A 144179-nucleotide genomic window follows, 5' to 3' on the forward strand; every position below is an offset into this window, starting at 1 on the left:
CTTGTCTGTAACAGGCCTCACCTCCTATGTGACTTGAGTGCACGCGTGCCAACATCTCAGGGCGCAGAGACCGGGGAATAACGACTCTCTGACTCTTGAATATCACTCCGTTTTGAACACTGAGCTCCTCTTTGATTGGCCAATATTCTCTGACGGCTAAAGCAGTTTCTTCCCTGCAGTCGGGCCAGCCCATCAGAATCACAGACCTCAATGCCTGGAGTTGCCCGTCCCTGTCTGTGTGCTGTCTGATTTGTATAAAGCGCTGGTCCGTAACATTAAGGTAGTCAGCCTGGTTGATGTGTTCAACATCCACTTGCTCTGTTTGCAAGCTGCACACTGCGTGTTGTTCATGCATGGAGCGTGTGTGAGTGCCTGATGCAGTAGCCCTGCTGAGCGTGTCACTCACATACATCTCTGGCCCTGGCTTATACACCACCTTGAGGTTGTAGTTTTGTAGGGCCAGTAGCATGCTCTGCAGTCGTTTTGGGGCATTCAGGAGAGGCTTGCTGAATATAGCAATAAGGGGCTTGTGATCGGTCTCTGCGGTAATATTGTCGCGCCCGTACAGGTAGTGGTGGAAGCGTTGGCATGCAAACACAATGCTGAGGCACTCCTTCTCTATCTGGGCATAGTTCTGCTCTGTTGGGGTGAGTGCCCTAGAGGCGAATGCCACAGGCTGGCCCTCCTGCATGAGGCAACAGCCAAGTCCATACTGGCTTGAGTCACTCTGAATCGTGACAGGTTTTGACACATTGTAGTATCGCAGTACAGGTGTCTGGGTGACCAGTTGTTTTATTTCCCTCACCGCTGCGTCATGTTTTGGGAGCCAATGCCAGATGGTGTCCTTGTCCATGAGCCTCCTCAGTGGCTCACACACTTCAGAGAGCCGCGGTAGGAATTTGGCCAGGTAGGTGACGAATCCGACGAAGCGCTGCACTCCCTTCACGTCAGATGGGTGGGGCATTTCCAAGACAGCCTTCACTTTTTCAGGATCCGCCTTCAATCCGGTGGAGGACAAGATGTGCCCATGAAAGCGGACCTCTGGCACTTTAAACTGAAGCTTTTTTATGCTTAGCCTTAGCTTGACCTGTCTGCATCTGACCATCAGGGCCAGCAGCTTGGCGTCATGGTCACATTCTGCCTCCTCATCACTGTCCCCACAGCCCACTACGAGAATGTCATCTGCTATGGGTTCCACGCCACTAAGTCCCATCAACAGCTCATGCTGTTTCCGCTGATACACCTCTGGAGCCACGGAGACACCAAACGGAAGCTTCAACCACCTCTTCCTGCCCCAGGGTGTCCAAAAGGTGGTCATGTAGCTGCTGGGCTCGTCGAGCTTGCACTGCAGAAAGGCATCTCTGGCATCCACGAGCGTGAAGACTCTGGCCTTTGGGAGCTTGTAAAGAACATCCTCCAACGTGGGCATAATGTAATGTGAACGTCGCAGAGCCCGGTTGAGGTGTTTAGGATCAATGCATATCCGTAGCTTGTCTGGTTTCTTGACGATAACCATATTACTTATCCAGTCCGTAGGCTCGGTGACGGATATGATGTGGCCATCTGCTTCGTATTTGTCAAGCTGAGCCTTCGTAGCTGCTTTCATGGCCACTGGTACATTGCGGGGTGCACACTGGACAGGCTGGATTTCTGCGTCCAACTCAAAGTGGACTTCCCCAGGAACTGACTCGACCGGTGCGTTGAAGACATCATGGTACTTGCTTAGGAGTGTCTCCTTGCTCAGGGGCCCAGCCTGGACTTTGTCAATAATGTTAAGATCAGCTGGGATGGTGAAGTTAATAAGTCCAAGGCGCTCGCATGTAGAACCTGACAGTAATGGCTGTTGACTAGCCTCAACTATTTCAAACTCAAGGGTGTATTTCTGGCCACGTAAAACACACTCTGTCACAAACAGGCCTAAAGAGGTCATGAACTGGCCTGAATACAGTTTCAGCTTGGTGCTACTCTGTGTGAGTTTGTCTCTGGGCGCAAGCCTCCTTTTGTCTTTAAGGCTCATAACGTTGCATGTGGCCCCTGAATCTAGCTGGCATTGCTGTGGTTTATTATTAAGTAGCAGAGTGACAAACCACTTTTGTCCTTTTGCCCTCACTGCCCCTATGCACTCGCTAGCATATACATCCTCTGTGCTGTCGTTCCCTTCATCTGTGTTTGTTTCCATGGAGTGCACTTTACCCTCCTTTCTCTTGCTTTTCATGCAGACCCTTGCGAAGTGATTAGCTGTACCACAGGATTTGCATATTTTTCCATAGGCTGGGCAGTGTTCTTTTCCTCGTCCATGAGAAATGCCACAATATCGGCATGTATTGGGGTTGTCTACTGCAGAGTTGGCTGTAGTATTAGCATTAGCTGTGGCAAAGGGGAATTTCTTTACTGGCTGCCTGAATGTAGCATTTACATTGTCCGTATGTTGCCTTTCTAGCTCCATGGACCTCATCCGTATATCAGTAAGCTCTGCTGCACGGCATGTCTCCACTGCCAAGGCCAGCGTCAGGTCACGTTCTCTCAGCAAACGTCTGCGGGTGCCCTCATCCGTTATGCCAAGCACAATCGTATCTCTGATCAGTTCATCTCTTAAAGCACCATAGTCACATGTAGCTGCCTTTTCCCTTAACCTAGTGACAAAGCTGTCAATGGACTCCCCGTCCTCCTGTTTGCAACGACCGAAAACATAACGCTCGTAGATGACGTTCTTTGCTGGCGTAAAGTAATGTTCAAGAGCATCAAGAATAGCTATAGCGTTACCTTGCTGTGCTGCTGTTAGGTTCAGGTTGTGTTTGTATACGTGTCGGCATTCAGTTCCCATTATAGTCCTCAAAGTGGCAGCCACTACCTCATCTTCCTTTTCCAGAAGTCCCGTTGCTAGCGCGTAGTCCTCCCATTCACCTCTAAACGTATCCCAGTTCGTGCTCCAATCCCCGCTGAGCTTCATAACGGCGGGAGGGGGAATGTTCGCTGCCATGTCTAACCGATGCTAACAACACTGAAGCTAACTAGCAAACTCACTCTAGCTTAAGGCCAATTCCGGGCGAAATTTTACACAAATAAGCATTTGTTTGTAAACCAGAGCAGGTGACTCTAATTTGCGGAAAGCATGGTTAGTTATCCGACTCTGACACCATGTTTGAATGCTAAATGACGAGACAGAGGCATTGATGCGAGTAACCAGTCTTGTTCAGTACATCACAACACATCCGGGTATCTGAAGCACCCCGGTAAAACACAAGAGTTGCAGTAATGAACATTTACCAACAGATGGCATCACTGTGCCATCTTACACCCATAACAGTAGCCTAGTGGTTAGAGCGTTGGACTAGTAACCGCCTAATCATAACCCCCCCCCCCAAATTCAAATCCCCCCAGCTGACAAGGTACAAATATCTCGGGCCATTCTTATTTTTGGTAATTTGTCTGGAATTAAAAAAAAAATATTCCGCTAATATGTAAAATTACGTAGAATTGCATGCCATTTTTATGAAATGCAATTTTTTTGGACCTGCAAATACGATTGTAGAGTCATATAATGTTTTTACTATAAAATAATGCGATATCTATGCGATATCAAAATTCCTGCTTTGCTATCTAATGCTTACTGGACGAAGAACAGTTTCTAAAACTGCATTTCTAAGGCTCTGGTCCGTCCAAGCAGTGAGGTTAAACGGTAGACATGTTCTCTGGTATCCATTTGGTTTTAATTCTAATTTTGGGTATAGGGGGGTCACTTGTTTTTTTTTTTCAGGCATTCAGGGAGTGTTTAGGTCAAATGTATTTTCACTTCAGAGTGGTCCGAATTTCTCCATATAACCTTTATTATAAATAACGTTGGAAGAGGAGAAGCGAGAGGCCCAACTCAACCAAAAATATGTCTTCTCCAGCAGGTGGGGTTGTTTCGTTTCTTTCGCTCACCTAACAATGAGTTTTTGTATGGAGGTCAATAAGAGAGTGTCGAAATGTGGTCAACAACAAAAAATGGAACGGCTTATATACTATTTGTTTATTTCGAATAGAAGTGGTGTAATGCTTAGGTTGCTACGAGTTTACTGATATAAGTAGGACACGCGACATCCCGGTAACTTTGTGAAACACATTTTCTATCGAAGTTGCCTCGAGATGGCTGCATATTTCATGACATGAAGCTAGTAACGTAACATCTCTCCATTGAATTCAGGCGGTTGATGTCAACAACTGTCATCGAATATTCCAAAATGTATTAAAATAATGAGATGTAACTTAACACCCAGCACCATCTTCAAACGGTAGGCCCAAAGTTATTTGACACCGCTTACCCTGATGAATTTTTCCACTATGTATCAGAAATTGGGAATATGGACAAAACGATTTTCAAGGGGTGGTATAAGATTTATTTTTGCTTTGATGTTTAGGACCTTCCGCCTGTGCTGATTCTCAAAGGAAAGAAGGATCTGCTTGACTCTGATATTATCAATGAAGCTTACAAAGAAAGTCATATTGTTCTGTATCTACCTGCCACCTGACTTTCCCCCTTTCCAGCAGCCACTAACCATGGAGTCCTTTAGGCCCTTCAAGGCAGTTTTCCAGTAATGCATTTGACATCCTCTCTCCTTATATGGTTTTTGTCCATATGCACATGGTTGCCACAGTATTGAAGCAGATGTATGACGCTTTTGAGACTGAGAGGACTGTAAAGGATGGGTTCAGGAGGACAGGTATCTTTCAATTTGACCCACATGTCATGGCTGGGTCAATGTGGTGTGGGAGGGAAGAGGTGAGGCCTGAGGTCAGTGCTGCTGGACCCTGTGATGATGGGCCAATGGAAGAACAACCCAAACGTGTGTGTCCAAGACCATGACAAGAAGGCAGTAAAGCAAGTTCTCTATCTTAAGTTCCCTAAAAACTGATGATTAATTTACGCCAAAACATAAATAATCAATTTAACATCATGGTTGTATCAGTACATGGTTTTGATCTATTGATTTACAGGAGGAATCTGATGTCAAACTGGTGCTGCCTGGGTCATCCCTGCCAGTTTCTATGCCATCGGAGTCTGTTGTGAAGCGAGAGGAGATATTTGAAGTAGTGCTTAAAAAACAAGAGGAAATTAAGGAGGAGGAGTTGAATGTTGTGTCAAAGATATCCTCAGTAGACCTTCATGTCACAGACTCCAGTGAGGTAAGGAGACAGAACTGCACAACATTTTTTAAATAATGCCAATAATCAATACTGGATGATCATTATCAAGTAAAGCCTATCGACTGGGAGGGCAAAGGGGCAGGTGCTCGGGCACAGGTAGATCCCTATCTGTGCACGTGCCTGGTTTACCATGTGGTCTAAATAAAGTCATGTTGGATCATTGATTGAAGTAGACCTATTCAATAAAATGACATTTTCTAAATCTCAATTCATTGGAAAATCTCTTTAGTGCCCTATAAAGTCTCCATAATAGTTTGGATGGGCCATCAATCTCATTGCAGAAAGAAATAACAAGTGTATCATTGATGGATGGGTGTAGACTCGCCTGTTCAAAGACAGGTCCAACTATGACGTCAGGCCAAACATGAAGGATTGTCCTCGAGGCTGAACGTGGAGGACTGTCCTCTCAAAAAAGGTGAAAGATTTATTGATAGGCCTTCACTGCACACCAGGACATAAAACGGCAACGTAGCCTATGACTCGTTTTGAGATCAGACCGTTTGTTCGCAAGTCGGGTCTAGATAGTGACATCAATTATTTAGAGGGATAAAACAATAGCCTTTTCAGGCCACAGAAAAAGAAGGCAAGGCAAGAAGACGACATAACTTCACAGTTTCCTTCCTTGATGTAGGCAGTCTAAGCTATTTTCCTTGGACATTTGCCCCTATGTTGCAGAGACCCAGATGTAAGCTATAATAGGGTAATTTTCAGGGGGACCGTTCTTAATAACAGGAGCTGTATCTGGACTATGTCATCCTTTAACCTCAAAGGAACTCGAAAAAACGAAAAACACTGAGGTCCCCCCGAGCACCTACTCCACGACGCCTCCCTCCCTATCCCTCAAAATGTCGCTGTTAGTCTGGATCAATATCAGCTCTTACGACCCTAGGGCAGCAGCGGTGACAGTGTCATAGTGTCTAGTCTCCATAAAAGTTTTTTTGTGTTGTGGAGCGCAGGGTGGACCTGACTCATAACTCAAACATATCAAGCACAGAGAAGCCCCGGGATACGGGTGACCGGGTCGCATCTGTCTGGGGTCTGCGTGGGATGCTCCCTTGGGTTGTAGACTCACTCAGTCGGCATCTTCATTGGCATTTTTTTCACTGTAGGCTAAAAATTAAAGTAGCCTATTAAAAGTTAGCCTAGTTCGTAAACTTGGTTGAGGCAAAACATAGACCCAGAGTACTTTTTCATAATGAATAGCAAGCCTGAAACTATCTGACTGTAGCCTATTTCATGATTAGGCGTTTTTCTTTATCAGTAAAAATGTGTACATTTTCATGACATTTATTATTTAGGCTAAACACCTGTCAAATTGTGAGACCTATGATGACTTTGTGTCAGTGTCTGTGTGTGTAGGCCAAAGGATGGTTGAAGCTATTTTGATTTGATTAGGATCCCCATTAGCCAAGAGAGTGACATGCATAGTATTGATATAACCACAAGAGGGCGGAATTGTGTCATTAGCAAGTCTGCTCTCAGACGTTTAGAACGTTATTTGTCGAACACTAGAGGTCAGTCTGTTGCTTTCAAAAATCAGTATATTGAAGTAGCTGTTGTTGGCGCTGAAATTGTCAACATTTCACATGAAGTCATGGATAAAAGGGATCCAGCTTTTGACAAATTAACATCAAACCTTAACCTAATTCTCCTAACCTGCTATGTTAATTCTTCTAACTTTCTGCATAAATTCTCCTAACCTGCTACTAAGAATCAAATCTGGCCATGAACAATTCATGATGCCTGAAACTAATTTGAATCTGTGGATAAGAGTAGGGTTTTTTGTGCCTTGACTTTTTCCACATTTTGTTGTGTTACAGCCTGAATTTAAAATGGATGAAATTGAGATTTGTTTGTCACTGGCCTACACACAATAGCCCATAATGTCAAAGTGGAATTATGTTTTTAGATTTTTTTTTACAAATTAATTTAAAATAAGAAGTGGAAATGTCTTGAGTCAATAAGTATTCAACCCCTTTGTTATGGCAAGCCTATATCAGTTCAGGAGTAAAAATGTGCTTAACGAGTCACATAATAAGTTGCATGGACTCACTCTGTGTGCAATAATAGTGCTTAACATGATTTTTGAATGACAACCTCATCTCTGTACCCTACACATACAAGTATATGTAAGGTCCCTCAGTCGAGCAGTGAATTTCAAACACAGATTCAACGAGAAAGACCAGGGAGGTTTTCCAATGCTTTGCAAAGAAGGGCACCTATTGGTAGATGGGTAAAAAAAAAAGGCAGATATTGAATATTCCTTTTGAGAATGATGAAGTTATTAATTACACTTTGGATGGTGTTTCAATAAACCCAGTCACTACAAAGATACAGGCATCCTTCTTAACTTTGTTGTCAGAGAGGAAGGAAACCGCTTGGGGATTTCAGTTGAATGGCTGTGATAGGAAAAAACTGAGGATGGATCAGCAACATTGTAGTTAATCCACAATACTAACCTAATTGACAGAATGAAAAGAAGGAAGAAGGTACATAATACAAATATTCCAAAACATGCATCCTGTTTGCAACACGGCACTAAAGTATAACAAAATAAAATGTAGCAAAGCAATTCACTTTTTGTCCTGTTTGGGGCAAATTAAATACAACACATTACTGAGTACCACTCTCCATATTTTCAAGCATAGTTGTGGCTGCATTATGTTATCGGTATGCTTGTAATCGGGGAGTTTTTCAGGATAAAAAATCAACAGAAACGGAGCTAAGCAGAGGCAAATTCCTAGAGGAAAATCTGGTTCAGTCTGCTTTCCACCAGACACTGGGAGATGAATTCACCTTTCAGCAGGACAATAACCTTAAACACAAGGCCAAATTTACACTGGAATTGTTTACCAAGAAGACAATTAATGTTCCAGAGTGGCCGAGTTACAGTTTTGATTTAAATCTGCTTGAAAATCTATTGCAAGACCTGAAAATGGTTGTCTAGCAATGATCAACAACCAACTTGACAGAGCTTGAATATTTTTTTTAAAGAATAATGGGAAAATATTGTACAATCCAGGTGTGCAAAGCTCTTAGAGACTTACCCAGATAGACTCACAGCTGTAATCGCTGCCAAAGGTGATTCTAACATGTATTGACCAAGGGGTGTGAATACACCTGCTCGTCGAGCATCTCATTCCAAAATCATGGGCATTAAAATGGAGTTGGTTCCCCCTTTGCTGCTATAACAGCCTCAACTCTTCTGGGAAGTCTTTCCACTACATGTTGGAACATTGCAGCAGGGAACTTGCTTCAGCCACAAGAGCATTAGTGATGTCAGGCACTGATGTTGGGTGATTAGGCCTGGCTTGTGGTCAGCGTTCCAATTAATCCCAAAGGTGAATGATGGGATTGTGGTCAGGGCTCTATGCAGGCCAGTCAAGTTCTTCCACACCGATTTAATCCATTTTGAATTCAGGCTGTAACACAAAAACATGTGGAATAGGTAAAGGGGCACTGTATTTTCCCATCAAACAAAATGTAAATTGATTTCTGATTGAGGGGTGTTGTGCTAGGCCCACATTGCTCTGTGGTTAATCTAAAGTGACTCATGCTGTCTTGACTGTTAGGCTAACGGGATATGGTTGAGGGGGACAGTCACTGTGTGCAGTGATGTAAAGTACTTACGAAAAATACTTTAAAGTACTACTGAAGTCGTTTTTTGGGGGTATCTGTACTTTACTTTACTATTTCTATTTTTGACTACTTTAACTTCGCTACATTCCTTAATAAAATCATGTACTTTTTACTCCATGCATTTTCCCTGACACCCAAAAGTACTCGTTACATTATGAATGCTTAGCAGGACAGAAAATGGTTCAATTCCCACACTTATCAAGAGAACATCCCACGTCATCCCTACTACCTGTCATCTGGCAGACTAACTAAACACAAATGTTTTGTTTTTAAATTACGTCTGAGTGCTGGAGCGTTACCCCGGCTATCCGTAAATGTAAAAAAATAAATACAAATAATTGTGCCGTCTGGTTTGCTTAATATAATGACTTTTAAATTATACATTTACTTTTACTTTTAATACTTAAATATATTTTAGCAACTACATTTACTTTTGATACTTCAGTATATTTAAAATCAAATACTTTTAGACTTTTACTCAAGTAGTATTTTACTGGGTGACTTTCACTTCTACCTGAGTCATTTTCTATTAAGGTAGCTTTACTTTTACTCAATTATGAGATATTGTGCACTTTTTCCACCACTGACTGCGTGACAGTGACTTATAACGTTATTTCTGTGCGTTTTCTGATGGATCTGTCTGGTCTATGGTCACGCTTCTCATAGCGCTCGGGTACCTTCTATAACCTCCAATCTCTTAAATCCCGTTGACTCTTCTCAGCAGCCTATCAAAGAGGTAGGCCACATATAGGATAACACCGCATGACATCCGTTTCTAATAAGTGACGGTGTGTGTGTGTAATGGTGTATGTGTGAGTGTGAGAGAGATTTGTTCATCTCGATTTTATCTATCTATCACTCTCTCAGACACACACATAATTACGCTTGCTCTCCATGTTCACACTCCACAGGGCGCGTGTCAGGAAGATATGTCCTAGTGCGCTCGCCGGTTGTTTACTTATTAAACGCCTGCTGCTGCTGGCTCCCGGCGTGCCCACGCAACGCAGCCCTCTCTAGCCTTGTGGACTCCTTTTCCGTTTTTCCTAACGCTGTTTGATATATGTCGCCCAAACCCATTTCTTGGTGGAGAGAATATGGCACAGAGAATATAGCACAGAAATGACCCAATTCTAAACAAAGCACCTCTCCACGATTTGGAAGACTAACACTGTTGACCTTCGGCAATTAACTCAATGTACATCTTCTACGTTAGGCTTACAAGTAAGGTCTTCAACTTCAACTATAGGTTTTTTCTACCATTGAGGTGCTTCGTTGAAATATCACTATTTGGATTTAAGTCAGACAGGTCAGTCGGTATATCTGGCACCCATACGAATTTAGAGGTCAGATATTGGATCAGAAGATATATAGCCTATAGACAGATTAGCTAGGGTAGACCAGGACTAGTACAATGTTGGACTCTCATTCCTTAATAAGAAAAGTACCATTTGATTGATGATTCCTCCATTATCTGGTCAACCATTGACAAAATAAATCAATGTATTCTCACACTGAGTGTTGTTGCTGTGAGACGGTCCAGTTGAGGCATGGGGTAATGGACCGGGTCACAATTCTGTAGACAAACACCATCTATATCAGCTGTCTAAGCGGCTTGCGCACTGCTTAACTCTCCAATGCGGCACCTCTCAGGTTCAGGCTGATTAACCCTGGCATGAATAATGACACGACTAACAATAAGTTACCTGTAGTGGGGTTTTAAACGCCTACAATGTTGCGCTATTAAGACTGCGGCTTTTATGACCCGGATTTTGAAATGTGGTAACAAACTGGCAGAGAGAGAAATGAGAAGAAGACGAGGAGGGGTGGGGGTTCTCGTGATCTCGCTGGAGGAGAGAAAAAAAACGTTCGCTCGAGCGATACAAACTCAACTATCACAGCCAAGGACCACGCGGCACAGAAGACGGAGCATGGCACGCGATATGTCTCGCAGATTCAGGTACGTCAGAAGTTCTTCCCCGAATTAATTTGAGAGAAGAGATGTGAACGCTAGAGCATGTGTCGGTTTTGATATGCTCGTGACACCGATTACCTTGTAATCATCCTTTTTCGATAATGGCATTTTATTGAATGTTTTTGATTCAGGCCACTGAGGGGTGTGGGCGATGAATTCGAATAGTTGAGGGTGGAAAATATTGCATGCTGCGCATTAGATCTTTACAGAGCATGACAAGATACAATGTCTTGGCAATTCGATTTATGCTCAATTATAATTCCACGAGACTCAGTGCAACGTTGTTCAAAGCTCCATGTCATCAGACTGGGTATCAAGGATTTGTTCAGTCGTCTCTAATGAAAGGAATATACTTTTGCCATTGATTGTTTAGGAACTCAATGAGATCCTTTCACGACCGTGGAAATATCTGCACATAGCTCCAGTACCCTACATAGTTTTATCAGTTGCACCTACCTGTACGAAGGCGTTTCCTCAGTAATCCGCTGAGTTAGTGAGCTCTCCAGGGTGCTGAAATGGGTTTCTCGGCAGCTCGGGTTTCTCAATGGACGGTGGGAGCGATAACATAATTGCCCCTTGTGGGATTAATGATAGTATATATAGTTTGCAAAGGGGTAAGCCTTATATTAATTATAGTATATATAGTTTGCAAAGGGGTAAGCCTTATTTCTAGAAGGAATGGTGTGTTGGCTAATAGGCTATGAACCTCATCAATCCAAGAATATCCTCCTGTTCATTGTGAGGGCCACCATTATTTTCAAACCCATGTAATGTAGAGACTATATGATAACTGCAACGTTGCATATCTGTTGCTGCCTTCACATTCTTGCTTGATATTTTATGACAGTGTGTTTTGATCTCTCTTCAGGTGTGTTTGGATATGCTCAGGACGCTGTGTTCCCAAATCATGGTCACTGGGTTAAACGTGGATATACTGAGAGACAGCCAACGTTCCTGCTCAACTGCCAGGAGCAGATAGTATGCCCGCGTAGCTGGCGCCGCTCACGTGATGCGGGATATGGCCAGCGTAAAGATGGCTTTCCTCATGCTCCTGTGTCTCCCGACACTATTCTTTGATGTACTCGTGCTGTCCCACAAAAGCAGCATCTTTGAGCGATCGGCGGTCCCGCGGGCCACTCCCCGCTCTGTGGCCCGGATGGATGGAGACGTGATAATCGGGGCCCTCTTCTCCGTCCACCACCAGCCGTCCGCCGAAAAAGTGGCCGACCGAAAGTGCGGGGATGTCCGTGAGCAGTATGGCATCCAGCGGGTGGAGGCCATGTTCCACACCCTGGACCGGATCAACGCCGACCCGTTCCTGCTCCCCAACATCAGCCTGGGCTGTGAGATCCGGGACTCCTGCTGGCACTCCTCTGTGGCCCTGGAGCAGAGCATCGAGTTCATCCGGGATTCCCTCATCTCCATCCGGGACGACAAGGACGGCTCCAAGTGGTGCATCGACGGGACGCCATCTAACCAACCCCCGCCCTCCAAGAAGCCCATTGCTGGGGTGATCGGGCCGGGCTCAAGCTCCGTGGCTATCCAGGTGCAGAACCTGCTGCAGCTCTTCAACATCCCCCAGATTGCTTATTCCGCAACCAGTATCGACCTGAGTGACAAGACGCTCTTTAAGTACTTCCTGCGGGTCGTGCCCTCTGACACGCTCCAGGCCAGGGCCATGCTGGACATAGTCAAGCGCTACAACTGGACCTATGTGTCTGCGGTGCACACAGAGGGTGAGTCGCTCAACTCACTCAAAACAGGGTTCAACTTCTAGGATATGATTAGACCAAGTAGGCATAGTTGGACTAGCACAGATTTGGAGAGGTTTTGCACATGCTGTCAAATAGATTTTGTCTTGTCTCTGTTTGGGTTTGAAAAATCTGGGATTATGACAAATAGGCCTAGCTATTTATATGGTGGTGGATTGTGAGCGTGGTTTGTAAACAGTTAAGCACTTGCTCCTAACGTTGTGTCCTCCCTGTATGTGCTTCTGTGTGCATTGCATTGAAGGGAAACTGTTAAACTGGAATTCCCTCTCTCCAGACAAACCTATACATCCTGTGCAATATAACTATCCATACACACACCCCAGGTAAAATATGGGGTTCTGACCTATATTGGATGTACGTCACAACAATCTGTTCTTCTGCCTTTTATCACATCCACAGTCCAGCAACACATCCAATCTCTCAAGCCACAATTCAGTCGTATTGTTGTCAATGTTCTCTGACTGAAAATGCATTTTGGTATTTATTTGGATCTTTTTATTTTAGAGACAATTAGATTGGACGCTAGGTAGAAAAGATAATCAGTCAGCACTGCTCTCTCTCTCTCCTCTCTCTTTCTCTCTGTCTCCCAGGATGTTTAATTTGATGCTAATTCTATTCCATTAGAAAATAACAGGCGGGCTCCATCATCTTCATTATTTGCATTTCTAAGCATGTCTTAATTCATCAACCAGCCTGTCCATATTTAACAGGGGCACTAATGGACTGTTTCCCCCCTGCATTTGCTGTTCTTGTGTTGTGTGGCGTACTATCAGGCTGGGGTTACAGGTAATGTATCTTTATGCGAGGAATCATATAAATAGAATCTGTCTGGTCCACCCATTTACATAACACTTGAAATAAATGTCTGCTCTAGTAATTCTAATTCTATGGGTGTAATCAATACCTCCAAACGTCTCCCCCTGTTATGGATATCGATAGAAATAAACTCCCAAGTGTGTTATTTCTGTTCAGATGTAGAGGAATTACTGTGTTGAGTGTGTTTCCATAATATTTAACCCATGGTTGTGAGGGATTTCTAAGCACCTTTGGCAATGCCGCTCAACACTGGAAATATCAGCACATCGCAATAGCAGCCCACATGAGCTTTTCAGCAGCACCTGTCTGAATGCGTTATCGGTGGAGTTTGTCAGTGCGCTGTCCATGGTGCTGAAATGGTTCATATACCAGTAGCACTCCACAACGCTTAAGCTTGAATCACATGAAACTCTTTCACCAGTTTTACCACAACTGTAATTGGGAGAAGATGAAATTAAATGTGAAGATGGCTAAATTGTGGTTACATGTAAATCTCTGCCATTAGCCATTAGCCGAGACTCCTCAGCCTAAACCTCAGTGAAATGTAACCAATGGAGTGATCAGGTAATGATTGAAAGGCAGAGTGCATCTCTGCTCTGTAGTGGCCACTGATGAATTATGGGAGTTGTTAGAGGGATATGTGATAGACAGGCCCTAAAGGGAGGGTTGAACTCTGGATCACCTTGTAACGGCAGACCCTAGAAACCAGTAGGGGAATCACAAAAATTCAGGGGTCACGGTCAGGTTGAAGGGCATGCAGGCAGAGCCAGGATAGAGGGGAGGTGAAGTGCCATGAGGTACAGCTAGGGGGTGCTAGGGATCTGACCTTCACCATGCCTGCTAGGTATAATATTGAGTGTATGGTAAGGTAAATCGTATTTTGTGCACTTTGTGGAATGGTTGTTGTTGTGAAAACTGTGGGGGCTGTGAGTTAAAAAAATGTAGTAAATGTGTTAATTGATATGAAAAATGTGACTAAAATGTCTCTTGCTAGACAGAAATCTTTAAATAGAAATCCTTTGAATTTAAGGGGTTTAGAATTGATCAACCATAAAATGAATTCACCTGTTCAGATAGCTTTAAACAGCAGTCACAACGACAGACAGCACCTCCCCATGCAGCCATCTCTCTCCACCACCTAAGACAAGTAAACATGCAGCATGTTGCCCATAGCAACAGCTAAGGATCTGCGATTGCATAAATTACCTGGCTAGATTAACATAAATCGTTTCAGTGAACGGGTGTCAATATACCTCCGCCTGCTTTCATCCATCCATCCCACCCTCCAACCTCAATCGAAAGAGAAAAATAATTGGATATCATGATTCCCATTTGCCATCAGGAAAATAAAACGAGGCCATTCAAAATATCATCAAAGGCTATGTTGGAAAACTAACAATTGTGGCCCAGTCTAATAGCATCCCTCAGGTAATGCATTAGTGTGTTGCCAATTCAGACCTCTTTTCCCTTTTCAAGCACAATCATACTGTCAAAAGAGCACAATGTGCTCAGGAAGATGCCTCAATTTTTCAGAATGAGACAGGTGTGTGTCAAGGTCATGAAAGCACTGCATTAACATTGCAGACAACATCTTTGATTGAAGCCAGCACTTTGAACATACACAATAAAACAGCCTCCTCGGTGCACAACTAGGGCTGTGTCCAAAGTGGCACCATATCCTCTATAGTGCAGTACTTTTGGCTCTGGTCAAAAGCAGTGCACTACATAGGGAATATGATGCAATTTCAGATGCAGCCTATGTATGTACGTCGGTGTAGGCCGTCATTGTCAATAAGAATTTGTTTTTAACTGACTTGCCTAGTTAAATAAAGGTTACACATGTCAAATAAGACAGCTTTGCAGAGCTTGATTGGGATGTCATCATAGGCAAACATAGCAGCCCTCTCTACCCCATTCAGCATCCCTGATTGCGATCAGTACCCACTTGACTCCCTTTTTATCTGGTTATATCAGAGGATGGATATGGACTGCAGCACAGTCACAGTCACTCACAGCCTGACGTGTCACAGTCATGAGACTACGACAGTAGTTTTAGCCTAAACTCCTGAACGGCGAGTGTGTGAGGCGTGTGTGTGTGTGATTTATTTTAGAATGCATTATTTTGAATTATAATGACCCAACCGAAGCCGGGCGGGCAGGTTGTCCTCATTGACGCCTTGCTCAATTAGAACTTGTCTCTCTATTTTGGCTTTCTATTGATGGTACTAGTCACACAAAATAAAAAATAAAATGTCATTAACTTTTTTTCAAGCTTATTTTAATTGGAAGAGCTAGCTAAGGGTTGAAGCATTACCATACATGCTAAATAAGACCAAATCATCCACTTATGGAAACACAACATCGCTATCAGCAAAGGTGATTGGAGATATGGACTATCCTGCTAACATACAGTCACTGCTCTCTCTGCCTGTCCCATCCTTTCCACCCACCTCGCTCCGCTTGCTCCGCCCGTCTGTTTCTGGTGAGTTTTCCGCTTTAGTGTGGCTGAATCCAGTCACTGTCAGCCTGCAGTGCCTTGATGAAATGTATAGAGAAAGACTGAAATCGGTGCACACTGAAATAGACAGTTAGCTACAACTCAGTGAAATAGATTGAGAGGCTTGGTTGAAATGAAAAGCATAGACAGTTAGCTACAACTCAGTGAAATAGATTGAGAGGCTTGGTTGACATGAAAAGGAATGCTCATAGACTATATACTTTCTCATGATGATTCTGTGCTACGATTGTTCCCCAGTCCTCGATGGTGACTTTTTATGTAGGTCTCGTTTTCTATAACGACAAAGCCTCCATTGTAGATCAATGATGAGGATGTTTTTCCTTTTCCTGCTCCAAAATGGTGACTCCTCGTCAGTCATTTTGTGTGTCAAGTGGTGATTAACCCATCTGTTCACCCCTCCACCCTAGGAAACTACGGGGAGAGCGGCATGGAGGCCTTCAAGGAGCTGGCCTCCCAGGAGGGTCTGTGCATCGCCCACTCTGACAAGATCTACAGCAACGCCGGGGAGAAACACTTTGACCGCCTGCTTAAGAAACTCCGTGAACGTCTGCCCAAGGCCCGCGTGGTGGTGTGTTTTTGCGAGGGCATGACCGTGCGCGGCCTCCTCATGGCCATGAGACGTCTGGGTGTGGCTGGAGGAGAGTTCCTCCTTATTGGCAGGTAAGGCACATGGCTGTAAGGTACTTATTTTTGGGTCATGTGGTTTTTGTATGGTATTCAACGCCGGGTGCAGGGTGGTTTTGTGCTGCCTGCTTCCCGACACACGTCACCAAGGCAACTAAGTGGAGTTGGAGTAGATACCACTATTTCCAGTGAGAAATGGTCACCGGTAATGAATAATTTGTATCTCTGTCACAGATATAAAACTGCTTATATGATGCTGTGTCAGGGTGTAGATTTTGTACACCTTGATTATGCCTGAGAAGCCGGTGTTTGGATGGTATTCAATACAACTTTATTGGCATGGGTAGTCGAGGGCCGGCAAACCGTGCCAATATATCCTCCAAACACCGGCTTCTAGGGCAATATCACTTTTGTAAGGGTTACCATCGTATTCAAATAATGATTGACATATTTTCATAAAAAAATGTATTTTGATTCATTTATTCATACTATTTCATCATTCCACGAGATACAGTCCAGACACAAATCTAGGGTTGCTACCCAAGCTGGCTGGTCGTTCGTTCTATCGGTTTCGGTTGCCAGAGACGCAACCCAGTCTTTTTGTTCTAAATCTATGGACTCGACCCAATCATGGCACATCTTTGGACTTTCCCACATTATGTTGTGTTACAGCCTGAATTTAAAATGGATTACATTTAGATGTTTTTTTGTCATTTGCATACACACATACCCCATAATGTCAAAGTGGAATTATGTTTTTCATTTTTTATTATTATTATTATTCATAAAAAATGTAAAGCTGAAATGTCTTGATTCAATAAGTATTCAAACCCTTTGTTATGGCAAGCCTAAATAAGTTCAGGAGTAAGAATGTGCTTAACGAGTCACATAATAAGTTGCAAGTGTTTTAACATTATTTTTGAATGACTACCTCATCTCTTTACCCCACATATACAATTATCTGTAAGGTCCCTCAGTTGAGCAGTGATTTTCAAACACAGATTCAATGACAAAGACCAGGGAGGATTTCAATGCATCGCAAAGAAGGGCACCTATTGGTAGATGGGTAAAAAAAAAAAAAAAAGCATGGTGAAGTTCTTCATTCCACTTTGGATGGTGTATCAATACACCCAGTCACTACAAAGATACAACGGTTCTTCCTAACTCAGTTGCCGGAGAGGAAGGACACCGTTCAGGGATTTCACCATGAGGCCAATTGTGACTTTAAAACAGTTGCAGAGTTTAATATGTGATATGAGAAAACTGAAGATGGATCAACAACATTGTAGTTACTCCACAATACTAATCTAATTGACAGAGGAAAAACTGGTTCAGTCTGCTTTCCACTGGGAGATGAATTCACCTTTCAGCAGGACACTAACCTAAAACACAAGGCCAAATATACACTGGAGTTGCTTACCAAATGAATTACCAAATGAATGTTCCTGAGTGGCCGAGTTACAGTTTTGACTTAAAATCTACCTGCAAATCTATAGCAAGACCTGAAAATGGTTGTCTAGCAATGATCCAATGTCGAGCAATGAACCAATTTGACGAATAATGGGAAAATGTTGCACAATCCACCTGCGGAAGGCTCTAAGAGACTTACCCAGAAAGACTCACAGCTGTGGCAAAGGTGCTTCTACAAAGTATCGACTCAGGGGTGTGAATAAATCAAATCAAATTCAATTTGTCACATGATCCGAATACAACCATACAGTGAAATGCTTACTTGCCCTTAACCAACAATGCAGTTTTAAAAATACCACAAAAAATAAATAAATGAAAGTAACAAATGATATAGCGATGCTATATACAGGGGGTACCGGTACAGAGTCTATGTGCGGAGGCACCGGTTAGTCGAGGTAATTGAGGTAATATGTACATGTAGGTAGAGTTATTAAAGTGATTATGCATCGATAATAACAGAGAGTAGCAGCAGCATAAAAGATGGGGGGAGGCAATGCAGATAGTCTGGGTAGCCATTTGATTAGATGTTCAGGGATCTTATGGCTTGCGGGGTAGAAGCTCTTTAGAAGCCTCTTGGACCTAGACTTGGCACTCCGGTACCACTTGTAGCAGAGAGAACAGTCTATGACTAGGGTGGCTGGAGTCTTTGACAATTTTTAGGGCCCTCCTCTTGCACCACCTGGTATAGAGGTCCTGGATGGCTAGAAGTTTGGCCCCAGTGATGTACTGGGCCGTAGTAGTGCCTTGCGGTTGGAGGCCGAGCAGTTGCCATACCAGGCAGTGATGCAACCCGTCAGGATGCTCTCGATGGTGCAGCTGTAGAACCTTTTGAGTATCTGAGGACCCATGCCAAATCTTTTCAGTCTCCTGAGGGGGAATAGGTTTTGTTGTTCCCTCTTCACGACTGTCTTGGTGTATTTGGACCATGTTAGTTTGTTGATGATGTGGATGCCAGGGACCTTGAAGCTCTCAACCTGCGCCACTACAGCCCTGTCGATGACAATGGGGGCATGCTCGGTCCTCCTTTTTCTGTAGTCCACAATCATCTCCTTTGTCTTGATCACGTTGAAGGAGAGGTTGTTGTCCCGGCACCACACGGTCAGGTCTCTGACCTCCTCCCTATATGCTGTCTCCTCGTTGTCGGTGATCAGACCTACCACTGTTGTGTAATCGGCAAACTTAATGATGGTGTTGGAGTCGTGCCTGGCCATGCAGTCATGAGTGAACAGGGAGTACAGGATGAGGATACTTATGTAAATTAGCCATTTCTGTATTTCATTTTCAATACATTTGAAAACATTGCTAAAAGCACGTTTTTACTTTCTCATTATGCGGTATTGTGTAGATATAAAAAAATTTGGGCTGTAACACAACAAATTGTGGAATTAGTCAAGGGGTATGAATACTTTCTGAAGACACTGTATCCCTTGCTTCCTAGCAAGACAACTTCAGCTAACACAGTCACGTCAAACAGTGCAGCCAGAATAATAGCAAAGAAGCTGCATTTTCGCTTGTTTAAACTGTTTTATGGTGAATTCTTTGGGGAGACATCCATAACAATGAGGTAATGATGCGCAATTTCACCTGGCATAGAACATTTGCTCTCTCACCAGGCCATTGCTCAGAAGAGATAGCCAACTACACATCTAACACAATCATTTCAAACATGTTTTTTATTGACATTTCTTTGTATGTATCGATTAAAATTATGCTTTTTTTACAGTGTAGATCTAGTATATACTGTAAATTGCCTAGCTGGGCTGATGAGACAGTGGATTGCGCAATCAGATGGACAAAGTAAATAGGCATTTCAACGTCATAGATTTAGATGGTGGTAACTGGTGGAATACCTGTTTTATAATTTAGGATAATCACCTATATCCACTACATAAAACAATCCATGGAATAAGGAACTATCCGTAACACATACTGTACTGTGTCAATATGCCAGTATGAAAAGAAAGACTTGTTTACCTTTACAAATACATCAACACAGCTTCCAGTTGCTCTTTGAAGTCGAGTCAGTCCCTCCCCCTCTCAATTCAATTAATTTCAATTCAAGGGGCTTCATTGGCATGGGAAACACATGTTTACATTGCCAAAGCAAGTGAAATAGATAATAAACCAAAGTGAAATAAACAATAAAAAATGTACAGTAAACATTACACTCACAAAAGTTCCAAAAGAATAAAGACATTTCAAATGATTTATTATGTCTATATGCAGTGTTGTAACGATGTGCAAATAGTAAAAAAAAGGTTCAAATAAATGCAAATAAATATGGGTTGTACTTACAATGGTGTTTGTTCATCACTGGTTTCCCTTTTCTTGTAGCAACAGGTCACAAATCTTGCTGCTGTGATTGCACACTGTGATATTTCACCCATTAGATATGCGAGTTGATGGTAAATTGGATGGAACATTTAGTTGATGGAGAATGTGGGTCTGTGTAATCTGAGGGAAATATGTGTCTCTAATATGGTCATACATTTGGCAGGAGGTTAGGAAGTGCAGCTCAGTTTCCACCTCATTTTGTGGGCAGTGTACATATAGCCTGTCTTCTCTTGAGAGCCAGGTCTGCCTATGGGGACCTTTTTCAATAGCAAGGCTATGCTCACTAAGTCTGTACATAGTCAAAGCCTCTCTCGCTTTCTTCCCCCACACCCTGTCTATCGTCTGATGGGCTCTTCCTTGTGGCAGAGGGCATTGATATTGGTGTCTGAGAGGCTCTCTAGTGTCAACACTGGGTGACTCTGAGTGACTCCAGCTGTAATCTCTTTCATTAGAAGAAGAATAGGGGAGAAGGGCAGAGCAGCATTCACAGTGTGACAACCACACATTACACCATCAAGACCTTCAACGACAAGGACACTCCTCTGTTGTCATCAAAAGATATGCCTAAAACTTAACCTCCACTTCCATCGCCACCATTTTTATTGCAAGATATTGTCTATTTCTTAAAGATGTTTGGGGACGGAGGTTGTTGTAGGGCATTGGTCCTTCTGACTGTCAGGCTTGTGTCTGAGGAGGAGGACATTGATGAGACAGAATGATAGGGAGGGAGTAGATTCAGAGCCAGTTTAAGCACTGTTCTCAGTGGATTTGCCAAACTCTTCTCAAATTATTCTCAAACACTGCTCCATCACCAGGTTTATCTTCTTGGAGAGCCCTTCTGTTCCTCCTCTTATCTAGACAAGCACACTCCTCTGGAGGCTGTTATGTCTAGGGAAGGAAATGGAGGGAAATCAGTTGCTGCTCCATGGTTGCCGTGGCGCCTAGTGGCAGCCTTGGTAGTTTACTCCTGCGAATTTCTTAGCTTCATTTGTTTTTATCTGCCCTCTTGGTTGCACATAAGAATGAGGAGACTGTTGAAAAGGCCTTAAGCAGCTAACTGACTAAAGGGTAGCCATGTTCATGGAGACAGAGACCATGAGGACCCTGGCAACATTTCTGATGCAATGCCACTATGACTATGATTGTATCTCATGGTTCAGTGGCATAACAAAAAAACTTCAAATGGCCCAAAACAAACTGCTGAGAATTATACTCAAGCTCAGCCCTAGGACGCACATTGGTCCTAATCATTTCAGGGAAATGAACTGTCTACCAGTAGATCTCCATGTGGTGCAGATTAAACTGTTCATGGATTTCAAAGGTCCTGAACAGTGAAAATAATGTTTTTCATCAAATTGGATGATATTAGGATGAAATCCGTTCAAAGTAGGGTGACCCAATTATGAAAAATGACTGTAGCTGGTACATTGATAAAGTTTGGTCAATTACGATCATGTCACGCATGTGCAGTACACATTTCGAGTGAAGTCACGATATCAATTGGGGAGAATTGATAGAGCGATGGTGGGTCTTGCCAGGAAGCTAATCCTGAAGACGGATGCTGTACCATCATTGACAGTGGATCTTGCAAGCGCTGACCATAATGTAAGTATTAGAGTTTGATGAGTCTGACATGGTAGCCAACATTTTGTGGGAGGGGGATCAGGGGACTAACGTAAGATACTGCAACTGGCTGTGGCTGCTTTGACTTGTGAATTGTATATTTTCTGTAACACACCTGATAGTCACTATATGCTTTTTGTTCCTCCATCCCTAAGCCCCCTACATTGACTCTTAGAAGTGCCAGCGCACGGCTGGCACAAAGGAATGTTGTCCAAAAGGTGTTGCAGTGTGTACAGTATTTGTAATTTACCCCTGAAAATCATATTTTGGCATTCCATTGTGTGGATTGTTGTCTTACAGTTGATGTAATTAATTCGGGCTAATCATGTCTTTCCACTATCATTAAGCTGTTATGGTAGACATTTTCGAAAATATTCAACCTACTCTGTAGGATTTCAGTGATACAAAAATCAGTTTTCCCAAGGCAAAGAAGGGGGGGACATGCTGTGAAGTCATAGTTATTCATTTAAAACCTGCATCAAATTGAGCATTTCAGGCACACAAAACACTGAAAAGTTCCACAAAAAAACTGTACGACCAAATATTGCATATTTCAATTTGAGTACTTAAAAAACACCAGAAAACACACTGTCGAATGAGTAGATCACTACATCAATGAATTGATAGCATCATAACTTAGGGAATTTAAGGAAATTATAATGTAAGGAAATTAAATTCACTACCATTTAAGGAATTTTAGGAAATTATAATTTAAGGAAATTCAATTCACTACCATTTAAGGAATTTAAGGAAATTATAATTTAAGGAAATTCAATTCACTACCATTTAACAAACATTTCCCTCTTCAAAAACATTACCAGCTATGTAGACGGCTTCTTGATTTTCTCTTCAACGAGGTCACTCTTGATCCAGTTACGTCCAGTTGAAGTCGGAAGTTTACATACACCTTAGCCAAATACATTTCAACTCAGGTTTTTCACAATTCCTGACATTTAATCCTAGTAAAAATTCCCTGTCTTAGGTCAGTTAGGATCACCACTTTATTTTAAGAATGTGAAATGTCAGAAAAATTGTAGAGAGTGATTTATTTCAGCTTTTATTTCTTTCGTCACATTCCCAGTGGTTCAGAAGTTTACATACACTCATTTACCATTTGGTAGCATTGCCTTTAAATTGATTAACTTGGATCAAACATTTCGGGTAGCCTTCCACAAGCTTCCCACAATGAGTTGGGTGAATTTTGTCCCATTCCTCCTGACAGAGCTGGTGTAACTGAGTCAGGTTTGTAGGCCTCCTTGCTCCGACATGCTTTTTTAGTTCTGCCCACACATTTTAGATAGGATTGAGGCCAGGGCTTTGTGATGCCCACTCCAATACCTTTACTTTGTTGTCCTTAAGCCATTTTGCCATAACTTTGAGAGTATGCTTGGGGTCATGGTCCGTTTGGATGACCCATTTGCGACCAAGCTTTAACTTCCTGAGTGATGACTTAGATGTAGCTTCAATATATCCACATCATTTTACTTCCTCATGATGCCATGTAGTTTGTGAAGTGCAACAGTCCATCCTGCCTGCAAAGCACCCCCACAACATGATGCTGCAACCCTGTGCTTCACGGTTGGGATGGTGTTCTTCGGCTTGCAAGCCTCCCTCTTTTTCCTCCAAACATAACGATGGTCATTATGGCCAAACAGTTCTATTTTTGTTTCATCAGACCAGAGGACATTTCTCCAAAAAGTACGATCTTTGTCCCATGTGCAGTTGCAAACCGTAGTCTGGCTTTTTTTATGGTTGTTTTGGAGCAGTGGCTTCTTCCTTGCTGAGCGGTCTTTCAGGTTATGTTGATATAGATATAGGACTTGTTTTACTGTGGATATAGATACTTTTGTAACCGTTTCCTCCAGCATCTTCACAAGGTCCTTTGCTGCTGTTCTGGAATTGATTTGCACTTTTCGCACCAAATAACATTCATCTCTACGAGACAGAACACGTCTCCTTCCTGTGCCGTATGACGGCTGCGTGGTCCCATTGTGTTTAAACTTGCATACTATTGTTTGTACAGATAAACATGGTACCGTTTGGAAATTGCTCACAAGGATGAACCAGACTTTTGGAGGTCTACATTTTTTTTTTTTGAGGTCTTGGCTGATTTCTTTTGATTTTCCCATTATGTCAAGCAAAGAGGTACTGAGTTTGAAGGTAGGCCTTGAAATAGATCCACGGGTACCCCTCTAATTTACTCAAATGATGTCAATTAGCCTATCAGAAGCTTCTAAAGCCATGACATCATTTTCTGGAATTTCACAATCTGTTTAAAGGCACAGTCAACTTAGTGTATGTAAACTTCTGACCCACTGGAATTGTGATACAGCGAATTATTCGTGAAATAATCTGTCTGTAAACAATTGTTGGAAAAATTACTTATGTCATGCACACAGCAGTCCTAACCAACTTGCCAATGCTATAGTTTGTTAAAAAGAAATTTGTGGAGTTGTTGATAACGAGTTTTAATGACTTCAACCTAAGTGAATGTAAACTTCCGACTTCAACTGTATGTGGGGAAGCTGTATGAGCTGTCCATGCCAGTACCCCTGTCTGCCCAGTGTGAGGCCTGACAAGGAGCAACCCTAGGCTGGATTTGTCTCTATTTTCATTCTTGGGGTTGACTGAAGCCAAGTGGGTGACTGCCTGCTTTATTGAAGCCAAGCATGCTTTATTGAATTGGTGTTCATGGGTCTCCCTCCTCTCCCGCTCTCCTCCCCATCAATCTCTGTAGTTGGTTGCATTAACTTTTACGTGATATCACATTTTGTTACTTTGTATAGTTTTTTTTTTCAAGCATTCGGACGGGAGATGAGTGTTACAAATTGTACGAATCAATAGGTCCTGCACACTGTAGGGCAGTGCCTTGCGAATATATTCACCCCCTTTGGCATTTGTATCATTTGATTTACACAACATGCCTCTCACTTTGAAGATGCAAAATATTTTTATTGTGAAACAAACAAGAAATAAGAAAAAAAACAGACAACTTGAGTGTGCATAACTATTCACCCCAAAGGCTTTGTAGAGCCACATTTTGCAACAATTACAGCTGCATGTCTCTTGGGGTATGTCTCTGTAAGCTTGGCACATCTAGTCACAGGGATTTTTGCCCATTCTTCAAGGCAAAACTGCTCCAGCTCCTTCAAGTTGAATGGGTACCGTTGGTGTACAGCAATCTGTAAGTCATACCACAGATTCTCAATTGGATTGAGGTCTGAGTTGACTAGGTCATTCAAAAGAAATGTAAATGTTTCCCCTTGAACCACTCAAATGTTGCTTTAGCAGTATGCTTAGGGTCATTGTCCTGCTGGAAAGTGAACCTCCGTCCGTCCCAGTGTCAAATCTCTGGAAGACTGAAACATGTTCCCCTCAAAAATGTCCCTGTATTTTGCGCCATCCATTATTGCTTCAATTTTGACCAGTTTCCCAGTCCCTGCCGGCTAAAAACATCCCCACAGCAAGTTGTGGCCACCACTATGCTTGGGGGTGGTATTCTCGGGGTTATGAGAGGTTTTGGGTTTGCGCCAAACATAGCGTTTTCCTTGATTGTCAAAAAGCTCAATTTTAGTCTCATCTGACATCATCTCTCTCATCTCATCAAAGTACCTTCTTCCATATGTTTGGGGAATCTCCCACATGCCTTTTGGCGAACACCAAACGTGTTTGCTTATTTTTTTTCAATGAGCAATGGCTTTTTTCTGGCCACTCTTCCGTAAAGCCCAGCTCTGTGGAATGTACGGCTTAAAGTGGTCCTATGGACAGATCTCCAATCTCCGCTGTGGAGCTTTGTAGCTCCTTCAGGGCTCTTTTTTGCCTCTCTGATTAATGTCCTCCCTGCCTGGTCCGTGAGTTTTGGTGGACTGCCCTCTCTTGGCAGGTTTGTTGTGGTGGCATATTCTTTCCATTTTTTAATAATGGATTTAATGGTGCTCCGTGGGATGTTCAAAGTTTCTGAGATTTTTTTATAACCCAACCCTGATCTGCACTTCTCCACAACTTTGTCCCTGACCAGTTTGGGGAGCTCCTTGTTCTTCATGGTGCCACTTGCTTTGTAGTGCCCCTTGCTTAGTGCTGTTGCAGACGCTGGGCCTTTCAGAACAGGTGTATGTATATACAGTATAATGCTATGCTAGGCTCTGCTGGCAGCAGGCAACATTTTCACGAAAATAAGAAAAGCAACCAAATTAAATAATTTACCTTTGAAGAACTTCAGATGCTTTCACTCAGGAGACTCCCAGTTAGATAGCAAATGTTCCTTTTTTCCAAAAATAATATTTTTGTAGGAGAAAAAGCTCCCGTTTCTTCATCATGCTTGGCTGAGAAATCAACCGAAAAATGCTTCAACTATAACGCCAAACTTTTTTCAAAATTTGCTCCATAATATCGACAGAAACGCGGCAAACGTTGTTTAGGATCCATCCTCAAGGTGTTTTTAACATATATATTCGATAATATATCCGTCGAGGCAATTGGTTTCTCATAAGAAGCGATTGGAAAAATGGCTACCTCAGTATTTTACACAAGATTTTCTTCGTTAGACACCATGTGACCACTCACTAAATATGGTCCCTTACAGCTATTCTCCAATGGAAATGCCTGAAAAGACGTCACAATGCTGTAGACACCTTGGAGAAAACGTGGAAAACGTAAGCTCATTCCTAGCTCATTCACAGCCATATAAGGAGTCATTGGCATGAGGCGGTTTCAAAAAATGCGTCACTTCCTGGTTGGATTTTTATCTGGGTTTCGCCTGTAACATCAGTTCTGTGGCACTCATAGACAATATATTTGCAGTTTTGGAAACGTCAGAGTGTCTTCTTTCCAAAGCTGTCAATTATATGCCTACTCGAGCATCTTTTCATGACAAAATATCTTGTTTAAAACGGGAACGTTTTTCATCCCAAAATTTTAATAGCGCCCCCTGATGCATAACTGGTTTTAACCTGTTGATAATACTTGAGACGCAGACGTCTCAAGTAGGCACCTGGAAATGCAAATGCAATACGCTAAATGCTAAATGTACTCGTTAAAACTCAAACGTTCATTAAAACACACATACAGGGTATTGAATTAAAGCTACACTCGTTGTGAATCTAGCCAACAAGTCAGATTTTTAAAATGCTTTTCGGCGAAAGCATGAGAAGCTATTATCTGATAGCATGCAACACCCCAATATACCTGAAGGGGACGTAAACAAAAGAATTAGCGTAGCCGGCGCTACACAAAAACGCAGAAATAAAATATAAAACATTCATTACCTTTGATGATATTCTTTGTTGGCACTCCTATATGTTCCATAAACATCACAATTGGGTCTTTTTCCCGATTAAATCCGTCCATGTATGCCCAAAATATCCATTTGTATAGCCTGTCTGGTTCAGGAACAAAGCTCTCTTCCAACACGCAACGTCATTTTTTTTAATTATATAAGTTGCCTATATTCTTTGACAAAACACTTCAACCTACTTTTGTAACCCAACTTTAGGTATTTGTAAACGTTAATAAGTGATCAAATTGATCACTGGGCGATCTGTATTCAATAGCAGCTACTCAAGAAAACAATGTCCATTTTTCTCTCTTCCAAAATCGATTGCTGTAGGCTGGATGGAATGAAGGCTCTATTTGTCATGACACAAAGGATTTTTGTCAATGAAAATGACGTTTTTGGCTACATCGTGTGGAAGCTGTAGGAATTGCATCCTTGGCCCTATTAATTTTGGTGCCCCATAAACAGTACATGCAAGTGGCGCATGGATATATTTTTCAGTGACCAGTTTTTCTTGCGCTTTTCGATGAAACACACACTCTGTTATAGTCACAGCCGTGATTTAACCAGTTTTAGAAACTTCAGAGTGTTTTCTATCCACACATACTAATCATATGCATATACTATATTCCTGGCATGAGTAGCAGGACGCTGAAATGTTGCGCGATTTTTAACAGAATGTTCGAAAAAGGAGAGGGTAGACTTAACAGGTTTTAAACAAGTAATTTTTTCATTTCACTTCAGCAATTTGGAATATTTTGTGTTTGTCCATTACATGAAATCCAAATAAAAAATCTATTTAAAGATTGTAATACAACAAAATAGGAAAAACGCAGAGGGGGATGAATAATTTTGCAAGGCACTGTATGTTAGGCTTATGGCTCTAATATTTGTTTTATGCCAAATTACCTTTATTTCTCACCTTTATTTCTCATGAGTGTTCATGTTGATCAATATTTTGTCTATGCTGGCCTATTGTAAAATATCAAATGCCCAGTGGAGGCTCCTCAGAGAAGAAAGGGGAGGACCATCCTCCTCAGTGAATTTCATATAAATAAAACATTTAAAAAGTTATCCTTTTTAGATAAAACTATACTAAATATAATCATCTCACGAAATAATTGATTAAAACACACTATTTTGCAAAGGTCTACAGTAGCCTCAACATCGCTCTGTAGAGTAGCACCATGGTCCACCAAAGGTTTTTGCGCCTGGTCACAGACCGCTGATGTGTTGTGCACTGAAGTCCACAAGCAAAGGGAAAAGGTGAGAGGAGGAGTGTGCATAGATACAAGATGTAATTATGCAAAATGATCATGCTGTTTGTATGTTTGTTTGTTTTTTTGAATATCCAAAACATAAAATATACTTGCAGTGAAACCGCTCAACAACTACATCATACCAGTCATCCAACAGACTCCAATTCAGAGCGACACACAGAAACATCCAGGGTCAATGACCTGCTCAAGGGCACGTTGACAGATCTCCCACCAGGTCAAAAAGCATGAACCTGAACCCTCCAAGATCCCCCCACAGTTCCCCAATAGCTGTCCCTCAACCATTCGAGACCCCCCCATAGCCCCCCCCCAAAAAAGAAAGAAAGAAAGAAAAAATACAATGAATTCCATTCTCCACCCCCAAGAACCCACCAATGCGCCAACAACTAAGAGAATGAACTAAAGAGAAAAAAGAAAAAGACAGAAGAAAACAGCAAATAATAATGCAAAAAAGAACATCAAGGACAACTAAAATTATAACAGCAATGCCAACTGTATATGTTTGTGTGCATGTCTGGCACTATTACATGTATGTGTGTGGTTTTGTATGCATTTATTTTAATGATAGTGTGTGTGTATGCATGTGTACAAACACCTGCACGGCATCAGCCTCAGGCAAAACGTCATTAGCTGTAAAAACACTGCCCCTCAGTGTCATTCAAACACACTTTTTTATTATGTTTTATTTTGACTTTATTTTTGACTTTTATCTTAATTTTATTTTATTTTTTATAATATGTTTATTATTTTACAATAAAAAATCAAATAAAAAAGACAGCAATACTAACAATGACATTCATTGTACTGTTGAATGGGATGGCCAATTTAGAGGACAAAACAAAACTTAACTCACACATACACAATTGTTAACATCCTGGTCCGCACAGCAACTCCACTCCCACTTGTCTCCAATTCCACATCCCAACCCTTAGCTTCCCTCAGCCCATCCTACCTGGCCCATGGCCACCCTCTTTGGATTTTTACACAACATATATCTTTCAACTATTCTGTGATGTTTAACGTACAATTTCAATCTATCTAATCGAATAGAATCTACAGACTGCGAGTTGAAGATAAATACTTTTACTAAGAGTATTAGTATATTAGTAATTGACTGACCCGGTCTCTCCACATCTCCAAACAGTACTATTTCTAGGTAACATTTTAGATCAATGCTATTTTCAGCCATTCCTGAACCTGAGACCAGAAACAGGCTACCTGAGGGCAATACCAAAATAAATGGTCTCATGATTCTGTATCCTTACAACAAAATCTGCAGAGCTTCGATGATTTTATACCCCAAATATTCAACATTTTGTTGTTGGCAAGAATTCTATATGATAATTTTCGCTGAAAAGCACGAAGTCTTGAATCTTGCATCTTTTTCTGTAACAACTCCTACACCGGGTACCATGGAATCCTCAAATTAAACTGGTATACTTTCCTATTTATGCTATTTTTATTCCTCCGCCAGTTTTGATCCTTTATATTGGGCAGACAGACCAGTTCCCTACCTCCTCCCGCTGCCACCTGCCCATTTTTTGGGATTATGCTGTAATCAATTGGTTGTACTCTTGGATTGAGCAGACCTTCCCGTAAAATTCTGATAACTCCATGAAGGACATGACTCTACCATTCCAATTTGCAATGCCATTTAAGAACAAAAAAACATTTTCAAACATATTTCCCATAAATACAGGTATTTTATCAACCAGCATATTTGAGTTCAGCCATAATATTTGTTGCAATATCTTTTCAGGGGGATGAAATTGAAATTGTAGCCAGCTCTGCAATGCTTGTTTGAAAAAGAGAGAGACTTTGAAAAACGTATCACTTTCAATTAATCGAAAATGAGACATGGCCTTCTGCACAAAGGCCGTTGGTGGAAGAAGGTGAGGACCAAAGCTCAGCGTGGTACATGTTCATCATTTATTAAATAGAACTGAACACAAAGTAACAAAAATAACAACGAACCCAGCTCCGTCAGGTACAAAACAGAAAACAACTACCCACAAAACCCATGTGGGCAAGAGCTACCTAAGTATGGTTCTCAATCAGAGACAACAATAGACAGCTGTCCCTGATTGAGAACCATACCCGGCCAAAAACAAAGAAATACAAAACCATTGAAAAATAAACATAGAATGCACACCCTAGTCACACCCTGGCCTAACCAAAATAGAGAATAAAAGCCTCTCTATGGCCAGGGCGTGACAGTATGATCTTTTCTTAGTAATCTACTTTAAAAACATTTAGGGTTCAAGTAAAACTTTTGAATAAGTGAAGCTTTTAGAGAGAGGTTTAGTGCTTTTATATTTAATCATCTCAACCCACCCAATTCATATTCATTATATAGATAGGTACGCTTTATTTTGTCTGGTTTAGTATCCCAGATAAAGCAAAATATGTTTTGCTCATATGATTTGAAAAACAGCACCATACGTTAGTGAGTAAACTGAGATATGACTAAGGAGTTAATCAGGGCAGTTTTTCCATAAATAGATACGTATTTACCTCTCCATGGTTGCAGGATCTTGTCTATTTTTACAAGTTTTCTATTGAAATTCATTGTGGAGAGCTTAGTTATATATTTTGTGATATGAATACCAAGTATGTCTACAGTACTTCCCCATCAGCCCATTTTATAGGTAAACTGCAGGGTAATGTAGCCTTGGAAGCCTTGGATTTCTAATCCTCTAATGTTGTTATTGGATCTGATTTTAGTAGCTAGCATTTCGATGGCCATAGATATGGTGACAGAGGACACCCTTGTTTAACTCCTCTTGACAATTCAAACCTCTCTGAGAAGTAGCCGTTATTTACTATTTTGCACCTGGGGTTGCTATACATTATTTTTACCCTTTTTATAAGAGAATCACCGAAATTGAAAAAAATCTAGGTAAATATAGATTTAAATCATCTTACTTTATCAAATGCCTTTTCAAAATCCAAGATAAATACCAGGCCTGGCTTCTTAAATGATTACACCCTATATCAGCTAGATGCAGGCAAGAGTGTGCAGGGCGGTATTGAATGTCACTATCTGTCACCTCAAATTTGTCTCGACCTTTGTGCACCTACGTTGTAAACTTTCATTCATAGGCTAGGTTGTAGCAACCTCATGATGGGTATAGGGGACATTTTTGTATCATGTATTAGCCTAAACCAATTGCTGTTACATTGAACTGGGTGAATGGAATATGAATGACAGTTATCCAATATGCTGTAATAGAAATCAGGCCATGCTCATGAAAAGAAAATTGTCCTCCCTCATCTTAAACGGCACTTAACGCCACTAGTGTTGCCAATATCAGACCGCTGCGCTATAGGAGCATCGCTGGAAAAAGCACTTTCCTTAACCCATAACAGTCTAAGCCCTGTCTAAGCTTGTGGAGGGGGCAATTCTACTAAGCTATATGGAATTGTTTTAAGAAGGTCATACCAAGGAAAGTTTTGCTATTTGATATGGAATTAGATTATTTATTTATTTGGCCTTACTGCTATTAGCCCATACAAACTCATTGAATAACAGATTCACTACATGGAACAACAGATCGTAATCCCCAAAAAATCTAAAGGAAGTTTGTTCTGAACTGTCTGTCCTATATCTGAGAGATAAAAGAAAGATCAGGAAACACTTGTTATTTGACATGTATTTAATCCCTTATTTTTGGCACTAAGCAGTCTCCATAAACTGTATACTGTGCTTTCATGCATTTTTTTCAACTGGTACCAGGGAACCTTCAGACAAGTATTGTGAGGCCTGTGGGCGTTCTAGAGTAACATGTATGTTTTCTAAGAGAGTCTCACCATTCCACATCGGGGTCATATTAGTGTGTAGGCCAAACTGTTTGGACGCTACAGGAAAAAGTTGGCAGATCAGCTGTACTGACTTCAGACGAGTTCGAAGACGCTTGAGAGGGTCGAAGAGTAAAATGGAGAACACCATTGTATTCATAAGAATCTCGTCTCTCCATGCAGATGATTTTGTGAGAAGACTGATTTTCGGGATGTCTCATGGTCTGACAAACACCACTCTAGCTCTGTCACCTTTCACCGGTTGTGGTGGATTGAGACGCACCCATTGCAGATATCTCTAGTTTAAACGGACAGATTTTTACAGGGATATTTCTTTTAATGCTAATTTGATTTCTTTAGATCATGTCAAATGAATTATCCATCGTATTGAAGCTCCAGTGTTTTCCCTGTCTCTCTTCTCTTACATTCCTTTTCCGATCTCGAATCCTTCCCTATCTCCCTCCATATCTTCTTCCATCCTTCCCGATTCCTTCCTCTCTCCACTCCACACGAGAGGATTTGTTTTTGTTGCTGGTGGGTAGGCCTCCATGGGCGAGAGAAAGAACTGGTGGCTTAGCTCTACATGCTTCTGGGTCAGAGAGAGAGAGAGAGAGAGAGGACAGTGAAAGAGGGAGATGAAGAAAGACTGACGGAGCAATGTTCTGGGCCAACACACATATGTGCGTGAGTGTGTGTGTGTCTAAAGCTTGGCTACAGTGTCATGGTTACACAGGCTTGGAGGTTGGCTGACAGATATTAGCTGATCAAAACACAGCCTGCTATTCCATGCTAATTTGTGTCGTTGCTTGCCAGTCGAGTGAGACGCTGTTGATGTGTATGTGAGAAAGAAAGACAGAGAGAGAGAGGAAGAGAGATGGCTAGAAATGGTATTAGACCTTAGGGTTGAGGGAGTGTGAAAGACGGGCAAAGACACAGAGAGAGAAAGAGAGGGAACAAGGTTAGGCTCCTAGTTGACATAGGGAGCAAGATAGAGGTAGAGTAACTTGACTGAGATGTAGAGAGAAGGAGACGTGAAGAGAGGGATTATGAGGAATGGAGAGAGAGGATTTCTTCCTATGACAGACAAAAATGCATAAAATCCAAGAGTGAGAGAGAGTGAGAGAGAAACGGACTGAAAGAAAGAAAGAGAATCAGACACACAGATACAGACAGACAGACGGGCAGGTTTAGAGTCTGAGAGCTCTTGTTTTAGAGCTCTGCTGTTGAACACTTGCCTGCTCTTCAGAGGAGGGCCAGGTGCACTCTCATATGGGAATACTTTATTCCTGCAGCCCCAGGCCTGCTTTAACACCCTACAGTACTTACACCACTCACTCTCCTCTTGTGTTATATTCTATTCTCGGTCAGATGGCTTGTCTTTTGTCTCCATCTCCCAGTGAAGTTGCTGAGAGTAACTAGTGGGGGAAGGAATCAGACAGTTGCAGATTGATCATCTCCATGGTTTCGCTACATCTGTTGCTCTTACCATTGTGTCAATCTTTGGGTCCTGTCACAATCTGTGAATGACAATCAGGTCCATTTGTAGAGATCTTCAGGGACTCTAGTGCCTTGGTCTGTAGTTTGAATCAAGATATTTTTCATGACTTCAGTCATTGTTTTATATCAGCATACAATAGATAGATGTGTTCAGAAAGAGAATGTAATTCATAAGGAATTTCATCATGCATCAAGGCACAGCTAAGCAACAGTGGAATGTACTGTAGTTAGTTGAATGTGGTTAGGTTGCATCATTGTGTCTGAGAGCATTTTGCTATATGTTTAATATCTCTGACTCTCTCTCGTTTGACTATGATAAAACGATGCAGCACTAGATCATAATGAAACAGACATTTTTCATTGATGATATCCAACAGCCCAGAAAAGTATTCTTTCCCTATTTATTTTTGAATTAACATTAAAACATTACTCAGGATCATTTTAGGTAACTCAAATTTTTCCTTTCTTTAAGCAAAGTTTAATGGACCTTCGTTCACATGGAGCACTTTTTATAAAAATGTTTCACCCATGGATTTGCCTTTCAAAGTGAATCATCCAAGCAGGTATTTGAATGTCTGGTTCCCTACCTTAGATTGTCTGGGTTGGCATGTGCCTAGCAATGGAATGAAAAGTAGGTTCCTTCAAATGAAAGACACCAAAACAACTCTCCATCTCTAGCTTGCAAAACACAAACCTCAAAAACAATGTTTAAGGTTAAATGTAAGCATTAACTCTGAATTCTTAAGGTTAGGGTTAAGTTTAGGCATTAACTGTAATGGGCGCGTGTTGGTGGCAGGGAAGTCGGGCGCAGGGGAACGAACTTGATCTAATTGGAGTCGTTTAATAAGTGCTCACAAAAACCAAAATATACAAAATAATCAAAGTGGGTACAAAACCCGTCGCACACCAACACACAACTTGCACATAACATACAATCAAACAATCTCCGACAAGGACATGAAGGGAAACAGAGGGTTAAATACACAACATGTAATTGATGGGATTGGAACCAGGTGTGAAGGAAGACAAGACAAAACCAATGGAAAATGAAAAATGGATCAGCGATGGCTAGAAGGTCGGAGACGTCGACCACCGAACACCGCCCGAACAAGGAGAGGGACCGGCTTCGGCGGAAGTCGTGACATTAACTCAGAAATCTTAATGTTAGGCATTAACCCAGAATGGTTAAGGTCAAATCAAATCACATTTTATTTGTCACATACACATGGTTAGCAGATGTTAATGCGAGTGTAGCGAAATGCTTGTGCTTCTAGTTCCGACAATGCAGTAATAACCAACAAGTAATCTAACTAACAATTCCAAAACTACTGTCTTATACACACAAGTGTAGGGGGATAAAGAATATGTACATAAAGATATATGAATAAGTGGTGGTACAGAGCGGCATAGGCAAGATACAGTAGATGGTATCGAGTACAGTATATACGTATGAGATGAGTATGTAAACAAAGTGGCATAGTTAAAGTGGCTAGTGATACATGTATTACATAAGGATGCAGTAGATGATATAGAGTACAGTATATACGTATACATATGAGATTAATAATGTAGGGTATGTAAACATTATATTAGGTAGCATTGTTTAAAGTGGCTAGTGATATATTTTACATCATTTCCCATCAATTCCCATTATTAAAGTGGCTGGAGTTGAGTCAGTGTGTTGGCAGCAGCCACTCAATGTTAGTGGTGGCTGTTTAACAGTCTGATGGCCTTGAGATAGAAGCTGTTTTTCAGTCTCGGTCCCAGCTTTGATGCACCTGTACTGACCTCGCCTTCTGGATGATAGCGGGGTGAACAGGCAGTGGCTCGGGTGGTTGTTGTCCTTGATGATCTTTATGGCCTTCCTCTAACATTGGGTGGTGTAGGTGTCCTGGAGGGCAGGTAGTTGTGCAGACCTCACTACCCTCTGGAGAGCCTTACGGTTGTGGGCGGAGCAGTTGCCGTACCAGGCGGTGATACAGCCCAACAGGATGCTCTCGATTGTGCATCTGTAGAAGTTTGTGAGTGCTTTTGGTGACAAGCTGAATTTCTTCAGCCTCCTGAGGTTGAAGAGGCGCTGCTGCGCCTTCTTCACGATGCTGTCTGTGTGGGTGGACCAATTCAGTTTGTCTGTGATGTGTATGCCGAGGAACTTAAAACTTGCTACCCTCTACACTACTGTTCCATCGATGTGGATAGGGGGGTGTTCCCTCTGCTGTTTCCTGAAGTCCACAATCATCTCCTTAGTTTTGTTGACGTTGAGTGTGAGGTTATTTTCCTGACACCACACTCCGAGGGCCCTCACCTCCTCCCTGTAGGCCGTCTCGTCGTTGTTGGTAATCAAGCCTACCACTGTTGTGTCGTCCGCAAACTTGATGATTGAGTTGGAGGTGTGCGTGGCCACGCAGTCGTGGGTGAACAGGGAGTACAGGAGAGGGCTCAGAACGCACCCTTGTGGGGCCCCAGTGTTGAGGATCAGCGGGGTGGAGATGTTGTTGCCTACCCTCACCACCTGGGGGCGGCCCGTCAGGAAGTCCAGTACCCAGTTGCACAGGGCGGGGTCGAGACCCAGGGTCTCGAGCTTGATGACGAGCTTGGAGGGTACTATGGTGTTAAATGCCGAGCTGTAGTCGATGAACCGCATTCTCACATAGGTATTCCTCTTGTCCAGATGGGTTAGGGCAGTGTGCAGTGTGGTTGAGATTGCATCGTCTGTGGACCTATTTGGGCGGTAAGCAAATTGGAGTGGGTCTAGGGTGTCAGGTAGGGTGGAGGTGATATGGTCCTTGACTAGTCTCTCAAAGAACTCCATGATGACGGAAGTGAGTGCTACGGGGCGGTAGTCGTTTAGCTCAGTTACCTTAGCTTTCTTGGGAACAGGAACAATGGTGGCCCTCTTGAAGCATGTGGGAACAGCAGACTGGGATAGGGATTGATTGAATATGTCCGTAAACACACCAGCCAGCTGGTCTGCGCATGCGCTGAGGGCGCGGCTGGGGATGCCGTCTGGGCCTGCAGCCTTGCGAGGGTTAACACGTTTAAATGTTTTACTCACCTCGGCTGCAGTGAAGGAGGGGCCACATGTTTTGGTTGCAGGCCGTGTCAGTGGCACTGTATTGTCCTCAAAGCGGGCAAAAAAGTTATTTAGTCTGTCTGGTAGCAAGACATCCTGGTCCGTGACGGGGCTGGTTTTCTTTTTGTAATCCGTGATTGACTGTAGACCCTGCCACATACCTCTTGTGTCTGAGCCGTTGAATTGAGATTCTACTTTGTCTCTATACTGAAGCTTAGCTTGTTTGATTGCCTTGCGGAGGGAATAGCTACACTGTTTGTATTCGGTCATGTTTCCGGTCAGGCTTACGATTTGGGATAGGCTTAAAACAAAAATCTAAAAAATAACTTTCTATCGCTGGATTAGAATTTTCAACCTTTGGAATCCTGTTGGCCCTAGTGGCCAGTTGCCACATCATCTCCCGATGTCCTCAAACACTTGATTGATGTGAAATACTGACTTGTATCACGAGTGGCCTGGCTGGATTTGGCATTAGATTTAATTTTTATTTCACCTTTATTTAACCAGGTAGGCAAGTTGAGAACAAGTTCTCATTTACAATTGCGACCTGGCCAAGATAAAGCAAAGCAGTTCGACAGATACAACGACACAGAGTTACACAGAGTAAAACAAACATACAGTCAATAATACAGTATAAACAAGTCTATATACGATGTGAGCAAATGAGGTGAGAAGGGAGGTAAAGGCAAAAAAAGGCCATGGTGGCAAAGTAAATACAATATAGCAAATAAAACACTGGAATGGTAGATTTGCAATGGAAGAATGTGCAAAGTAGAAATACAAATAATGGGGTGCAAAGGAGCAAAATAAATAAATAAATTAAATACAGTAGGGAAAGAGGTAGTTGTTTGGGCTAAATTATAGGTGGGCTATGTACAGGTGCAGTAATCTGTGAGCTGCTCTGACAGTTGGTGCTTAAAGCTAGTGAGGGAGATAAGTGTTTCCAGTTTCAGAGATTTTTGTAGTTCGTTCCAGTCATTGGCAGCAGAGAACTGGAAGGAGAGGCGGCCAAAGAAAGAATTGGTTTTGGGGGTGACTAGAGAGATATACCTGCTGAAGCGTGTGCTACAGGTGGGTGATGCTATGGTGACCTGAGATAAGGGGGGACTTTACCTAATGTATGTGATGTCTTGGTGATGTGAATCCACTTCAATCAGTATAGATGAAGGGAAGGAGACAGGTTAAAGAATGATTTTTAAGCCATGAGAAAATTGAGACATTGATTGTGTATGTATGCCATTTAGAGAGTGAATGGGCAAGACAAAATATTTAAGTGCTGTTGAACGGGGTATGGTAGGAAGTAGGTGCCAGGCGCACCGGTTTGAGTGTTTCAAGAACTGCAACACTGCTGGGTTTTTCACTCTCAACAGTTTCCCGTGTGTATCAAAAAGAACGGAGGACCAAGGCACTCTTCATATAATTAATTAAAATGCCTTTATTTGTATGGCATGTTCAATGGACAACTCCAATGCATTTCGGCTGCATGGCCTTCATTAGGGAGTACAAAGATGCGCTAATACAATGTTCTCTTTTGAACAGCGTTTTCCAATCAACCCTGATTTGAAGTGGTTACATAATTCATTGGAGAACACCAAGTAAGCAATACTATATATTAGATATGTAATCAAAATGCAAATCAAGGCTAGAAGCATTAGAACCATTAGAAAAGACAAAGTAGTTCTAGCCTTGAATAGGACTGGGCAAAGTGGTGAGAGTAGTGGAGCCATACATTTTATAGTACACTAAATCACAGCAAACAACTGTGTACATCAAGAATGGTCCACCATCCAAAAGACATCCAGCCTACTCGACACAACTGGACACAATTCAAGTCAACATTGGCCAGCATCCGTGTGGAATGCTTTCGACACCCTGTAGAGTCCATGCCCCGACAAATTGAGGCTGTTCTGAGGGCAAAAGGGAGTGTGTTTTGTACACTCAATGTATATTCTCCCTCAGGATGTGGTTGGAGGTAACACTGAACAGATGTCCCATCACAAGGGGGCACTAACACCTCATGTCAGGACGGGACGTCCCGTAGAGGGAACCATAGATTTAGGGAGAAGGTTTGAAGGGAGCAGTATCACACCGTGTGATGAGCTCTGAGCCCCAGCGTGAGCTACACACACTAGTCTACTCTACAAAGCTTCCCAGCATAGTGGACTGAGCTGTGTAGAGAAGCACATCTGTGGCTCTAGAACCCTTGACAGCTGTCTCCTCTCACTCAAGTATAACTACCTTGTATGGAATTATGTGCCTGACCTGCTTACTGATTTTACTTTATTACCCAGGGGAAATTGCATTTGATGCATTAAAAGCAACAGGCACAGAATGTGTCATCAACATGTTGTTACAGCAATCACTGAAATGCAATAGGCTACAGTTCTGTTAACTCAACGGTGAATCACTCTTTTGATCAGGATTGACACAAAAAACTGCTAACAGATTACTTTCCCCAACCGCGTTGGCTGTTAGTTGCAACAACTGTTATCTACCTTTAGTCACCACCACCAGTGCCTTTTCCATCCAATACCCAACCTCCCCCATTAGAAAGACTGTGTGTGGGGAGCATAGTCAGTCACATACACGCAATTAGCACCCTTCCTTTAGCTCCCCATCTAATGCTGCCTGCCTCAATGCTGTTATTACTACTGCATTTGAATAAGCTGCTTTTCCATTCATATTCTCTCGGAAGACATGAGAATACTGTATAGTACAGTATTTACACTGTAATTTGCCTCGCCTCTGTAATCACTGATAATAGTTAGGATTGAAAAAGGACCAAGATTGTTATACGGCTACATAAGGAATATGTGATCGGGAGACTGATTTTCTTCTGTTATTTTTACTCCTGTCCTTGCATCTATTTTCACCAGTGTTGCTTAGGTAGGCCTGGGACAGACGAGGACAGCCTTGGCTACCAGCATGGGGTGCATTATAGTGAAGTAGGTCAGTATAGTGGGACAGAGGGAGCCTGCCGGCCAGTGATTCCTGCCTTACAAATTATATTTCAACCATTTCCTCAGAAAAGGCTGTGAAGTGAAGGGTGCTGTTCTTTATAGGCGGCCCCCGTTTCAGCATTACAGAGATGATCTCTAAGTCTCTATTTCCCCACTTAGGATTATCCCCCGGTGTGTGTGGCATGATCTCTGCGCCTGACAGGACACACACCAGTGTGTGCCTGTGTATGATTCGAGAGGCCCAGCTCTACTCCTCTCCTCCCTCTGCCATGTTGCTACCCTTTTAACCCATTATACAAATCTAGGTTTAGATTACGTTTATTGGGGCATGTTGTGGGGGGTGTTGGCTAGTCAAGGGATGTCCCTTTCAGGTTATAGCTGTGATTTGTGTTTTGATGGAGAAAGTACATTTTGCTCCCTGAGGTTAGCGTGTTGCTAACGTTACAATCCCCATGGAGATTTGGTTTTGTTTGATGAGAGGCTAGGAGACTTAGGTGAATGGCTCTGAGTCTTGTCCGTCAAACAATAGCCTCTCAGGAACATATCTCAACACAGAAAGTCCACAGTTTTAAGATAACAGCACAATTCTAGCACATATCGCATACTGTAGAATGCCACAGAGGAGGCAACGATATGTCTACAGCTTTGTGTGTGATTACACACAATAGTAGTTCCACAAAGTCTTTCACAGTTGACTTATGAGTCTAAATTGCATCTCTTTTTGTTTCACTGAACAGTAGGCTTTACACACAGAATTTGAATATTCATAATATGCCACAGACTTGAATTGATAAACAGAAAACATTGTCAAGGACATCTCTCTCCAGTTGATGCATTTGTTTTCTTTCTAGTATGAAGGACTAGTGAATGACATTGAAATGATCAGAAAGGGCATGCTGGGTTGGCATCTGGATGTCATTGTGAGATCAGAACACGCTGAGGCTGAAACAATTTCCTTGATGGCCCCCTAGCTCACTTTTCCCTTGTTATAGTTCGCACACATGCAGTACGCATGAAAATGCATGCATACATGTGCATGCACACATACACAATTGAACAATTGCATGCACACACACACACACACACACACACACACACACACACACACACACACACACACACACACACACACACACCTCAAGAAAAACATGAAAACAGTCACTATGGTTCGGGAAAACACATTTCCTATGTAATACTTAAATATGGAGAATTGCCGGCTGGTAGCCAGCTAGCAGTAAATCTGTCTCTCCAAACACTGTACGCCATCGGTCCAAGGCAAACGGATCTGGGAGATGAATCTCTAAACTGGGGCGTGATGAATAAGTAAAGGCTGCTTGATCTGGATAGTGTTTTAATGGATCCCAGCTCGGCCAGGGTCGTTGAGCTGCCTCGGGAGAGGCCTGGCCTGCCTACCGTCATCTAGCTAACAAACTGCCACTTCTCTCATGCAAAATGAACTGGATCAGGAAGGAAGAGAAAGGGAAGAGAGAATGAAGAAGAAGGGAAGATAGGGGAGATTGGGTAAAATAGAAAAACAGGGGAAAAGAAGACGAGGAGAAAGAGAGAAGAGGGAGCGAAGGAAAGAGGGGGTGGGTTAAGATTGAGAGAAAGAAAGGAGAGAGTGGGAACTGCGGGGTGAGAGAGGGATAGGGTAGAGGTAGGGCTTGGCTCTATACATTTCAAACGATATGGTGGTTTGAATATAATCGGGTCAGTGGGCATTCTACTGGTCTTTAGACACTTACATTTGTTTGGGTATTCTTATTAAGTGTCTGCTTGTGTCAAATGAGCCAGAACAAGGGAACGCATAATGAATCTCTTTCTCTTCTACTTTTTAAGAAACAATTTTACAATCCATTCTCTCTCAGGAGAGAGTGCATGTGATTAAGGCTCTTCCCCGCCAATTAATTCATGGCTTCATTAATATACAAATGCGTTAGCTATCAAACTGGAACTAGATCATCTGAAATAGTCTGGGGGATTTGTTTGTTTGTTCTCTATCCTGGCACTCAGACCACTCAACTGAAAGATCTGCTGTGTTTTAGCTATTAATTATCTAACTGTTGGCTCGGAAGCTCTTCCACAACGCTGTCTCACAACACTAAGCATCCGTCAATCATCTGGCCAATGTTCTCTCACACACACACACAGCGATATCTCTAATTGACCACTTGATGCATGTGGTAATTTGGCCTTAAGTATATTTCTCTAGGAAAACAGTTGAATTTGATAGCAATTTACTGGAATAACAGGGAAGGAATATGCTAGAAATGATGCTGCCTCCAGTAATTAAACTAGCTGTTTTTCTGTATGTTAGTGGTATGTTAGTGGTGTATTTGTGTGTGTTTTTACAACGACCTTTACAGAGAACATACACTTTTATTATAATTTTAATTGATGACTCATATAAGTAATATATGTTGTCTCAAATATGTCACACCATATCTGAACTCAGCAAAAGAATAAACGTCCCTTTTTCAGGACCCTGTCTTTCAAAGATAATTCGTAAAAATCCAAATAACTTCACATATCTTCATTGTAAAGGATTTAAGCACTGTTTCCCATGCTTTTTCAATGACCCATAAACAATTCATGAACATACACCTGTGGAATGGTTGTTAAGACACTAACAGCTTACAGACGGTAGGCAATTAAGGTCACAGTTATGAAAACTTAGGACACTAAAGAGGCTTTTCTACTGCCTCTGAAAAACACCAAAAGGAAGATGCCCAGGGTCCCTGCTCATCTGCGTGAATGTCCCTTAGGCACGCTGCAAGGAGGCATGAGGACTGTAGATGTGGCCATGGCAATAAATTGCAACGTCCGTACTGTGAGACGCCTAAGACAGCGCTTCAGGGAGACAAGATGGACAGCTGATCATCCTCGCAGTGACAGACCACGTGTAACAACACCTGCACAGGATCAGTACATCCGAACATCACCCCTGCGGGACAGGTACAGGATGGCAACAACAACTGCCCGAGTTACACCAGGAACGCACAATCCCTCCATCAGTGCTGGACCAGACAGGACTGGAAAAAAGTGGAGGGTCCGTCATGGTCTGGGGCGGTGTGTCACAGCATCATCGAACTGAGCTTGTTGTCATTGCAGGCAATCTCAGCGCTGTGCGTTACAGGGACAACATCCTCCTCCCTCAAGTGGTACCCTTCCTGCAGGCTCATCCTGACATGACCCTCCAGCATGATAATGCCACCAGCTATACTGCTCGTTCTGTGCGGGATTTCCTGTCAGTGTTCTGCCATGGCCAGCAAAGAGAAATGTCCGGGAACTTGCAGGTGCCTTGGTGGAAGAATGGGGTAACATGTGGGGCGGCAGGTAGCCTAGTGGTTAGAGCGTTGGACTAGTTACCGAAAGGTTGCAAGATCGAATCCCCGAGCTGACAAGGTAAAAATCTGTCATTCTGCCCATGAACAAGGCCACTGTTTCTTGGCTGTTATTGAAAATAATAATTTGTTCTCAACTGACTTGCCTAGTTAAATAAAGGTTAAAAAAAACATCTCACAGTGAGAACTGCCAAATCTGGTGCAGTCCATGAGGAGGAGATATAATGCAGCTGGTGGCCACACCAGATATTGACTTTTACTTTTGACCCCCCATTATTCCATTTCTGTTAGTCACATGTCTGTGGAACTTGTTCAGTTTCTGTCTCAGTTGTTGAATCTTGTTTTGTTCATACAAATATTTACACGTTAAGTTTGCTGAAAATAAACGCAGTTGACAGTGAGAGGAAGTTTACTTTTTTGCTGAGTTATGTAGGAAAATGACAACAAACATGTATTCGATTGTGTTTGTCACATAAGTCATATAAGTTACCTCACTAACATATAAAGCAAAACACACAAAATCTTACCAGATACTTATTAGATTTTTGTACAAATCATCTTCTCCTGCCATACAAGATTCTTATGAAATGTTCATCATTATTTTCCATATAAGATAGCAGTGGTATGTGTTTGATAGTATTAGTATAGCTGTGGAGGGTCTGTGTTTTCATGAATATTGGATAAAAATACCATTAACAGTATTCATGATACATGAACTCATGAAACTTAGCTAGGTATGAATTCAATCAAATTTGGCCTCCATTGGTTTGACTGTTTTGATGAGATATTTAAACTAAGTAGATATAGCACAGCAGGATCCAGCGACGGCATGAAGAGAGAGGGAGAGAGTGTCATTTTTTCTTTATCGCAAACTCCGATGTGAAAACAGCGATGCATGTCTACCTTGGCAACAACTCATGAATTATTCATTGAGATGTTAAATAAATGCTCCACACACACACACACACCAAACCCAATCTCTCTCTCTCTCTCTCTGCCATAGCCTGCTGTTGCAGTTCTCCACGTCTGTGGGGACAAATATTGGAGGTCCGTATATAACACTGTATCAAATTTAGAACATCAAATGCAGTCAGCTACCTTGGGTCAGGGAATGGACTTGACTAGTGATAGGGAGGGAGGGGGAGGGCGGGCACAGGGAACAATAATTATGTTGTTGTGATTGTGAATATTTGATGGGTGGAAGAGTGACAGTGGTTTGGGATTTGAGCATAAATGCACATAGAGTGCACACACCCACACAGCCTCAGAGGCAAATGTGACTGTGACAAATCAGATGCATGTCTGTGGCCTAAACTCAATTAAGACAGAGGAAGTTATGATTCTGTTTGGCTAACCTTTCTAAAAATAAAAAAAAACGTTTAAAAAAAAAACAGAATTCAGAGGTTTGTCAGTGGAGGATTATTTAGTGGCATCACCTTAACTGAGCTCGAGAAAGCAGGAAACATTTTCCCGTGTCTTTGATAAGTGCTAAAAAAAACACTTAAAAATGTTCAAGCAGTCCACTACATCACTCTTTATATGCTTCATATCCCTTGGATTTCACAGTTTCTCTCAGACCTCTTTTAAAATGGCAGAACATAACACACACCAACCTGGTCTCAGAGCATTTCGTATTATTCTGTACGTATTCCCGAAGGCTCCATTTAGTATGATACGTTTCGTTTGGTATGGGTACATAAGAGAGATTGTTACTTCAGGCAAACGTCTACACTCTAAAAATTAGGAGTTCAACAACGGTTTTTCCAAGATCCTCAAAATTCTTTGAAGAACGAACCTTAAGGTTCTTGGCACTGAAAATTGCCCCCTAAAGGTACTTCCAAGAACCCCGTAGGAGGTGGGGTTAATCGAGGATCCTCCTTAGTTGGTGGGGGTTCTTGCAGGAACCTAACTGCCCAACTAAAACATTTGAAGGTAGCAGGTGCAGGAACTTAACTGAAAAATGTAAAGATCTCCTGAATTTAAAATAAGGTTTGTCCCTTGCATGATCTAAATTGATATTGTTTTATGATGATACCATCTATATTTTCATATTTGTGCAGAAAATGGACACAGTTCAAAGGATATCAATCAACAAATAGGTAAGAATATGGAGGCTATCAGAATATGTTGAAGGCTAGATGTATTGGGTGCAGATGACTGATCTGGTCACTTTTGTGTCTGGGTCTGCAGGTTTACACACAAGGAGGCATATGAAGGTATGTCAATTGGTATTGGTATGTTATGCTGACCAGATTTACCATCCTTACCTCTTCAATGAATATCCCATAGGCCGTCATTGAAAAATAAAAAAATAAAAAAAAATAATTAATTTTACCTTTTATTTAACTAGGCAAGTCAGTTAAGAACAAATTCTTATTTTCAATGACGGCCTAGGAACAGTGGGTTAACTGCCTGTTCAGGGGCAGAACGACAGATTTGTACCTTGTCAGCTGGGGATTTGAACTTGCAACCTTCCGGTTACTAGTCCAACGCTCTAACCACTGACTTGCCTAGTTAAATAAAGGTTAAAAAAATATATATAAAAAAATATTATTAATAATAAGTGGGGGTAGTTAAAAAATGAACCCCAAAATAACTTAATGTGAAGTTTCAATGTGAAGGACCACTAAAGGATACTCCAGGAACCTTTTCTTTTTAGAGTGTAGCAACCCAAAGTTTGCAAGTTTGAATCTCATCATGGACAACTTTAGAATTTAAACAACTTACTACTTTTTTTGCTACTTTGCAACTACTTTGCATGTTAACTAACCCTTCCCCTAACCCTTTAACCTAACTCCTAAACTTAACACTAACCTTAACCCTAACCTGGCTAACGTTAGCCAGTTAGCTAACTTTAGCCACCTAGCTAGAATTTGTATCATATCATACGTTTTGCAAGTTCGTAACATATTGTACGTTTTACAAAATCATAACATATTGTACGTTTTACAATTTTCGAACATATTTTACATTTGCTAATTCCTAACATATAATACGATTTGGAATTTATAGCATATTATACGAATTATAATTTGTAACATATCATACGAATTGTCATTTGTAACATGTCATACAAATTGTAATTTGTAAAATATCATATGAAACGGGTGATGGAAATCCACAACTTAATACATATCATACGAAATGTAATTGATACTAAATGGAGTGTCTCAGATTTACTTAAAAATAATATGAATATAATATGAAATGCTCTGAGACCAGGTTGCACACACACACACACACACACACACACACACACACTCACACATGCTCTTGCCCATCAGAATATCCCTTCTGCATGTGGTAATTGGCTACTGGCTCACTTACTCTCTAATTGGAGGGTAGCTGTCAACTGTACAGATATTCTAGGCTGCTGCATCCAGAGAAGCACAGCTTAGAAGCTCTGTATATCAACTCGTTTATTTTCTTTGTCTCTGTCTCTAGTCTTTCTTGTTCATCACTCTAAGGGTCTCCAGGCTTCAAATGCATGTCTAAATGAGCTTAGTTTAATGGGGATTCTGACACAGAGGGGAAGGAAAACCAACAAGGCGATTGGTGGACTGTAAGTAGAGTTGAAAATGAAGACGGAAGCCATGGGAAGAGGTATAGGAGGACGGGCTCATTGTAGTGGATGGAATGGAATAAACGAGACCTTCCTCCTATAGCTCCTCCCACTAGCATCCACGGATCCACATAGAGATGGAGATAGTAGTGGAGAGAGACCTTGGGAACATTCAGTGGTCACAGAGCTCACGCTAAGGGGCTAAAGATCCCTATAGATACCATAGAAACTATGGTAGACTTAAAGGCCACTGCCTATTACCTTGAAGAGCAAAGGAGCAGACCTTTGCAGTGGGATTTGATTGTTGGGAAGGATATGACATAGGACCACAATGGAAATAAGTCATACACATGTTTGTGTTTACCATAGACGTTCTTAATAAAGTGCATCATTTTGTATGTGTACCTTGTTTTAAATGATCAAATAAACTAAAAAAAAAAAAAAAAAAAGAACTATGTTCTGCTACTCTTTTGTCCACTCCTCTCTTCGTGTGGCCTGGTCTGAAAGAACGCTGTCAATGAGGGTAACAAGAAAGTGAGACTATTCTAACTGGCTGACATCCTTGTTGGTTGGATACAGGTTACCTCCCATCTTCCAATAGTTCTATCAGATCAGTGTGCAGCTAGAATGCACTAACACTATTGCCACGGCTAGCAGAAAGCCCAAGTGTCACTGGATGAATGTCTGAACTCCTGCTCATGATTTAATGGGGAAATGTAACACAGACAATTATTTAGTCAATCATTTTGTTTTTCCATTGTAATGAACGTTTTGTTTTCTTGAGAATGAACTTGCTCTTGTTTTGATCAACCTCCCAATACAAATATAGTTCATTATCTGTGTGCTCAGTATTTTCTCTCTCTCTCTCTCTAGTGATGGATGGGCAGATCGAGATGAGGTGGTGGAGGGGTACGAACAGGAAGCAGAAGGTGGGATCACCATGAAGCTGCAGTCAGAGGAAGTAAAGTCATTTGATGACTACTTCCTGAAGCTGCGTTTGGACACCAACACACGGAACCCGTGGTTCCCAGAGTTCTGGCAGTACCGCTTCCAGTGCCGGCTGGCCGGACATCAACAGGAGATTAAGAAATACAAGAAAGTCTGCTCCGGTGAGAACGACTAATAAACTACACTAGGCTACCCAGAGCCATGAGGACTGAGCAGGGGTTAGGTTGGGAATCAACAAAAGCAATGGGAAGAAATCATCAGATAAAGATCATACAGTATTTTCTATTGTAATAATACATGATAAGATAGGCTGAGGACAAATGAATGATGTTAATGTTTTGAACATAGGCTAGCAATTGTATGATAATGTATTGTCTCCCTTTTTTCCTTTCCAAATACTCTCTCTGCTTACGAACAAAAGGTGATCTAGGTAAATTGAGTTGTTGCCCCGCCAATGATTAGCATAGTGATTTACATTTAACACCTGAAATGATGCTTGATAGGCATGCGATCAAACATTTTGTAAGAAAAAACTATTTTAAGTACTGATGTTATTGTGAGTGTATTCACCTCAACATGAAGGTATTACACGTGTACTACTGTGTAATACCTCATTATCTTAAGACTTGAGTAAACCAAAATAGCTTGATCCAAGCATTCAAAACGTGACAAAATTGCAGAGCAGTGTAATGTAGCTATAATTTATGTTATTATGTTATTTTCTCTTCTTAAAGATCTCCAAGGTGGTAAGTGTATATTTCGAGATTAAAGAGATGCTGACTTTACCTGCACCTGCACTGTACTGTATAAGCACTTCACTTTGGCAAGACTTGTAGAGTTTGACTGGTGCTAGCTCTGAGGATTATGTTGGCATGTTGTACTACCACTAGACCAGTGAAATAAATAGAATGATCCAAATTGGCTGCTGTGCTCAGAGAAAGCCTGGGGTAGGGTCAAATCAGTCAAACTCTAATGCATAAACTCTTGGGTTGTTTTAAAAAAAAAGTACTGCAATGTGAAGAGAGAACAAGGAAGAATGAGTCACTGAAACACCCTGTTCAGTAGAACACCACTGTATGAGAGAGATGTGTTCTACATACGGTGCCTTGCAAAAGTATTCATCCCACATGGCGTTTTTCCTATTTTGTTCCATTACAACCTGTATTTTACATTGATTTTTATTTGGATTTCATGTAATGGACACACAATAGTCCAAATTGATGAAGTGAAAGGAGAAAAATAACTTGTTTAAAAAAATTCTAAAAAATAAAAAACATAGAAGTGGTGCGTATTCACCCCCTTTGCTATGAAGCCTCTAAATAAGATATGGTGCAACCAATTACCTTCAGAAGTCACATAATTAGTTAAAGAAAGTCCACCTGTGTGCAATCTAAGTGTCACATGAACTGTCACATGATCTCAGTATATATACACCTGTTCTGAAAGGCCCCAGAGTCTGCAACACCACTAAGCAAGGGATACCACCAAGCAAGCGGCACCATGAAGACCAAGGAGCTCGCCAAACAGGTCAGGGGAAAAGTTGTGGAGAAGTACAGATCAGGGTTGGGTTATAAAAAAATATCAGAAACTTTGAACATCCCACGGAGCACCATTAAATCCCTTATTAAAAAATTGAAAGAATATGGCACCATAAAAAACCTGCCAAGAGAGGGCCGCCCACCAAAACTCACGGACCAGGCAATGAGGGCATTAATCAGAGAGGCAACAAAGAGACCAAAGATAACCCTGAATGTATATGGGAGACTCCCCAAACATATGGAAGAAGGTACTCTGGTCAGATGAGAAAAAAAAATAGTTTTTTGGCCATCAAGGAAAACCTTATGTCTGGCGCAAACCCAACACCTCTCATCACCCCGAGAACGCTGTCGTGACGTTGTATTAGTTAATGTGACGACTGTTGTTCATCGAATGATTAAAGTTTCTAATTGTGTGATTAACTGAATCAAGCAATTATTAACTCATTAACCTGGGGCACCATGGGAAAACTAGTTTCTATTGAGTTTCTATTTCCCAAATTAACTCAAAGAATATCGATTTTACAACAGCCGCTAATTAACCAGTTGCCTCTACCAATCTCGTTCTGAACGTCGTATAGCCCGTGAATCTGCACGGACCCGGGTCTCACCATTGAATTCGTACCACACCAATCTTAGTTGAATATTTATTTACTAAATAGCTAAAATGATGATTAAAGATACACATAGACAAAACACATTATAGGCTATTGATCAGAACTTAGTATAACGGGCCAACACACTATGGCGCGTGTTACCCACGATGGGGATTTCAATAGAGAGAGAAAAAAGAAAGTACACGAGAAATATACATTTGGGTGAATTTGTCAGCTATGCTATTCTAACCCTAGCCTTGCCCCAAACTGCCGCTCTTATGGGTCAGAATATAATGATGTAATTACGTGGGGATGATCTCCGAGAATTCTCTGCATAGGCCTTTAGCTGTTCGATGACGCACTACTCCGGCGCACCTTTCTGAGAGTCCTCCCGATGTCAGTGTCCTTTTTGGCTTAGGAGTCTGTTCCCTCACCCTTTGCTCTAGAAGGGGTCTTCTGAGGACAGACAGCTCTGTAGCTCAGAGCTCACAGCATAGGAATGAAACCCTTTAGATACCACGATTCGATGGGAGATGGAGGCTAGGTGGTTCGACTTGAATTCACATGCTTAGACATAGCTACTCATCCATAGCTTGGGTAGAAAAGGATGACTTTGTCCTCAAATTTGCGTTGCGTTCTGGGTTTGTTGACTTTTTAGACCTTGCTGCAGCAGGGGTCACGTAGTCCTGTTGTAAATTCTATACTCACAAGTTGTATACCCTTGGGTCAGAAGTGGGCGTAACCGCCTTTAGGGCAATTCTCTGGGCGTACCAAGTTAATGAGGCAAGGTCTAGATTTTATTCGAATCCAATTTATACAACTAACTTAACATTTCATCTTCCCCAAAACATTCTCTTTGATTTGGATATTTTCCATACAACGTACAATGTATAAAAGTCAAACATATACTAGGAAAACTCTTCACATTACAATGTTTTCGTAATACCGTCATCTATTAACCTTTAATAACAAAACCAAAATTACATACATTTTCATATTCCATCTATCGTCATGACCACCATTGTGGCTGACGGAAACCATTGTTTCAAAGTCCCTTTATTTCATGTTTAATGTTCTGAGGCTGGTTCTCCATAGTAACAGGACAAAGGAATTTACCAGGTGCGTGAGGGGTCATAACCCCCCCATCTTCAGACCCCTAGATCTCTCCTCCTCTGTTAGGGTTGAGAGATAATCTGTAGGGTTGTGGTCTCCTGTAACCTGACCTGGTCAGGACAGTCATGACAACACCATCCCCACAGTGAAGCATGGTGGTGGCAGCATGGGGATGTTTTTCATCAGCAGGGACTGGGAAATTGGTCAGAATTGAAGGAATAATGGATTGCACTAAATACAGGGAAATTCTTGAGGGAAACTTGTTTCAGTCTTCTAGAGATTTGACACTGGGACAGAGGTTCACCTTCCAGCAGGACAATGACCCTAAGCATACTGCTAAAGCAACACTCAAGTGGTTTAAGGGGAAACATTTATAATGTCTTGGAATGGCCTAGTCAAAGCCCAGACCTCAATCCAATTGGGAATCTGTTGTATGACTTAAAGGTCGCTGTACACCAGCAGAACCAAGCGAACTTGAAGGAGCTGGAGCAGTTTTGCCTTGAAGAATGGGCTAGATGTGCCAAGTTTATAGAGACATAACCCAAGAGATTTGCAGCTGTAATTTGCAACTGCAAAAGGTGGCTCTACCTTTTAGGGCGGTGAATAGTTATGCACGCTCAAGTTCTGTTTTTTTGTCGTATTTCTTGTTTGTTTCACCCAAAAAAATATTTTGCATCATCAAAGTGGTAGGCATGTTGTCTAAATCAAATCATACAAACCCCCCAAAAGTCCATTTTAATTTCATGTTGTAATGCAACAAAATAGGAAAAATGCCAAGGGGGGTGAATGCTTTCACAAACTACTGTAGATTATCCCCTCTGCTGACTATCTGCATGATCACCACAGACAAAAGACAGCCTTTTTCTGAATGTATTGAGAAACAATGGGAAAAGAAGGAGAGAAAATGTATGAGATTTAAGCCGTTATAAGAAGAAAACAAATATGGAGTGGCACCTCAGGTACGGTATGATAGAAGGGGGAATGAATATCTATTTTTTTAAATGTCCCTATCAGTGCTATGGTTGCCTTATTCCCTGTGCTTGACAATGCTTTCAGCTGGCAAACCAAAAATGCGTGTTACACAATATGGTGTCCACAGACTTTACTGTTGCTTCCTCAAGATTCCTCCATCTTCTGTATCTTTTTGGGGAAAAATTAATAAGCTTCTGGACACCTTATTGTGATCTACTGTATAGTGTGAGCCAGTTATTTTGTGCTGCAGAAGAGAGATGTTTTGTTGTATTTTTTTAATCAAATTATAGTTCCAAACTCAGTTGTTTATCGGTTGAGTGAGAAGGAAGTTGTACAATTCTCTTGCCGTACAATATTATGTGTGCCTACATTTACACATTGATATGGCACTGTAAATCCAGCACAAACAAACAAAACGGCCACAGTCCTTAGAAAAACAACATCAACCAATTCCAAACCACCATTTTGACATTCTGGTAATTTCCCACTAATCCCCAGGCAATGAGAGTCTTCATGAGAACTACGTCCAGGACAGTAAGATGGGCTTCGTCATCAATGCTATCTATGCCATGGCCCACGGCCTCCATGACATGCACAGTGAGCTGTGCCCTGGCCAGCCAGGCCTGTGTGAGGCCATGGACCCCATTGACGGCAGCAAGCTGCTGGAGTACCTGCTCAAGACCACCTTCAGAGGGGTGTCAGGGGAGGATGTGTACTTCGACGAGAACGGGGACACTCCTGGCAGGTGAGGAGCGAGATGGGGAGGGGAGGGGGAGGGGGCAGAATGTTGAGATGGAGAATTGTTGGTGAGCAGATTTTGTGTAAGAAAAACCATGAGCTGGCACACACCCAGAGAAAATTATTTAGTGAAGAGGTGCTGACTAACAGAGAATAAACTGGAAGCTATAAAAACAAATGTTTTTTTTTACCCCAAAATTACTGGGAGGTTATACAGTGGCTTACGAAAGTATTCACCCCCCTTGGCATTTTTCCTATTTTGTTGCCTTAGAACCTGGAATTAAAATTGATTTTTGGGTGGTTTGTATCATTTAATGCAAAATATTGTTTATTGTGACACAAACAAGAAATAAGACAAAATAACTGAAAACTTGAGTGTGCATCACAATTCAACCCCCCAAAGTCAATACTTTGTAGAGCCACCTTTTGCAGCAATTACAGCTGCAAGTCTCTTGGTATGTCTCTATAAGCTTGGTACATCTAGCCACTGAGATTTTTGCCCATTCTTCAAGGCAAAACTGCTCCAGCTCCTTCATTCTGTGTGGGTTTTGCTGGTGTACAGCAATCTTTAAGTCATACCACAGATTCTCAATTGGATTGAGGTCTGGGCTTTGACTAGACAATTCCAAGACATTAAAATGTTTCCCCTTAAACCACTCAAGTGTTGCTTTAGCAGTATGCTTTAGGGTCATTGTCCTGCTGGAAGGTGAACCTCCATCCCAGTCTCAAATCTCTGGAAGACTGAAACAAGTTTCCCTCAAGAATTTCCCTGTATTTAGCGGCATCCATTATTCCTTTAATTCTGACCAGGTTTCCAGTCCCTGCCGATGAAAACTTCCCCACAGCATGATGCTGTGGGGATGGTGTTCTCGGGTGATGAGGTGTTGGGTTTGCGCCAGACATAGGGTTTTCCTTGATGGCCTAAAAACAACATTTTAGTCTCATCTGACCAGAGTACCTCTTCCCCGTGTTTGGGAGAGTCTCCCACATGCCTTTTGGCGAACACCAAACATGTTTACTTATTTTTTTCTTTAGGAAATTGATTTTTTCTGGTCACTCTTCCGTAAAGCCCAGCTCTGTGGAGTGTGCGGCTTAAAATGGTCCTCTGGACAGATACTCCAATCTCTGCTGTGGAGCTTTGCAGCTCCTTCAGGGTTATCTTTGGTCTCTTTGTTGCCTCTCTGGTTAATGCCCTCCTTGCCTGGTCCACAAGTTCTGGTGGGCAGCCCTCTCTTGGCAGGTTTGTTGTGGTGCCAAATTCTTTAAATGTTTTTAAAATAATGAATTTAATGGTGCTCTGTGGGATGTTGAAAGTTTCTGATATTTTTTTATAACCCAACCCTGATCTGTACTTCTCCACAACTTTGTCCCTGACCTGTTTGGAGAGCTCCTTGGTCTTCATGGTGCCGCTTGCTTGGTGTAGTCACTTGCTTGGTGGTGCCCCTTGCTTAGTGGTGTTGCAGACTTTGGGGCCTTTCAGAAAAGGTGTATATACAGTGCCTTGCGAAAGTATTCGGTCCCCTTGAACTTTGCGACCTTTTGCCACATTTCAGGCTTCAAACATAAAGATATAAATCTCTATTTTTTTGTGAAGAATCAACAACAAGTGGGACACAATCATGAAGTGGAACGACATTTATTGGATATTTCAAACTTTTTTAACAAATCAAAAACTGAAAAATTGGGCGTGCAAAATTATTCAGCCCCTTTACTTTCAGTGCAGCAAACTCTCTCCAGAAGTTCAGTGAGGATCTCTGAATGATCCAATGTTGACCTAAATGACTAATGATGATAAATCCAATCCACCTGTGTGTAATCAAGTCTCCGTATAAATGCACCTGCACTGTGATAGTCTCAGAGGTCCGTTAAAAGCGCAGAGAGCATCATGAAGAACAGGGAACACTCCAGGCAGGTCCGAGATACTGTTGTGAAGAAGTTTAAAGCCGGATTTGGATACAAAAAGATTTCCCAAGCTTTAAACATCCCAAGGAGCACTGTGCAAGCGATAATATTGAAATGGAAGGAGTATCAGACCACTGCAAATCTACCAAGACCTGGCCGTCCCTCTAAACTTTCAGCTCATACAAGGAGAAGACTGATCAGAGATGCAGCCAAGAGGCCCATGATCACTCTGGATGAACTGCAGAGATCTACAGCTGAGGTGGGAGACTCTGTCCATAGGACAACAATCAGTCGTATATTGCACAAATCTGGCCTTTATGGAAGAGTGGCAAGAAGAAAGCCATTTCTTAAAGATATCCATAAAAACTGTCGTTTAAAGTTTGCCACAAGCCACCTGGGAGACACACCAAACATGTGGAAGAAGGTGCTCTGGTCAGATGAAACCAAAATTGAACTTTTTGGCAACAATGCACAACGTTATGTTTGGCGTAAAAGCAACACAGCTGAACACACCATCCCCACTGTCAAACATGGTGGTGGCAGCATCATGGTTTGGGCCTGCTTTTCTTCAGCAGGGACAGGGAAGATGGTTACAATTTATGGGAAGATGGATGGAGCCAAATACAGGACCATTCTGGAAGAAAACCTGATGGAGTCTGCAAAAGACCTGAGACTGGGACGGAGATTTGTCTTCCAACAAGACAATGATCCAAAACATAAAGCAAAATCTACAATGGAATGGTTCAAAAATAAACATATCCAGGTGTTAGAATGGCCAAGTCAAAGTCCAGACCTGAATCCAATCGAGAATCTGTGGAAAGAACTGAAAACTGCTGTTCACAAATGCTCTCCATCCAACCTCACTGAGCTCAAGCTGTTTTGCAAGGAGGAATGGGGAAAAAATTCAGTCTCTCGATGTGCAAAACTGATAGAGACATACCCCAAGCGACTTACAGCTGTAATCACAGCAAAAGGTGGCGCTACAAAGTATTAACTTAAGGGGGCTGAATAATTTTGCACGCCCAATTTTTCCGTTTTTGATTTGTTAAAAAAGTTTGAAATATCCAATAAATGTCGTTCAACTTCATGATTGTGTCCCACTTGTTGTTGATTCTTCACAAAAAAATACAGTTTTATATCTTTATGTTTGAAGCCTGAAATGTGGCAAAAGGTCGCAAAGTTCAAGGGGGCCGAATACTTTCGCAAGGCACTGTATACTGAGATCATGTGACAGATCATGTGACATTTAGATTGCACACAGGTTGACTTTATTTAACTAATTATTTGACTACTGAAGGTAATTGGTTGCACCATATCTTATTTAGAGGCTTCATTGCAAAGGGGGTGAATACATATTTACTCACTTTTTACTTTTTTTAATGAACATTTTTAAGTAATTTTTTTCAAATTCACTTCACCAATTTGGAGTATTTTATGTATGTCCATTACATTAAATTCAAATAAAAATACATTTCAATTACAGGTTGTAATGCAACAAAATAGGAAAAATGCCAAGTTGGATGAATACTTTCACAAGGCACTGTAGATATGAAGTGTGCGACTTATAGAGCAGATTTTGTGTGAAATGACTATGAACACACATGCATGGGCATACATACACATACTGTACATGGACACACACAAACACACACACACACACACACACACACACACACACACACACACACACACATACACAGAGCATGTGGAATCATAATCATAATGGGCTGCAACTGGAACAGATTAAATGCATCCGTGTGCTGCAGCAGTCATTTCTACTTACAGCGTGTGTAGTCAGTCCTCTCAGTGTCACAAATCAAATCTATCCCTGACAGACAGGTGAAAAATAGCCCCAGTCACCTGTTATTCAGCCAGAGGTCACGGCTAGTACTCAGACATGCTACCACAATCACAATAGATCTAGATTCTGTGCCCTGGTAAGTGTCTTTACATGAAAAACGTCTAACTATATTGAATGTAAGATGTTCAAGTAATTTTGGATAAAGGGGTCTGCTCTAAGCAAGGGACTTGTTATCATTAAGATAACTGCTTCTTATTTACTTTTACTTTCTCCCTTTATCTCCATTTCTTGACCTTGCTCTGTTTTTCTCTCGCTCTCCCATAATCTCTCTCTGTGCCTCTCCCCCTCTTTCACCCCCTCCATCCATCTCCCACCTATCTCCTCTCCCCCTATTTTACCCCCTCCACCCATCTCCCACCTATCTCCACTCCCCCTTTCACCCCCTCCACCCATCTCCCACCTATCTCCTCTCCCCCTTTTACCCCCTCCATCCATCTCCCACCTATCTCCTCTCCCCTCTTGTACCCCCTCCATCCATCTCCCACCTATCTCTTTAACTGTCTCGCACCCCTTCACCCTATCTCCTCTCCCCCTCTCAGGTATGACATCATGAACCTGCAGAGTGTGGGTGACGGTAGCTATGACTACCAGCAGGTGGGCTCGTGGCACGAGGGCATCCTGAACATCGATGACTGGAAGCTGTGGATGAACAACAGCGACATGGTCCGTTCCGTCTGCAGTGAGCCCTGCTCCAGGGGACAGATCAAGGTACAGACACAACTGGGCCAAACCAGTCTAAACCAGGCTGGACCAGGCTGGATTAGGAAAGGTCCTGAACCAGTCCATCAGGAATTCCCAGGACCCAGTTTCATAGAGAACTGCTCTGTCTGTGTTTCCGCTCTGATGCTTTTGTTTAATTTGAACTAAGTTATCTCTGTAAATTGATCCCTAGTCCAGGAATGTATGTGCAGATATCATCCCTGGTTGAAAAGGGTTGATTTTTATTGTGTTTTAACATAATGTTGTGGAGCCTTCAGTATCTTGAAGAAACACCTTGAGTCTCTCCAACCAGGGCCAGTATTAATTCAGCCTGGCCAATAGCCCCCATAGGGTGCATGTAGACTCTCCTGTCTGCTTTAGCGGGGCCTTCTAACACGTTGTTTACTGCCCTGTGCTGTGCATCACCCTGTTTTGCATATCACAACGCTGAGAACATCCACTTTAGGAACAGGATAATGTAAATGCAACGGAGCTTGTCTTTTGGAATATAATTTGTGCGCGACTAAGGGAAAACTTTTACACCATAGGTTCTTATAATATGCACCAGAATGGACTAATTTGTTTTAGCGAAGGGTGGAGCGAAGGGCCTAAAAATGCCCCATCAAAGCCATATTAGATGCTAATTACCCGTCTTTATATCTGATTGGGGTTGGTACTGTGTGGGTGTGGGTGTGGGGTTGTGGTTTGTTATTGTTTTGACTGTAAGCTTGTGACTTCTGGTGTTGACCCCTGACCTCTGTGTGATCAGGTGATCAGGAAGGGTGAGGTGAGCTGCTGCTGGATCTGCACCACCTGTAAGGACAATGAGATCCTCCGGGATGAGTTCACCTGTCAGGCCTGTGACCTGGGCTGGTGGCCCGATGATGATCTGGAAGGTAACTTACGAACAGGACACGATCTATCTATGTGCCATGATGACTGACTACTGCCTCTACCTGGCTGTAGCTCCCCCAGCTCGTACTCCCTCTAATCCTACCATATCTAACCTGCATGTCTGCCCCCCTGCCCTCATCTCCTCCAACACCCACCTCACTAGTCTCCCAATCCACCATCACACACTGACAGTTTTCGGCCAAGTTTTTTTGTAAACTCAGTCCCCAACACTCTGCAACCTGCTCCCTGCTTTGTTCTCCCTGTGAAGGGACTGCAAATATCTGTCTATTCTTCCCCATTCCTTGCTAATGTTCTGATTTCCATTGCCCTTTATTCTCTTTGTGCCACCGAAAGACAAGACTCTCTGCGCCATATACTATGTTATTCCTCTATATTAATTTAGGAGCGGCCTAAATCGTTACCGCCACTCCAAAAAGTATGATACATTTAAAGGGATAGTGCCAGATTTGAGAAATGAAGCCCTTTTTCTACTTAGCCAGAGTCAAATGAACTCATGGATGCAGTTTGAATTAAGTTGCTAACTAGCATTAGCGCAATGACTGAAAGTCTATGGGACAGCTAGCATGGTACCATAGACTTCCAGGCATTGTGCTAATGCTAGTTTGCAATGGCTCACAAAACTAGCTTCAACTTCATTCAAACTGTTCATTTGACTCTGGGTAAGTAGAAAAAAAGGCTTGATTGACAAAATCTCACCCTAACCCAGTGACATTTCTCCTAAACATATATTTGTAGCAAAACAGTGAGCAGTGGTGCAAATGATAGCCACAAGCACACAACCAACACTCCCTACAGTGCAGTTCAGTTATATTTCAGATGGTGTCAACATAACATTTTCATGCATCTGAGAATAATTTTATTTTTAAAAGTCACTAGAACTGACCTTTTTATTGTTGTTCTATAAAAAAAAATCCCCCTCTCCACTACTACCTTTGCCACCTCTGCTGAAAAAAATCCTAGAGAAAACACTGACTCTGCCTTCCCCAACTCTCCTTTCATCTCACTTCCCGCTCTCTCATCTGCTTTCAGTCTCTCTGTCTTACCTTCCCCCTCTCGGGTGCCTCCCCTTCTCTTCTCATCTCTCTCTCTCGCTCCACTGTCATCCTGTTTTCTCATTGTTGCCATGACCAAGGTTCCCTCAAATTCTTTGGGGCACTGAGCAAATTGTAGGTCTTGTGAGAAGAAACTTTGAATGTTGTGAGAGATTTGTGCAACTTCCCACGTGGGTTTATAGTGAACACTGAGGCTGTACCCTTACAGTTTTAGACAGTAGCCAATAGGCTATCTGATCATAATGTAGGCCTACCAACAGAACCAATGGAGCAAATCCCATAACATGCACATGGAAATAACTTTTGATTTATATGATAAAGCCTACAGTAGCCTATACGTTCTTGTTCAAGAAACCACTTTACAAAATGAAATTAATTATTATTACCCCCTCTGCCTATTGACTTATTTGCATAATCAAGCCTTTCTCAAAATGCAACACTGCCCATTTAATTAAAACAAGCTTTTCAAAGACCGCTTGAAATGGAGCCTACACGTTTTGTGCTCTTGTTGGAAGCAGTAACTCCACATTGCTGACCTATACTGATCTATAATTAGACTAATAACTCGCTAACTAGCAAATAATATCAACAAACATTAACATGCGCCGATCTGATCTGAAAAGCACATTCACTCGTGGGTGATTGAAAGACCGCTCATGGGCTACCCCAGCCAATATAATTCTACTCTGTTTTGCTCTGGCTCTGCCTTCAACACAATCACAGTCAATCTTGCAAAGTTAGATTTTCTTTGGTTTGATGCAATGAAAAGGGGCTGGTATAATGTTGATTCGATAACAGAAAAAAACGTTGATCCATATAGTGCAAACTAATGGGGCGAACTCAATGGATTTCAGTCTCTTGCGTCTCTGCGCAGTATAGAGGACAGCAGTTCGAGCAGAGTTGAGCTCTCCTTCCTTCTCCCTGTCAGGTGAAAAATCACATTAGCTCATTGAGAGCCCGTTGATAGATTTCCAACAGTTTGTTGTCAGTGATTCAATTCCACTCTTTCCTATGATTCCCTATGCATGTCTGGGAATATCAATACCGCTGTCATTCCAGGTTACTGGGGAAAACAGTTTTACACCAGTGTTCAGAGAAGGGAAGGTGTTGTGCACTTGAGGAGCGAGAAGAGAGTGAGTCTATTCAAAATATTCACAAAAAACGTAAGTTTAATTGAAGTAAAATTATTATTATTTTAAGTGAAAAGAAATAAATAAATATTTTTCTCCAAAACATATGTGCCACAATTATTGGCACCCCTAGAAATTCTTATGAGTAAAATCTAGTTTAAGTATATTGCCATTCATATTTTATGTTTTCAAGTTCACCTGAGTGATTAGGAACACTTAAGTGGTGAGCCATGACTTCCTGTTTCACTGGGGTATAAATATGAGGTGACACGAGAATACAGTAGTGATGTGAGGCAAAAGGTTATTGAGCTGCACAAATCAGGAAATGGCTATAAGAAAATAGCTCAATGGTTGAAAATGCCCATTTCCATTATCAGGGCAATAATTAAGAAGCTTAAAGCAACTGAAGAGGTTAACAATCTACCTGGAAGAGGACGTGTGTCTATATTGACCCCACGCAAAATCTACAAGGATCACAGCTGGAGAATTGCAGACGTTAGTTGGGTCTTGGGGTCAGAAAGTCTACAAAACTACGATCAGACGCCACCTACATAACCACACGTTGTTTGGGAGGGTTGCCATAAAAACACATTTGCTGTGATCAAACAATAAACTCAAGTGCCTACAGTTTGCCAAATATTACTGGAACTTTCAATGGGACTGGATTCTATGGTCAGGTGAGACCAAAATAGAGATTTTTGGAAACAAACACCAGAGGTGGGTTTGGTGTAGGCAGAAAGATAGTCATGCAGAAAAGTACCTCATCCCCACTGTGAAGTCTGGTGGTGGATCTTTGATGTTGTGGGGCTGTTTTTCTTCCAAAGGCCCTGGGCAACTTGTTAGGATACATGGTATCATGGACTCCATCAAGTACCAGCAGATATTAAATCAAAACCTGACTGCCTGTGCTAGGAAGCTTAAACTGGGCTGTGGTTGGATCTTCCAGCAGCACAATGATCCAAAGCACACCTCAAAATCAACACAAAAATGGTTCCCTGATCACAGAATCAAGATTATGCCATGGCCATCCCAGTCCCCTGGCCTAAACCCCATAGAAAACATGTGGGTGAGCTGAAGAGGAGAGTCCACAAGCGTGGACCTGGGAATCTGAAGGATCTGGAGAGATTCTGTATGGAGGAATGGTCTCAGATCCCTTGCCATGTGTTCTCCAACCTCATTACGCATTATAGGAGAAGGCTGTTATCTTGGCCAAAGGAAGTTGCACAAAGTATTGAGTGAAGGGGTGCCAATAATTGTGGCACACATATAGTTGAGAAAAATATTTGTTTTATGATAACCATGTATTTTTTCTTTAAATTATTTTACTTCAAGGAAAGGTTAAATTTTTGTGAATATTTTGTTTGAAAGACCAAGAGGATGAGCAATAAATATTTTTTTCACAGCCTGTTTTGCTCATATTTACCAATGGTGCCAGTATTAGTGGAGGGCACTGTATATCCAGATGAGATTTTGCATTAAGTTAGCTAACTAGTAAATCTATACATGTGATTTGGTTTATAAGGGCTAAGTGATGCTGGTTGCGATGGCATAGACGTAGGCAGGCATTGCCTGTGGTGGCGCTGACAGTAATGCTATTAGCTAGGAGCGCTGTGTAATTCAGGGGTTTTAAGATGAGTCTGGGGATGTCACTTTTCTCTCATTAAGCCCTTGCGAGTCTAAGTGTGTGTCGGATGACAAATCACCACCAATGCGACATGATGGACAGCCACACACACACAGAAACAGACACACACAGAGACACTTTACACTGCAGCATAAGCATGCTGACAGATTTGGAGCATGTGTATGTGTGTGTTCCTGAGTAATTTTAGGCCATCTTTGAAGGGCTATGATCTTCCCTATGTACCTCTTGACTTCCCACATTTCTAAATCTGTTCACTAGTCCTCTGCCTTCATCTACTTTCCCTCTCTTCAGTACACCCATGTTCCCCTCTTCTCCATTTATAGTCCTTCCTACCTTTCCACAATTGACATGCTTCAATGATTATATAGGCAACAATAGCATCTCTCCTTTCCTCTGTCCTCTGCAGGTTGTGTGCCCCTGCCGCTGAAGTACCTGGACTGGTCAGATGTGGAGTCCATTGTGGCGGTGTGTTTGTCCTGCGTGGGCATCCTGGTCACCCTCTGGGTAACCTTAATCTTCATGTTGTACCGCGACACGCCCGTGGTCAAGTCATCCAGCCGCGAGCTGTGTTACATCATCCTGGTGGGCGTCTTACTGGGATACATCTGCCCCTTCACCTTGATCGCCCATCCCACCGTGACCTCCTGCTACCTGCAGCGCCTCCTAGTGGGCCTCTCGGCTGCCATGTGCTACTCCGCTCTGGTCACCAAAACCAACCGCATCGCGCGCATCCTGGCCGGCAGCAAGAAGAAGATTTGCACCAAGAAGCCCCGCTTCATGTCGGCCTGGGCCCAAGTAGTCATCTCCTTCTTCCTCATCAGCCTGCAGCTCATCTTGGAGATAACCCTGATCATCCTGGAGCCGCCCATGCCCATCAAGTACTACCCCAGCATCCGTGAGGTCTACCTCATCTGCAACACCAGCACGGTGGGAATGGTGGCGCCGCTGGGTTACAACGGCCTGCTTATCATGAGCTGCACCTACTACGCCTTCAAGACGCGCAACGTCCCGGCCAACTTCAACGAGGCCAAGTACATCGCCTTCACCATGTACACCACCTGTATCATCTGGTTGGCCTTCGTGCCCATCTACTTCGGCTCCAACTACAAGATCATCACCACGTCCTTCTCCGTGAGCCTGAGCGTCACCGTGGCGCTGGGGTGCATGTTCTCACCCAAGATGTACATCATCATCGCCAAGCCGGAGAGGAACGTGAGGAGTGCCTTCACCACGTCCGATGTAGTCAGGATGCATGTGGGAGACGGCAAGGCGGCTCAGCAGAGCAAGAGCATTCTCAACATGTTCCGTAGGAAGAAGAACGAAAACGGAAGCACCAAGTGAGTAACCTTCAGTGATGTTCAGAACTCAGGGTCTAGAGATGAGGGCATATAGAAGGATAGAATAGGGCCTGCACACTCGTTTGGATCTAAAAGTAGTCTTGTGACTACAATAAACGTATGTTTCAGAGAATTAGAGTTTGTATGCCCTATTCTGTCATTCTACTGTTTTTTTTCTGTCCAAATATGATGAATTATGAGTTGTGCTTGACTACACACTTCCTTGGTAGATAAGCCAATCAAAAACAAAATATGATAGATAATCAGATTCACAGATTTAATCCTGAGATAGTACATATTGATTTACCTCAGAACTCGTCATATCTTCAAAGCTAGTCAGATTGCAAGATTATAATGGGAGCGTATATTTCATGTATGATGGTTAAAGTGTAGATTTAAACAGTATTCCTAATAGGTGTTCCACAGCAAAAAACACTGACAGTGTCTAAAGTAAGGATTGAGATGGGGGATGAGAGAATGTTGTCTTTGAGTGTTGTCTCTCACCCTTGCTCCAATATGTCCCACTTAACCTCTTCCATTGGACAGAGGTTGACTGACAGGCTCATGTTTAGACACGGGCTTGGCAAACTCCTGTCCTTGAGGTCTGCAGTGTCTTTGGAAAATAGTGTCTCAGTAGTTAGTAGGAGGAGGGTCGACTAATCTTTCTTCATAGCTCCAGACTGGTTGGCGATTACAAGGTATGCATGACTGCCAGTAGACACTGCAGCCTTCAAGGGAAGAAGATGTGCACACCCCTGGTTTAGGTGATTTAGGTTTATCCTGAATTGTCTTCACATTTATCCCAGTTCGAAGCATGAAACCCTCTTTGTCTCCCTCACTAATCACATAAGAAAGACAAACCTAACTTGTCCTGCTATGCACAGCGCTAAAGCCTTGTGTTATTTCCTTGTGTCAGACAGTACAGGCACCAGAAACATTTTACAAGTGCATGTTGCCCATCTCAGCTTGATAAACACTTACTTTAGATAAACAGGTCTACATTTGGTGGATGGCTCAAAGTACTTTGAATTAAGCCATCTATGGTTCATAATGCTGTTCAAACAGCACATTATGAAATTATGAATCACAAAGTATTTCGTTCCTGTAAATTCCCAGATTAGTCAATGCAATCCCACTTGGAGCTCAGACATGAACCACATCACTGCTGCCTGTTAATAATGTTGTTAAAATGTCTTGAGCGTATTTTAACATGCGTAGAGAAATGTTGAAATGCGGCTGTTCTGTCCTATTGTGCTCTGTGTGTTGTTGACTAACCCTTCCCCCGGGTTGTCTCTGTTAGTAACGGCAGTCTTTATCTCATTCATAGTTCTAATGGCAAGTCTGTGTCATGGTCTGAACCAGGTGCAAGACACCCTCAGAGGGGGGGGAATGTGTGGCACAGACTGTCTGTGCATGTGAGGAAACAGGAAGCCGGCTCGAATCAGACGGCGGTCATCAGGCCCCTAACTAATGCCCCCGTCGACCCCCACAGCTGCGACCCACACCACAAACAACACAGCCCTGGCACAGACCCCCACCTCCCCCACCCCGGCACCACGGCTCTGTACAACCTGGCGGAGGAGGAGGACGAGGAAGCACGCCCTCTTTGGATTGCACCCCACTCCCACTCTGGAACACTCCACGGGAAGGATTTGGAGGAGCCACCCTCTTATTCTCACTTAACCACCAAGCCCTTGCAGGGGGTGATGGTGGACACGCACAGCTCCAATATCCCTGGATTTAACGACACAATGGGTGCCTCCGGCACCCAGGCCAGCTCCACCAACCAACCCCTAGGTTTCACCTTCTCTCAGCTTTCCTGCCCCCTGCAAGGTGGGGCTTCTTTTGGAGGGGAAGACCTCATCTCACCCCTGGAGGGGGCTGAGGGTGAGGCACTGGACCTCCTACACAGCTACACAGAGGAGGATGACGAGGAGGAGGGAGAAGAGGAGCTGGCTCAGAGTAAGCTGACCCTGGAGGACTCCTTGGCTCTGTCTCCCCCCTCCCCCTTTCGGGACTCAGTGCATTCTGCCGGGTCGGTTCCCGGCTCCCCCATCTCTGAGTCGGCCCTCTGCAGCCCCCCGAGCTCTGCCTACTCCTCCATCATCCTCCAGGACTTCAGACGGAGCTCCTCCACACTGTGAGAGCCACCAGGCACTGGCACACACGCACACACACAAACACACCATGTTACTAAGATGTAACATCAACGATTTGATCATTGATTTGCTTGTTTATTTATACATTGCTCCATTTGCTCTGTCATTTGCTTCTTGGATTATATTACAAGACATTTTATGTCATGGGGGAGTTGAAGTGAGAGAAAATGAAAATAAATGGAATAGTCCAGTAGCAATCATGTTTCTCAAGGGCTGTGAGTCCCCACCAACCTTTCTGCAAACTTTGAGACTGGGATCAGTGCCAAAACTACCCGGCTCTTGTGCCAAATGGATTAAGCAAAGCTGGCAATCACAATGAAGGCTTTAGCTATATAATTTTGTTTTGCTATTGTTGTGCATTTAAATAGCCTATGAGACAAATGGAGGGAATGCTGTGTATAAGGTGCTTGGATCTTATCCTATGATTTCGGTGAGATACAGGGACCAAGATCCCACAATGCACTTCCTGTTTGGTCCAACACTGTGCCTGTGCAGTTGAGCTCATATTATTATGTGTAGCAGACACAGCTGGATCAAAAGACTCTCTTTGCCTTTTTTCATAAAGACTTAGTCCTCAATAAGAAGTACTCTTCTCAGCTTACCAGTACTTTTACTACTAACCTCATTGCAGTTCAAACAGTTACTCTCTGATAAGAAACAAACTCTGTCTATGAACCGCAGGGTGGGCTACAGTATCTTATATAACCAGTATTATGTGTCTCAGACATTGCATACAGGGCCCCAAGGTACTGTAACATAATATGATGGAGATTGAAGATTGGGTATTTGCGCTGTATGCAATACTTTGCAACATGGTTGTTATTGTGCCAATCAAATGAGTTTTCCAGTTCTCTGCATTCATGTTTACTGATAAGGCATCTTCAGGAGATTCTGATATTGTGTACAGTATTTTACATTACGAGTTGGGCTTGATTGTAGGCGACTGTGATGTGATGACATTATAAGTTTGAACACATTCTATGAAATCCTGAGACATGTTTGGTTCACACAGGATGCTATGAAGATCAGATTCTGTTTTCCATACTGTGTGTGTGATGCTATTTAAAAAAAATGTTTTCTGAGGTCGCCGTGTCATTGTAATGGAAATATACTTGTGTATGTTTTCAAAGTTTGTAATATTGTTAAGCCATCTCCCATTTTTTTCCACACGGATGGTATGTTTGTAATATCAGTAAATGTTTATATATTTAGAGTGTGAAACTATTTATACGTTTTAAAACTCGTCTTACAGATGCTTGTGGAAGAGCTGTGTTGGCATTGATTTAGGGCAACTTTTCAAGTCAGCCGTATCCTCTTGAAAATATTCAGTTGTAAAGCATACCAATGGATAGTTGCTTCTTGTGGTAAGATTATATGCGCTTCAATCTAGTTTAGATTTTGTATTATAAAATTGCAGTTGCATTGGTTTACTTGATCATACGCTTCTTAGTACTTTATAAGAATGCAACTCCAAAGTATAAAAACACATATACAGTATGTATAGTTCTATAGTATTGTAATTGTTATTACAAAATGTTCTATTTAGTCTATTAGTGTAAGTTGTTTGAAGATTTAACATTTCTTAAATGTAAAGTAACATTAGGATCACGTTTTACAAGGTCACAGATAGAATGAGATAGGCCTACATGTTTTTGGCAAGGCGAAAAAATGCTGTAAAATAAAAAACCTTTTATAGTAAGATGACTAATTGATTGAATGATTTCATAATGCTTTAATTCATAGGAGTTAAGGGGTATATTGAATTGACAGCCCTGCTTAATTTTGGAATTAATTTGGTTAAAATAGTCCCTACAATTTGTTTTAAAGTTTGGATTACTTATCAAATGTGCATTATTGGCAGATTTGTTGTGTAGCCGTCATACACACAAAGCACACATGGTTACCATGTAAACGCAGGAGGAGGGAAAACGTTTTAATAAACAAAATTTTAAAACTTGGACACCAGACATTTCCGGGTCCTATGACTCCGTGTCATATGATGTGTTTTTGAACAAGGGGGGGAGGGAAGTAGAACACTTTCTATTGTAGTTAGTTACCATATTTCCAAACAGCACAGAAACAGTTTCCCATTGCCTCATCGTGTGAGAGAAAAACAAGGTGTTGAATTTGAGAAAGTCACTGTCATTCGGACTTTCACACTATGGCGGGCGGATCGGTATCGGAGTGCAAGGAATACTTGTTCAAAGTCCTTGTCATCGGGGAGTTAGGTGTGGGGAAAACCAGCATCATCAAAAGATACGTCCATCAGTTATTTTCCCAACACTACAGAGCGACTATTGGGGTCGATTTTGCGCTCAAAGTTATCAACTGGGACAGCAACACGCTGGTGAGGTTACAACTATGGGATATCGCAGGTAAGATCGATGGATGCACATTTTCTACATTTCAAGACTACTGAGATGCTACAAATGGGCTTACCCTATGCTATGCATTGTTTGGTGAAAGTAGCCTGTCCACTTTCTGAAAAGTGCTCGATTGTGGTGACTGCGCAATTCTAGAGGGGAAGCTTTGAATTGCACTCGTGTTTACACGACTGCACAGCACATAATGTTGTTAGCACATTAGTAATTATGTGTATATATATTATTTATTTTTACATACGTGGGCTTCATACTATGTACACAGGGGCACGTACATATTTATGTGAAAATACCTGTTTGGTCTGTTTCCCCCGGTGTTATGATCAGGGTAACCAACATAAAACAATGTAGGTAATGGGCGGGTCGCTCGATCACCCGGTCTGTGGGGAGTGAATCTGTCGATAATCGAAAGTCAGTCCATTGTCATCTCATTCCTACATCTTGAGTTACAGTTGGTTATGCCAGACCAGAAAGTCTGCCCTACTGTCTCTCAATAATAGCCTACAATCTAGTTTGTGGAATGTTTTCCAAACTAAGTCATGCTTGCCAGCACGTGGCTGGTCGGTGATGCTATTTTTTTTATGAGCATTGTCTTTCTACTACAGCATATTGGATGACTCATTCATATTCCATTAACATCGAAAGGTTTAGGCTACTACATCAATACTCTAATTTTCCATATACCCATCATGAGGTTGCTACAACCTAGCCTATGAATGAAAGTTTACAAAGTAGGTGCAAATTTGAAGAGAAATTTGAGCAATCAAGGTGACAGACCGTGACACATTCAATACAGTCTTGCACTCTCTTTTCTGCATCTAGCTGATCTAGGGTGTAATCATTAGTCCAACAGTTGCAAATGAGAGTTCCTACTGGACAAATTCAGGTATGTTTATCCCGTTCAGTTTGCTTCAGTTTTAAAAAACATTTATCAACAGAATCGGTGGAATGAATAGCCTACAGTACACCCTTGATTACACTCAAACACAGTTCACTTTCATAGCAGCCACATACAAACAGCATGATCATTTTGCTCCTTGCATAATTATATCTTGCATCTGCGCGCTCTCTTCCTCTCACCTCTTCCCTTCGCTTGAAGACTGCAGGGCACAACATGTCAGCTGTCTGTGACCAGGCACAAAAACCTTTCCAAGCCAAACCTTCATATCATAACCGCTAACCACTACACACAGTCTACACTGTTGTCACCATATTAGCTAACGTCATAGTCAACATAGCTAATAGAACGAACGCGTTAGTAAACCCACTACAATGTTGCAGTACAGTCAGCAAGCAGTTTAGCTGTTACACCGGCTGGCCCCGGTGACAATATATTAACAAAACCAAACGCTTACCTTGACTTGGAAGTGTTCCAGTGTTCGATAGCCATAGCCAGCTAGCTAACATAGCATCCCTCTCTGAGCCAAAATTTGATTGGTTTGTGTTTGCGTAGGCTAAACTAGCTAGCTGCATTCACTAGCTAGTTGAAATCGGAAGTTTACATACACCTTAGCCAAATGCATTTAGACTTAGTTTTTCACAATTGCTGACATTTAATCCTAGTAAAAATTCCCGGTCTTAGGTCAGTTAGGATCTCCACTTTATTTTAAGGATGTGAAATGTCAGAATAATAATAAGAGTGATTTATTTCAGTTTTTCTTTCTTACATCACATTCCCAGTGGGTCAGAAGTTTACATTCCTCCTGACAGCTGGTGTAACTGAGTCAGATTTGTAGGCCTCCTTGCTCGCACATGCTTTTCCAGTTCTGCCCACAAATTTTCTATAGGATTGATGTCCGGGCTTTATGATGGCCACTCCAATACCTTGACTTTATTGTCCTTAAGCAATTTTGCCACATTTTTGGAGGTATGCTTGGGGTCATTGTCCATTTGGAAGATCCATTTGCGACCTAGCTTTAATTTCCTGACTGATGTTTTGAAATGTTGCTTCAATATATCCACATCATTTTACTTCCTCATAATGCCATCTATTTTGTGAAGTGCACCAGTCCCTCCTGCCTGCAAAGCACCCCCACAACATGATTCTGCCACCCCCGTGCTTCAGGGTTGGGATGGTGTTCTTCGGCTTGCAAGCCTCCCCCTTTTTCCTCCAAACATAACAATGGTCATTATGGCCAAACAGTTCTGTTTTTGTTTCATCAGACCAGAGGACATTTCTCCAAAAAGTACGCAGTCTGGCTTTTTTATGTTGGTTTTGGAGCAGTGGCTCTTCTTCCTTGCTGAGCGGCCTGTCTGGTGATGTCGATATAGGACTTGTTTTACTGTGGATATAGATACTCTTGTACCTGTTTCCTCCAGCATCTTCACAAGGTCTTTTGCTGCTGTTCTGGGATTGATTTTCACACCAAAGTACGTTCATCTCCAGGAGACAGAACACGTCTCCTTCTTGAGCGGTATGACGGCTGCGTGGTCCCATGGTGTTTATACTTGCGTACTATTGTTTGTACAGATCAGCGTGGTACCTTTAGGTGTTTGGAAATTGCTCCCAAGGATGAGCCAGACTTGTGGAGGTCTCCAATTTTCTTCTGAGGTCTTGGCTGATTTCTTTTGATTTTCCCATGATGTCAAGCAAAGAGGCACTGAGTTTGAAGGTAGGCCTTGAAATACAGCCACAGGTACACCTCCAATTGACAACAATTATGTCAATTAGCCTATCAGAAGCTTCTAAAGCTCACTAACGATCATCTGTGTTGCCAAGGGCTAAAATAGAAGTCAGTTCTATTTGTGACGCAGATCGCGCTGCAAGTCCACCCATCTCCTCATTGGTTTATAGAAGCAGGTACCCACGTGCCATCTCATTGGTTATACCCACGTGGGTGACGAACGAGGTCAGTGGCCGTAATGCTCCTAATTTGCGAAAGTTGCCATTCGCAATATAAAGTCAAGAGAAGAAAAGCCTAGAAGGAGGAGAGATGACTAGAAATTATTTGGTTGAACGTTTTATGTGTGGATTAATTGTCGGAGTAGAGGACCTTGTGCATTTCAGGTAAAATAACAACTCAATGTTTATATCCCAGGACAAATTAGCTAGCTAAATAGGATGAATTACCTAGCAAGTGCAAGCTAACTAGCTAAATTGCCATAAATGTTTAATGCTTTTCGACCTGTCCCCAAATTAATGTAATTTGTTCAGAGTTTGTTTTGATATTTTAACCCGCGTGTCGTGATCGCGTTTGGTGTGGGAGGACAAAATACATTTATGCATGATGGTTTGGTTTGGTTTCTGTGTTAGGGTATGTAAACTTCTGACCCACTGGAATTGTGATACAGCGAAATAATCTGTCTGTAAACAATTTTTGGAAAAATTACTTGTCATGCACACAGTAGATGTCCCAATCGACTTGCCAAAACTATAGTTTGTTAACAAGAAATTTGTGGAGTGGTTGGAAAAACAAGTTTTAATGACTCCAACCTAAGTGTATGTAAACTTCTGACTTCAACTGAGTGAAAGTGAAAATAATAAAAATACTATGAAACAAAGCTGGCTATCTCTCTGTTGCTTCTCCTTCATTTTTTAAGACATTAACTTGTATTTCTCTCTCTTTGAGTCAATTATTTAGTGCTAGCTAGCTTTAGCTTATGCTGGTCCCTTGATTGGGTGGACAATGTGTCAGTTCATTCTACAAGAGCTCTGATGGATAGTTTGGAGGATGTCCTCTGGAAGTTGTCATCATTACTTTGTTAGTCTATGGAAGGGGGTGAGAACCATGAGACTCCTAGGTTTTGTATTCAAGGCAATGTACCCAGAGGAGGATGAAAACTAGCTTTCCACTATGGTTTTACCCTATAGAGTGCTGTTTAGAGTGCTGTTGAGGCTACTGTAAGAAAATTATTTGAGGCTAATCAGTTATTTAACCTCATTAGGGAGTGTGGGATGGTAGCGTCCCACCTGGCCAACATCCAGTGAAATTGCAGAGCGCCAAATTCAAAAACAGAAATACTCATTATAAAAATGTATGAAGCATACAAGTGTTATACATCGGTTTAAAGATTAACTTCTTGTTAATCCAACCATGGTGTCAGATTTCAAAAAGGCTTTATGGCGAAAGCATACCAGCGATTATCTGAGAACAGCGCCCAGCAGACAAATCATTACAAACAGTAACCAGCCAAGTAGAGGAGTTACACAAGTCAGAAATAGTGATACAATTGATCACTTACCTTTTATCTTCATATGGTGGCACTCACAAGACTCCCATTTACTCAATAAATGTTTGTTTTGGTCGATAAAGTCCATGTTTAAATCCAAAAACCTCAGTTTTGTTTGCGCGTTATGTTCAAGAATCCACAGGCTCAAACGCCGTCACAACCGGCAGACGAAAAATCCAAATAGTATCCATAAAGTTCGTAGAAATATGTCAAACAATGTTTATAATCATTCCTCCGGTTGTTTTTAGCCTAAATAATCAATATTATTTCAACCGGACAGTAACGTTGTCAATATAAAAGGTAAACAAGAAAGGCGCGCTCTCGGTCTTGCGAATGAAAAAGCTTTGGGCCACTGCAGTGTCCACTCATTCAGAGTACTCTTACTCCCTCATTTTTCAGAATACAAGCCTGAATCAATTTCAAAAGACTGTTGACATCTAGTGAAAGGCATAGGGAGTGCAATGCTTCACGGGAAGCATTCCTTATCATTCATCACCAATATCAAAGTTTGATTTAACCTCAGCCTCCTATCAGGACCACTACACAGCTCATATCACATTGTGATCAGATTTATTTTCTCATTCAAAAAATCCTGCTTCTCCCTGTCCCTGACAAAAATACTGTAATGATTTCTGCCAACAGGACTCTCAATGAATGGATACATTTAGTATTGGCTTCCACTATGCACACGTGAGTCTTTTTATTAGGCCAAGCAGGAGTACAGGCAGTTGTATGGACACAGTTGACTCCTTATCATACCAGCTGAGAAAGAGACTACAAGTTAGTCATTAGCCAGCAGTTACAGTCAGGGCCTGAGCAAGGGCTCTGTGATTTGAGTCTTAAGAGATTAAAAGGGTTGTGTTTATGTGTGTCTGTGAGGCTTCATATCCCATCATGAGGTTGTGAGATTGGGGTCAGGACATGCACGGTATAACTGTCGTGATTTGAATTTTGTGAAGTATGTTGTGACATATGTTGAATCCACTATGAATGAGGTTGAATTTGAAGCCAGATATAGGACTAGAGAACTGCAAAACCATTCTGAAAAGCCAAGTCTGACACATTTGGGTGGCAGACAGGCAGAGACCGACAGGACACACCCTTTTCACCAAGACTGTTGAAAGATGACTGCTGATTGATGGTGTTCTCATCACACACTGGTAGTGCTGTGACAGGCCATCGCAACAACCTGCATGTCTGTCACTAGCTCTGATCGGTAACCCAGAGAGGGAGAGAGAGAGATTGGGACAGTGTTGAGATACACACCGACGTGGGTATGGTACAGTGCAGGGGAGTGGGGAGCTATAGGAGGACTTGCTCATTGTAATGGATGGAATGGAATACATGGAACGGAGGGAAACGTGGCTTTCATATGTTGAATGTGTTTGATACCATTCATTCTATTCCAGCCATTACAATGAGCCCATCCTCCTATAACTCATCCCACCAGCCTCCTCTGGTACAGTGTCTCACAGCTGGATTGCACTCTACCAGAGGAGCTGTGAAGGCAAAACACACAGTTCCTCATTCACATTTACTGATGTCATTGCTAGAGACGCTGTGAGAGAAAACACACACTCTCACCCCCACAGGGGGATGACACACAATATACACACACCCTCCCACACACACATACACTCATCATTCACACCTGTACACCAAGTCTGGAGACGGTGAGGATGACAAGGAGTCAGAGAAGAGAAGGAATAATGGAGTGAAACAGACAAAGTGAGAGGTGTATTGCCAAGTCAGTAAGGCCAGTCTTTAAAGAGCGATTGAATGCGCCGATTTCGCATGTGTTTTTCTGTTATGTGGTTCGATTTGTCACCCATGAGACACAATTAGAACAAAGCCAATTTCACTTCCTGAAAATAATCAGAATGAATCAAAGATAAGAAATCTTAAATTAAAATGCGTTTTTGCAGGAGAGGTTTTAGTCACGCCATTTTACATCTAGCTATAATGTTTTTGGTGCAGTATTTCTCAAAGTAAAACAATGTGTAACGTGTTGTCTTATGCAGTGCTTGATCTGTTAGGAGGTGCCGGAACAAAAAGGGAGCGTGAGAGGGGGGTTACCTTGGGGGGCTGTTAGGTACCGGAAAATCTGTATAATAAAGAATTGCATGCATATCATCTCATTTCCGTAGTGGCATAGCGCAATAGAGTAGAGGTCTTACAAAAGTTGCACACATGGAGAAATTTTTTTGAAGCCTAGGGTCCGGGAAAAATTTGGCCTTTTTTATAACACATTTCATGCAATCCTGTGTCATTTTACACGACTGGAGACTTTAGCTGAATCTTTTTTAGTAACGCACAAAGTGATCAAAATGACAGGCTACTTTGACACTGACAAACAGATTCTGAGATCAATAAAAAACGACCATGTCTTGAATCCATCAACAGCCTAGGCCTAGGTGTGTGGAAGCACATATTGTAGGCTACAATATGAGGAGGAAATTATAGTCCTAAAAATGCTTTCCAGTTACATTGACTCAACCAATGATTTGAAACTCACTTACCGGCGATGCTGTTCGACTATTTGGAAGTTGATAACATATGTTGGTATTCTACAGACTGATAAGATAATTATCTTTTTAGCAGGAGCCATTTGCTTTCCAACCTGTGTTTTCCCATGATTGTATTTGAAATCTTGCAAAAGGCCTGTTTAGGCTGAATGCTGTTCACCGCACGTTCCCGACTGCTGGCTACGCCTTGTGATCGGGCTTAACAATCCACAGCTAGGCATTAAAAAATAAAAGCTATTGATCCTCTGTGGCTAAAATATAGGCCTACTCGTATTGTGAATTATTTCTGAACAGACGGCAGAAATTGTATAACTTTGGCACATTTTATTTCAATTCATTAGGGATGCTGCAGCACCTCCAGCACCCGTCCCGCGGCTATGATTCTACGTCAACACATGAAGTGTAACGCTGAGTTGGAGGCTCATGTCTATCAGAGCACAGAGTGGAAGAGAAATCCCAGAAAGTGAATCTCATTCTAGTTCTGTGAGAGACACAGGCACACGTTGGTCCCGAGGCTACAATGTTGCGCAAACCGTCAACTTGGGCCAGCCCAACATGAATCAATTCAAAGAGTGTCCAGCAGGTTTTCACATTACGTTTTTTGAGGGGGCAGGAGAATTACAGAGGAGGCAACTCGAGTTAAGACGCTTTTATTCAAATTTTTACAAACGGTGAAGATATTTCTTTAAATTACATGATTAGGTACCAGATTGTGGCAAAAAGGTTCCGGAAGGAAACAGTCCAAAACTAAAAGGTGCAGGATCTGGCTCAGATTAAGCACTGGTTTTATGAAATCTGATCTGCTGGGCAGGTTGTTCTCACTGTCAGTGTGTCCTGTGGTATGATTGGAGTGCAATCACCGCAGATGTTTATCCTGTATTAGTGGGCATTGTCGAAATCAAAATCCAGCCCTCAAGTCCTGACAAACTCTTGTATTTAAATCTCACAAAACTAAGTTTTGGAAGATACTGACTTTATGACCAAAATGTACCTACTTGCACATTTAGTCAATTTTGCACTGGAATAATTGTTTCTGACTAATATCGATGTCACATATGCCGTTTTCAGCTAAAAGTTGGTTCTCGAGTTCAGTTCTTCTTTAAGCCTTTTTAATCATGCAGAATAAGTAGGTTGGCCTGTCCTCATGGCAACGATAAGGACCAACCAACATTGAGGCAATGTCGTCCTTACTCTCCCATAATGATTACCATCTCGGATGGAATGATAGTAATCAGGGCCTTGTGGAAAAATGGATGTATGTTGGAAGTCAGCGTGAGGCCTGGGCCTCGCCCGCCCCCTCTGGCCCAGAATAGCTGCGCTCATCTGGGCTTGTCTGAGCCAGGGACAGGATGATTACAACCATGGGGTGGTAGTGGAGTAAGTAAGCCAGCACCTTTTGCCAAGGATTTAGACATCCTGAGAGAAGGGCCACCTACCTCACTGTTTCTCTAGAGGGGAAGGTAAGAAAGGAAATCAATAATGGGTGATGGGGTGAAACAGAGGAAGAGGGGGGATAGTCCCTTTTAGAGTATTTGATTATGTGGCAATGTTCATAGTCTTTGTTTTCCAGCTCGTCCTTTGCCACTCACTCTGCATGATGCAAACTTCTATTGGCCCTAGCTGTCTCGTAATGACCACCATATTTACTGTATCTCCGCCACAGAACCGGTTAGGCCAGCATTTGAATGGACTTCTGTTGAGGTTGGTTCACAGCCCCAAGCCTCTTAACAACTGACTGGTGAGACTGCCAGTGCCTCCTTTGCCGCTGCCACGGCTAGCTTGGACAGTTTCCATGGTAACCCACCCACAGCTAGCATCTCGACAGAGACTGTAGAGGAAACTCGGGTTGCTAGGGCACAGGATGATGAAGAGTTTCTCTCTTTCCATCTGTTCTTCCCACTTTCATAGACAACTCCCACAAGGACCATGGGGAAGAGAGATGGACACCCTAACCATTATGTATCTGTAGAAAAGATTACTTTCCCTCTCGGAATAGCAAAAGGCATTTAAAATATATTCAATGAAAGTCATTGGTACTTGGAGTAACATTGCGTAAGTTTTTTGATAGTGGTCTCACAGGGTCTTAAGCAATACTTCCTATTTTATTTTGCTTGGGGTTTTATATTAATAAGGTGGACAGCCAAATTGTAAATGTACTGGAATTCCCTAATGATCGTCTCACCCCCCTGTTTGTTTTTGTAAATATTCTAGTTTTACACACACTTGCATTCCACTTCAGGCAGTGATTAGAAAACGATATGAGAATCTCACACACAAAAACGAACCATGTCTTGACTCCTTATTGTCATTACAGTCTCCGGCTCATCATTGTAGCCTGCACCGTGAGACACTCATACCCTTCGTCGGAATGCTAATTAGGTTACAGAATTTCTCAACTACAGCACATGACTCGTATTTCTTCCCATAAGCTCACTGTGTTATCCTGTTCTCCCTTAACAATGTTGAATCGCTGCCTATATCGAGGTTGTGCCATTGGGGGTTAGACCTTTTTTCAAGACTGCCTTGGAGGTTACAGTAGAATAGATAACAATCCGTCTGTTGTCTAACCATTGAACCTTATCATGGCTCTAATGGCCGAACATCTCAGCACAAACCACAATCATCACGATTGTGTGTGTGTGTGCGCGTGCGTACTGGGCTAATTGATCCATTTAATCAATCTCTATGGCTATGTATACACGTCTTTTTTTCACTAATTGGTATTTTGACCATTCAAATCAGCTCTGAAAAATATCTGAAATTGAGCTGCCTGTGTTAAACGCAGCCTAAGAAGCGTTTCGACTCATTCTGTTTCCCCTCTGGAAGGTGAGGGCTACTCCTACAGCATAGCTTACTTATCAATCACACACCATCTGAGTGGCACTGAATATTCAGCCCTAAGCTCACAATCTTGTAGGCCTACTCCTAGTGTGGTATTGTGGATCATCCTAAAATGGATGTCAGTGAAGAGATCAATTTCCAATGGCTTCCAATACAGTGGAGCTTATTATGTCTACAGGTGAAATCATTGGCTAATAGCCTAGCTACTTAGTGCCTTGCGAAAGTATTCGCCCCCCTTGAACTTTGCAACCTTTTGCCACATTTCAGGCTTCAAACATAAAGATATAAAACTGTATTTTTTTGTGAAGAATCAACTACAAGTGGGACACAATCATGAAGTGGAACGACATTTATTGGATATTTCAAACTTTTTTAACAAATCAACAACTGAAAAATTGGGCGTGCAAAATTATTCAGCCCCCTTAAGTTAATACTTTGTAGCGCCACCTTTTGCTGTGATTACAGCTGTAAGTCGCTTGGGGTATGTCTCTATCAGTTTTGCACATCGAGAGACTGACATTTTTTCCCATTCCTCCTTGCAAAACAGCTCGAGCTCAGTGAGGTTGGATGGAGAGCATTTGTGAACAGCAGTTTTCAGTTCTTTCCACAGATTCTCGATTGGATTCAGGTCTGGACTTTGACTTGGCCATTCTAACACCTGGATATGTTTATTTTTGAACCATTCCATTGTAGATTTTGCTTTATGTTTTGGATCATTGTCTTGTTGGAAGACAAATCTCCGTCCCAGTCTCAGGTCTTTTGCAGACTCCATCAGGTTTTCTTCCAGAATGGTCCTGTATTTGGCTCCATCCATCTAACCATCGTTAACCATCTTCCCTGTCCCTGCTGAAGAAAAGCAGGCCCAAACCATGATGCTGCCACCACCATGTTTGACAGTGGGGATGGTGTGTTCAGCTGTGTTGCTTTTACGCCAAACATAACGTTTTGCATTTTGCCAAAAAGTTCAATTTTGGTTTCATCTGACCAGAGCACCTTCTTCCACATGTTTGGTGTGTCTTCCAGGTGGCTTTTTATGGATATCTTTAAGAAATGGCTTTCTTCTTGCCACTCTTCCATAAAGGCCAGATTTGTGCAATATACGACTGATTGTTGTCCTATGGACAGAGTCTCCCACCTCAGCTGTAGATCTCTGCAGTTCATCCAGAGTGATCATGGGCCTCTTGGCTGCATCTCTGATCAGTCTTCTCCTTGTATGAGCTGAAAGTTTAGAGGGACGGCCAGGTCTTGGTAGATTTGCAGTGGTCTGATACTCCTTCCGTTTCAATATTATCGCTTGCACAGTGCTCCTTGGGATGTTTAAAGCTTGGGAAATCTTTTTGTATCCAAATCCGGCTTTAAACTTCTTCACAACAGTATCTCGGACCTGCCTGGTGTGTTCCTTGTTCTTCATGATGCTCTCTGCGCTTTTAACGGACCTCTGAGACTATCACAGTGCAGGTGCATTTATACGGAGACTTGATTACACACAGGTGGATTGTATTTATCATCATTAGTCATTTAGGTCAACATTGGATCATTCAGAGATCCTCAATGAACTTCTGGAGAGAGTTTGCTGCACTGAAAGTAAAGGGGCTGAATAATTTTGCACGCCCAATTTTTCCGTTTTTGATTTGTTAAAAAAGTTTGAAATATCCAATAAATGTCGTTCCACTTGATGATTGTGTTCCACTTGTTGTTGATTCTTCACAAAAAAGTACAGTTTTATATCTTTATGTTTGAAGCCTGAAATGTGGCAAAAGGTTGCAAAGTTCAAGGGGGCTGAATACTTTCGCAAGGCACTGTATTAGTTTCATTACCACAAGGATGCTCCTATCCAGAGTAACTCCAGAATTCATGTCATTGTCAACATAACAGGTACGTGTGGCCCATGCGGGAAATGTACCAACAACAGCCTTAGTTTTGCTAGCATTGTGTTGATTATAGTGAAAACAGACTTTTTAAAGTTCGGTATGTACAATATGTGAACCTGTTTCCAGGTTGGGAGTGAGGACCAAGGAGTGAAACTCTCGAAGCTCACTTCATTTTTCTTCCTCTTCTCACCACTGTGCAGAAGTCAATTACGATGTTATGAAACTCATAACTGAAAAATTTTCCCTGCGACTGGCCTTGTCTCTCTCTTTATTCACTGTATTCAGACTGTGGTTTTCAGCTTTGTGAACGCCACTCAATTTATTGTCTTCAGAAGATTTTCAGAAAATCTTAATTTACCATTCCTCGTTCGTCTCTCATCAACAAATAGCTGATGTTTTGAAAATATCAGAGCACTTGTTCTGTCAATATTTGACTACCCAGTTCATTCAATTCTTACTGGAAACCATTTTCCCGAAAATGTCAGCCTGAGCCTTAAGTGTTTCTGTGTGGAGCCTGTTTATTGAAATCCAAGAAATATGCCTGGAGAACATTTTTAAAGTGAGGTTCTTTTTTCTGGGTTTTTATTTCTTTTACTTCTTCTAATGAATCTCTGGGCACCAAAAGGCCTGGAAATGAAAGCCTTATTTCAACCGATCGTCTCTCCTTCCTACTGTGCCGTGTCCCCAGTGAGTTCACCTGGGGTTAAACAGACTAAATTTAGACCCTCAATTATGAGCAATTACTGAGCAGGTCTGTAGGCTCCTCAGTGTATTCACTCCCTCGCTGACACCCGCACTTTCAACGCGCTGCTCAGTTTCCATACATGGCTGGGTGAAGTACCTATAATGAAGTAAAACTTCAGGGGGGAAAACTGCCATCACAGTTCCTGAAACTGCTCTCTGTATTCCGTGTTCAACTTGGCTGCAGTGTATACTGGGTGCTGTAATGTGAGGTGAGCTACTCCTAATTAGTTATCTTTAATTGGATGAAGTGTGCTGTAACAACATCCATTTCTGTTGTGAGGAACTGAAACCCTTTCAGTGGAAAACTGAAGTGATGGTCTAGAAGCCTGGCTGGCTGGGTGTGATCCCAGCCAGGGGTCTTCCCATTGAACCCCCGACCTAAAGATTCACCTTAGCGCCTCAGCGAACAATCACTCACTGGTTGATTGATCTCAGCAGTCTTGAAGGTTCAATAAACTCTTGTCCTGGGAATTATTTTTGGAAGATGGGGCTCCACCAGAATCTGGTTCCTTTCAAGGTTTTGTCCAGTGCTCATTACTGTAATTCAATGGACCTTTCAGGGAAATGTAAAATTGTTAGGGTCAATTGTGTTGGAATTTTCCCACCAGATTGCAAGACAAAACAGATGAAATGCTTTAAAGCATGATATCCATTCTATTTAACTTGTCAAATAGAATTTGCAGTTTTAGTTGTATTTGAGGTAGAGTTCGACCGATTAATCGTAATGGCCGATTAATTAGGGCCGATTTCAAGTTTTCATAACAATCGGAAATCAGTATTTTTGGATGCCGATTTTGCCTTTTTATTTCAAATTATTTATTTTTTTACACCTTTATTTAACTAGGCAAGTCAGTTAAGAACACATTCTTACTTTCAATGACTGCCTAGGAACGGTGGTTTAACTGCCTTGTTCAGGGGCAGAACAAAATGTTTTCCTTGTCAGCTCGGGGATTCAATCTTGCATCCTTACAGTTAACTAGTCCAACGCTCTAACCACCTGCCTCACGAGGAGCCTGCCTGTTACGCGAATGCTGTAAGAAGCCAAGGTAAGTTGCTAGCTAGCATTAAACGTATCTTCTAAAAAAACAATCAATCATAATCACTAGTTATAACTACACATGGTTGATGATATTACTAGTTTATCTAGCGTGTCCTGCGTTGCATATAATCGATGCGGTGCGCATTCGCGAAAAAGGACTGTCATTGCTCCAACGTGTACCTAACCATAAACATCAATGCCTTTCTTAAAATCAATACACAGAAGTATATATTTTGAAACCTGCATATTTAGCTAAAAGAAATCCAGGTTAGCCGGAAATATTAACCAGGTGAAATTGTGTCACTTCTCTTACGTTCATTGCACGCAGAGTCAGTGTATATGCAACAGTTTGGGCCACCTGGCTCATTGCGAACTAATTTGCCAGAATTTTACGTAATTATGACCTAACATTGAAGGTTGTGCAATGTAACAGGAATATTTAGACTTATGGATGCCACCCGTTAGATAATATATGGAACGGTTCCGTATTTCACTGAAAGAATAAACGTTTTGTTTTCGAGATTATAGTTTCCGGATGCGACCATATTAATGGCCTAAGGCTCGTATTTCTGTGTGTTATTATTAATAATATTAATAATAAGTCTGTTATTTGATAGAGCAGTCTGAGCGGTGGTAGGCAGCAACAGGCTCGTAAGCATTCATTCAAACAGCTCTTTCATGCATTTTGCCAGCAGCTCTTCGCAATGCTTCAAGCATTGCGCTGTTTATGACTTCAAGCCTATCAACTCCTGAGATTAGGCTGGTGTAACTGATGTGAAATGGCTAGCTAGTTAGCGGGGTGTGTGCTAATAGCGTTTCAAACGTCACTCGCTCTGAGACTTGGAGTAGTTGTTCCCCTTGCTCTGCATGGGTAACGCTGTTTCGAGGGTGGCTGTTGTCGATGTGTTCCTGGTTCGAGCCCAGGTAGCGGCGAGGAGAGGGATGGAAGCTATACTGTTACACTGGCAATACTAAAGTGCCTATAAGAACATCCAATAGTCAAAGGTATATATGTATTTCTACAAATCATATAGAGAGAAAAAGTCCCTTAATTCCTATAATAACTACAACCTAAAACTTCTTACCTGGGAATATTGAAGACTCATGTTAAAAGGAACCACCAGCTTTCATATGTTCTCATGTTCTGAGCAAGGAACTTAAACGTTAAGCTTTCTACGTTAAGCTTTCTTACATGGCACATATTGCACTTTTACTTTCTTCTCCAACACTTTGTTTTTGCATTATTTAAACCAACTTGAACATGTTTCATTATTTATTTGAGGCTAAATTGATTTTATTGATGTATTATATTAAGTTAAAATAAGTGTTCATTCAGTATTGTTGTAATTGTCATTATTGCAAATACATGTTAAAAATCATCCGATTTAATCGGTATCAGCATTTTTTGGGTCCTCCAATAATCGGTGTCGGTATCGGCGTTGAAAAATCATAATCGGCCGACCTCTAATTTGAGGTACACGTTGAAAGGAACAGAACGGGAGATTTTAGATAGGATTTTGATCTGCAGGCTTCAGTTGACATTGAACATGGGTTATATGTAGTCAATAATATGAGGATGAGTGTCCTATCTGTGCAAATTCTTAATCAATGCAGCAGGCACTTGTTTGGTGGTTCAATTTCAGTAACCAGGTTTCCACCCAACCTTTTTTTTTTTAGGCGAGTAAAGTACATGTTTGCTAAAAAAATGTCATACCTGATGGAAACAAGCAAATTTCTCGGTAAACATTCCAGATGTGGACCAATCAAAATACATTAGACGGTGGGATGTTTAGTTGTCGGTAAAATGAATTATGCAATAAATTAATTTTACGCAAATATTGATATAATAACCATCATATCGATATGTTCTGTAGTCTCCCACTATGACTCGGGGAAGCATGACGTTTTTATTAGGCTACAGATGAAATGAGTTACGATGAATTTCACCGGGGGGCAAAAGTGCACAGTGATGAGCTTGATGCTCCTTTTCATTTTATATCGAGGATCTTATTCAGGTGACATGATAATTGATGCTTGGCTGCCGTTTGACATCATGTATAGATGATAGATTTTTCTATTGTGTTATCAACTGTACGTTTATTTTACGTGTAACTCTGTGTTGTTTTTGTCGCACTGCTTTGCTTCATCTTGGCCAGTTCGCAGTTGTAAATGAAAACCGTTGATTTCAATGTTTAACAAACCGTACAACTCTATGCACAAGGACTTAACAACAATTTACACAGAACATTTTACAAAAACACATCTATTAGAATGCTGAGTTTGGTAATAGAGTTTTGGTAACATCTCCCTCATTTTGTCTCGTTTTCCAAAAACTCCCACGATGTATGCAGAAAGAATGAGGGCTCAGCTATGACACATCGACTTTGAAATCATCTCTTTTGGTTATTGAACTACAGTAAGTGAGTGGATTTACACCCGGTAACGGAATCGCGGTAACGGAATTTCATCATGGTCCCTGATCTGTCCTACACAGAAAATAATATGAATGTCATTCTCTTCATGGTGATGTAACCTAAATAGGTACACAAAGGTATAAATGTACAATATCCTCCTTTGCATCTTTGGGTATTATTCTATTATTCTAATCACGGGCTATTATTCTAATGAGCTCTGACCCCAAACAAGACCAAATTTTTTGGGACCAGACCAAATCGGAACCTAGCATAGAGTTCTATGTTTCAGAAGTTTGGGCATCAAAGGACATTGTACTCAACTCTAGTGTCCTCTACTATGTACTGAACTCTACGTTTACTCTGTTTTTGTACTGTAATGAACTATACTCTACTTTTCCGTGCTTTACTCTACTGTGCTGTACTGCGCTGTCCAAACTTGTGAACCCAACTGTGGTTTGTGACGACTATAATTTCCCGTTCTAGACAATTCAATTGCCGAAATTCCGTTTTTGGGATGGGGGATTCCGTTATCGATTTGGTAACAACATTTTTAGTTGATACTGGCACCCCAGATCCCAGTGGTAATTCCCCTTGCTTTGACTTCAAAGCACTACTCGAGATTTCTAGAGAGAATGGGTTCATTATCGAGGAGGCAGATATCTTTCTAGGCTTGTCTTCTTGGATTAGAGTGAGGAAAAAGTGGGTCAAGATTCGTTTTCATCATATTTGGTGGGGAAGTGGAACCACAACGAAGGGGAAAATACCACTCTTACACTCTAAATGATGCATTAAGACTAAAACTTCTCTTTGACTGAGCGACTTATGCCTTTGTGAAACACTGTTGAGAACCCTCACTCAGTTTGATATCCATGTCTAAATCATTATTGGTAAACGGGGCTAATTCTCCCCAAACTGGCACCTTTTAATGTGAGTCTGGTGAGATATTTAGTGGAGTAATATCAGAGGCGGTCTTTGTTGCGGTGTGTTCACTGCCCTGGCTTATAGGACCAGTGGAATATCCTCTCACAGGTTTGCCTGTGTGAGTACGGAAGGAACAGGCCCTGCTTTGATGTCTCATTAGCAACACTAACACTAGGCTTACTTGCTGTCACCCCTCTCCTATAGGCCTACTTCAATGTTTTGTACATCAAGATGTGTTGTTTTTCCTTGGACCCTGGCTGATGTGTTATTTTGGGGCAGTAGCTGAATAACTAAATTGTGTCACTCATTGAGCATTTCAACCAACAGCCTTCTGTTTATTAACTCCATAAATACTACTAGACCTACAAGGTTGCATTGTGTACTGTACCATTGAGTTACTGATCACATTCCTTTCATGTCCCCCATTCAGGCCAGGAGCGATTCGGGAACATGACGCGGGTGTACTACAAGGAGGCGGTGGGGGCATTCGTGGTGTTTGACGTGACGAGGGGCTCCACTTTCGAGGCAGTGTCCAAATGGAAGCACGACTTGGACAGCAAGGTGAAACTGGCCAATGGGAGCCCTATACCCTCGGTGCTGCTTGCCAATAAGTGTGACCAGAAGAAAGAGAGCTCCAAAAACACTTCCCTCATGGACAACTTCTGTAAAGAGACTGGCTTCCTGGGCTGGTTCGAGACCTCGGCCATGGTGAGAGAGAGACAGACACACACACACATACACACACTAGGCCTACACCATAAGACTATAACAGCTTGTTGCTGTTTTGCTATTCACTCTCCCCTAATCATAAAGCATTAGCTACAACCACACTACAGATAATAGTATAGTTAGTGTGTGCATTAGGCTTTTGTATTCAGCTTGAACTGAAGGTAAATGTAGGTTTTTGTTTGTAAAGTTGTTTCCTAATGTTTTACAGGTTGCTTTTCGGTAAATAATAAATAAAACACAATTGTCAACAAACAATGACAAACATTTGACTCTTACTCAGATCAGCTCAGAAGTAGCACGACATTGCCCATTTTATGCCACGTGTTTAAGATGGCTGACATAGCTCAGCGTATTAAGGGTAAACCGGTGCTTTCAGGTCTAGTTGCATGGTTGATTCACTGCGGCTTGCCGATTTTCTTTAAATCACGTTTCACACACAGACGTTACATTCTGTTTTTCTAGTCGTTTTTTTTGTTGTTGCTCCACGTCAAACAGATTAATAGATTTAATGAATGGAAATCAAAACGAGGGCAGAAATAGCATGAACAGGTAATGTAATAAAAGTGTAAAGGCCTGACTTGGGGGAGTTAAATCAGAACTTTAGTTAGCAGTGCTCCTCGTGCTGTGAAATCGAATTATTCGTGCTGTGTTGTTTACAAAGAGCAGAGTGGGAAAACACAAGCATATCCCTCTGTGTCACTCGGAGCACTATTAGTTAGGTCAGAGAGAGGCATGCTCGTCAAGCAATTCCAGCCAGGGTCACAATCACAACGATAACGGCTGCGGTCTTCATTTCCATTCCAAGATCTGTTAAATGCCTTGAATTGAATGCTTATCCTCATCTGAAAATGCTCTGCTTTGTTTACAGGCTCTTTTGTTGAACAGTTTTGAGCTTTTATTGGAGTTTGTTCGGTGAGGTCTTTAGTGAGAAATTCAGAATGACATTTATAATATTAGGGATCATAGCTGCGGGGAGTAGTTTGGAGGTGGGGTGCTGCGAATATTCACATTTTTTCAAAGGGGGGTGGATTTGCCCGTGCTGCCCGTGCTCCATTTATACCGGACTATTAAAGGCCCAGTGCACTACTTCTGTTTTTTTTTTTTTTTTTTTCAAAATCAGAATAATAATACAAAATATATATATTTTTCAGGGGGTGCTACATCACCCTTACCTCCTGCGGCACTGGGTCTCGTTTAAGTGGTAGTTATGTTTCGTAGAGAGACGGGTGGAGACACCACAGGAATATGTATTACAATAAGTATGCACTAGAGTTTACCCCATATTAGTGGACTGATCGATTGTTGGGTCGATAGGCTGTTGGTCGACCCCATCTTAATTACGTCTATAATCAATAGCCCAACTATTAAATGGCCCTGGCTTTATAAGTCATCCATATATACAGTTGAAGTCGGAAGTTTACATTCACCTTAGCCAAATACATTTCAACTCAGTTTTTCACAATTCCATTTAATCCTAGTAAAAAATCCCTGTCTTGTCAGTTAGGATCACCACTTTATTTTAAGAATGTGAAATGTCAGAATAATAGTAGAGAGAATGATTTATTTCATATTTTATTACTTTCATCACATTCCCAGTGGGTCAGAAGTTTACATACACTCAATTAGTATTTGGTAGCATTGCCTTTAAATTGTTTAACTTGGGTCAAACATTTCGGGTAGCCTTCCACAAGCTTCCCACAATAAGTTGGGTGAATTTTGGCCCATTCCTCCTGACAGAGCTGGTGTAACTGAGTCAGGTTTGTAGGCCTCCTTCCTCGCACACACTTTTTCAGTTCTGCCCACAGATTTTCTATGGGATTGAGGTCAGGGCTTTGTGATGGCCACTCCAATACCTTTACTTTGTTGTCCTTAAGCCATTTTGCCACAACTTTGGAAATATGCTTGGGGTCGTTGTCCATTTGGAAGACCCATTTGCGACAAAGCTTTAACTGATGTCTTGAGATATTGAAGCAACATCTCCACATAATTGTACTTCCTCATGATGCCATCTATTTTGTGAAGTGCACCAGTCTCTCCTGCAGCAAAGCACCCCCACAACATGATGCTGCCACCCTCGTGCTTCACGGTTGGGATAGGGTTCTTCGGCTTGCAAGCCTCCCCCTTTTTCCTCCAAACATAACAATGGTCATTATGGCCAAACAGTTCTATTTTTGTTTCATCAGACCAGAGGACATTTCTCCAAAAAGTATGATATTTGTCCCCATGTGCAGTTGCAAACCGTAGTCTAGCTTTTTTGTGTCGGTTTTGGAGCAGTGGCTTCTTCCTTGCTGAACGGCCTTTCAGGTTATGTCGATATAGGACTCGTTTTACTGTGGATATAGATACTTTTGTACCTGTTTCCTCCAGCATCTTCACAAGGTACTTTGCTGTATGACATCTGCGTGATCCCATGGTGTTTGTACTTCCGTACTATTGTTTGTACAGATGAACGTGGTACCTTCAGCGTTTGGAAATTGCTCCCAAGGATGAACCAGACTTTTTTTTCCCGAGGTCTTCGATTTTCCCATGATGTCAAGCAAAGAGGCACTGAGTTTGAAGGTAGGTCTTGAAGTACATCCACAGGTACACCTATATCTGACTCAAATGATGTCAGTTAGCCTACAGAGGCTTCTAAAGCCATGACATAATTTTCTGGGATATTCCAAGCTGTTTAAAGGCACAGTCAACTTAGTGTATGTAAACTTCTGACCCACTGGAATTGTGATACAGTGAATTATAACTGAAATAATCTGTCTGTAAACAATTGTTGGAAAAGTACTTGTCATGAACACAGTAGATATCCTAACTGACTTTCCAAAACTATAGCTTGTTAACAAGAAATTTGGGGAGTGTTTGAAAAACAATGTTAATGACTCCAACCTAAGTGCATGTAAACTAAACTTCCGGCTTCAACTGTATTTGGCTAGGGTGTATGTAAACTTCCGACTTCAACTGTGTATATATATTATTTTTTTCTTCATTAGAACAGACTCTCTGGTACACTTATTTAATAAGCACTTGCTGTGGTGCTTTCAGGCTGCAGTTGGGAGGAGAGCGAGACAACATGCACCAGTCACACATGCACTCACTGTGTGACCATCGTGCTGTTACCAATGAGTCATTTGTGTGTCTTAATTATTTAATCAAACAGTGTGCATAAAGAATCAGACAAGCTCAGTGCATATGTAGTTGATTTTTTCAAACACATAGGGTGTATCTGTCTATATATGGAAAAATAAGTTTAAACATTTGGTCGATTGGTCAAAAGAACAGGATGAATCTCGGTCGACCAATTTATTTATTTTTTAGTCTGGGAAAGTCCTAGTATGCACAAACACACACTGTGTGAGTATTGTGTGTGTGGAAATTGCTCCCGATCTATGTGAAAATTAGGTCAATGGGGCCCTGTTGTCATGAAGCTGGCGACTGTGTGTGTGTGTGCCTCAGTTCTGCTTGTCACCGCAATTCTGATGCCACCTCTAGTCCCTGCGGAAATTACAGTTAGCTCTCTCTTGTCCACACACTAGCACCATTCACTCAATGTGTTTGGGCAGGTTGTGTTTAAACAGTTGAGAGTTTTGGTTGGATAATGGCACACTCACCCACATCTCAGTGACATCCCCGTTCCCCAGCCCATGGAAAGCTCACAGGGATACCCTTTAGAACCCCACACACTCGGTGTCCCGATCAGCTTTGAGGTTATGACGCCCACAGCGTTTCCCAGCTCTAATCCTGCGCTGTTAGACCTGTTGGTGCTTAGACATGTCCTTTGATTGAAGTGTGCCACTAGAAACCAAAGCATGGCAGTTATTTTTTTACCTTCTCTGCTAAAGGAGTGAATTCCTCCTTGCAGAATCAAGGGCTAATCCACCCTCATACATATACATTCATTACACAGTAGGCTATCGTGTGCTGAATCATGGGGCACAACCCATATAGTTGCAACACCTTGACGGTCACATATTGAGGTACTGTAGAAGGTTCCCTGCTTTGAAAACTTGATTTCATTTGACATTTTTGTGATTTAAGCAGACACTCTTTTCCAGAGCGACTTGAGTGCATACATTTTCATACTGGTCCCCCTTGGGAATCAAACCCACAATCAAACCCACGTTGCAAGGACCATGCTCTACCAACTGAGCTACATGGGATTTCCTGTGTTATTTCTTCTAGGATAACCTCATAACCTACATTGTGAGAAATACTTTATATATGTCTGTTTAGAGCCTTGAGGTGCTTGTGTGTGTTATTCTTGGGATTGTATGCAGTGAGCACTTCTAACAGTTGAACAGAATGGCAAACATGAGCCTCCAGGGAATCTCAGGCTTCGTGAAATGCAAAATGTCCCTGCTGCTGAATTCCCTTTTCTGTCATCATTTGCAGCTGTGCATACGTATGTGTGTGTGTGAGTTCATGTGAGTGACAGAAGGTGTGCCAGTACCCAGCATGCACCAGCACATGTTCCTGAGATGAATGACTCCATTAGAGGCTGTAACTCAGATGGTTGGCATGGAGTTGTGTGTGTGTGTGTGTGTGTGCGCGCGCAAGTACGACACGTGTGTTTTATAGACATGTCTGTTTTAATTTGTGCTGAACCACTAGGGCTGGGCAGTATACTGTATTTTACGATCTACCGATATTGATGCACGGACCGGTTTGGGCTTTTACATGACCTATATATATATATATATATATATATATATATATATAACAGTATTTTAATGTTTGGTTTGTTAAATGTGAGATGCCATGTGTAATGTCCATTTTAATAGTTTACTTGAGTCATCTCTCTCTCATGCCACTTTCCACACAGAGCTAGCCCTGCCCCCTACCAAGAGTGCACTTGCGTTCAATCTGCATGCATGGGGAATGCAGCACATGCAACAATGTTGATGACAATGATGCTTTTTTCACTTTGCCTCTTAATATAAATCCACTAGTGTTCTATAATTACACTATTAGTTTCTTACATACAACCGCTAGTTTGTAATTTCTTATTAAGTTGGGCCTAAATTCCGTTAGCTGCAAATTGTTAGCCGGTAATCATTAGCTAGCTAATAAATGTACTGAGTCAGAGAAAACGTAATGAGCTATACATCCTGATAATACCAGTGATGGTATAGACCGAAATCAGCATGTTTGTGTAACAGTATCTTGTAAATCAAAGCAAGAATATGTTAGCTACATGAAGTAGCTGAGAGAAAACGTTCAATGTATCCAAAGATTATAGGATCCCCTAGGAAACACTTATCAACACTTTGGTTCCTACCCTGTCACAACTCCTCCCTGGCATTTTCATTCATTGTCATGTCAAGCAACACTGTATTGAAAGTGCCCACTATAATATTCTAACTATAGAATTAGAATAATTATTATTTCCATGATTCCAACAGTTCACCGAAGTGTTGTGCTCTAAATCGTGAAATCGCAATTGCAACGTTTGGTTAAAAACAAGGCTTAGATTGTTTGCCCATATCGTGCCGCAGGAAATGAATGAAAATGCATTTTTATTTTATTTTAGGTAGATTTGAACAGTATAAAACCATCAGAATGATGAAATACTAATTGCAATTCCTTAGAATGTATGTGTTTCCACCCTAGGGTCATGCACTACTCATAAAACACATTTAGAATTTTTTTTCACCCGGCCTAATTTTTCAGATTTACTGAGGAATAATTAAAAAACAGATTGGCTCTCGGGAACCGACCAGCTACACAGCAGATGTAGCAACCAGGAAAAATAGACCCAAGACAAAATATACCACCCCACATTCATAGACACACGCCCAAGATACTCACCCTTCACTTGATGCTCAGTAATGCATTGGCTACATTAGCCATCCAGGTTTTTTTTTTAAATTTTTTTTATTTTTTTTTACCTTTATTTAACCAGGCAAGTCAGTTAAGAACAAATTCTTATTTTCAATGACGGCCTGTTCAGTGGGTTAACTGCCTGTTCAGGGGCAGAACGACAGATTTGCACCTTGTCAGCTCGGGGGTTTGAACTTGCAACCTTCCGGTTACTAGTCCAACGCTCTAACCACTAGGCTACCCTGCCGCCCCGTTTTATCTAGTTGACTCATTGACATAGTGCTGTACTGCTAAACACCCATGCTAAATGTGGTCTCACGTGAGGTGTGTGTGTGGTTAGGGGCCGTCACCATGTTGAAGGGTGGCCAAGCATTCAGAAGCACACCTCGGGCTACAGTCCCTAGAGGTCACAGGTCACTTTCAATATCGACCGTTGGACAGCTCTGCGAGCGCAATAGAAACCCTGCATCATTCCGTTGGGTGGAATGGGAATCCATATGTTAAGGGTGTGCATAAAACATTAACAACACCTTCCTAATATTAAGTTGTAACCCCCCTTTTGCCCTCAGAACAGCCTCATTTCACCAGGGCATGGACTCTAAAAGGTATTGAAAGCGTTCCACATGGACGCTGGGCCATGTTGACTCCAATGTTTCCCACAGTTGTGTCTAGAGGATGTCCTATGGGTGGTGGACCATTCTTGATAGACACGGGAAACTGTTGTGTAAAAAACCCAGCAACGTTGCAGTTCTTAACACAAACCGTTGTGCCTGGCGCCTACTACCATACCCCATTCAAAGGCACTTAAATATTTTGTCTTGCCCGTTCACACTATGAATGCCACTCTCAATTGTATCAAGACTTAAAAATCCTTCTTTAACCTGTCTCCTTCCATTCATCAACACTGATTTTGAAGTTGATTTAAAAAGTGATTTCATTAAGGGATGATGGCTTTCACCTGGTAAGAGCAGGTGTTCATAATGTTTTGTACACTGTGTATGTAGGCCTATCCATTCCTTGAGAGAAACACTGTGTCTGCTGATTTGGATTGGACTTCAATTGGATTTAGATTTCCTTATTTGTTCACACACCAGATTCCTCCCATGCCAGAAGTCTGATGTAGCCTACAGCTGTTTGCTGTGGAAGTAATGACCTCCCATCACAACACAAAGAGCAGTTTCAACTCAAATAGTATTTTAGTTGAAATCTCATCTGCATTCATAATTGGACTTTGTGTTTGATGCCATGCTCCATCATATTTGACCCTTCATTCCTGTTTGACGCAGCTTTGATACACTTGTGTTGTCCAGTCGTACACTCACCCTGAGTTTCACTGCTCCCAAGGTGCCCTGGCCGTTTCTCTGAAGTGTCACTTTGTGAATGTCTTAGCAGCAGTCGAGGCCTGGAGAAGACGCATTAATATTCATAACCCCTCCAAAACGAGGGATGACAGCTTTGTGCTGTGCTGCACTTGGCTGCTGAGGTGCGAAATGACAAAATGAGGGATGGCTGCTGTTTTCAAGGCCCGCTCTCTGATGCCACTCAGCTGCCTATATGAAGTAGTCTAAAGAGATGTAGCAGAGTCATGAAATAATATTAGCCAGACTGCTAATGTTGGATGCCTAGTCACGGGCCATGGCTATAGGAAAGGTCCTCTTGAGGTGACAACTGAGGATAACACAACCTCTGGTGCTTGCATAGAAGAGATAGGTGGATGAAATACCAGTGGGTTATCTTTTTTTATAGACTGTTTCACCAATGTTGCTCCTCATTAGTTAACTGCCTAAACCAATATCCTCAGCAACTGTATTCATATTGAATTGATGTGACCTTAAACCTTAAGCGTGTTGTTGTTTCACCTTTCCCAGGACAACATCAACGTGGACGAGGCAGCTCGGTTCCTGGTGGAGAACATCCTGCTGAACGACAAGGGCCTGCCATACGAGGAGAGCAACGGGGACCCCATCAAGCTCGACCAGGAGACGGTGGCTGCTGAGAGCAAGCCAGGCTGCTGCTAGCTCTGAGGACTCCTACTGCATCTACCTTTCAACCTCCTCCCACTGAATCAATCAATCAATTGTATTTATAAAGCCCTTTTTACATCTGTCGATGTCACAAAGTGCTATACAGAAACCCAGCCTAAAACCCCAAACATCAAGCAATGCAGATGTAGAAGCGCGTTGGCTAGAAAAAAACGCCCTAGAATGGAATGAACCTAGAAAGAAACCTAGTGAGGAACCATGCTCTGAGGGGTGGCCAGTCCTCGTCTGGCTGTGCCGGGTCGAGATTACAACAGGGTAGCACCTCAGGCCAGCTCACACAGAGGGCCTAGAGGTCAAGGACTGGGTCTCCTAGCCCCACCCCTCCCCTATGTCCATTAACCCTGGACCCCCTCAACACCCTTCCAAACCTTAGCCGCCGTCTTCTGTATCTATGATCACACCGGGTTGCTGTTCAGGAAGGGCGTGACCCTGAACCCCATATCCCACCCCAAGCTGTCGTTACACTGGACCCATGCCCCCTGTCCAATGACCCTGCGGAATGGCTACTGTCCAGGGTGTGGGTCTCGTCACACCCTAGCTCACTGACCATTACGCATGCAACTCTCTTGTTTCATAATGGTGCCATGAGTTCTCTTTTTTTTTTTTTTCATTGTTTTTGCTGAAGGCCTGAACAAAGGTGGGACTAAGGATGTACCATAAATAAATGTGTGTTTTTATCATGATGATCTGTGGAACATCTTCCAGTGTTCTTCTAGGAAATGCTAGTCACACACGGACAACAACAAAAAATACATTTATCTTGAAAGAAAGAACAAATAGAAGGAAGGTGCCATTGGAACTCAGAGAGAAATCCCTGAGAGACTTGATGTCTCAGTAATAGTAAGAAAGAGTACATCTAAGATGTGTATTTTTTTTTACATTTGTGTTTGATCATGTACTGTACAATTCCTGGTGAGGTACATCAGGCGGGGGAGGGAACCCTCCCACTACCCAAGCAGTTGAGAATCCTAGGCAAGTGTACATTATTTTTTTAAACACCGTGCGGGGTCTATTAAGTTTGTGTGAAAATATACTTTGAAACTACTACAAAAACCAAAAAATAATAAACATTTTTAATTGATAATAGTTTGTGTTGTCTTGGCTTAATTCTTCATTTAGTGACACAATTTGAATTGTCTGTATTGAGTGGAATTGAAAGAGTGTGTGTGTGTGTGTGTGTTTGTGTCACATTTTAGATTTTAGTCATTTAGCAGACGCGCTTATCCAGAGCAATTTACAGGAGCAATTAGGGTTAAGTGCCTTGGAGGTGATCCCTGAGGCTCAACATTTGAGGAGAAACTGAAAATGCGATCAGAGAAATGGGAATTCACATTATGAAAGGTTTCACATAATTCCTTGGGCTATTGATGTGTATCAGGCATGACCATGCTGTACCACTTAGGGGAGGCTGTGTGTGTGATAGTCATCAGACTATTCTGCTCACTGCTGCAGCTCATGCTCTCCCATGCCCCCATTATTACCGGAGAAGAAACCAACGTCACACTAGCCTCCAGGACACACATGTCGACTATTGCAGCAATGTCTACTACTGCCTATTCATTTTGTCTCTACTGACTTCATTTTGACTGAAGTAAGAGGAAGTATGCCTATGCAATTTGAGCCATTGGTGCCAGTTTAACAGAACTAAGCTGCTGAAATAAAGTGGATGTTTATAAAGGAAGCTGAATGTAATTAAATAATTTGTCTGTCTGCCACCCATTAAAAATCATAAATGGCTTAATGATTAGTATGAATCGAAAAATGTATCAGTTTCACTTAAAGTCAAAAGGTTTGACGGCAATACCATATCAAATTCAAGTCAGTTGGGAACAAGTTTTTGATGGCCCAATATCTTGGCATCAGCTCTATGAACTGACATAAACCAACAATTGACACATCAATCTGTTCATTTCAATTTAAGTTATTACATTATGAAAGATATTTGATACAAAAATAATTCTCAAAATAATGGGGCCACGAGGAAACATAATCAATAGAGCAGTGCGGACTCTGCCATGAGGAAGCATAATCAATAGAGCAGTCAGCCCAGTGCGGACTCTGCCATGAGGAAACAGAATCAATAGAGCAGTCAGCCCTGTGCAGACTCTGCCATGAGGAAACCTAATCAATAGAGCAGTCAGCCTTGTGCAGACTCTGCCACAAGGAAATAGAATCAGTAGAACAGACAGCCCAGTGCAGACTCTGCCACGAGGAAACAGAATCAATAAAACAGTCAGCCCTGTGCAGACTCTGCCACGAGGAAACAGAATCAATAGAACAGTCAGCCCTGTGCAGACTCTGCCATGAGGAAACAGAATCAATAGAACAGTCAGCCCTGTGCAGACTCGAGGAAACAAATTCAATAGAATATGTTTTATGGTATTGCCCATCGGTGGCTCACTTTTGGAGTCAGGTCCAGGAATGGTTGTTACGTCATAATATCAGGGTTCGGATGGACCTGCAAAAACACTGAAAATCTGATCACTGGATCTGAAAAAACATGATCAATCAATAGAAAAATATCATTATTGGTATATCAATATTGGTAGAAATGTTACAAATAGGGAGGTTCAGGACCATTGTAAGACATCATAGTAAAATTGAGGGATGTATTACAAAAGGAAATAGCAAAATGGCAATATACTGGGAAAGTTGGGTTAATGTGTGGTCATCGGAGGGTAGGAGTTATGGGGAATGAATGGTGGATTGGTCTCCCTGGGGGAAAATCCAGTACAGTACTTAGAGAAAGAAGAAATTGGGAAAATATTATTTAATTGCAGTTAATGTAGATGTGAGTGAAATAGCTGGAAGTAGCAGTAGAAGCATTGTTGTCCATTAGTTTACTCCAATTAGGGTGGGGATGGTAGGCGGGAAAAGGTATAGAGAAAAAATAAATAAAGGGGATTAGAAATTATTCAAACAATGAGATTTATAGAACCTACAATCCATCTGCAATATTACATCTGATCTACCCCCACATTAGGCCAAGCAGTCTGATACTAATAAACACACTCCCGTGTCTCTTGATTTTGTGTAATAACAGTAAATCTGAAACTCTTACAGTCCCACCGTGACATGTTTTAACTTCTTTTAAACATTGTGCTGGTCTGTTGCATTGGATTTGTCTATTTCCTCTGCGTCCGCTGATACCAAACATTAGTATGTGTGATTAACGGGACTGAGGTAGAGCAGTGTTTGTTAGACAAGGGCGTATCCCGAAAAACCTTTCTTCTCACATAAACGTCTGTAAAGTCCACAAACTATTATGACCTCGCTATGAAAATCTAAGACTCACAAACACGCACATGTTTTACTCTATGACACTCACAAGCTACGCAAGTGTCATTAGATGTTAAAGGGTTCTTCTACATAGAAGATCATAGGAAATCCCAGGACATATTTCATAATACTGTAGCTCACATAGTTGCTGTGACAAACTCCAACAGTTGTCACACACTAGTTTGATATTCATTTCCCACTGAGCAAACAATTCCTGTATTTACAGCATTCTCATCAATGCATAATTATTATTATAATATATATTTTTTGTGACTTGTCAATAAAACTCATCAACGCAAATGTTTATGTCAAATTGTTTTGTGTTCTACTTGTCGCCCTGGCTAAATATATTCGGACCCTTTGACTTTGTCAACATTTTATTACGTTACAGCCTTATTCTAAAATGGGCTAAATAAAAACTTTTCCCCATCAATCTACACACAATAGCTTTTTTCCAAACAGGCAGCAAAGTAATATTGTAATGTAAAAGCGACAAGTGACAACTGCTTGTCACACATAACATGCATACAGCTCTCGCTCTTATACCCTCCCTTTTCTTGATCTCCTTCTTATTGTTATTATTACAATTACAATTATGATCATCATTATAATAATAAGTCATGTCTTTATCATTAGTAGGCTTAGTATAGTATCCTTGGACAGTGCCTTCGGAAAGAATTCAGACCTGTTGACCTTTTCCACATGTTGTTTACAGCCTATTCTAAAAATGGATTAAAGAAAAACAAATGTACTTAAAAAATTTGAGCTCAGGTGCATCCTGTTTCCATTGACCATCCTTGAGATGTTTCTACAACTTGACTGGAGTCCACCTGTGGTAAATTCAATTGACTGGGCATGATTTGGAAAGGCACATACAATTGAAGTCGGAAGTTTACATACACCTTAGCCAAAAACATTTCAACTCAGTTTTTCACAATTCCTGACATTAAATCCTAGTAAAGATTCCCTGTCTTAGGTCAGTTAGGATCACCACTTTATTTTAAGAATGTGAAATGTCAGAATAATAGTAGAGAAAATGATTTATTTCAGCTTTAATTTCTTTCATCACATTCCCAGTGGGTCAAATGTTTACATACACTCAATTAGTATTTGGTAGCATTGCCTTTAAATTGTTTAACTTCGGTCAAACGTTTCAGGCAGCCTTCCACAAGCTTCCCTCAATAAGTTGGGTGAATTTTGGCCCATTCCTCCTGACAGAGCTGGTGTAACAGAGTCAGGTTTCTAGGCCTCCTTGCTCGCACACGCTTTTTCAGTTCTGCCCACATATTTTCTATAGGATTATGACAGAACACGTCTCCTTCCTGAGTGGTAGGCCTTGAAATACATCCACAGGTACACCTCCAATTGACTCAAATTATGTCAATTAGCCTATCAGAATCTTCTAAAGCCATTACATAATTTTCTGAAATTTCCAAGCTGTTTATTAGCACAGTCAACTTAGTGTATGTGAACTTCTGACCCACTGGAATTGTGATACAGTAAATTATAAGTGAAATAATCTGTCTGTAAACAATTGTTGGAAAAATTACTTGTGTCATGCACAAACTAGATGTCCTAACCGACTTGCCAAAACTATAGTTTGTTAACAAGAAATTTGTGTAGTGGTTGAAAAACTAGTTTTAATGACTCCAACCTAAGTGTATGAAAATGTCCAACTTCAACTTGTACCTTTCTATATAAGGTCCCACAGTTGACAGTGCATGTCAGAATAAAAACCAAGACATGTGGTCGAAGGAATTGTTCGTAGAGCTCTGAGACAGGATTGTGTTGAGGCATAGATGATGGCCTCCACCATTCTTAAATGGAAGAAGTTTGGAACCACCAAGACTCTTCCTAGAGCTGGCCATCGGGCCAAACTGACCAATCGGGGGAGAAGGTGCCTTGGTCATGGAGGTGAACAAGAACCCATTGGTTACTCTGACAGAGCTCTAGAGTTCCTCTGTGGAGATGTGAGAACCTTCCAGAAGGACAACCATCTCTGCAGCACTCCACCAATTAATACTTTATGGTAGGGTGGCCAGATGGAAGACACTCGACAGCCCGCTTGGAATTTGCCAAAAGGCACCTAAAGGACTCTCAGACCATGTGAAACAAGATTCTCTGGTCTGATGAAACCAAGATTGAACTATTTGGCCTGAATGCCAAGCGTCATGTTTGGAGGAAACCTGGCACCATCCCTACGGGGAAGCATGGTGGCGGCAGCATGTGGGCATGTTTTTCAGTGAATGGGACTGGGGGACTAGTCAGGATCAAGGGAATGATAAGCGGAGCAAAGTACAGAGAGATCCTTAATGAAAACATGGTCCAGAGCGCTCAGGACCTCAGACTGGGGGCGAAGGTTCCTCTCCGAATAGGACAATGACCCTAAGCCCACAGCCAACATAACGCAGGAGTGGCTTTGGGATAAGTCTCTGAATGTCCTGGAGTGGCCCAGCCAAAGCCCAGACATGAACCCGTTCGTACATCTCTGGAGAGACCTGAAAATAGCTGTGCAGCAACGCTCCCCATCCAACCTGACAGAGCTTGAGAGGGTCTGCAGAGAAAAATGTGAAAAACTCCCCAAATACAGAAGTCCCGAGTGTGTAGCGGCATACCAAAGAAGACTCAAGGCTGTAATCGCAGCCAAAGGTGCGTCAACAAAGTACTGAGTAAAGGGTCTGAATACTTATGTAAATGTGATATTTGTTTTTTATTTTATTTTTAATACATTTGCAAAAATGTCTAAAAACCTGTATTTGCTTTGTCATTATGGGGTATTGTGTGCAGGTTGATGAGGGGGAAAAACAATGTAATACATTTTAGAATAAGGTTGTAACCTAACAAAATGTGGAAAAAGTCAAGGGGTCTGAATACTTTCAGAATGCACTGTATGTGGGCAGAGTAAGCAGATGAATGAAAGTAGTGCATTTAAGCTTTTTCACTGTGGTATTTCCTGGGACATACTTCCCAGCCTAATGTATACAAATTTACTTGTTATTCACTTAATGAAAAGTCATTTGGCTACATTCCCTGCTGTTGGGATATTTTGAATGCATAGATGTTGTAGGATGTATTTGAGTAGCAAAGTTACATTTTATTTATGAAATAGCAACAGTCAAATTAATCTCATTAATCACAATACCCAGATATAGACCTAGCTAGGAAACAGTCCTTCTCGTTTGAACAGTGCAATTAATTTAGTCAGCATAAGCCAAACGTAAATGGAGAATAAGATGAGGCCTACACACAAGTGGAATACATAAAATTGATCCAAATCCAGAATTGAAGGAAAAACAAATTCATATGATTATTCCAATGTATCCTGAACCTTGTTTATTGTGGTTTTCTCCTCAGTGTATGCATTTGTTTATTTTATTTAACTAGGCAAGTCAGTTAAGAACAAATTCGTATTTATAATGACGAACTAGGAACAGTGGGTTGACTGCCTTATTCAGCGGCAGAAGGACAGAAGGACCTTGTCAGCTCGACGAGGATCGATCTCGCAACTTTTCGGTAACTGGCCCCAACGCTCTAACCACTCGGCTACCTGCCTGCCGGGTAAGTAAAGTTCCATGGTAAAGAGAAGAGAATAAAAAATAAAAAATTACATTGTGTAATAATGAAGATGTTAATGAGGACAGATGCAGTTCATTTGACGGGTGCAGTGCAATGATTTAAATATACAGTGGTATATATACGTCATTGGTGCAGTGAGAGCAGTAGGTTGTATCTTTGATAACCCGACTAGTTTAGGGGCCTGGGAGGCTCCCATGATGTCCTGCGGCTGGGGCTTTGTCGCTTAGCAACATTATCAAACTTTCTCCAGCTGAGCTTCCAGCAAAAACAAACGTGGTCTTCCAAGCCATGTAGCTAGCTAACACTGTCACTTATTTCAGCTAATAGTTAAGGTGAGCCAACGTCCACGACAGAGCCGGAATGTCAAAAGCTCCACCAAAGAAAAAGGAGTTGTCCTCCAGCCGAGTCACTTCATCACAAGGACAGACACCAAATAAAGAGTAAGATTGGTTTGATGGTCAAGCTGGTTTGATGGTCAAGCTTGCTCTAGTATCTATGCCCTACTGTTCGTTATTTATCATGTCAAGCAACACTTAAATACTCTGATTTCAAATTATATTTGCTATGTTGTTACATGTTATGTGTTGTTATCACTGTCATACGTAGCTTATTCAAGCTAATTGCAAAGTACACAGCAACGTTAGCTAGCTAATGTGTGAACTTGTTGGTAAGGTATGACAGGTGTCAATCAATCATAATACCCCCCATTATTTTTGCTGGGGCTTTCTATAGTATATTTAAGCTGTAAGGCCTGAGGGGGTGTGTTATATGGTCATTATACCACGGCTAAGGGCTGTTCTTCTGCACTACGCAACACGGAGTGCCTGGCAATAGCCCTTAGCCGTGGTAAATTGGCCATATATCACCAACCCCCGATGTGCCTTATTGCTATTATTAACTGGTTACCAACGTAATTAGAGCAGTAAAAATACTTGATTTGTCATAACCTGATTATATACGGTCTGATATATCATGGCTGTCAGCCAAACAGCATTCAGGGCTCGACCACCCAGTTTATAATTTAGCAATAAGGCCCGGGAGGTGTTAGAATATGGCCAATACACCACGGCTAAGGGCTGTTCTTGGGCACTATGCTATATAACGTCTTTTAATGGGCTACTTCAAACCATATTTTCTTCAGATTGAAATACTGTCAAAAATACTGTCAGACTGATTTGTAATAGACTGTCATAGCGCCAATTAAAAAATATATATATGTTAGGGTCGTGCAAAGAAATTGATATCAAAATGGGTTCGCAGGCAGACCTCAGGTCACCTCTTAAGGAAATGACTTCGACAACAGCATTTTCGGCAGTTAAATGCAACAACAAAACAGTTTTTATTAAAATGCAATCTATTAATGTGTTTTTTTTAGCACTATCATTTATTTGCAAGCCTAATAGCTTTATCTTTAGTTTAGGGTTGACTCCGCTCGTTGGCCCTTAGCCAAGTTCAAAGCATACGATTTCATCAACTGGTATTTACCACCTTCCCACTTGGTTTTGAACAAAGTATTATGTCGTCTGACAGGGGCTAGGTAGCCGACTGCGTTACGTGATTTGTCACGTCTGTCTACTATGCTTGAGCCCCACGAAATTTGAACCTCAGCCAGAAAAAAAGTAGCTAAGGTCTCCTAATTTTAAACACTTCAGGATTTAAACGCCCATTTTCACCATCCTACTCGCTAGCTAGTTATATAAGCCCTGCTTCTTGTTATTGTGGGCGTTTCTGTAGCTAGCCTACACGCGGGCATTAATTATCTATAGCTTCAGGGCTCTTGTTCTGCTCTCGCTTTACGAAAGCGCACAACCACTGTGTTTCACGAACAAGCTGTACACGGGGCAACTTGCCAGGGTTCCAGCTTTGACATTTTTTGGCCCGCGGCTCTCCCAATCCAAGTTACTGACAGTATGAGGAAGGGAGTCAGTGCATGATTGTGTCGATAGCATCACCCAACGAAAATGTATCGGTAGTAATAATAATGTATAGCCTAAACAGTGCTGTGACTAGAGGTCTATGCCCTGCTGCTACAAATCACTTTAGCGACGAGAGGAGTTACTTGAACAGGATTGATACATTTGGACATCAATTTAATTTCATATTGGGTTTATGGATACCACAGCACCTGTTTATTGGTGTCAAACCTGAATCATGCTTGTTTGTGGTTACACCCTAGAGCATCGTCCCTGGTGGCTAGTGCCTCAGAGGGCCCAGGAGAGCTGAGGAGATGCCGCTACCCCATCTGGCCGGAGTGGAGTGAGGCAGAGGTCAACACAGAGAAATGGGATGGGGCCAAGGGCGCTAAGGATGGAAAGATGGGGAAGAGTCCATTTTTGGTGAGTATTGATGGATTGGGCCTAGTGAAATTCCTACAGGATCAAGGCTATCCATCTATGGATTGATTTCATAGATACTGTAGCCTGCAGTGCCTCATGTTTCTTTGGCAGGTTAGCATTTTTTTTGTCATGAATCTTGTTCTGGAGGCAGCTCTGCAGAATGTGTACAAGCTGGTACAGCCTCAGTCATAAAATCAGATTTAAAACTTTAACTGTTAACCACGCTGCTTACCCTAATGCCTAACCCTAACCTTAAATTAAGACCAACAAGCTCATTTTTGTTTGAGTTTTTACAATATAGCCAATGTTGACTTTGCAGCTGGCCTATCTAAGAAAAATCGCTCCAGGACAAGACTCATGATAATAAACATCAACCTGAGTTTCTTTGGCTCTTTTTCTTTTTGGGGGTAACTGCATATAAATTGTAGCTTTCATCAATGTACATTTCTGAATTTCCAATACCCCATATTTATTTTTTGTAAATATAATACACATACATACACATTCAGAAAGTTTAGAGACCCCTTGACTTTTTCCACATTGTTACATTACATCCGTATTCTAAAATGTATTAAGTTGTTTTTTCCCCTCATCAATCTACATACAATACCCCATAATGACATAGCAAAAACAGGTTTTTAGAAATGTTTGCAAATGTATTAAAAGTAAACAGAAATATCACATTCATGCAAGTATTTAGACCCTTTAATCAGTACTTTGTTGAAGCACCTTTGGCAGCGATTTACAGCCTTGAGTCTTCTTGGGTATGACGCTAAAAGCTTGGCACATTTGGGGAGTTTCTCACATTCTTCTCTGCAGATCCTCTCAAGGTATGTCAGGTTGGATGGAGAGCGTTGCTGCACAGCTATTTTCAGGTCTCTCCAGAGATGTTCGATCGGGTTCCTGTGTGGGCCCTGGATGTGCAACTCAAGGAAATTCAGAGACTTGTCCCGAAGCCACTCCTGCGTTGTCTTGGCTGTGTGCTTAGTGTCATTGTCCTGTTGGTAGGTGAACCTTCGCCCCAGTCTGAGGTAGTGAGTCCTCTGGAGAAGGTTTTCATCAAGGATCTCTGTACTTTGCTCCATTCATCTTTGCCTCGATAATGACTAGTATCCCAGTCCCTGCCGCTGAAAAACATCCTCACAGCATGATGCTGCCACCACCATGCTTCACCGTAGGGGTGGTGGCAGGTTTCCTCCAGACGTGACACTTGACATTGAGGCCAAATAGGTCAATCTTGGTTTCATCAGACCAGAGAATGTTGTCTCCCATTAACAAAATGTGGAAAAATTCAAGGGGTCTGAATACTTTCCGAAGGCACTGTATATACAGTACCATTCAAAAGTTTAGACACACCTACTCATTCAAGGGTTTTTCTATATTTTTACTTTTTTCTACATTGTAGAATAATATTGAAGACATTAAGACTATGAAGTAACACATATGGAATCATAGGCTGTGCAAAGCTATCATCAGGGAAAAGGGTGGCTATTTGAAGAATCTCAAATACACAATATATTTTGATTTGTTTAACACTTTTTTTTCGGTTACTACATGATTCCATATGTGTTATTTAATAGTTTTGATGTCTTCACTGTTATTCTAAAAATGTAGACAATAGTAAAATAAAGAAAAACCCTTGAATGAGTAGGTGTTCTTAAACTTTTGACCGGTAGTGTACAGTTGAAGTTGGAAGTTTACATACACTTAGGTTGGAGTCATTAAAACTAATTTTTCAACCACTCAACAAATTTCTTGTTAACAAACTATAGTTTTGGCAAGTCGGATAGGACATCTACTTTGTGCATGAAACAAGTAATTTTTCCAACAATTGTTTACAGACAGATTATTTCACTTATAATTCACTGTATCACAATTCCAGTGGGTTCCAGTTTACATACACTAAGTTGACTGTGCCTTTACATAGCTTGGAAAATTCCAGAAAATGATGTCATGGCTTCAGAAACATCTGATAGGCTAATTGACATAATTTGAGTTAGTTGGAGGTGTACTTGTGGATGTATTTCAAGGCCTACCTTAAAACTCAGTGCCTCTTTGCTTGACATCATGGGAAAATCAAAAGAAATCAGCCAAGACCTCAGGAAAAAAATTGTAGACCTCCACCAGTCTGGTTCATCCTTGGGAGCAATTTCTAAACGTCTGAAGGTACCATGTTCATCTGTGCAAACAATAGTACACAAGTATGAACATCATGGGACCACTCAGCCGTCATACTGCTCAGGAAGGAAACACGTTCTGTCTCCTAGAGATTAATGTACTTTGGTGCGAAAAGTGCAAATCAACCCCAGAACAACAGCAACGGAACTTGTGACGATGCTGGAGGAAACAGGTACAAAAATATCTATATCCATAGTAAAACGAGTCCTATAGCGACATAACCTGACAGGCCGCTCAGCAAGAAGCAACTGCTCCAAAACCACCATAAAAAAGCCAGACTACGGTTTGCAACTGCACATGGGGACAAAGATCGTAGTTTTTGGAGAAATGTCCTCTGGTCTGATGAAACAAAAATAGAACTCTTTGGCCATAATGACCATCGTTATGTTTGGAGGAAAAATGGGGATGCTTGCAAGCCAAAGAACACTATCCCAACCGTGAAGCAGGGGGGTGGCAGCATCATGTTGTGGGGTTGCTTTGCTGCAGGAGAGACTGGTGCACTTCACAAAATAGATGGCATCATGAGGAGGTACAATTATGTGGAGATATTGAAGCAACATCTCAAGACATCAGTTAAAGCTTTGTCGCAAATGGGTCTTCCAAATGGACAATAACCCCAAGCATACTTCCAAATGTATGGCAAAATGGCTTAAGGACAACAAAGTCAAGGTATTGAAGTGGCCATCACAAATCCCTGACCTCAATCCAATAGAAGATTTGTGGGGAGAACTGAAAAGGGGTGTGTGAGTAAGGAGGCCTACAAACCTGACTCAGTTACACCAACTCTGTCAGGAGGAATCTGCCAAAATTCACCAAACTTATTGTGGGAAGCTTGTGGAAGGCAACCCGTAATGTTGACCCAAGTTAAACAATTTAAAAGCAATGCTACCAAATACTATTTGAGTGTATGTAATTTTCTGACCCACTGGAAATGTGATGAAATAAATCAAATCTGAAATAAATCATTCGCTCTACTATTATTCTGACATTTCACATTCTTAAAATAAAGTGGTTATCCTAACTGACCTAAAACAGGGAATTTTTACTTGGATTAAATGTCAGGAATTGTGAAAAACAGAGTTTTTAATTGTATTTGGCTATGGTGTATTTAAACTTCCGACTTCAACTCTACATAACATTCTATTAGTTGCAAGAATTTTGTATAGTAATGTTTTGAATCCGACGTTTAGCGTATCAGTTAATAAACAATGTGCCATGGTATCGGTACATCGCAAATCTCTTCCCAACTATTTCGTAGTCTATAGGCACAGTTGTCAGTTTTTTGGTCCTTCAATGAAACTGGTATACTTTTTTATTTATCACTCTTTGTCCACAGCCATTCTTTGAGGATCCAGAGGGAAAGGTCGAGCTGCCTCTGTTGCTGAAAGTGCACTCATGGAAGCGCCCTTCAGAGCACATACTCACCAAGGTAAGGGTACTTCTTCAGGACATGGTCTTGGATGGTGTGTCACACAGCCTTCAGTATATCCTTTTCATCATACAGACTTCCGCCTTAAAGTCGACACTGCAAAGAGACTGCACAAGAACAGAATGTTCCACTATACTAAGCTACATGTACAGTGTATGACACATTTCAGCCGAGTGCCATATATAGCCAGACCACTCAGGGCCATCTTATCAGGTAGTGTGCCGAAATGTATGGCTGTTAACAAAAAGTAACTCTGTTTGTCTGTGCAACACTGAGTAATTAAGCTTGCTGTTTCTTCCACTCAACAATGTGAAGAACGTTTCATTAATTCTGTATAAAAGGAAACGCACAGGAATACCCAATTAAGCACAGCTGTTCTGTTTCTTCCTTCCACTCTCCACCATCCTATTCTAGAACCCCCTAATTGACGGAAATAGTTGAGGTGTGGGTTGTTATGTACGGTTTCCATGACAATGGAAGGGCTCTCCATGGATGGAGTGAGAGAGAAGAAAAAAATATAATCTCCCTTGAAGGCTCTCTCTTCACGATCGGTGGTCTTTTAATTCGTATTTGATTAGTGGTCTGTTGGAGTCTCTTATCTTAACTCCCTAATCCAATATTCATTGCAAGCATGTCCTCTTGGGGAATCCTGGATAAACTATGGTGGAGTCTTTTTGCAAAGCATATTTGAAAAGTAAAATGATTGAGTTTCATGAATATTTCAATTTTACGTGGGTAACCTGTTTTTCAGAGGGTAATCTAGTAAACTTCCCAACGCCGCTTTACAAAATGTGTCTGTGTAATGTTTAATTTTGCAGTTCAGTAACTTTCAGAACATTGTTGACTGCACAGAGCTCAGGCATCCATCACTTTAGAAGTGGGAAAAGGGGATGTTTGATGCATCATAGAAATGCACTGTTTCCATTGTTTTGTTCCCAAGTTCAAAACATCTCATGCATTTTATACTAGCCTCCGGTAATAGTGGAGAACGAATCATCATTTGACCTGACCGCAGCCAATGAACATCTGCTCTGCAGTGAGGTATGCGCTCTCCACACACTTTACTTTACTTACCTTTTCATAAAGGCTTATCATACTGTTGTCATCTAACAGTGATTTCTGATGGACAGTAATGGAGGGACCCTAGATCATGTGATTGATTTGGTTAATTTAAAGTCACTTAGTCATTGATCAATTGATTGTTTTGTTTTTTCCATCATGTCCCTCTTCCCAGCTCTTCAGGTGGATAGTGAGTGAAATCTACATAGTGTGGAAGATCTATAATGGGACGTCAGTAGAGCAGGGGTCTGACGTCTGGAAGCCTTGGGAACACATCTACTCCCTGTGTAAGGTGGTCAAGGGCCACATGCCTCTCTATAACGTCTATGGGAAGTACGTGGTCAAACTCTACTGGATGGTGAGTGATAGGGGTATTCAAAACAGATTATAGGCATAGTTTCTCCAACCCAGTTTAACCCTGCAGTACCCCTGGACTCAGTCTTCATTGAGGGCACTTTTTAGTCCAGGAATATAGGCTTAATCTGGGTCCGTTAATCTGGGACTGTGAAACTGCTCCTGTGAACCTGCTCCGTCCTATAGGGTATCGTGTTATTAGCATGGAATGTTTTCCACTTTGCGAGATACAGTAAATTAGACTATATTTGTAGCTTCCAAATGTTTTCATTCACCTTCATGTTCTTACCATGTTAAATCATGTCTGAACGTCTCTCATACCCTGAGGTTGCTAAGACACAAACATTGTCAGCTCATTTCCACCGGTGCACCTAGGAGATAAAGACAATCCATAATTCATTTCAGAGGGCTGCACAGAGAATGGAGGACGCAGAAGCAGTCCAGCCACATCCACTCAGGCACGAATCAATCAGTCTCGCTGCTTTGTTAATATGAGGAGGCTTTGCAAATCGTCCAATGAATTGATAAGGTTTAACAGGAGTCATCTGCCTCAGGATATCACTGTGGGACACCTTTATGACAGCAAGGCGGTGGCACTCAGTCATGCTATGGGTCTTCCTGTATGGTGGGGTAATTCCAAAGCAATGTCAGTCGTCGGTATGAGGTATGATGATACATAGATTGCAGTGGAGGCTGGTGGGAGGAGCTATAGGAGGATGGGCTCATTGTAGTGGCTGGAATGGAATAACGGAACAGAGTCAAAGATGTGGTTTCCATATGTTTGATGTGTTTGATACCGTTGAATTGATTCCATTCCAGCCATTACAATTAGACCATCCTCCTATACAGTGCCTTGCGAAAGTATTCGGCCCCCTTGAACTTTGCGACCTTTTGCCACATTTCAGGCTTCAAACATAAAGATATAAAACTGTATTTTTTTGTGAAGAATCAACAACAAGTGGGACACAATCATGAAGTGGAACGACATTTATTGGATATTTCAAACTTTTTTAACAAATCAACAACTGAAAAATTGGGCGTGCAAAATTATTCAGCCCCCTTAAGTTAATACTTTGTAGCGCCACCTTTTGCTGTGATTACAGCTGTAAGTCGCTTGGGGTATGTCTCTATCAGTTTTGCACATCGAGAGACTGAATTTTTTTCCCATTCCTCCTTGCAAAACAGCTCGAGCTCAGTGAGGTTGGATGGAGAGCATTTGTGAACAGCAGTTTTCAGTTCTTTCCACAGATTCTCGATTGGATTCAGGTCTGGACTTTGACTTGGCCATTCTAACACCTGGATATGTTTATTTTTGAACCATTCCATTGTAGATTTTGCTTTATGTTTTGGATCATTGTCTTGTTGGAAGACAAATCTCCGTCCCAGTCTCAGGTCTTTTGCAGACTCCATCAGGTTTTCTTCCAGAATGGTCCTGTATTTGGCTCCATCCATCTTCCCATCAATTTGAACCATCTTCCCTGTCCCCGCTGAAGAAAAGCAGGCCCAAACCATGATGCTGCCACCACCATGTTTGACAGTGGGGATGGTGTGTTCAGCTGTGTTGCTTTTACGCCAAACATAACGTTTTGCATTGCCGCCAAAAAGTTCAATTTTGGTTTCATCTGACCAGAGCACCTTCTTCCACATGTTTGGTGTGTCTCCCAGGTGGCTTGTGGCAAACTTTAAACGACACTTTTTATGGATATCTTTACGAAATGGCTTTCTTCTTGCCACTCTTCCATAAAGGCCAGATTTGTGCAATATACGACTGATTGTTGTCCTATGGACAGAGTCTCCCACCTCAGCTGTAGATCTCTGCAGTTCATCCAGAGTGATCATGGGCCTCTTGGCTGCATCTCTGATCAGTCTTCTCCTTGTATGAGCTGAAAGTTTAGAGGGACGGCCAGGTCTTTTGCTAGATTTGCAGTGGTCTGATACTCCTTCCATTTCAATATTATCGCTTGCACAGTGCTCCTTGGGATGTTTAAAGCTTTGGAAATCTTTTTGTATCCAAATCCGGCTTTAAACTTCTTCACAACAGTATCTCGGACCTGCCTGGTGTGTTCCTTGTTCTTCATGATGCTCTCTGCGCTTTTAACGGACCTCTGAGACTATCACAGTGCAGGTGCATTTATACGGAGACTTGATTACACACAGGTGGATTGTATTTATCATCATTAGTCATTTAGGTAAACATTGGATCATTCAGAGATCCTCACTGAACTTCTGGACAGAGTTTGCTGCACTGAAAGTAAAGGGGCTGAATAATTTTGCACGCCCAATTTTTCCGTTTTTGATTTGTTAAAAAAGTTTGAAATATCCAATAAATGTCGTTCCACTTCATGATTGTGTCCCACTTGTTGTTGATTCTTCACAAAATGATACAGTTGTATATCTTTATGTTTGAAGCCTGAAATGTGGCAAAAGTTTGCAAAGTTCAAGGGGGCCGAATACTTTCGCAAGGCTCTGTAGCTCCTCCCACTAGCCTCCACTGATACAGTGCCCGCAGAAAGTATTCAAACTCCTTGACTTTTTCCACATTTTGTTGTGTTACAGCTTGAATTTGAAAGGGATTAAATCGCGATTTTTTTGGGGTCATTCGCCTACGCACAATACCCCATAATGTCAAAGTATATATTTTTTTTAAATATTTGTTTTACAAATTAATTAAAAATGAAAAGCTGAAATGTCTTGAGTCAATAATACATTTTTTATGGCAAGCATAAATAAGTTCAGGACTAACAATGTTCACAACAGGTCCCATAATAAGTTGCATGGACTCACTCTGTGTGCAATAATGACTACCTCATCTCTCATCTCATCTGTACCCCACATATACAGTGCAATGATCTGTAAGGCCCCTCAGAAGAGCAGTGAATTTCAAACACAGATTCAACCACGGAGACCAGGGAGGTTTTCCAATGCCTTGCAAATTTGGGCACCTATTGGTAGATGGGTAAAAAAAAAAAAGCAGACATTGAATATTCCTTTGAGTGTGGGGAAGTTATTAATTACACTTTGGATGGTGTATCAATACACCCAGTCACTACAAAGTTGCAGGCCTCCTCCCTAACTCAGTTACCGGAGAGGAACGAAACCGGTTAGGGATTTCACATTGAGGCCAATGGTGACTTTAAAACAGTTTGAGTTTAATGGCTGTTATAGGAGAGAACTGAGGATGGATCAACAACATTTTGTACCTAGTCCACAATACTAACCTAAATGACAGTGAAAAGAAGGAAGCCTGTACAGAATAAAAGGCACTAAAGCAGGGGTGGACAACTCTAGTCCTCGAGGGCCTGATTGGCTTCACACTTTTTCTACATCCATAGCAAACACAGCTGATTAATCAAATTGCATTCTAAACTGCAGATCATGATTAGGTGATTATTGGAGTCAGGTGTGTTAGCTGGGGCTGGGGGAAAACTATTTCACCAATCAGGCCCTCGAGGACTGGAATTGCCCACCCCTGCACTAAAGTAATATTACAAAAATTGTGGCAAAGCAATTCACTTTTGTTCCGACTACAAAGTGTTAGGACAAATGTGTAATCAAACACATTACTGAGTACCACTTTCCATATTTTTCAAGCACAGTGCAGTGGTGGTTGCATCATGTTATGGTTATGCTTGTAGTCATTGATGGCTGGGGAGTTTTTCAGTATAAAAAAGAAACAGATCGGAGCTACTGTAAGCACAGGCAAAACCCTAGAGAAAAATTGGGTTCAGTGTGCTTTCCACCAGACACCTGGGAAATTAATTCACCTTTTAGCAGGGCAATAACCTAAAACACAAATCTAAACTGGAGTTGCTTACCAAGAAGACGGTGAATTTTCCTGAGTGGTCAAGTTACAGTTTTGACTTAAAACTTCTTGAAAAACTATTGCAATACCTGAAAATGGGTGTCTAGCAATGATCAATAACCAATTTGACAGAGCTTGAAGAATTTAGAAAATAATAATCCGCAAATGTTGTACAATCCAGGTGTGCAAAGCTCTTGACACTTACTCAGAAATGTTCCTCTACAAAGTAATAACTCAGGGGTGTGTGAACTTATGTAAATGAGATTTTTCTGTACTTCATTTTCAATACATTTGCAAAATGTTCTAAAAATATGTTTTCACTGTCTCGTTATGGGGTATTGTGTGTAGAATGTATCCATTTTGAATTCACAACAAAATGTGGAATAAGTCAAGGGATATGAATACTTTCTGAAGGCACTGTAAGTCTACCACACTTTGTTTTCTCTGTGTTTGCTCTGTGATGATGCTCACAGTTATGAGACTGTATTTGCAAATAGTCTTCAGGAGTATTTCTTCAACTTGTATTCTGTTTGTCTACAGTTCTCGGCTGGTGAAGATAGGCATATTCCATTTGTTTAAATCAAAAGAGATGTTTTGGAACATAAGCGTATCAATCACAACAATAACAAAGAGATTGTGAGGTATAGAAGCATAGGAGGACGAGATAATGTAACAGTTAAACTCACTGGGCAGGCTGACAAGATTGGAGTTAGCAGCTCCCGTGCCAAAACTAGCATGCTAACAGATGGATAAGGAGACATAATATGCCATACCCTCTCTTTCGTTCTCTATTCCCGTCTCTTTCTCGCTCTCTCGTCCCCTCTCACTCTTTTCCCCTCTCTCTCCTTGTTTATCTCTCTTTTTCCACCCTTTCTCCCGCCCTTTCTTTCACATACTCCTCTGCCCTCTCTCCCTCTCTCTTAATGAAGTTAGCTCCTTCACACCCTGTCCAGTCTCATCTGCAGAAAGGTTGAGCAGCTCCTGAGGGCGATGATTAGGATGGGGGGGGACAGTGAGACAGAGAGAGAGAGCGGCACAGCTGTGATCAGTCAGTCAGATTACACCGTGCGTCTAAAGACTGAAGCTGCCTGTCACTGTATAACACTGTGACTCCCACAGACAGCCAGTGGACATGGAGAACACTGAGGGGCTGCCTGTCTGCCACTGGGTTGAAGAGAGCATATGGATTCCTAGAAGGCGAGAGGCAGGGTAAATGGAATGGTGGGAGTAGGAATGTCCATCTTCAATCGCTAAATAGGTTAGCTATATGAATGAAAAATTACATGGGGTTCCTAGGAAGATTTTCACTTGGCATTTGTGCTGAGTGAGTCCCAGCTCACCGCTTTTTCATCTCTTCCCATCTGTATTTAATAACTGTGGTAATGCTCTCTGGTGTGTGTGAATCATACTCAAGGGTGCTACTATCAAATACAGTACCTAAATGACAAATGGACAATAGATGCCTACACAGCGCTAGTACAGACCAGTCATTCTTGTTTTAAACAGCAAATCGATTGAAGTCAACACTCCCATATTCTGCCGTTGTCTCAACATTGACTGCCTGGTCAGTGGAAATGAGATTATATCCAGCCTATTAATCAAATCTAAAGAATAAAGAACGATACACGGAAAGTATTGTTACTGTAATGGGCTGGTAAATGAAACTCACTGTGCTCTGTCAATTTCCAATTTCTGTCGCTCTCTCTTCCTTGCCTTCTTTCTCCCCTCCTCCTCTCGCTCTATTGTTCCCTCATCTGTTCACTTTTTTTTTCTTCCCCTTCTGTCAGGGTTGCTGGAGGAAGATCATGGTGGACGATGCGTTGCCGTTTGATGAGGACAACAACCTGCTGCTTCCTGCCACCACCAACCAATCAGAGCTGTGGCCCATGCTGCTGGCCAAGGCCGTCATTAAACTGGCCAACACAGAGTGAGTTCAACCATAGTTAAATCCTACTGAAACCTCTCAACCACCCTAGAGGGGACACAAACCAACAATCAACTTCAATACTGGGGGGGGGGCACAAACCAATGACTGTATATATGAATTGACAAAGCCATCGATCAAGTGACACCACCCATATGATAAAATACTATAGTATACTCTGGTATAAATACTATAGTATTCACTTGTGTTTTTGCAGACTTTACTGTTGTATTGGCTGTAGTTTTGGCGGACCAAATTCTGCAGAAACACTGCAGTGAATACTGTAGCATTTACTTTAGTAAACTGTAGAATATTGTAGTATTTACAGTTAAAGTTGCACTATGCAGAAATTGCTCCACCATTTCAGTTTATGTGATGAGAATCATTGTACCATCTAAACCGCTGTGAAATATATTTTCCATAACCAAAAATATTGTTGCAGAGGCCTGAAGCTGGTGTACAAAACCGAAAGTAAAAGACACAAAAACAAAACTTAAGAATGGGAAGCATATAAATAGTGGACATAGAAAAGATCTACTGCTTCTTAGACTTGCTTTCAAGAATAACAATATATCTATACTTCTATGTGAATTGGGTCTCACAAAAAGTCACATATTGCCACTAGCTATAATATGAATACTGTTGTAAAACAAACTGTAGTCCATATTATTGTAACTAATGTAGTGTTTTTGCGAATTGGAGTATTTATTGTAGTGTTTTTGTGGATTGTAATATACTGCAGTATTTACTGTTGTGTTTTTTTCAGATATTTCTGATATCACTGTAGTATTTACTATAGTGCATTTATTGTATTATCTTTGACATAGAAGTAGAAGCTTTCTTGTTGTGGAAACCACCTACTGGAGAAATGGGCAAATGAAATACTGTTGTATTTACCATAGTTAAAAAAGTGTTGTTTTTTTGCTGAAATTACTGTAGTGTTTACAACAGTGTTTTTTCGTGGATTATACTGTACTATTACTATTCTACAGTATACTACAAAATGCTATAGTAAGTACTACATGTGATCGAAGGATACTAGTGTAGTATAGTATTCTACAGTATACTACAGTTTACTACAGAATTCTATAGTAAGTACTGTAGTATTCTATAGTAAACTGTAGTATTTATTTCATTCCTATGTGAAGACTCAATACCGCATTGAAGTCGGTTAAGACGGCGTCTCATGGAGACATAACATGCGCAGTTTGAGCTACTCCAGGAAGCGACGTTGCAGGCTCTGTGTTGCCCTCTCTCATTGAGTATCTCTAGATGAAGGCCAAACTGGGTACCGCAGGCTGCTATCAGCAACTAAATTATCCTTAACTTCTTCCGTGTGCAATTTTTAAATATTTTTTATCAATCAGTTCAAGGACATACATCTGGTGTATTAGAAGCAATTATTGGCACCATGATTGTCCCCCCCAAAAAAAATATGTACACAAAGATTGACCACAAAGATTACAATTTTTCCATCTTGAAACAATGTCTGCAGTACCAAAGTCGGCATTGAGGTGGTAGCCGTTCTCCCCTGGCACACACCCTATTATCAGTCCATAGTACTACCACGGTGCTTAGAAAGCACAACTCACATTCATTTTTTTCCATTTTTTTCATTTTTTTCCTTCTCTTTTAATTATTGGATAGGACAGAAGTAGAGTGGGAAGATGGAGAGTGTACTGAATTTCCAGTAGTCCGGAATCGAACCCATGCTGCAGCTGCTGCTAAATCGTTGCAGACAAAATAGTCATAATAAATAACATTTGGGGGCCTCCCTGATGGCGCAGTGGGTAAGGGCGCTGTACTGCAGCGCCAGCTGTGCCACCAGAGACTCTGGGTTTGTGCCCAGGCTCTCTCGTAACCGGCCGCGACCGGGAGGTCCGTGGGCTGACGCACAGTTGGCCTAGCGTCGTCCGGTTTAGGGAGGGTTTGGCCGGTAGGGATATCCTTGTCTCATCGCGCACCAGTGACTCACGTGGCGGGCCGGGCGCCGTGCTCGCTAACCAAGGTTACCAGGTGCACGGTGTTTCCTCTGACACATTGGTGCGGCTGGTTTCCGGGTTGGATTCGTGCTGTGGGTTGGATGCAAGCAGTACGGCTTGGTTGGGTTGTGTATCGGAGGACGCATGACTTTCAACCTTCGTCTCTCCCGAGCCCGTACGGGAGTTGTAGCGATGAGACAAGATAGTAGCTACTAAAGAATTGGATACCACGAAATTGGGGAGAAAAAGGGGTAAAATTAAAAAATAAAAATAAAATTATAATTATTTTTATTTATTTCTATATATATTTATGCGATTGGCAATTAAGCACTTTTTCTAGTTACAGAGTCAAATGAACTCATGGATACCATTTTTATGTCTATGTGCAGTTTAAAGAAAGTTTCTAACTAGTGTTGGCGCAATTACGAACTAGCATTAGCACAATGATTAAAGTCTACACATTCCCATTGACTTCCAGTCATTGTGCTAATGCTAGTTAGCAGTGTCTCGCAAAACTACCTTCAACTTCCTTCAAACTGCACACAGAGACATAAATAATGGTACCCATTAGTTAATCTGACTGAGTAAGTAGAAAAATGGCTTAATTATCAAAATCTTGCACTAAACCATTTAAGATCAATGACAAGTTTTAACATGCAGAACCAGTGAAAAGTTTGGACACACCTACTCATTCAAGGGTTTTTCTTTATTTTTACTATTTTGTACATCGTAGAATAATAGTGAAGACATCAAAACTATGAAATAACACATGGAATCATGTAAACTCGCAAAAAAATAAACGTCCTCTCACTGTCAACTGTGTTTACTTTCAGCAAACTTGACGTGTAAATATTTGTATGAACATAACAATATTCAACAACTGAGACATAAACTGAACAAGTTCCACAGACATGTGACTAACAGAACTGGATAATGTGTCCCTGAACAAAGCGGGGGTTAAAATCAAAAGTAACAGTCAGTATCTGGAGTGGCCACCAGCTGCATTAAATGCTGCATGACGGACCCTCCACCTCCAAAGCGTTCCACCAGAGTACAGGCCTCGGTGGAACGCTGATTCCTTCGATAATAAACGTGAATCCGACCATCACCCCTGGTGAGACAAAACCGCGACTCGTCAGTGAAGAGCACTTTTTGCCAGTCCTGTCTGGTCCAGCGACGGTGGGTTTGTGCCCATAGGCGACATTGTTGCCGGTGATGTCTGGTGAGGACCTTCCTTACATCAAGTCTACAAGCCCTCAGTCCAGCCTTTCTCAGCCTATTGCGGACAGTCTGAGCACTGATTGAGGGATTGTGCATTCCTGGTGTAACTCGGCAGTTGTTGTTGCCATCCTGTACCTGTCAACCAGCTGTGATGTTCGGATGTACCGATCCTGTGCAGGTGCAATTTATTACCCTGGCAACATCTGCATGCCTCCTTGCAGAATGCCTAAGGCACATTCATGCAGATGAGCAGGGACCCTGGGCATCTTTCTTTTGGTGTTTTTCAGTCAGTAGAAGGCCTCTTTAGTGTCCTACGTTTTCATAACTGTGACCTTAATTGCCTACCGTCTGTAAGCTGTTAGTGTCTTAACGACCGTTCCACAGGTGCATGTTCATTATTTGTTTATGATTCATTGAAGAAGCATGGGAAATGGTGTTTAAACCCTTTACAATGAAGATTTGTGAAGTTATTTGGATTTTTACAAATTATCTTTGGAAGACAGGGTCCTGAAAAGGGGACGTTTCTTTTTTTGCTGAGTTAAGTAACCAAAAAAGTGTTAAACAAATCAAAATATATTTAAATGTTTTTTTTTTTTAACTAGACAGTTAGTTTAACTAGACAAGTCAGTTAAGAACAAATTCTTATTTTCGATGATGGCCTAGGAACAGTGGGTTAACTGCGTTGTTCAGGGGGAAAACAACAGATTTGACCTTGTCAGCTCGGGGATTCGATCTTGCAACCTTTCGGTTACAAGTCCAACGCTCTCACCACTAGGCACCACAGCTTTGCTCACTCTACAGAAGATAACCCTATTTGGTAAAAGACCAAGTCCATATTATGGCAAGAAGAGCTTAAATAAGCAAAGAGAAATGACAGTCCATCATTAGACATGAAGGTCAGTCAATGCGGAACATTTCAAGAAGTTTGAACGTTTCTTCAAGTGCAGTCGCAAAAACCATCAAGCGCTATGATGAAACTGAGGACCGCCACAGGAAAGGAAGACCCAAAGTTACCTCTGCTGCAGAGGATATGTTTATTAGAGTTACCAGAGTTCAAGTAACAGACACATCTCAACGTCAACTATTCAGAGACTGCGTGAATCAGGCCTTCATGGTCGAATTGCTGCAAAGAAACCACTACTAAAGGATAACAATAATAAGAAGAGACTTGCTTGAGCAAAGAAACACGAGCAATAGACATTAGACCGGTGGAAATCTGTCCTTTGGTCTGATGAGTCCAACTGCCTAGGATCTCTGCATGTGTGAAGCTTTGAGGAGAAGGTGTGATGGTGTTAGGGTGCTTTACATTCCTCAGGAAGCTGATTGAGAGAATGCCAAGAGTGTGCAAAGCTGTCATCAAGGCAAAGGGTGGCCATTTGAAGATTCTCAAATATAAAATATATTTAGATTTTTTTAACACTTTTTTTGGTTACTACATGATACCATATGTGTTATTTCATAGTTTTGATGTCTTCACTATTATTCTACATAATACAAATAAATAAAAACCCTTGAATGAGTAGGTGTGTTCAAACTTTTGACTGGTACTGTTTATTTGTGGAAAAACCGAATGAGCAGTGGCGGAAAATGAGAGCCACGAGCACACAACCAACACTTGCCCCTCACCTCCCTACAAGGCAGGTGGTCTCATCTGTTGCAGTATTTTTCTGATGGTGTCAACATAATGACATTTTCATGCATTTTGGAGTAGATTGTCCTATTAAAAAGTCACCGGAAGTGACCTTCATACAGTCGTTCTAACCCCAACAAATATTACCTTTGCCACCGCTTCTGAAGAAACATGCTTGGGGAAACACTGGCACCAGGGGAGGTGGCTTAGACCGCTAGATCACCTTAGGCCATTCATTTCAGCCCCAGTACACCTCCCCATATGTTTACAGAGGACTTTATTACTGTACATGATGGGGAAGGTAAGTAAACAAAGCACTACAGCAACACACACAAACACACACACACACACACACTGCTGGGCTATTTTGTTGGCATTGTAGAAACAGACACAGTGGGTCAATTCCCCGGTCTGTCACTCTACAATTTGGTGGCTTGTGCGTGCATGTAATTGTCGGATTTACTGTATGTTGTAGTTTTATGGTTGTCAAAGGTTGGGACATAAATGTTTCATCTCATCCAGGAAATCAGGTTTCTCTCTGCTTGTGAATCTTTTATAACCCCCAGTGAAAGTTCAAAGAAGATAAAGCTCTGAAAACTTTTTACCATGTGTCTGTCGTAAAAAGCATAGTCTTAATCTTGAATCTTCCATATCCATTTTTGTTGGTGTGCTTTTTATAGAAATCACAGTGGAGCATAGTATGGAGCTCAGTAGCAATTTTAGGATGGTTTATAGTTTTTCAGTGTCAGATAGTGAGTAAGGCCACACAGTAAACATTGATCAACTTTCATTTTGCTATTCATTACTGTCTACTGAACAGGTTGGGCACAGTGTCCCATGAGGTGCAATTAGACACACAAACATCTGTTTCAGTTCAAAAACACTAGCAGGACACCTGTACACCCACACACACACACACCCCAACAATCAGACACACACACACACACACACACACACACACACACACACACACACACACAGATCATATAATGGAATTCCCAGGGTTTCTCTGAAATCAACTTCTGTGTTTGTGTATTTCATAAACAATCAAGCATGAAATTACTTTTCCTCTGTAAGCCTGAGAAGCCACTGTCTGTCTCTGACTATCCCATCCAATTGCTGCTAGGTCAAATCTCCCTGCTGTGATACTGTGAATATGTGTGTGTGTGTGTGTGTGTTAGCCGGAACTATAGTAGTCAATTTAGCAGTGGTTTCCTAATGTGTGTTTTGTACATTGTGGTGTAATGTGTGTGTACAGTATATGTGTGTTTGTGTTGCAGTGTGGTGTCGGGACAGAGGAAGGAGCTGGGAGAGTTCACTGTCATCCATGCTCTGACCGGATGGATCCCTGAACTCATCCCTCTACAGTAGGGTCATCATCCACTTATCTCTTCTCTTCTCATCTATTCTTCCTGTTCTCTTTCTGTTCATTGAAGTAGGGTTATCCTCATCTTGTAGCTTTAGTTTTTCACATCCACACTTTATTAGACCATTGATTTATACAATAGAATAATCTCTGATGTTGTTAAAAACCAAGCAGTCCATTTTGACCTATAATGCCTGGTACCTGCAGCCTAAAGTGGATACAGTGAGGGACTGCAGTGCAGGGTCTTACCTCCTCTTGATTAAACTGTGTACGGGGAAGCAGGAGAGTGTTGTTCTCACCACCTCAGCAGGTTAGCTGTTGTTAGTGGACCCCTATCAGCCAACACAGTCAGGGTGCTGAGGCACACACAGACATACAGACACCCACCAGGCTAGTGTTAGTGTGACTGTTCTACAGGGGTCGAGGGGCTGTGGGAGGTCCCATTGTAATTTTCTCCATATTAAACCTGGATTGGGCTGGGAACACACACACACACCAGTGGTGGCCGGTACCATTTAAGATGAAGGAGGACACATTTTGTTTTTTCAATTACAGCATATTGGATGACTGTTATTCATATTAAATTCCCCCAGCTCAATGTAACATTGATAGGTTTAGGCTACTACATGATACTCTAATTTCCCCTATACCCATAATGAGGTTGTTACAACCTAGCCTACAAATTACAGTTTATAATGTAGGTGCACAGGTCAAGAGACAAATTGGAGTAATCAAGGTGACAGACTGCGACACATTCAATACCGCCTTGCACACTCTTGCCTGCATCTAGCTGATCTTGGGTGTAATCATTAGTCTAAACAGTTCCAAAATGTTGTGTTTTGTGACTTTAACGAGTTTCTCTTGGACAAATTCAGGTAGGTCCATCCCTGTTTCATTCCGTTTGCTTCAGTTTAAAAAAAGATGATCAAGAATTTCAAGAAGAGCGGTTCAATTGTTGTTGTGAAGAAGGCTTCAGGGCGCCTAAGAAAGTCCAGCAAGCGCCAGGACCATCTCCTAAAGTTGATTCAGATGCGAGATCGGGGCACCACCAGTACTGAGCTTACTCAGGAATGGCAGCAGGCAGGTGTGAGTGCATCTGCACGCACAGTGAGGCGAGGACTTTTGGAGGATGGCCTGGTGTCAAGAAGGGCAGCAAAAAAGCCACTTCTCTCCAGGAAAAACATCAGGGACAGACTGATATTCTGCAAAAGGTACAGGGATTGGACTGCTGAGGACTGTTGTAAAGTCATTTTCTCTGATGAATCCCCTTTCCGATTGTTTGGGGAATCCAGAAAAAGCTTGTCCGGAGAAGACAAGGTGAGCGCTACCATCAGTCCTGTGTCATGCCGACAGTAAATCATCCTGAGACCATTCATGTGTGGGGTTGCTTCTCAGCCAAGGGAGTGGGCTCACTCACAATTTTTCCTAAAAACACAGCAATGAATAAAAAATGGTACCAACACATCCTCCGAGAGCAACTTCTCCCAACCATCCAGGAACAGTTTGGTGATGAACAATGCCTTTTCCAGCATGATGGAGCACCTTGCCATAAGGCAAAAGTGATGACTAAGTGGCTTGGGGAACAAAACATCGATATTTTGGGTCCATGGCCAGGAATCTCCCCAGACCTTAATCCCATTGAGAACTTGTGGTCAATCCTCAAGAGGTGGGTGGACAAACAAAACCCCACAAATTCTGACAAACTCCAAGCATGGATTATGCAAGAATGGGCTGCCATCAGTCAGGATGTGGCCCAGAAGTTAATTGACAGCATGCCAGGGCGGATTGCAGAGGTCTTGAAAAAGGGTCAACACTGCAAATATTGACTCTTTGCATCAACTTCATGTAATTGTCAATAAGACTTTGACACTTGTGAAATGCTTGTAATCATACTTCAGTATTCCATAGTAACAGCTGACAAAAATATCTAAAGACACTGAAACAGCAAACTTTGTGAAAATGAATATGTGTGTCATTCTCAAAACTTTTGGCCACGACTGAACAGCTAGCAGTTACACCAGCAACAGTTACACCAGCTAGCAGTTACACGGTGACCACACATTAATGAATCCGAAAGCTTATCTTGACATGGAAGAGATGCAGTGTTGGATAGCCTCAGCATGCTAGTTATCATAAATAGCATTCCTCCCTGTTTGAGTCAGGTTGCTGAGTAGGCTAAATTACCTGCATTAGCTAAGTAATTGAAAGGTAAACTGAGAAGAAAAATTTAATGAAATATAGCCTGCACTCTCTCTGCTGCTTCTCCATAATTTTTGAAGAAATTAATTTGTTCAAAACTGTTCAACTATTGTGTCTCTCTCTTTGAGTCATCTTCTCAGCACACTTTATTCACTGCAGTGGTAGCTAGTTATAGCTTATGTTTTCAGTGCTTGATTCATTCTCTGATACTTTGATTTGATGAACAAAATGTTAGTTCATACTGCAAGAGCTCTGATAATTTGGAGGATGTCCTCTGGTGGTTGACATAATTATTGTTTATGTCAGTGGAAGGAGGTGAGAACCATCAGCCTCCTAGGTTTTGTATTGAATTAAAACAATTTTTATTTATGAAGCCCTTTTTACATCAGCAGATGTCACAGAGTGCTATACAGAAACCCAGCATAAAACCCTAAACAGCAAGAAATGAAGATGAAGAAGCACGTTAGCTAGGAAAAACTCCTTAGAAAGGCAGGAACCTAAGAAGAACACTGTGGCCTCGTCCGACAATACCCCGGGACAGTGCCAACCAGGCAGGATATAACCCCACCCACTTTGCCAAAGCACAGCCCCCATACCACTAGAGGGATATTAACATACCACCAACTTACTACCCTGAGACAAGGCTGAGTGTAGCCCACTAAGGTCTCCTCCACTGCATGAGGGGGCGCAAAACCGGACAGGAAGATCATGTCAGTGACTCAACCCACTCAAGTGACAGCATGGAAGAGCAGTAGTAAGCCAGTGACTCAGCCCGTGCAATAGAATCAGAGACAGATAATCTCAGTGGAGAGAGGGGAGCCCATCAGACATCATCGGCGGTTCATCCCTTCCAGTGCATTACCGTTCACCTTGGCATCCCAGGTTCAGACCACACTCAATCATATTACCTACTGAAGAGATAAGTCTTCAGTAAAGACTTAAAAGTTGAGACCGAGTCTGCATCACTCACATGGATAGGAAGACCATTCCATAAAAATGTAGCTCTATAGGAGAAACCACTGCTTCCAGCTGTTTGCTTAGAATTTCTAATGACGACAAGTAGGCCAGTGTCTTGTGACTGTAGCTTATGTGTAGGTATGGACTGCAGGACCAAATTGTAGAGATAGGTAGGAGCAAGCCCATGTAATTATTTGTAGGTTAGCAGTAAAACCTTGAAATCAGCCCTAGCCTTAAAACCTATTGAAACTAAGGGGGACTATTTTTAATTTTGGAAAAATAACGTTCCCAAAGTAAACCGCCAATTTCTCCGGACCAGATGCTAGAATATGCTTATAATTGACAGTTTAGGATAGAAAACTCTATAAAGTTTCCAAAACTGTAAAAAATATTGTCTGTGAGTATAACAGAACTGATATTGCAGGCGAAATCCTGAGAAAAATCCAATCGGGAAGTGACTCTTATTTTGAAACCCCTGTCTTTCTATGCATCCCTATTGCCCATTGAAAGGGATATAAACCGGATTCCTTTTTCTGTGGCTTCCCTAAGGTGTCTACAGCCTTTAGACGTAGTTTCAGGCCTTTATTTTGAAGAATGAGCGTAAACGACTGCATTGCGTCAGTGGCTAGCTGAGGGCTCTGAGTGATTCTTGCGTAAAAGACAGGGGTAGTCATTTTTCCTCTCGCTCCTACTGAAAAGCCAATTGTCCCGGTTGATATATTATCTAATAGATATTTGAAAAACACCCTGAGGATTGATTATAAAAAACATTTGCCATGTTTCTGTTGATATTATGGACATTATTTGGATTTTTTTTCGCCGTTGTCGTGACTGATTTCTCAACACAACGTGACCAACAAAAGGAGGTATTTTGAGTATAAAAATAACCTTTATGGAACAAAAGGAACATTTGCTGTCTAACTGGGAGTCTCGTCAGTGAAAACATCCGAAGATCATCAAAGGTAAACGGTTAATTTGATTGCTTTTCTGATTTTTGTGACCAAGCTTCCTGCTGCTTGCTGGACATAATGCTATGCTAGGCTAGCGATAAACTTACACAAACGCTTGTCTTGCTTTGGCTGTAAAGCATAAAATCTGAGATGACAGGGTGATTAACAAAAGGCTAAGCTGTGTTTCACTATATTTCACTTGTGATTTCATGAATATAAATATTTTCTAGTAATATTTTTTGACCGTTGCGGCTATGCAAGATCGGACAATATAGCGCTGGCGGGATTTTCCATGCACAGGCAGAACAGAGATGCTACCTCTGGTAAGAAGAGTGGTGGGGATGTGTGTCTTTTTGTCAATAACAGCTGGTGCGCAATGTCTAATATAAAAGTAGTCTCGAGGTATTGCTCGCTTGAGGTGTAGAGTACCTTATGATAAGCTGTAGACCACATTATCTACAAAGAGATTTCTCATCTGTATTATTCGTAGCCGTCTATTTACCACCACAAAGCAAAGCTGGCACTAAGACTGCTCTCAACCAACTCTATAAGGCCTTAAGCAAAGATGCCCACCCAGAAGCGGCGCTCCTGGTGGCCGGAGACTTTAATGCAGGCAAACTTGTATCAATTTTACCATATTTTTATGTCACGTGCAACCTTAGGGAAAAAAAATCCTACACCACCTTTACTCCACACACAGAGATGCATACAAAGCTCTCCCCCGCCCTCCATTTGTCAAATCTGACTAGATCTGTCCTCCTGATTCCTGCTTACAAGCAAAAACTAAAGCAGGAAGTACCAGTGACTCGCTCAATACAGAAGTGGTCCGATGACGCGGATGCGACACTAAAGGACTGTTTTGCTTGCACAGACTGGAATATGTTCCGAGATTCATCCAATGACATTGAGGAATGCACCACCTCAGTCATCGGCTTCATCAATAAGTGCAATGATGACGTCGTCCCCACAGTGACTGTACGTACGTATCCCAACCAGAAGCCATGGATTACAGGCAACATCCACATCGAGCTAAAGGCTAGAGCTGCCGCTTTCAAGGAGCGGGAGACTAATCCGGATGCTTATAAGAAATCCCGCTATGCCCTCAGACGAACCATCAAACAAGCAAAGAGTCAATACAGGATTAAGATTGAATCCTACTACACTGGCTCTGATGCTCATAGGATGTGGCAAGGCTCTAAAACTATTTCGAACTACAAAGGGAAACCCAGACACGAGCTGCCCAGTGAAGCGAGCCTACCAGACGAGCTAAATGCCATTTATGCTCACTTCGAGGCAAGCAACACTGAAGCATGCACGAGACAACCAACTGTTCTGGATGACTGTGTGGTAACGCTCTCGGTAGCTGATGTGAAAAGACCTTTAAACAGGTCAACATTCACAAAGCTGCTGGGCCAGAAGGATTACCAGGACATGTACTCAAAGCATGCACGGACCAACTGTCAAGTGTCTGAAAGTGTCAGGGGTGTGTGCTTAGTTATCTCCTGTATTCCCTGTTCACCCACAACTGCGTGGTCAAACACGACTCCAACACCATCATTAAGTTTGCTGACAACACAACAGTGTTCACCGACAACGATGAGACGGTCTATAGGGAGGAGGTCAGAGAACTGGCAGTGTGGTGCCAGGACAACAACCTCTCCCTCAATGTGAGCAAGACAAAGGAGCTGATCGTGGACTACAGGGAAGGGTGGGCTGAACAGGCCCCCATTTACATTGACGTTGCTGTAGTGGAGCGGGTCGAGAGTTTCAAGTTCCTTCGTGTCCACATCACCAATGAACTATCATGGTTCATACATACCAAGACAGTCGTGAAGAGGGCACGACAAAACCTTTTCCCTCTCAGGAGACTGAAATGATTCAGCATGGGTCCCCAGATCCTCAAAAGGTTCTACAGCTGCACCATCAAGAGTATCCTGACCGGTTGCATCATCGCCTGGTATGGTAACTGCTCGGCATCTGACCGTAAGGCGCTGCAGAGGGTAGTGCGAATGGCCCAGTACATTACTGGGGCCAAACTTCCTGCCATCCAGGACCTATGTAATTTTTGGTGTCAGAGGAAAGCCCATAAAATTGTCAGAAACTCCAGTCATCCAAGTTATAGACTGTTTTCTCTGCTACCGCACGGCAGGCCTAGGACCAAAAGTCTCCTCAACAGCTTCTACCCCCAAGCCATAAGACTGCTGAAGAATTCATGAAATCGCCACCGGACAATTTACATTGACCCCCCTTTTGTCCACTGCTGCTACTTGCTGTTTTGTTTGTTACCTGTGCATAGTCACTTCACCCCCCCACGTACATGTACAGATTACCTCAACTAGCCTTTACCCCTCACACTGACTCGGTACCGGTGCCCCCTGTATATAGCCTCGTTATTGTAATTCTTATTGTGTTACTTTTTTTATAACTTTATTTTAGTATACTTGGTAAATATGTTGTAAATAAGCGTTTCATGGTAAAGTCTACACCTGTTGTATTCGGCGCATGTGACAAATAAAGTTTGATTTGATCACATTATGGGGTTCTAGTAAAGATTCTAGCAGCCGTGTTTAGCACTAACTGAAGTTTATTTAGTCCTTTATCCGGGTAGCCGGAGAGTAGAGCATTGGAGTAGTCTAATCTAGAAGTGACAAAATCATGGATTAGCTTTTCTGTATCAATTTTGGACAAAAGATATCTGATTTTTGCAATGTTACGAAGATGGAAAAACCCTGTTCTTGAAATATTCTTGATATGTTCATCAAAGAAATCAAGGTCCAGAGTAACGCCGAGGTCCTTCAGTTTTATTTTGTTCAACCATCAAGATTACTTGTCAGATCTCTTTGTTTCTTGGGGCCTAAAACTAGCATCTCTGTTTAGTCAGAGTTTAAAAGTAAAACATTTGCTGCCATGCACTTCCTTATGTCTGAAACACAGGCTTCCAGGGTAGGCAATTTTGGGTCATCATGTTTCATCGCAATATACAGCTGTGTCATCCGCATAGCAGTGAAAGTTGACATTGTGTTTTTGAATGACATCACCAAGCTGTAGAATATATAGTGAAAACAATACGGGTCCTAAAATTGAACCTTGAAGAACACCGAAACTTACACTTGATTTGTCAGAGGACAAACCATCGACAGAGATTATATCTTTCAGACAGATAAGATCTAAACCAGGCAAGAACGTGTCAGTGTAGACCAATTAGGGTTTTCAATCTCTCCAAAAGAATGTGGTGATCGATGGTGTCAAAAGCAGCAGTTAAGGTCTCGGAGCATGAGGACAGATACAGAACCTTGGTCTGACGCCTTGAAAAGGTAATTTACCACCTTCACAAGTGCAGTCTCCATGCTATGATGGGGTATAAAACCAGACTGGTTTCATATACAATTATTTGTCTTCAGGAAGGCCGTGAGTTACTGCGCAACAACTTTTTCAAAAATGTTTAGAAGAATGGGATATTCGATATACAGTACCGGTTAAAAGTTTGGACACACCTACTCATTTGTGTTTTTCTATTACTGTTTTCTACATTGTAGAATAATAGTGAAGACATCAAAACTATGAAATAACATATGGAATCATGTAGTAATCAAATATGTTTTAAACAAATCAAAATATATTTGAAATTCTTCATAGTAACCACCCTTTGCCTTGATGACAGCTTTGCACACTCTTCGCTTTCTCTCAAACAACTTAATGAGGTAGTCACATGGAATGCATTTCAATTAACAGGTGTGTGGAATTTCTTTCCTTAATGCGTTTGAGCCAGTTGTGTTGTGACAAGGTAGGGGTGGAATACAGAAGATAGCCCTATTTGCTAAAAGACCAAGTCCATTTTATGGCAAGAGCAGCTCAAATCCGCAAAGAGAAATGACAGTCCATCATTACTTTAAGACATGAAGGTCAGTCAATGTGGAAAATTTCATGAACTTTGAAGTTTCTTCAAGTGCCTTTGCAAAAACCATCAAGCGCTATGATGAAACTGGCTGACGGTCTCATGAGGACCGTCACAGGAAAGGAAGAGTTACCTCTGCTGCAGAGGACAAGATCATTAGAGTTACCAGCCTCAGAAAGTGAAGCCCAAATAAATGCTTCACAGAGTTCAAGTAACACACACATCTCAACATCAACTGTTCAGAGAAGAATGTGTGAATTAAGCCTTCATGGGTGAGTTGCTGCAAAGAAACCACCTCTAAAGGACACCAATAAGAAGAGAAGACTCGCTTGAGTCAAGAAACACGAGCAATGGACATTAGACCGGTGTAGTCCAAATGTAAGATTTTTGGTTCCAACTGCCATGTCTTTGTGAGATGCAGAGTAGGTGAAAGGATGATCTCCACGTGTGGTGCCCACTGTGGAGCATGGAGGTGTGATGGTGCTGGGGTGCTTTGCTGGTGACACTTTATGTGATTTATTTCAAATTCAAGGCACATTTAACCAGCATGGCTACCACAGCATTCTGCAGCTATATGCCATCCCGTCTGGTTTTTCAACAATACAATGACCGAACACACCTCCAGGCTGTGTAAGGGCTGTTTGACCAAGTAGAAGAGCGATTGAGTGCTGAATCAGATGACCAGGCCTCCACAATCACCCGACCTCAACCCAATTGAGATGGTTTGGGATGAGTTGGACCGCAGAGTGAAGGAAACGCAGCCAACAAGTGCTCAGCATATGTGGGAACTCCATCAAGACTGTTGGAAAAGCATTCCAGGTTGAGAGAATGCCAAGAGTGCAAAGTTGTCATCAAGGCGAAGGGTGGCTACTTTGAAGAATATAAAATACAATATATTTTGATTCGTTTAATACCTTTTTGGCTACTACATGATTCAATATTTGTTTTTTCATAGTTTTGATGTCTTCACTATTATTCTGCAATGTAGAAAAGAGTGCAATTTAATGAAAAAACCTTGAATGAGTAGGTGTGTCCAAACTTTTGACTGGTACTGTAGGCCGATAATTTATTAAAAACATTTTCAGGGTCAAGGTTTGGCTTTTTCGATCGGCTTTATTATTGCCACTTTTAGTGAGTTGTGTACATATCCAGAGGATAGGGAGCCATTTGTTATTCTCAACATTGGTGGGCCAAGCACAGGAAGTTGCTTTTTCAGTAGTTGGAATAGGGTCCAGTATGCAGCTTGAAGGTATAGAGGCCATGATTATTTTCATGAATGTGTCTAAAACTTTCAGTGTCTCCATTTATCCTAGAGATTTGGAGAAATACACAGATTCAAAGAGGAGTCTGTATTTTGCTTTACGGTGATCATGATCTTTTCGTCGAAGAAGTTCATGAATTCATCACTGCTGAAGTGAAAGCCATCCTCTCTTGGGGAATGCTGCTTTTTAGTTAGCTTTGCGGCAGTATCAAGAATACATTTAGGATTGTTCTTATTCCCCTCAATTAGGTTGGAAAAATAGGATGATTGAACAGCAGTGAGGGCTCTTTGATATTGCACTGTCTTTCCAAGCTAGTCAGAAGGGTAAGTTTGGTGAAGCGCCATTCCGTTCCAGTTTTCTGAATTCTTGCTGTATACCAGGGATCTAATTTCTTGTGACAAATGTTTTTGTTTTTGTAGGGGTGTGACTGCATCTAGGGTATTACGCAAGGTTACATTTAGATCCTCAGTTAGATGGTTAACAGATTTTTGTACTCTGACGTCCTTGGGTAGGTGGTGGGAGTCTGGAAGGGCATCTAGGTATCTTTTGGGTTGTCCAAGAATTTATAGCACGGCTTTTGATGATCGTTGGTTGGGGTCTGAGCAGAATATTATTTGGTGGTCCGATAGTCCAGGATTATGAGGAAAAACATTTACATCCATAATATTTATTCCACTGGACAAAACTAGATCCAGGGTATGACTGTGGCAATGAGTAGGTCCGAAGACGTGTTGGACAAAACCGACTGAGTCTGTGATGGCTTCGAAAGTGGGAGTATAATATTATATGCCATGACTATAAGGTCCGATTGGAATTCAGGGAACTCAGTGAGGAACACATTACGGTCCAGGAGGCCTGTAAACAGTAGGTATAAAAAGTGATTCAGTAGGCTGCATAGATTTCATGATGATAAGCGCAAAAGACAAAAATGCAGTCATTTATTTTGGGGTAAATTTACACTTGCTGTCGTAAATGTTAGCAACACCTCCGGCTCTTCCGTAATGCGCAGGAATATAATATAGTGTAACCAGGAGGAGAAGCCTCATTTAACACAGTAAATTAATCAGGTTTGAGCCAGTCAGGCCAATCACATCAAGTTTCTGATCATTGATTCGTTTCTTGACTACGACTTCCTTGGAAGTGAGGGATCTAACATTAAGTAGCCCTTTTTTGAGATGTGAGAGTTCACAATCTTTTTCAATAATGACAGGAATGGAGGATGTTTTTATTCCAGTGAGATTGCTAAAGCGAACACTGCCATGTTTAGTTTCGCCCAACCTAGATCAAGGCACAGACACGGTCTCAATGGGGATAACTGAGCTGACTACTATGCTAGTGGCAGACTCCACTAAGCTGGCAGGCTGGCTAACAGCCTGCTGCCTGGCCTGCACCCTATCTCATTGTGGAGTTAGAGCCCTGTCTATGTTGAGAGATAAGATGAGAGCACTCCGCCAGCTAGGATGGTGTCCGTCACTCCTCAACGGGCCAGGTTTGGTCCTGTGGGTGATTCCCAGAAAGGGGGCCAATTATCTACAAAATATATATTTTGGGAGGGGCAGAAAACTGTTTCAACCAGCGATTGAGTTGAGACTCTGCTGTAGAGCTCATCACTCACCCTAACTGGGATGGGGCCAGAGACAATAACTCAATGGCGAAACAGCATTGAAGTCAATGTACCCAGAGGAGGGTGGAACACAATGCATATAGTCCGGGTAGTCATTTGATTACCTGTTCAGGAGTCTTATGGTTTGGGGGTAAAAACTGTTGAGAAGCCTTTTTGTCCTAGACTTGGCACTCCGGTTCCACTTGCCATGCGGTAGTAGAGAGAACAGTCTATGACTGGGGTGGCTGGGGTCCTTGACAATTTTTAGAGCCTTCCTCTGACACCGCCTGGTGTAGAGGTCCTGGATGGCAGGCAGCTTAGTCCGAACTCACTACCCTATGTACGCACTACCCTCTGTAGTGCATTGCGGTGGGAGGCCGAGCAATTGCTGTATCAGGCAGTGATGCAACCAGTCAGAATGCTCTTGATGTTGCAGCTGTAAAACCTTTTGAGGATCTCAGGACCCATGCCAAATCTTTTTAGTTTCCTGAGGGGGAATAGGCTTTGTCGTGCCCCGTCGATGAGAATGGGGGGCCTGCTCGGTCCTCCTTTTTCTGTAGTCCACAATCAACTCCTTAGTCTTGCCTTTGTCTTCTTGGGCACAGGGACTATGGTGAGCTGCTTGAAACGTGTTGGTATTACAGACTCAATCAGGGACATGTTGAAAATGTCAGTGAAGACACCTGCCAGTTGGTCAGCACATACCCGGTGCACACGTCCTGGTAATCCGTCTGGCTCCGCAGCCTTGTGTATGTTGACCTATTTAAAGGTCTTACTCAAGTTGGCTGTGGAGAGCGTGATCACACAGTCGTCCGGGAAACAGCTGATGCTCTCATGCATGCCTCAGTGTTTCTTGCCTCGAAGTGAGCATGGAAGGGATTTAGCTTGTGTGGTAGGCTCGTGTCACTGGGCAGCTCGCGGCTGTGCTTCCCTTTTGTAGTCTGTAATAGTTTGTAAGCCCTGCCACATAAGACGAGCGTCGGAGCTGGTCTAGTACGATTCAATCTTAGCCCTGTATTGACGCTTTGTCTGTTTGATGGTTCGTCGGAGGGCATAGCAGGATTTATTATAAGTTTCCGGGTTAGAGTCCCACACCTTGAAATCTGCAGCTCTACCCTTTAGCTCAGTGCGATTGTTGCCTGTAATCCATGGCTTCTGGTTGGGGTATATACGTGCAGTCACTGTGTGGACGACGTCCTTGGTGCACTTATTGATAAAGCCAGAGACTGATGTGGTGTACTCCTCAATGCCATCGGAAGAATCCTGGAACATGTCACAGTCTGTGATAGCAAAACAGTCCTGTAGTTTAGCATCTGCTTCACCTGACCAGTTTTTTTATAGACCAAGTCACTGGTGCTTCCTGCTTTCATTTTGCTTGTAAGGTTGTGTGCTTGTGTGGTCGGATTTACCAAATGGAGGGTGAGGGAGAGCTTTGTACACGTAAAGGTGATCCAGAATTATTTTCCCTCTGGTTGCACATTTAACATCTTGATATAAATTAGGTAGAACTGATTTAAGTTTCCCTGCATTAAATTCTCCGGCCACTAGGAGCTCTGCCTGGGTGAGCGGTTTCCTGTTTGCTGATTTCCTTATACAGCTGACTGATTGTGGTCTTATTGCACAGACCCCCCCCACCCCCCCCCCCATCTTGTCGGTGCAGCGCATATCCCGCTAGCTGAATATCCATGTCATCATTCAGCCACGATTCGATGAAACACAAGATATTACAGTTTTTGATGTCCCATTGGTAGGGTGTTCGTGATCGTACCTCGTCTAATTTATTGTCCAATGATTGCACGTTGGCGAGTAATATTGATCCTGCGGATCCTTACGTAATATTGATCCTGCGAATCCTTGCGAGGCACACCTCTGTGTCCTCTGTTCCTCTTGCAATAACTGGGATGTTGGCCTTGTCGGGTGTTTGGAGTATGTCCTGTTGAAGACAAAATCTTTGTCTGATCCGAGGTGAGTGATCGCTGTCCTGATATCCAGAAGGTATTTTTTGCCGTAAGATAATCAGTTATTTGGTTTAATAAAAAATGTGCTATTTGTATTTTTCTGAAATTCACTGAGTCGGATGGTCCACCCCCTCCTCCTCTAAGGAGCCTCCACTGACACACACACACACACACACTGCCAGCAGCTAACATGACTATTTAAACTCCAGCCACAACTTCACAGGCACTCCAGAGCAGGCAGCTGTCAATGAGTCATCGTAAGAATAAGCATAATGACAACCCTCTACAAACATTTCGCTACACCCGCAATAACATCTGCTAAACGTGTGTCAAATAAAATTTGATTTGATCGTTCAGTTATCCTAATTTAGAAAGGCTTGTTTTGGAATCACTGGCAGGAAATCTTTCAATAAAGTCTGAAATGAATGGTTATTTTTTATTTGACACACACACACTAGGCAAGTCAGTTAAGAACAAATTCTTATTTTCAATGATGATGTTCTGCCACTGAACAGGCAGTTAACCCACTGTTCCTAGGCCATCTAGGAACAGTGGGTTAACTGCCTGTTCAGGGGCAGAACGACAGATGGGGCAGAACGACAGACCTTGTCAGCTCGGGGGTTTGAACTTGCAACCTTCCGGTTACTATTCCAACGCTCTAACCACTAGGCTACCCTGGCACCCCGGATATGGAGCATGCCTGGAGCTAAATGAACGCCACTCATAACAACACTCATCTGTTTTGACATATATTATGTATCATGGTGGCCAATCGACAGGACTGAAATCAGATACCAGACACAAATAACATTTTAAATAGTTAAGTGCTTTATTTAGAGCACCAACCTTCTAGTTTTATTTTTTTGCCCAGCACTAACACATCTCATTCTATTAATCTAACACTTGGTTAGTTGTTAGTAAGTTATTACATATCCAGTCATGTGGGATCATTGATAAACAACTGGGTAGATAGTTTTACAGTGTGACGTGTCCAATCTCTCAGGTCCCGGTACCTGGGCAAGGTTTGGGACTTCCTGAAGGACACCGTTCCCAAATTCCAGTATGTGGAGGAGAGCTCGGAGGAGAAGCCCCTGACCACGGAAACCTCCGGAGTGAGGGAGTCCAGACTCAACGAGTGCAAGGGCGAGTCTCCCACAGCAACCAGAACCCCGGAGAAAAGCAAAGGTGCTGCTCTGTCTGTCTCTCTCTCCCTCTGTCTGTCTGTCTGTCCCACTAAACCTGACACGGGTAGCATTTTACACACGCGCTGATTAAACTGCTTTAATTAAGAGAGTCAATTAAATCATTGATTAGATTAGGATCACGTGTGTGGGCTATTTTATCTAATCGAGTGTTTGAGTTAATCAACGGATTGACTGAACTGTCTGTGGGAGAAAGTATACCACTGCCTTTTCCGTCTTCTTACTCACTCCTGTATTTATGTTTTCCTACTGACTTGTTATGTTGCTGTCAGATTCAGCCAAGAAGAAAGGGAAAGATGTGGATAAAGACAGAAAGTCATCTCAGCCCACTGCTGTCCAGCCCAACACTACCAATCAGCCCACTACAGACAGTACGTTACACACAGATCAAATTTTTTTAAAGATATTTTTTTTCTGCTTATCACATCCTTCTTTCGATGAGCTCTATTTTCATGTCATCCAACAAATGTAAACACCTGAAGTATGCTTAACGGCATTTGCACTTGGATTTGAACTGGTGCTGTGGTCAGATGACATGAAAATAGAAACAGTGGTGAGTTTGGCGTCGAAGGAAGGATACGAAACAGTAAAGAACTCCATACCTACTTTAAAATATGGTGGTAAATATTTGATGTTTTAGGTCTATCTTGTTTCCACTGTTCCTGGGGCCCTTGTTAAGGTCATCGGCATTATGAACTTTACCCAGACATTTTAGCCAAAAACCTGGTTTGCCAACATGGCCTCAACTGGTTATTCCAGCAAGATGATAGACAAGGACAGTAACACACATTTAAAATATAATGATATACAAACAATACAACAACAAAAAATGTGTGTTAGTGTGCTTGTTTGTGTACCCTCACAGTTGTTGAATCTGTTTTTTAAAGGTAATTTTGTTGTTTGCTTGAGTAAATTGAGATTGGATTTCCATGTGATCATGGCTCTGTATAGAATTGTGCGTTGCTGTAAATATGTTTTGGACTTGGGGACCGTAAAGAGACTCCTGGTATGTCTTGTGGGGTATGTATGGGTGTCTGAGCTGAATGCTATTTGATTAACAGCAATATTGTGTGTATTGAAAATACTGCTGTACTGAGTGATTTTGTTTAAACTGTTCTGCCTGCACGGGTTCTCTTTAGCTCATGCCCACTCCCTCTTTCTCTGTCTGTCTTGGGGTGCGTTCGTAAATTGCCTCCAGTCTGTCAGAGTGCGCTCTGGGCCTTTCATAAATGTTGTTGTCCGTTCGTAAATTCTGATCGTTTCGCTCTCGTAGCGTGGCTGAGGAGTAGGGTTGATCCGAGCGTTCTGACCTCACAAGCATTTCGCTACACCCGCAATAACACCTGCTAAACACGTATATGTGTCCAATAAAATTGTATTTGTCAATGGCAGTCAAGCGCCAAACTAACTGGCTAAAGTTGGCTAGCTTGCTAGCTACTTCCAGCCACAAATGAGAGAACACCCCACTCTGACCAATTTACTTGCCCTAGCAGAGCTAGTTAGGCTGTTTTCATATTAGCTAGTGTTAGTGACTAACTTTTTTGCCAACCTTTACTGTCACCTGTAATTTCTAATGTGTGTTGCGCATTCGTAAATTTATCAGCTATTCTGCGTTGTGGCACACTCAAACAAGGTCTCTGTAGATAGCCAAAATGAATATATAAATGAACCCTTATTTTCCCATCCATTCTCGCTAGAGGTCGACTGATTATGATTTTTCAACGCCGATACCGATTTATTGGAGGACCAAAAAAGCCGATACCGATTAATCGGCCGATTGTATTTATTTATTTATTTGTAATAATGACAATTACAACAATACTGAATGAACACTTATTTTAACTTAATATAATACCTTAATAAAATCAATTTAGCCTCCAGTAAATAATGAAACATTTTCAATTTGGTTTAAATAATGCAAAAACAAAGTGTTGGAGAAGAAGGTAAAAGTGCAATATGTGCTATGTAAGAAAGCTAATGTTTAAGTTCCTTGCTCAGAACATGAGAACATTTGAAAGCTGGTGGTTCCTTTTAACATGAGTCTCCCAGGTAAGAAGTTTTAGGTTGTAGTTATTATAGGAATTATAGGACTTTTTCCCTCTATACCATTTGTATTTCATTAACCTTTGACTATTGGATGTTCTTATAGGCACTTTAGTATTGCCAGTGTAACAGTATAGCTTCCGTCCCTCTCCTCGCTCCTCCCTGGACTCGAACCAGGAACACAACGACAACAGCCACCCTCGAAGCAGCGTTACTCATGCAGAGCAAGGGAAACAACCACTGCAAGGCTCAGAGCGAGTGACGTTTGAAACGCTATTAGCGCGCGCTAACTAGCTAGCCATTTCACTTCGGTTACACCAGCCTCATCTCGGGAGTTGATAGGCTTGAAATCATAAACAGCGCAATGCTTGACGCACGACGTGCGTTTTGCCAGCAGCTCTTCGAAAGTGCTGTTTGAATGAATGTTTACGCGCCTGCTTCTGCCTACCACCACTCAGTCAGATACTTTGAGCATACAAGCATGCAAGTATCTGTCAGATTATATGCAACGCAGGACACGCTAGATAATATCTAGTAATATCATCAACCATGTGTAGTTAACTAGTGATTATGATTGACTGTTTTTTATAAGATAAGTTTCGCATAACATCCGCGTAACAGGCAGTCTCCTTGTGGAGTGCAACGAGAGAGAGAGGCCGGTTGTTATTGCATTGGACTAGTTAACTGTAAGGTTGCAAGAATGGATCCCCTGAGCTGACAAGGTGAAAATCTGTCGTTCTGCCCCTGAACGAGGCAGTTAACCCACCGTTCCTAGGCCGTCATGGAAAATAAGAATGTGTCCTTAACTGACTTGCCTAGTTAAATAAAGGTATACAAATAAATAAATACATAAAATAAAAATCGGCAAATCGACGCCCAAAAATACAGATTTCCGATTGTTCTGAAAACTTGAAATCGACCCTAATTAATCGGCCATTCCGATTAATCGGTCGACCTCTAATTCTCGTGTACGCACGCATACATTCACTTTTTCAAACTCCCTCTTTAAAAAATGTATCTCTCTCCCATTCCCTCTCTCTCTCAATGATAACTAACATGTGGGAGATTAACATGCAGTGATTTGGCACCAATCCCTAAATATTTTGTGACTGAGGGACACACACCACACACACTAAACATTGTGTTTATATCATAGATAAGTTTGCCTTGCATTTTCATTTAGATTCGGTTGTATTATTAACCTTGCATAGATTCAGCACGACTAATTCCTTCTCCATGAATGCAGCTTCTATATCATTCCCTCACACATCCAGTAATTACTCAAATAGATTTTCCATGTCTCCTGGCCTACACGCTCATCATGTGATGCATAGTGAGATTGTCAGTGGAAGGGTCAAAAATGGTGCCTCAGATAGCAAAGCATCTCCTTTCTCTGCACCACACAATGACTTCTGTCTCCAAGACCTTCGATCGGGGTTAACGCCCCATAATCTCTGTGAAAGTGACTTTGAATTCAAGAATCTCTGTCAAGATTCTCAGTATCTTTTTACTTATTTAAACTTTTTTTTAAAACCTTTTTATTTTCTTCTCTGTGACGCCTCATTATAGGAGCCATGTCCTCAGCTGACCCATGAAATGTGAAATGTCATGAAGCTAATTGTACATGCCATTTCACAATTTCTCTCTCTCTCTACACAGTATATATCTCGCTCTCTCGCAAGCTCCCTCTCACACTCTCTGTCTCTCACTCCCACTTTCCCCCCTCCCATTGTTGGTGTCATGCCCCTCTATTGGACCTGTTAATGAAAAGCATGGCCCCTGAGCACTCGTGTGTGTGTGTGTGTGTGTGTGTGTGTGTGTGTGTGTGTGTGTGTCCTGCCCTGGTCAGGTATTTCACCCCCTCCTGCTCCAGAGATGGTGGTGTGTGCCAGCTACCAGCCACTACACCTCCTGGAGAAGAAGACCTCTGTACTGGGACAGATGGTACGGTCCAACATTCTTCATAGAAATACCATAAGCACTACCAACTATCCAGCTGTGGTGATAAGTACATTTCTCATTGTAAATTAGCCTAGGTCAGTTTAAATATTCTACACTTTAAAGCAAATCCAGGCACTGACTACATCTGAAACAAGCTTAACGCTTATTTACAAAATGTGCACTGAAACTGATCTCTTTCCATGTAACTTACAACCTGTAATAGCCTATACGAATGTGCCCAGGCCTCAGAACCAGCGGGGGGACGGAGGAGATGAAACGTGCCAATGGAGTCTTCAGTTCTGAGGCCATGTTCTGCCCAATATGGATCGTTAGACTTACCACTCGTCTTCCATAATTTATACACCATTATAATTCCAAGATTCATCCCTGAACCCCCCCCCCCCCCCCCCCCTAAACCACAGACCCATCCTCAATCCTAACGTTAGCCATTAGGACCATGAAGAAGATCTGACCCTGTATCAGTGCTTAGCAGCTACAGTCTTTCTATCTCCTGTGGTGTTCCAGGCGGATTCGTCGGAGCGGCTGAGGCACTACGGTCTGTCTCGCCTCTACAGCCACCCAGTCCTGGTGACCCGTACCCGCACCTGCCCTCTGGTGGCGCCCCCTAAACCACCCGCCGTGCCCCGCTGGAAACTCATCCGACCCCGAAAGGAGACCACAATTACAGACGAGCCCCGGGGTGAGAGGGAGGGGTGAAATTTGGTTAGGATGGAGGAGAAGGGGGTGACACAGGGGAGGGGGGGAGGAAGTGCTGCGCAACGGTGGGGTGAGGGGGTGAGATGGGGCTGAGGGTGGACATGTTGGGAGAGGAGGAAAGGATGGTGAGAGGGAAGAAGGAGATTTAGTTGAGGTTGTGGGGGGCCTTTGACATCAGTACACTGAGATGAAAATAATTTTAATCTTAGAAAACTATAAACGGCAGTAGAAAAATAAAAAGTTGTACATCACAACACGCGTCGTTTCTCTGCACAGAGCCTGCGGTGGTGAAACCAGAGCAGTTCATCGAGATATCCAGCCCCTTCCTCAACTACAGGCTGTTGACCATGCCTGCTGAGATGTATGTACTCTACCATACACATTGGATTCATTCTGAATGGACAAATTGAAGCAGTCAGTGGAGTCTAACCAGACCAGTGTGCATGTGTGTGTGCAGCATAACCCATAGAGTAAGAGCATCTTGGCTCGGCTCTTTAGCAATGTGGGATGCCTCAGGCACAGACAGTTGCTGGACATAGTTATCTGTATGTCTCAGATACAGTGCCTTTTAAAAAGTATTCACACCCCTTGACTTTTTCCACATGTTGTTGTGTTACAGCTTGAGATTGTGTGTCACTGGCCTACACACAATACCCCATAATGTCAAAGTGGAATTATGTTTTTAGACATTTTTACAAATGTATTAAAAATGAAGAGCTGAAATGTCTCGAATCAATAAGTATTCAACCTCTTTGTTATGGCAAGCCTAAATAAGTTCAGGAGTAAAAATGTGCTTAATAAGTCATATAATAAGTGGCATAGAATCTGTGTCCAATAATAGTGTTTAACATGATTTTTGAATGACTGTCTAACCTCATCATGAAAATAATTTTGTCGCAACCAGGATATTGGATTTATTATTTGGATTATAATGAAGTGAAAATTACTAACTTTAGAAGCATTTTAGTTTTAAAATAATATGTTTATTTTAAAACGAATAATAATACTTTTTAAAATAATCCTGCAACAGGGTGATCAAATTATGATTCTACGCCTGTATGCTAAATGTTGTGTTGGTTTGTAACAGGTTCATTGACCTATCACTGTGGTTACAGTACCATATAATGTAGTCTGTCATTGTATGTTTTGACAGTGGGAATAACTGTGTTATACTGCCCATGGTGCGTGATGTGTATAGATCTACGATGCGTGTATTTGATATGACCTGTGTCTGTCTGTGTGTGTGAGTCATGTAGGTGATATGATATATGCGTGATGTTCCCATATGTGAATGATGTGTGTGTATATGATGCTTGTACATGATATGATGTGTATGACGTGTGTTCCAAGGGAGGCCCATCAGAGCAGTCACAGGAAGCGTGCATGCAGCTCCACGCTGGCGTCCTTCGCCGAGACAGAGGAGAGCGAGAGCCGTGGGGCCCCGGAGCCCAGTACTGCACAACACAGCATCAACTCACTGTACGAAGTGGACACAGCTGAGGTAGAATGGACACCACAGCCACTGAGCCACACCTGACCTGGTCCATGAGAGGGGGTCTAGAACATATATTTTCCCCCTAACACCATCAGAGATGTGTACAGTACTAGACTTCCTGCTTGATCTCTTGCTGTTAGTAAACACAAACTCATACACTGACCAAAAACATTAAGCCTTTAGTGGGTCATAGATCTCTCTCTGCTCTAGTCTCTCCCTCTGTCCTTTCTCCCTCCCTCCCTCCCTCCCTCTCATTCTGCTAGTCTGTTTAGGGTTCATCAGGGCAACTTCAGTTTCAGCGACAACGCAATACTCACGCGCCCCTGTCCCAATGTCACTTCTGCTGTCTCCCAGGCGACCGGTGACCAGGGGGAGATCTGTACTAAAGACGGAAAAAACAGATAGAGAGAAAGTCATATAAAGGGAGAGGTCGTATGTTCTGGCGATAAAAATGCAGCTCAATTAGATGGTAAGCCATCAGTGTCTATGTCTCCTAGGGGGTTCATTACACTTCACTCCTAGCTGCTGCCTGCTGCCACCACAAAAAATGCATTAATAATAAATCGCCCTCTTGCATAACGATAGCCAGTTATAGAGGGGTTAGCACTGTTTCGGCAGGGTCATTTGGTGCGTGTGTGTGTGTGCGTCTGTGTGCTCAGGGCCATATGTATTGTGAGGGTGTATTTCTATAATAAACCACCCAGCCTATCCTTAGTCCAACAGGCTGAAGTGAACCTTTGTGTCTCCCAAAGGTGACAATAACATGATCTCCCTAATAAGATGATCTCCATAATGCTCTGGACTACTGGGCACTCTCAGCTATTTTAAAGGAGAGCTGAAGTAGACTTTCCTATCAAAGAGCTGTTTTTACCCCAGGAATGCTAAGAATGTGGTTCACCACCTAAGCCCACTACAGTGACACAGCTTCAGCTTTACTACATGTCCCCATATCCCAGAATGCAACAGGCCCCATAATGCTGCAGTTTCGTCCATGTCACTGACCCCATTGAGCTACGAGCAATTCATGAATAAACTACTACAATGAACTTCTACATTTCACACAGTTCAGCTAATGTTGTCTTGAATTTTCCATGTCTTTCATTGCCGACACTTAGGGTAGGAAGTAGCTTAATAAAGGTTGAAAAGTGTGTCTTAAGACAACAGGCCAACTCTGGCTGACACTTGCTGCTGACAATTAAAGTCACTTCACGGTTGGATTGGAGTCGGCCCCATGAAGGATGTGATTGAAAGACCGTACCCGTGCAGGGTTCTCTGAAATCTAGAGCAAAAAAATACCCTGGCCTTAAATTATAAAATTGTTGTATTTATTACATAGTGGCGCAGTGCCACTCTTACATTCTTTGGGGAGAACTGTACCATGCCAACTGTAGGCCTGCAGCTGGAGGGAAAGAATATACTGTAGTTGTTTCTGTTCACGGTACCAAGGTTAATGTCATTTCGTTTCTATTTTTATTTTTTAAAGTTTAGTTTCAGTTATTTTTCAGATCTGATTGACTGTTTTTTATTTACTAAAGAATAAACGTTATTTCGTATTATATTTAGTTTCAATTAGAATTTTAGTGTTAGGGGCAGGAAGTAGCATATGCATGGGAGGCTGGGAGGCATTTATGTGTTTCATAGTTTGTGCTTTTTGGGGATGTCAGTTTTTGCCACTGTGGAGCAGTAATGCATAAGGTGACGGTCCGGTCATAGATTAGGTTAGGTTTAAAGGTAGACTCAGTGAGATACAGTGCCTTGCGAAAGTATTCGGCCCCCTTGAACTTTGCGACCTTTTGCCACATTTCAGGCTTCAAACATAAAGATATAAAACTGTATTTTTTTGTGAAGAATCAACAACAAATGGGACACAATCATGAAGTGGAACGACATTTATTTGATATTTCAAACTTTTTTAACAAATCAAAAACTGAAAAATTGGGCGTGCAAAATTATTCAGCCCCCTTAAGTTAATACTTTGTAGCGCCACCTTTTGCTGCGATTCCAGCTGTAAGTCGCTTGGGGTATGTCTCTATCAGTTTTGCACATCGAGAGACTGAATTTTTTTCCCATTCCTCCTTGCAAAACAGCTCGAGCTCAGTGAGGTTGGATGGAGAGCATTTGTGAACAGCAGTTTTCAGTTCTTTCCACAGATTCTCGATTGGATTCAGGTCTGGACTTTGACTTGGACATTCTAACACCTGGATATGTTTATTGTTGAACCATTCCATTGTAGATTTTGCTTTATGTTTTGGATCATTGTCTTGTTGGAAGACAAATCTCCGTCCCAGTCTCAGGTCTTTTGCAGACTCCATCAGGTTTTCTTCCAGAATGGTCCTGTATTTGGCTCCACCCATCTTCCCATCAATTTTAACCATCTTCCCTGTCCCTGCTGAAGAAAAGCAGGCCCAAACCATGATGCTGCCACCACCATGTTTGACAGTGGGGATGGTGTGTTCAGCTGTGTTGCTTTTACGCCAAACATAACGTTTTGCATTGTTGCCAAAAAGTTCAATTTTGGTTTCATCTGACCAGAGCACCTTCTTCCACATGTTTGGTGTGTCTCCCAGGTGGCTTGTGGCAAACTTTAAACAACACTTTTTATGGATATCTTTAAGAAATGGATTTCTTCTTGCCACTCTTCCATAAAGGCCAGATTTGTGCAATATACGACTGATTGTTGTCCTATGGAGAGAGTCTCCCACCTCAGCTGTAGATCTCTGCAGTTCATCCAGAGTGATCATGGGCCTCTTGGCTGCATCTCTGATCAGTCTTCTCCTTGTATGAGCTGAAAGTTTGGAGGGACGGCCAGGTCTTGGTAGATTTGCAGTGGTCTGATACTCCTTCAATTTCAATATTATCGCTTGCACAGTGCTCCTTGGGATGTTTAAAGCTTGGGAAATATTTTTGTATCCAAATCCGGCTTTAAACTTCTTCACAACAGTATCTCGGACCTGCCTGGTGTGTTCCTTGTTCTTCATGATGCTCTCTGCGCTTTTAACGGACCTCTGAGACTATCACAGTGCAGGTGCATTTATACGGAGACTTGATTACACACAGGTGGATTGTATTTATCATCATTAGTCATTTAGGTCAACATTGGATCATTCAGAGATCCTCACTGAACTTCTGGAGAGAGTTTGCTGCACTGAAAGTAAAGGGGCTGAATAATTTTGCACGGCCAATTTTTCAGTTTTTGATTTGTTAAAAAAGTTTGAAATATCCAATAAATGTCGTTCCACTTCATGATTGTGTCCCACTTGTTGTTGATTCTTCACAAAAAAATGAAGTTTTATATCTTTATGTTTGAAGCCTGAAATGTGGCAAAAGGTCGCAAAGTTCAAGGGGGCCGAATTCTTTCGCAAGGCACTGTAACAGTGCCTTCAGAAAGTATTCAGAATCATTCAATTTTATCACATTTTGTTACTTTACAGATGTTGTTCTAAAATGGATTAAATAAAACAAATCCTCAGCAATCTACACACAGTACCCCATCATGACAAAGTGAAACACATGTGTTTTATACATTTGCAAAAATTCATAAAAATAAGTATTCAGACCCTTTTCTATGAGACTCGAAATTGAATTTGGGTACATCCTGTTTCCATTGATCATCCTTGAGATGTTTCTACAACTTGATTGGAGTCCAGCTGTGGTAAATTATATTGATTAGACATGATTTGTCTGAATCCTGGATTAGGAAGACCACCAAAAATTCAGAAATTTCCATCCCCAACTACAACATTTTCCACCAAGATCGAACTGCCAACGGGGGTGGAGTTAGCCTGCAGAGTTCTGTCATGCTATCCAGGTCTGTGCCCAAATAGTTTGAGCTTCTACTTTTAAAACTTCACCTTTCCAGATATGTCTCTCACTGTTGCCGCTTGTTATAAACCCCCCTCAGCCCTCAGCTGTAAATTAATTGCCCCCCATTTATCTTCAGAATTTGTACTGTTAGGTGACCTAAACCGGCCATCCTGAAATCTAAACTAGATGCCCTCAATCTCACATAAATTATCAGGTACAACCCTAAATCCATAAACACAGGCACCCTCATAGATATCATCCTGACCAACCTGCCCTATAAATACACCTCTGCTTTTTCAACCAGGATCTCAGCGATCACTGCCTCATTGTCTGCATCCGTAATGGGTCCGCCGTCAAACGACCACCCCTCATCACTGTCAAACGCTCCCTAAAACACTTCAGCAGGCAGGCCTTTCTAATCGACCTGACCCGGGTATCCTGGAAGAGTATTGACCTCATTCCGTCAGTAGAGGATGCCTGGTTATTCTTTAAAAGTGCTTTCCACACCATCTTAAATAAGCATGCCCTATTCAAAAAAAAAATGAACTAAAAACAGACATAGCCCTTGGTTCACTCCAGACCTGACTGCTCTTGACCAGCACAAAACATCCTGTGGCGTACTGTATTAGCATGGAATAGCCCCTGCAACTTTTCAGGGAAGTTAGGAACCAATCAACACAGGCAGTTGGGAAAGCAAAGGCTACCTTTCTCAAACAGAAATTTGCATCCTGTAGCACAAACTCCAAACAGTTCTGGGACACTGTAATTTCCATGGAGAATAAGAGCAGCTGCCCACTGCACTGCGGCTAGGAAACACTGTCACCACCGATTAAAAAATCTGGACCCCTACAAATAGCTGGGCTAGACAATCTGGACCCTCTTTCTAAAATGATCCGCCGCAATTTTTGCAACCCCTATTGCTGGCCTGTTCAACCTCTCTTTCGCATCGTCTGAGATCCCTAAAGATTGGAAAGCTGCCGCGGTCATCCCCCTCTTCAAAAGGTGTGACACTCTAGACCCAAACTGTTAGAGACCTATATCTATCCTACCCTGCATTTCTAAAGTCTTTGAAAGCCAAGTTAACAAACAGATCACCGACCATTTCGAATCCCACCATACCTTTTCCGCTATGCAATCTTGTTTCCGAGCTGGTTTCCGAGCTGGTTTCCAAGCTGGTGCACCTCAGCCA

At 42.0% G+C, this 144179-nt stretch overlaps 3 protein-coding genes across 5 annotated transcripts in view; all 3 read left to right on the forward strand.

The window, feature by feature from the left end:
- The first annotated feature begins 10454 nt into the window (after nt 1-10454).
- Nucleotides 10455-67039, forward strand: grm1a (glutamate receptor, metabotropic 1a). 2 transcript variants are annotated; one of them, XM_036985451.1, is made up of 9 exons: nt 10455-10783; nt 11667-12534; nt 16312-16564; nt 47612-47847; nt 52401-52647; nt 56943-57111; nt 57872-57998; nt 62251-63181; nt 64509-67039. In XM_036985451.1, the coding sequence occupies exons 2-9, from the start codon at nt 11808-11810 to the stop codon at nt 65323-65325; spliced, it is 3507 nt and encodes a 1168-aa protein (XP_036841346.1). In that variant the 5' UTR covers nt 10455-10783; nt 11667-11807; the 3' UTR covers nt 65326-67039. The 2 variants fall into 2 exon arrangements, with proteins under 2 accessions (XP_036841346.1, XP_036841347.1); XM_036985452.1 differs by having other exon boundaries at nt 64544-64795.
- Nucleotides 67040-67305: 266 nt separating this feature from the next.
- Nucleotides 67306-93914, forward strand: LOC110529894 (ras-related protein Rab-32). The gene is made up of 3 exons (XM_021612550.2): nt 67306-67715; nt 84677-84954; nt 92655-93914. The coding sequence occupies exons 1-3, from the start codon at nt 67502-67504 to the stop codon at nt 92802-92804; spliced, it is 642 nt and encodes a 213-aa protein (XP_021468225.1). The 5' UTR covers nt 67306-67501; the 3' UTR covers nt 92805-93914.
- Nucleotides 93915-99914: 6000 nt separating this feature from the next.
- Nucleotides 99915-144179, forward strand: part of adgb (androglobin) — a 117774-nt gene continuing 73509 nt past the window's right edge. The window contains exons 1-13 of one of the 2 annotated variants that reach the window (XM_036985453.1): nt 99915-100123; nt 101860-102019; nt 105534-105626; nt 106596-106667; nt 106861-107043; nt 112629-112768; nt 118879-118965; nt 132792-132973; nt 133263-133361; nt 136883-136977; nt 137500-137674; nt 137968-138052; nt 139042-139192. In XM_036985453.1, the coding sequence (XP_036841348.1) occupies nt 100044-100123; nt 101860-102019; nt 105534-105626; nt 106596-106667; nt 106861-107043; nt 112629-112768; nt 118879-118965; nt 132792-132973; nt 133263-133361; nt 136883-136977; nt 137500-137674; nt 137968-138052; nt 139042-139192 (1602 nt within the window). In that variant the 5' untranslated portion in view covers nt 99915-100043. Of the gene's footprint in view, nt 100124-101452; nt 101653-101859; nt 102020-105533; nt 105627-106595; nt 106668-106860; nt 107044-112628; nt 112769-118878; nt 118966-132791; nt 132974-133262; nt 133362-136882; nt 136978-137499; nt 137675-137967; nt 138053-139041; nt 139193-144179 lie in introns of those variants that run through there. The other variant, XM_036985454.1, reaches the window with a different exon arrangement.

Source organism: Oncorhynchus mykiss, chromosome 8 (assembly GCF_013265735.2).
Source record: "Oncorhynchus mykiss isolate Arlee chromosome 8, USDA_OmykA_1.1, whole genome shotgun sequence".
NCBI classification, from domain to species: Eukaryota; Metazoa; Chordata; class Actinopteri; order Salmoniformes; family Salmonidae; genus Oncorhynchus; species Oncorhynchus mykiss.

Excerpts from the sequence above, each read along its gene's own strand:
- grm1a (XM_036985451.1), top strand. The coding sequence starts at position 11,808 with ATGCGGGATATGGCCAGCGTAAAGATGGCTTTCCTCATGCTCCTGTGT. Across the intron at positions 52,648-56,942 it reads AACGGGGACACTCCTGGCAG|GTATGACATCATGAACCTGC; the intron begins GTGAGGAGCGAG and ends TCCCCCTCTCAG. Across the intron at positions 63,182-64,508 it reads AACGAAAACGGAAGCACCAA|TTCTAATGGCAAGTCTGTGT; the intron begins GTGAGTAACCTT and ends TCTCATTCATAG.
- LOC110529894 (XM_021612550.2), top strand. The coding sequence starts at position 67,502 with ATGGCGGGCGGATCGGTATCGGAGTGCAAGGAATACTTGTTCAAAGTC. Across the intron at positions 67,716-84,676 it reads ACAACTATGGGATATCGCAG|GCCAGGAGCGATTCGGGAAC; the intron begins GTAAGATCGATG and ends TCCCCCATTCAG. Across the intron at positions 84,955-92,654 it reads GGTTCGAGACCTCGGCCATG|GACAACATCAACGTGGACGA; the intron begins GTGAGAGAGAGA and ends CACCTTTCCCAG.